The sequence below is a fragment of the Syzygium oleosum genome, unplaced genomic scaffold, assembly GCF_021117445.2.
Source record: "Syzygium oleosum isolate NSW1041296 unplaced genomic scaffold, Sole_v2.1 Sole_v2.08, whole genome shotgun sequence".
In the NCBI taxonomy this organism is placed as follows: domain Eukaryota; kingdom Viridiplantae; phylum Streptophyta; class Magnoliopsida; order Myrtales; family Myrtaceae; genus Syzygium; species Syzygium oleosum.
This window is the reverse complement of record NW_026607492.1, coordinates 322,256-458,780: the sequence shown is the minus strand read 5'-3', so window position 1 is coordinate 458,780 and position 136,525 is coordinate 322,256. Positions and strand designations below refer to the sequence as shown.

The 136,525-nt window shown below is 42.4% G+C and overlaps 15 protein-coding genes and 1 pseudogene across 33 annotated transcripts; 11 read left to right on the top strand and 5 right to left on the bottom strand.

Moving 5' to 3' along the window:
• Positions 1-2,281: 2,281 nt before the first annotated feature.
• LOC115672599 (L-ascorbate oxidase homolog) lies at positions 2,282-6,205 on the top strand. The gene is made up of 8 exons (XM_030594440.2): positions 2,282-2,803; positions 2,908-3,017; positions 3,608-3,878; positions 3,971-4,073; positions 4,270-4,615; positions 5,067-5,432; positions 5,520-5,598; positions 5,690-6,205. The coding sequence occupies exons 1-8, from the start codon at positions 2,651-2,653 to the stop codon at positions 5,900-5,902; spliced, it is 1,641 nt and encodes a 546-aa protein (XP_030450300.2). The 5' UTR covers positions 2,282-2,650; the 3' UTR covers positions 5,903-6,205.
• Positions 6,206-6,927: 722 nt separating this feature from the next.
• LOC115672492 (GDSL esterase/lipase At5g55050-like) lies at positions 6,928-9,056 on the top strand (annotated as a pseudogene).
• A 2,599-nt stretch (positions 9,057-11,655) lies between these two features.
• Positions 11,656-13,600, top strand: LOC115672493 (GDSL esterase/lipase At5g55050-like). Its single transcript, XM_056313863.1, has 5 exons — positions 11,656-11,902; positions 12,104-12,234; positions 12,321-12,620; positions 12,833-13,079; positions 13,377-13,600. The coding sequence occupies exons 1-5, from the start codon at positions 11,656-11,658 to the stop codon at positions 13,598-13,600; spliced, it is 1,149 nt and encodes a 382-aa protein (XP_056169838.1).
• Positions 13,601-14,458: 858 nt separating this feature from the next.
• Positions 14,459-17,405, bottom strand: LOC115672602 (uncharacterized). 3 transcript variants are annotated; one of them, XM_030594446.2, is made up of 3 exons: positions 16,658-17,403; positions 15,339-15,458; positions 14,459-14,788 (listed from the first exon to the last, which is right to left on the bottom strand). In XM_030594446.2, exons 1-3 carry the CDS (start codon positions 17,213-17,215, stop codon positions 14,777-14,779), a joined length of 690 nt encoding a protein of 229 aa, XP_030450306.1. In that variant the 5' UTR covers positions 17,216-17,403; the 3' UTR covers positions 14,459-14,776. The 3 variants fall into 3 exon arrangements, with proteins under 3 accessions (XP_030450306.1, XP_056170050.1, XP_056170051.1); XM_056314075.1 differs by having other exon boundaries at positions 14,748-14,914; positions 16,658-17,405; XM_056314076.1 differs by lacking the exon at positions 14,459-14,788 and adding an exon at positions 14,928-15,055 and having other exon boundaries at positions 16,658-17,404.
• Positions 17,406-25,812: 8,407 nt separating this feature from the next.
• Positions 25,813-29,844, top strand: LOC115672598 (rop guanine nucleotide exchange factor 1). Its single transcript, XM_030594439.2, has 5 exons — positions 25,813-26,180; positions 26,586-26,702; positions 26,838-27,376; positions 28,617-28,970; positions 29,202-29,844. Exons 1-5 carry the CDS (start codon positions 25,901-25,903, stop codon positions 29,616-29,618), a joined length of 1,707 nt encoding a protein of 568 aa, XP_030450299.1. The 5' UTR covers positions 25,813-25,900; the 3' UTR covers positions 29,619-29,844.
• Positions 29,845-30,393: 549 nt separating this feature from the next.
• LOC115672601 (F-box protein SKIP23) lies at positions 30,394-32,564 on the bottom strand. Its single transcript, XM_030594445.2, has 2 exons — positions 31,232-32,564; positions 30,394-30,846 (listed from the first exon to the last, which is right to left on the bottom strand). Exons 1-2 carry the CDS (start codon positions 32,402-32,404, stop codon positions 30,814-30,816), a joined length of 1,206 nt encoding a protein of 401 aa, XP_030450305.1. The 5' UTR covers positions 32,405-32,564; the 3' UTR covers positions 30,394-30,813.
• Positions 32,565-34,043: 1,479 nt separating this feature from the next.
• On the top strand, positions 34,044-36,986 carry LOC115672596 (F-box/LRR-repeat protein 10). 2 transcript variants are annotated; one of them, XM_030594435.2, is made up of 4 exons: positions 34,044-34,293; positions 34,574-34,779; positions 34,909-35,002; positions 35,304-36,986. In XM_030594435.2, the coding sequence occupies exons 1-4, from the start codon at positions 34,111-34,113 to the stop codon at positions 36,771-36,773; spliced, it is 1,953 nt and encodes a 650-aa protein (XP_030450295.1). In that variant the 5' UTR covers positions 34,044-34,110; the 3' UTR covers positions 36,774-36,986. The 2 variants fall into 2 exon arrangements, with proteins under 2 accessions (XP_030450295.1, XP_030450298.1); XM_030594438.2 differs by lacking the exons at positions 34,044-34,293; positions 34,909-35,002 and having other exon boundaries at positions 34,615-34,779.
• A 34,034-nt stretch (positions 36,987-71,020) lies between these two features.
• Positions 71,021-79,314, top strand: LOC115672734 (serine/threonine-protein kinase STY46-like). Of its 2 annotated transcripts, none has more exons than XM_030594652.2 (16): positions 71,021-71,297; positions 72,008-72,122; positions 72,739-72,845; positions 72,991-73,110; positions 73,820-73,874; positions 74,530-74,640; positions 75,072-75,122; positions 75,944-76,113; positions 76,187-76,294; positions 76,799-76,872; positions 76,969-77,144; positions 77,442-77,537; positions 77,866-77,946; positions 78,031-78,084; positions 78,518-78,652; positions 78,947-79,314. In XM_030594652.2, exons 1-16 carry the CDS (start codon positions 71,095-71,097, stop codon positions 79,022-79,024), a joined length of 1,734 nt encoding a protein of 577 aa, XP_030450512.1. In that variant the 5' UTR covers positions 71,021-71,094; the 3' UTR covers positions 79,025-79,314. The 2 variants fall into 2 exon arrangements, with proteins under 2 accessions (XP_030450512.1, XP_056169934.1); XM_056313959.1 differs by lacking the exon at positions 71,021-71,297 and adding an exon at positions 71,420-71,602.
• Positions 79,315-80,730: 1,416 nt separating this feature from the next.
• LOC115672457 (mechanosensitive ion channel protein 6-like) lies at positions 80,731-84,544 on the top strand. Its single transcript, XM_030594267.2, has 5 exons — positions 80,731-82,865; positions 83,028-83,151; positions 83,259-83,552; positions 83,639-83,841; positions 84,025-84,544. The coding sequence occupies exons 1-5, from the start codon at positions 81,010-81,012 to the stop codon at positions 84,311-84,313; spliced, it is 2,766 nt and encodes a 921-aa protein (XP_030450127.1). The 5' UTR covers positions 80,731-81,009; the 3' UTR covers positions 84,314-84,544.
• Positions 84,545-85,287: 743 nt separating this feature from the next.
• Positions 85,288-99,730, top strand: LOC115672618 (serine/threonine-protein kinase ATR). 5 transcript variants are annotated; one of them, XM_056314199.1, is made up of 17 exons: positions 85,289-85,586; positions 86,305-86,449; positions 86,814-86,926; positions 87,119-87,188; positions 87,309-87,453; positions 87,573-87,697; positions 88,069-88,213; positions 88,337-88,918; positions 88,987-89,062; positions 89,898-90,210; positions 90,552-91,802; positions 92,215-95,605; positions 95,720-96,289; positions 96,754-97,377; positions 97,754-97,948; positions 98,817-99,024; positions 99,501-99,730. In XM_056314199.1, exons 1-16 carry the CDS (start codon positions 85,406-85,408, stop codon positions 98,982-98,984), a joined length of 8,094 nt encoding a protein of 2,697 aa, XP_056170174.1. In that variant the 5' UTR covers positions 85,289-85,405; the 3' UTR covers positions 98,985-99,024; positions 99,501-99,730. The 5 variants fall into 5 exon arrangements, with proteins under 5 accessions (XP_056170172.1, XP_056170173.1, XP_056170174.1 ...); XM_056314201.1 differs by having other exon boundaries at positions 85,485-85,586; positions 86,357-86,449; positions 87,119-87,211; XM_056314197.1 differs by having other exon boundaries at positions 85,288-85,586; positions 87,119-87,453.
• A 965-nt stretch (positions 99,731-100,695) lies between these two features.
• Positions 100,696-102,826, bottom strand: LOC115672619 (pentatricopeptide repeat-containing protein At2g17033). Of its 2 annotated transcripts, none has more exons than XM_030594475.2 (2): positions 102,502-102,826; positions 100,696-102,254 (listed from the first exon to the last, which is right to left on the bottom strand). In XM_030594475.2, exons 1-2 carry the CDS (start codon positions 102,739-102,741, stop codon positions 101,052-101,054), a joined length of 1,443 nt encoding a protein of 480 aa, XP_030450335.2. In that variant the 5' UTR covers positions 102,742-102,826; the 3' UTR covers positions 100,696-101,051. The 2 variants fall into 2 exon arrangements, with proteins under 2 accessions (XP_030450335.2, XP_056170177.1); XM_056314202.1 differs by lacking the exon at positions 102,502-102,826 and adding an exon at positions 102,359-102,482.
• A 1,480-nt stretch (positions 102,827-104,306) lies between these two features.
• On the top strand, positions 104,307-108,974 carry LOC115672858 (uncharacterized). Of its 3 annotated transcripts, XM_030594829.2 has the most exons (6): positions 104,307-104,516; positions 104,893-105,144; positions 106,192-106,335; positions 106,631-107,356; positions 108,339-108,483; positions 108,578-108,739. In XM_030594829.2, the coding sequence occupies exons 1-6, from the start codon at positions 104,406-104,408 to the stop codon at positions 108,592-108,594; spliced, it is 1,395 nt and encodes a 464-aa protein (XP_030450689.2). In that variant the 5' UTR covers positions 104,307-104,405; the 3' UTR covers positions 108,595-108,739. The 3 variants fall into 3 exon arrangements, with proteins under 3 accessions (XP_030450689.2, XP_030450687.2, XP_030450686.2); XM_030594827.2 differs by lacking the exon at positions 108,339-108,483 and having other exon boundaries at positions 108,578-108,974; XM_030594826.2 differs by having other exon boundaries at positions 108,339-108,581.
• Positions 108,975-109,551: 577 nt separating this feature from the next.
• Positions 109,552-112,056, top strand: LOC115672633 (uncharacterized). Its single transcript, XM_030594500.2, has 4 exons — positions 109,552-109,761; positions 109,872-109,972; positions 110,429-110,680; positions 111,762-112,056. Exons 1-4 carry the CDS (start codon positions 109,644-109,646, stop codon positions 111,924-111,926), a joined length of 636 nt encoding a protein of 211 aa, XP_030450360.1. The 5' UTR covers positions 109,552-109,643; the 3' UTR covers positions 111,927-112,056.
• A 568-nt stretch (positions 112,057-112,624) lies between these two features.
• Positions 112,625-118,825, bottom strand: LOC115672632 (uncharacterized). 3 transcript variants are annotated; one of them, XM_030594498.2, is made up of 14 exons: positions 118,563-118,822; positions 117,244-117,355; positions 116,144-116,256; positions 115,619-115,741; positions 115,323-115,528; positions 114,927-115,002; positions 114,362-114,448; positions 114,162-114,242; positions 114,024-114,056; positions 113,759-113,812; positions 113,631-113,672; positions 113,469-113,547; positions 113,315-113,385; positions 112,625-113,107 (listed from the first exon to the last, which is right to left on the bottom strand). In XM_030594498.2, the coding sequence occupies exons 1-14, from the start codon at positions 118,725-118,727 to the stop codon at positions 113,027-113,029; spliced, it is 1,323 nt and encodes a 440-aa protein (XP_030450358.2). In that variant the 5' UTR covers positions 118,728-118,822; the 3' UTR covers positions 112,625-113,026. The 3 variants fall into 3 exon arrangements, with proteins under 3 accessions (XP_030450358.2, XP_030450359.2, XP_056169785.1); XM_030594499.2 differs by lacking the exon at positions 118,563-118,822 and adding an exon at positions 117,478-117,751; XM_056313810.1 differs by having other exon boundaries at positions 112,966-113,194; positions 118,563-118,825.
• A 13,461-nt stretch (positions 118,826-132,286) lies between these two features.
• On the bottom strand, positions 132,287-132,960 carry LOC115672635 (uncharacterized). Its single transcript, XM_030594502.2, has one exon. The coding sequence runs from the start codon at positions 132,958-132,960 to the stop codon at positions 132,469-132,471; it is 492 nt and encodes a 163-aa protein (XP_030450362.1). The 3' UTR covers positions 132,287-132,468.
• Positions 132,961-133,166: 206 nt separating this feature from the next.
• Positions 133,167-136,292, top strand: LOC115672631 (probable polyamine transporter At1g31830). Of its 6 annotated transcripts, XM_056313907.1 has the most exons (3): positions 133,462-134,048; positions 134,614-134,812; positions 134,888-136,292. In XM_056313907.1, the coding sequence occupies exons 1-3, from the start codon at positions 133,938-133,940 to the stop codon at positions 136,063-136,065; spliced, it is 1,488 nt and encodes a 495-aa protein (XP_056169882.1). In that variant the 5' UTR covers positions 133,462-133,937; the 3' UTR covers positions 136,066-136,292. The 6 variants fall into 6 exon arrangements, with proteins under 6 accessions (XP_056169883.1, XP_056169882.1, XP_030450355.2 ...); XM_056313908.1 differs by lacking the exon at positions 133,462-134,048 and adding an exon at positions 133,167-133,300 and having other exon boundaries at positions 134,614-136,292; XM_030594495.2 differs by having other exon boundaries at positions 133,464-134,048; positions 134,614-136,292.
• The last annotated feature ends 233 nt before the right edge of the window (positions 136,293-136,525 follow it).

Sequence of the window (136,525 nt, the reverse complement as noted above, 5' to 3'; positions counted from 1 at the left end):
TCGCTTGTCAATCTCATTGGATATATTGTACGAAACTAGAAGGATCTTAACAAAATTTCCTAAAAAATTTGGTTCTCGCTCGTGATAATTAATAGCGGATCGATCCCTTTCAAGCATTTTCGTGAGATCGGACTCTGACCTTATTTGGTGCGATATTTCTAGGTCAACGTTTCATGTAGGGGTGAGCAAAAAACGGTTCAAACCGTTAAATCAAACCAAACTATTTTTGGTGGTTCGGTTCGATTCGAGAATACTTTTTTGGAAAAAGGGGATTGTAATTTGGTTAGATTCCAACTTTAAACTACGAAATCACATTGCATAAGTTATTAATTCTTTTAATTACTTTACCATTAATGTAGGAAGTAGCTTATTTTTTAGAAGCTGGAGTTGGTTTGGTTTTCATATTATGTGAACTTTTGAATTGTTACGAATGTAGACCGTAGATTTTGGCTTTTCTGCGTGAAATTGACGCTCCTTCTAAGCTAGCTGACTAAGTTTATGCAAATGAAACTAAAAAAAAGGAAGCTTGAAGATCAAAAATTTGATTTGTAGACCCCTCTATTCATTTTGTAGATATTGAAGAGTGCGTAGTTTTATATCAAGACGTTCTTGAAGATTAAAAAATTTCGAGCACACGAAGACCTCTAGGGTGAGGGTTATCAAGACCTCGGCAATAGATCATCATAATTCACACGATTGAGAAAGATCGCACCATCAAGGCCCTCGAATCGTCTTTAGAATAGAAAAGGAAAAGAATCGGAGAAGTTCTTCGTTTCATTTTGTTTACAGTTAAAAGTAGCCAACTCTTTATAATCGACAAGTAATGAGACTTGATCAGTTAGTTAAATATTGTTGTGGATCGATGAGCTCGAGGGAAGTATAAAAATCGACAACTATGCTGAAAAGTCATCGACAGCGAGGAGGGGTAATCGACGAATGTCTTGGCCGAGCAACAAAGCTTGTGGAACGATCAATTACTGTAAATTTTGCCGAGTGCTGGATATGAAGAAGGAGAATGCGGTGATCAAGGATGTAGATGGAGGCATCAGGTGCCGAGATGACGGTCGAGTATCTTAGCGGCCTCAGAAGTTGTAATTTCGTCTGGATAATGATTATCAACATACAAAAAGCATGTCAAGAATCTCAGGAAATGTGCAACTGTAATTGTATTTAGAATGGTAACTATTTGTGCGAAATGCCCACAATGAATCTTCTTTCCAAACACTTGAATTAATGAAATTTATTATCATCTTCTCATCTCCTTCCCATCTTTACTATTTTAGTACCATTAATTCCAAAGTACGTTTTTTTCTATTTACTCCCAATTTCCTGTTCAAGATCAACACAGATGCATTCTCCATAAAGATCCAGAATCAACTTTTCGGTGAAAGATATCTCACCCCCGTTTTTGTAGAAACACATTTGTTCGGATATCGCACCCATTTCAGAGTTAACACGAATTGGATGCACTAATAGTAATTTCTGTTCTAGTATAATATTGTAGATTTATTAGTGTACGAGGCACCTTTCTGCCTCACATTAATCTTAGGTGTGCTTTAATGATATGATATTCTTCGGAATGATTGTATACAGAATTACCAAACATGCCTCAATTCTTTTCTTATGTCCCTTTGTTCAATTTTCGAAAAGCGGCTTGCCTTCCACGACGGGACAAGTGGAGGATAAATTAAAGCCGAAGCGCCTTTCACGCGGGTGCTCTAAGCGCAATTTGCAGAGGACCCAGGAACTTTCCGATTCGGCTCGTTCCCACGAAAACGACAACCTCGCGATCTGATCTAATCTTTCAATTTGGTCAAAATCAGTGCCTTAATCAATCGACTGATCAGTTAACAAAATGACATCGGAACACGCTGTCCTTCGAGAGGGCGGCGTTTCAGACAACACGCATTTGTCGAAATCATCGACATCGATTCCTTTCCTTATCGCTGGCGCCTTCCTCTTCTGGATCATGACTTGAAAAAGAGGCACGACCGCGTTTAATGTTTGACCGGTTCGAGCCGTCGCGGTCACCACCGCCACCTCCCCCACTACCTCCCCCGTCACGGCCGTCGAACACCTGGCACGGGGCCCCACCGGGAGAGCCGATCACGGCCGTTGACGAACGGGCGATCCACCCCCCCCCCCCCCGTTTCACAAGTTAAAGACAAAGCGAGAAGCAACACATGGGCATTCCGTGCGTCGCGTCAGAAATCACGGGCATGCTCGCTCGCGTCCAGCTACATGCAAGCTAAGCTAAGCTCTGGAGAGAAAGAAAGAGCGTTAGGGTACGCGTTTGGTTGGTTCTTGACTTGGAGTCTGCTTCCAGTTGCCAACTTATTATAAAAGACAAGACCCACCTGGGAGAGGTTTAAAAGCGAGGGTTACTTTCGCTTTGATGTTTACCTGATTCTTGATAACATTCCCCTCGCTCCCTCTTGTCTGTTGCTGTTGTGCCGCACTTGTAAGTGCGTCCTTCCTTCCGTTACTGCTGCTAATGCAGAAGCCCACGTTAAGTCGTCTCGTTCTGTGACCACTTTCGTCTCTCTACAGTCTCCTCCTTAAATCTTGATTCTCTGTCGTCGTTCTTTGCGCATAGAACAGTTTGTCTTCGGCCCGTTCCCATCTTTGGATCGCTGGGTTGCTGTAAAGGATGAAGTTAACGGGGGGTTATTACAAATGGCAAGTTCTTGCCGTCTTCCTCCTCGTGCTGGGCATGGGTGCTGTAACTGCCGAGGATCCCTACAGGTTCTTCGACTGGAACGTTACCTACGGCGACATTTATCCTCTCGGCGTTCGCCAACAGGTTCTTGGACAACATATCGTCTTCGCCTAGGGTTTTCTTGCAATTCTTTTTTACGTCCATGGGGGAGAAACAAACCATGACTATCGTTTGATGTGCTGCTGCAGGGGATTCTGATAAACGGGCAGTTCCCAGGGCCCGACATATACTCGGTCACCAATAACAATCTCATCATCAACGTGCACAACAGCTTGCCCGAGCCTTTTCTCTTGACATGGTGAGTCAAACTCAGTCTAAGAATTCGCTTTGTAGGATCTGGGTTTCCATTAAAGATGGACAAGAAGATGAATGTTGATCCCATCGCTCATCAGCTTTCATTTTCTTTTTTTCCCGGCTTAGTGCGATGACGAGATGATGATCTTTTGTGTGAGCATGAATTCGAACGCGAGCTGATGGTCGGTCTGAATACATTGTGAACACATATTTTTCTCCAGCTGACTAAGATCTTGGCCGTTTTACTTGACAAACGTCTACACTAGAACGACAAAATGAGCAATGTAACAGTACATTTTTCTGTGTTGTGCGTATACTTCAAGATATGAACAAAGACGACCCATCCTCGTACTCTAGTTAATAATGTATATAACTTAACGAGATGATATATCGAATGCGTCTTGAATGGATCTAGATTCCTGAATCATAACAGTACATGGAATAGGTAGATGGGCTACTAGTACAGGACAAGAGTTCGACCTATACGAGGTAAATGAAGCATTGATGTGACAAGCTAGCCATGAGTTTGATTATTCGCACGATTCTTTCAACTTATTCGACCGAATTTAACGCGGTGAAAATGAATATCGACAGGAACGGAATCCAGCAGAGGAAGAACTCGTTCGTGGATGGAGTACAAGGAACCACATGCCGGATCCCTCCGGGGAAGAACTTCACCTACATCTTACAAGTAAAAGACCAGATTGGCAGCTTCTTCTATTTCCCGTCCCTGGCCTTCCACAAGGCGGCCGGAGGTTTCGGAGGCATCAGGATCCTCAGCAGGCCGATGATCCCCGTCCCGTTCGACGACCCCGCTGGTGATTACACCGTCCTCATCGGAGATTGGTACAAGGCTAATCACACGGTAATTAATTAAAAAATTAGTGTTTTTACATTGATATTAGTGAGAAAAATTGTTGATTTAGCAATTCGTTTTCCATTTTTTTTTTGTTCCAGAGTTTGAAGGCCATTTTGGACCGTGGCCATAGGCTTTATTTCCCAGACGGCATTCTCATCAATGGTCGTGGACCCAACGGTTCTTCCTTCACGGTTGAGCAAGGTACAATCATCTATGATTACTAATCATGCCCTTCAATCTTCTACAAAGTTCCAAGCGATATCAATTTCTATTTAATTTTATTAAATTATCAAAAAGAACATTATACCAACGAAAGTACGATGATGATCATGTACTCGTAGTGATGTACATTGTAGTATACGAAATTCGCCTATGTAATTTTAGTGTATGAATGCAGGAAAGACGTATAGGCTGCGCATATCGAACGTGGGGCTCCAGAACACGCTGAACTTCCGGATCCAAGGGCACAAGATGAAGCTGGTGGAGGTGGAGGGCACCCACACCATGCAGACCACCTACTCCTCCCTGGACGTCCACGTCGGCCAGTCCTACTCCGTCCTCGTCACTGCGGACCAGCCGGCTCGGGACTACTACATTGCCGTCTCGACACGGTTCACGAGCAAGGTCCTCACCTCCCCCGCCCTCCTCCGCTACGCCAACTCAGGCCGCCCCGTGTCCGGGCCCGTCCCTGGTGGGCCTACGACCGAAATCGACTGGTCCCTCAACCAGGCCCGTACCATTAGGTAAAGAAACAAATGCCCCACGTCCATTTTATTTTTTATCATTCGCAATTAGGTCATTCGATTTTAATTGTGCTGAAAGTTAATTTTTCACTAATGAGGCACTTTATCATATGAAAATCTGATCAATTTTTCAACGAGATGGTGGCACGGCCACCACCTAGTGCTCGCATTGCATCTAATGATGAAGCATCGAATTGGACGCCACATCAGCACTACGCGGGGCCTACGTCAGCATTATCCTTGATGGGAAGGACTAGTATAAGTAGTGACTCGTGATTTAAGGCATATCCTAATTAATGAACATGGTATTCCAACAAATATTTAAGAACACTTGTTACTATTGATAAATCTAGGAAATAATTTCACCCAAATTCAATCCGAGTGTTTCTGGCATTCTTTTTTTCGTCATTTACTTTGCTTTGACTCGTCGTAATTCACGTTATCTTTCTAGGACTAATCTGACGGCAAGCGGACCGCGGCCAAACCCGCAAGGCTCTTACCACTATGGACTGATAAACATCACCAGGACCATCAAGCTGGTGAGCTCAGCTGGTCTGATCAATGGCAAGCAGCGATATGGAGTCAACAGCGTATCTTTTGTCCCCGCCGATACGCCCCTCAAGCTGGCTGACTACTTCAACATCGGTGGAGTCTTCACGGTCGGAAGCATCCCGGACGGTCCGACCGCCAGGAAAATGTATCTCGACACATCGGTGATGGGCGTGGACTATAGAGCCTTTGTCGAGGTTGTCTTTGAGAATCATGAGGATATTGTCCAGAGTTGGCATCTCAATGGCTATGCTTTCTGGGTTGTTGGGTAAGAGTCTTGAATACTTAATTTCAAGTACTTAGTCATGTTTACGCAATATCACAGGAATCAGAGGTACAAATATTGAACTTGCAGAATGAATGGTGGACAATGGACACCGGCGCGTCGTAATGAATACAATCTCCGGGACGCGATTTCTCGCTGCACCACACAGGTTATATCCAGAACTCCAAGTAACATAGCTATAAAAAGAAAGAATCACGATACTTCGACTTTGAAGTGAATGACTCAATCTCTTGTTGCAGGTTTATCCCAAATCATGGACAGCAATTTACATAGCGCTCGATAACGTGGGAATGTGGAACATGAGGACGGAGTACTGGGCGCGGCAATACCTCGGGGAACAATTCTATTTGCGAGTCTACACACCGTCCAAGTCCTTGAGGGACGAGTACCCGATACCAAAGAACGCTCTTTTCTGTGGCAGGGCTCGTGGCAAAAGCACGAGGCCTGTATGAACAGGATGCTGCACGAGGATGAAGAATATATATCTATGAGAAGTAACCATGAAACAACCCTAACTCGGGGTTCAATTCTTTGTCTCAAAAAACTGAATCTGTTTCACAAGCACTGTACGATTAATTCCTGTTGCTTAACCAATAAGCTAGACAAGTGTGTGGTTCTTTCAGTTTCGATATTCGTTCTTTTCTTCACTTGACTATTCATGGACTGTCGGCGACCGAAAGATTTGTGTACATTAGATTGATATGTATGTTGATTGTTGAAATGAACTAGCGCGGCTGAAGAAGCCGTTCTTGATACTTGATAGCCTGATTACAGAACTGACCGAGGCCTTAACAGTATTTTCGAAGATGCTGAGAACTCAGGAATGTTACATAGTGTCCTTTGATCTGCTATATCTGGAATTTTCTTCGTGAAGAATACTTGCTTGATAAATGCTGCTTGTATCCTCTGGAGAAATAATGAGTTCCTTATTGGGTTTTGGCTGGACTCTCGGAAACTCAATGGCCGAATCCACTGACTATGCAACAGATCTCCAGACTTAAAAATATGCGGTATTGACTGAGTCTCACTGAGACAAAGCTAACTCTCAAACTCCAAAGACAAATTAGGCCCCTTGTTAATTAATGACAATGACAAAGTCATTTATATAATCATCTACTAACGCGCTAGAAGTACTTCTTCCTTGTCACTGAGCTCCTCATCTTTCTCGGTAAAACCAATTCATAAGAGACGAAGGGTGGCAAGGTCATTAACTGATTTACATTCGATCCGGCACGAGTCATGCATTTGGGTGAATCCGCCCATTGACATGTGTTGTGTTTAGAAGATTTGCCCCTGCTGAGAACGACCTTACCGGCACTTTCTCGTATCATTCCCCAAATCTCTTGCTTATAACTTGCTTATAAATGTTGAAGATCTTCAAGTTCTGCATGGTTCTTTATTAATTTTATTACTTGTAGTACATTCTTGAGTAGAAATTCAAAAAGAAAAATTGGCTTCAAGATTTGTTTAACTGATCATGGCAAAGAAAGGTGGTTCTGCAGTACTTTTACTCTTCGCCGTGTTTCTAATTCTGCAGTGCTGTTACGCTTCGCCGTGTTTCTAACTCTGGAGTGTGGCTCGGCCAGTGAAGAGAAGCCTGCAGTATTTGTATTAGGCAACTCCACTGCTGATGTCAGGACTAACAGTTTCTTGCCCAGCAGTAATGCAAGAGCCAACTTCCCTCACAATGGAATTGACTTCCCGCATTCAAGAGCCACCGGAAGGTTCTCCAATGGCCTCAACAGTGCCGATTTCCTCGGTACATTATGAGAATCAAATCTCTCTCTTTGCCGGTCCCTACTGACAAGGGCTCCATTTTCTCCGTTACTGAGTCCGAATGAACCACATAATCTACACTGGTCCCTAATACCAACAGCTTATGCTCGTCTTAGTGAATTTATGTCAGCGTTGTATCATGTAAATTCTGAGTAATATTTTCTGATTGTTTTCCATTTAACAGCGAAGCTACTGGGGCACATGAGGAGTCCACCGCCCTTCCTCTCTCTTAATAGCACAAAGGCCCTGAAGTGGCACACAGTTTAAATGGCACAAAACTTCGCCTCAGGAGGTTCAGGACTTCTTGACACAACGGGGGTAAGGCCCGTTTTTCATCCTCCTTCCACTATTTCTCTTCTTGTTTCTCCACTCTGCCTCACATATCTGTTGAATATTTTCCCCAGGTTACAATGGATAAAAAGATACGGAACATGATCACGTTAGGAGAACAGATAATGCAGTTCTCAACAATCCGCGACGTTCTCACTGCGATTATGGGTCCTACCGAGACCAATAAGTTTCTTACGAAGTCTCTCTTCTTCATCAGCATTGGCAGCAACGATATTTTGCTTTACTATCACTCAAACAGTACAGTACCCAAGCAAGAGTTTATTGCCACTTTAGGATCTGCTTATGAAAATCACTTGAAGGTGGCAATCCTTTTCAAATTCTACTTGCTCTTGGTTCTTCTAGATTCTCCTGAAATTGATTAATCATTCCTTTTCTAGGTTCTTCTAAAATTGTATACATTGGAACACTCGTATCCCTCCCTTTTAGGTTTAGCAACTTTGAAACAATAGCACATCATGTGCAAACTTGAAAGCCTTATAGCGAACATTGCCTATATCTCAACGTCGCCCTGATTAGTGATATCTCCTGTTGATGTGGCAGAATCTAATGGCTTTCGGAGCAAGGAAGTTTGGCATTATAAGCGTGCCTCCTATAGGATGTTGTCCATCTCAGAGGGTTCTCAGTGGTACAGGGGAGTGTTTGGAGGTCCTAAATGAACTCGCGCTAGCTTTCCATTCAGAACTCGGAGCCGTGTTGAAGAAACTCAGTTCAGAGTATGAGAGCATGAAGTACTCACTCGGGAATGCATACGACATGACCATGGATGTTATCGTGAACCCTCTTCCATGTATGTTACTCGCTCTGAAAATCATGCGTCAATGATTGTTACCTTTCTTTTCCCTTTTGTGCTAGGCGAGAAATTACTACTTGAATCAATGAAACATTTACTGAAGTATAGTGGAATGAAGTCTATCCACCCTTTGTGCATATTTTTCAGGAATAATAACATTGCATGAATAATAACATTGTCTCAGCTGGTTATTGGATCGAATTATATTTAGAATATCGACCTCCATGTGAGACTTATACCTGTCATTCTATTGGTTCAAAAGAAATGTCACAGGCTGATCTTCCTTTCTTTGGATTTTGCAGACTTTAAGGACGTAAAAAGTGCATGCTGTGGATCAGGAACATTAAATGCAGAAGGAATATGCGACCCAAAAGCACGTCTTTGCTTGAAGCGCCACGAGTACTTGTTCTGGGATTTATACCACCCAACACATGCCGCTTCGAAGTTGGCGGCTGTAACAGTGTAACTCTCGACACTGGTGGGCCGAGATTTGTCACTCCAATGAACTTTTCTCAGTTGGCTAGTGCTTGTTGATTGCCAAGCCAACGATGCAATCTTCATGGACTCTCCAAGACTTTTTTCCCATATTCACCCACTATTATGAAGATATATCGTTCATCACTATAGTTGTATCCCCCGTTCAGCCCATTATTTTTGTTTCTCGCATTCATGCATGTACTAGACACAATCTGCCGATCAATTTCATGAATTTTATACTTTGCTTCACCGGGAAATGTATTTTCGCTGTGCCGTCTTCCGAAAAGATTTCTGGTCTATCTATCGAACAATAAGAAAAGAGCAGCTCAAAATAGCATAGTCCTCTGTGGAGCCTGCGTGCAAGTTAGAACTAGAAGGAAAACCCAAACATTACATGAAGATTTAGTCGAATCGAGTTATTGAACACATTTATGACATTAATAAGGGAAATCATGACGTAAAAAAGAGAGAGCTATATAAGCTCTACGGTACATTCTTATCACAGCACTTTCTTTCGGACAACAAGCACAGCTAACATCAGTAAACAAGATCGTACATTTTGAAGAATTTTAGGCTATCATTTGTTGCAATCAAAAGCATCATATCTGCAGACTCCTCCTTAACCTTCGACAAGATGGTGGCACGGCCACAACCTAGTGCTCGCATTGCATCTAATGATGAAGTATCAAATCAAACACCATGTCAGTGCTTACATGGGGCCTACATCAGCAATATCCTTGATGGGAAGGACTAGTATAAGTAGTGACTTGTGTTTTAAGGCACATCATAATAAACATGTTACTCCAACAAATATTTAGAACACTTGTTACTATTGATAAATCTAGGAAATAATGTCACCCAAATTCAATCCTGAGTGTTTCTGGCAATCTTTTTTCGTTCTTTACTTTGCTTTGACTCATCGTAATTCACGTTATCTTTCTGGGGCTAATCTAACGGCGAGCGGACCCTGACCGAACCCACAAGGCTCTTACCACTATGGACTGATATGCATCACCAGGACCATCAAGCTGGTGTGCTCAGCTGCTCTGATCAATGGCAAGCAGAAATATGGAGTTAATAGTGTGTCTTTTGTCCCTGCGGATACGCCCCTCGAGGTGGCTGAATACTTCAACATCGGCGCCATCTTCAGGGTCGGAAGCATCTTGGACAGTCCGACCGCTAGGAAAATGTATCTTAATACATCCGTGATGGGCATGGACTATAGAGCCTTTGTTGAGGTTGTCTTTGAGAATCATGAGGATATTGTCCAGAGTTGGTATCTCAATGGCTATGCTTTCTGGATTGTTGCGTAAGAGTCTTGAATACTTTATTTCAAGTACTTAGTCATGTTTAAGTAAATATCACAGGCTTTTTTTTTTGGTCAGACAATATCACGGGGTTCAAAGGTATAAATATAGAACTTGCAGAATGGCTGGTGGACGATAAACACCGGCACGCCGTAATGAATACTATCTCCAGGATGCGATTTATCGCCGCACCACACAGATTATATCCAAAACTTTAAGCAACATAGCTATAAAAAAAAAAAAGAATCATTTTTTACTTTGAAGTGAATAACTCAGTCTCTTGTTTCAGGTCTATCCCAAATCTTGGACAGCAATTTACATAGCGCTCGGTAACGTGGGAATGTGGAACATGAGGACGGAGTACTGGGCACGGCAATTCCTCGGGCAACAATTCCATTTGCGAGTCTACACACCGTCCAAGTCCGTGATGGACGACTACCCGATTCCAAAGAATGCTCTTCTCTGTGGTAGAGTCGCTGCGAAAGCACAAGGCCTCTATGCACATGATGCTGCACAAGATGAAGAATATGTACTCATTAGAAGTATGCAAAACAACTGAATCTGTTTCACAAGCTCTCTACGATTAATTCCCGTTGCTTAACCAATAAAATAGACAAGTGTGTAACTCTTTCAGTTTCAATAGTGAAATCATCTTTTCGTCACTCTACTATTCACGGACTGTCAGCGACCTAAAGATTTGTGTGCATTAGATTGATATGTTTGTTAATTGTTGAAAACTAGCACGGCTGAAGAAGCCATTCTTGATACTCGATAGCCTGATCACGGAACTGCCTGAGGCCTTAAATTTATTTTCGGTTATGCTGAGAAATCAGAAATGTTAAATAGTGTCCTTTGATCTGCTATATCTGGATTTTTCTTCGTGAAGAATACTTGCTTGACAAATGCTGCGTATATTCTCTGGAGAAATGATTAGTTCCTAATTGGGGTGGCTGGACTCTTTGAAACTCAATGGTCGTATCCACCGACTATGCAACAGAACTCCAGACTTAAAAATATGCAGTATTGACTGAGACTCGCTGAGACATAGCTGACTCTCAAACTCCAAAGACAAATAAGGCCCTTTGTTAATTAATGAAAAAGACAAAATTATTTATATAATCATCTACTAACACATTTTTCCGTTAAGTATTCGTTCCTTGTCATTGAGCTTCTCGTCTTTCTCTGTAAAACCAATTCGTAAGAGACGAGCGAGTAGGTCATTGACTGACAGACTTTGTTTACATTCGATCCGGCACTAACCAAACATTTGGGTGAATCCACCAAATGAGACGCGTTGTGCTTAGAAGATTTGCCCATTGCCGAGAGCAACCGCCTTGCCGGCAATTTCTTGTACCATTCCCCAAGTCCCTTGCTGACAACTTGCTGATAAATTGTTGAAGATCTTTAAGTTCCGCATGGTTCTTTATTTATTTTAGTACTTGTAGTACATTCTTGATTAGAAATTTAAACAAAAAAATTGGAATCAAGATTTGTTGAGCTGATCATGGCAAAGAAAGGTGGTTCGGCAGTGCTATTACTCTTCGCCATGTTTCTAACTCTGGAGTGCGGCTCGGCCAGTGAAGAGAAGCCTGCAGTATATGTGTTAGGCGACTCGACTGCTGATGTCGGCACTAACAATTTCTTGCCCGGCAGTAAGGCAAGAGCTGACTTCCCTCACAATGGAATTGACTTCCCACATTCAAGAGCTACCGGAAGGTTCTCCAATGGCCTCAACAGCGCCGATTTCCTCGGTACATTATGATAAATCAAATCTCTCTCTTCCCAGTCCCTACTAAGAAGGGCTTCATTTTCTACGTTACCATGTCTGAATGAACAACATAAGCTACACTGATCCCTAACACCAACAGCTTATGGTCATCTTAGTGAATTTATGTCAGCATTGTATCATGTAAATTCTCAGTCATAATTTCTGATGGTTTTCCATTTAACAGCGAAGCTACTGGGGCACATGAGGAGTCCACCGCCCTTCCTCTCCCTTAATAGCACAAACGCCCTGAAGCGGCACAGTTTAAATGGCATAAACTTCGCCTCAGGAGGTTCAGGACTTCTCGACACAACGGGGGTAAGGCCCGTTTTTCATCCTCCTTCCACCATTTCTGTTCTTGTTTCTCCACTCTGCCTCATATATCTGTTGAATATTTTCCCCAGGTAACTGGTGCCTCGAATGAAAAGATACGGAACGTGATAACGTTAGGAGAACAGATAAAGCAGTTCTCCACAGTTCGTGATACTCTCACTGCCGTTATGGGTCCTACTGAGACCAGGAATTTTCTTGCGAAGTCTCTCTTCTTCATCAGCATTGGCAGCAACGACATTTTGCTTTACTATCACTCGAACAGTACAGTACCCAAGCAAGACTTTATTGCTACTTTAGGATCATCGTATGAAAATCACTTGAAGGTGGCAATCCTTTTCAAATTCTACTTGCTCGAGGACTCGTTTAAATATGTTGGTTCTTCTGAGTTCTCCTAAAATTATTTAGTCATTCCTTTCCTAAGTTCTTCTAAAATTGTATCCGTTGGAACGCTCATATCCCTCTCTTTTGGTCTTGGCAACTTTGAAACAAAAGCATGTCGTGTGCAAACTTGAAAACCTTATAAAGAACATTGCCTATATCGCAACGCCGCACTCATTAGTCATATCTCCTGTTGATGTGGCAGAATCTATTGGGTCTCGGAGCGACGAAGTTTGGCATTATAAGCGTGCCTCCTATAGGATGTTGTCCATCTCAGAGGGTTCTCAGTGGTACAGGGGAGTGTTTGGAGGTCCTAAATGAACTCGCACTAGCTTTCCATTCGGAACTCGGAGCCGTGTTGAAGAAACTCAGTTCAGAGTATGAGAGCATGAAATACTCACTCGGGAATGCATACGACATGGCTATGGATGTTATCGAGAACCCTCTTCCATGTATGTTACTCACTCTGACAATCTTGCTTCAATGATTGTTACCTTTCTTTTCCCTCTTTTGTTACGCTAGAAATTACAAATCGAAGCAATGAAACTAAAGAAACATTTACTGAAGTACGGTGGAATGAAATCTACCCACTCTTTGTGCATATTTTTCGGGAATAATAGCATTGTCTCAGCTGGTTATTGGATCGAATTATATTTAGAATATCGACCTTCGAGTGAGACTTATACCTGTCATTCTATTATTTTAAAAGAGATGTCACAGGCTGATCTTCCTTTCTTTGGATTTTGCAGACTTCGAGGATGTAAAAAGTGCATGCTGTGGATCAGGAACATTAAATGCTGAAGGAATATGCGACCCGAAAGCACGTCTTTGCTTGAAGCGCCACGAATATCTGTTCTGGGATTTATACCACGCAACACACACCGCTTCAAAGTTGGCGGCTGTGACTCTATACACCGGCGGGCCGAGATATGTCACTCCGATGAACTTTTCTCAGTTGGCTAGTGCTTGTTGATTGCCACCGATGCAATCTTCATGGACTCTCCAAGACTTCTTGCCCATATTCATCCCATATTCATCCACTGTTATGAAGATTCATCACTATAGTTTTATCCCCCGTTTCGCGTTTGTGCATATAACAGGCACAAACTGTTTATCAAGCTTACGAATTTTGTACATTGCTTCACCGGGAAAAGTATTTTTACTGTGCCAAAACCTTAACAAAGAACAGCGATCGCTTGTGATGGAGAAATGGTTACGCCCGATCAGGCATCATCATCCCCACCTCGTTTGCTTCGTTTGGTCCAAAACCATAATAAGAAACGACAGAGAAACCCTTCCATTCACCAAACCTGCTTGTTCAGTTTATGGATGAGGATGAAATCAGAAACACGTGACTATCACCAGCTCAATGCTGAGCTAAAGAAGAATCGGTGTTGGCTCGTGAGCAATGAAATTACATTTAAAAACTTCTGTAACACAGTCAATCGGTCGATCCGGATAGATTTTTTACGCCCTCCCCAGATCATGGTTCACAGGGTCAAATTCCACGGCCAACTTCAGCAAGGAATGCTGCAGAGTTGCAAAGACCACTGGACTCGCAAAAACAAGAAAAAATGCTCACAGTAAAACTTTGGTGCTCCTGACAAAAGTGCATTTCATTCATTTTTTACTTTTTTCCCATCGCTCTGTAAGCAATATAGATGTAAAAGACAAAACTATCGCGATGTGTCTGAAACTCGGTATTTGGCAAAGAGACACAGCACCAAAAATAGATTTTAGGATGACAGGAAACAAGGTGGAAGTATTCCCAGTACACTACACAGCAATGACTATCACAATAAATATCATTTGCCATTTGTTCCGACGAAACTGAGGGTAACCAACTCGCAATTTAACCAGAGTGATATCTCTTGCATATACAATATTCACTTGTTTACAGGCCAGGGAGGCAAAAAGGAAGAAACACAGCATGCAGAATACCAAACCAAGTCGAGATGCCGGGAATAACGAGCACATGGAGGATAGAGAATGGACATTGTTTTAGATACAACTCTGCCCCTCCTTGGGGATTGGAGAACCGTGAACGAAATCATCCACTCAATGCCCCATTATACATCAGGATGCAACAGTTGATAGCAATAAGGTTTATAAGAACCCAATACTATCAAAAGCTGAATATAAGCGGCAATCACTCAGCAATCTGCACATAGAAAGTCATATGTCAACCATCTTCTTATATAAAAACCAAATTAAACATTCGACTAGTTGATTTCAGCGCAATCTCGTCGACACCATGTCAATCCGCCAACCAACCTTAATGGTCGACCTGTTGGACCATAAAGCGATCATTCTTCGAGAAACATGAAAGCCTTCAACGTCAAAATCAGAATATGTGAATCTTATTTTGTTCCTTAAAATGTCTTGTGAAACTCCACCTTGAATTCCCACTTCAAATTTCAATTTACTCTTGCAATATTATTGTTACTGAAGAATAATGAGGATAACTCTTTGGGGGGTGGGGAACTCTGAGAATGTCTATCCTTACATCATCATAATATGTAAGTTCATGTACTGTAATGTTGGAATTCTGAAAGTTAAGGAGTTGTAATATGACTCATGTCAGAGATCAACTGGCCAACAGTACTTTTAACTGTATTCCTATAATATACAAAGCGTGTAAAATAGGTAATCACACCTCAATTAAAAAATGAATAAATACATCGTGTGTTGCAGGAGAACCATGAACTGACCTGATTAAGAGGATTATCAGGAGATTTCTTCCAGAGCTTCCATATCATGTCTTTGTATTGATTGTGAGTTAGACCCGGTTTCTCTTCCTTCAGTTTCGGGAGCTCAGCTTCTTCAAAAGCCTACAAGTAGCATAAATATCAGTAATCACCCAACCATAAAAAGGTCACGTTAATCAAAGATTCTCTGCCTGTAATGATGATCGGTCAATTGATATTCCCCAAAGGACTCCAAGCACACAAAAGAATTGAGATATATCATATACTCATTACCATGATTGATATTCAGCCAATCAGTTACTTATATTAAGGAAAGCTAATCACAGGCTAGATCACAACCAGCAACAAGTTTGCAGCACCATACTCTATTTTAAAGGATCAAATGTCTTGAGAGAAAAAGATTAGGTCAAGGGATTTAAGTACGAAAGAAGGATTATGCTCTAGTTTCGCCATTCTTTATAAAAAAAGTAGCACTTTTCGTATAAAGCAATGATAACAGTTCAGTGGAAAACCATTAACCATCTCAGAGAACGTCGGAAAATATATCATTGCTAACGGGACATGCAAACTCTCTAATAGTGTTCCAGCAAATATCACCATACAGCATTGCAAAAGGTACTTCAGAACTTCACAGCATTGTATGATTCAAACTACAGAAATATCTTCAATAACACATACAAAACCAAAAGGAAGAGAGGGGAAGACAAAGCTTCAATTCACGCCATTGTGAAGAGGATTGTACAACTTTCTTAACACGTAAACGCTGTGAGCTTGGTAGACTAACCAGTAATCGTAATCCAAATTCATAGAGTCTCAAAAACACCTTGCTTTGGCACTTCTACAATGGTCAATGCCCGAGCAGACACCCGAGCGAAAGGACATTTGCAATCTCTATGGACGACGCCCTCCCTATTCTCACATCTCAGGTCAAATCCCTCACTTCCAGCTTCCGAACATTACATCCTTAAGCCTCCTTGCAACAAATCTCTACAACAACTGGCTTCCCATAAACTAAGGGCGCAGGGGGGCACGACTATCGGCGAAAGAAATTCCAAGAAGATTTTTGGAAAACAGAGAAAACCATCAGAGCCAAACCAAATTAGTTTTCCCGATCCCGAGTCACAAAGCTTGTTCAGATATATCAGGATGCATGAAACACAGTCCATACAGTGAGATAACGCTCAAATGTTGTTGTCTTGTCGACTGCCTCTAAAACACAACTACGACGATCGTCGGTAACATGATCCATGCCAACTAAATGAGAATCGCTTATTTCGAACAGCATTCAGACACAACGACCGACTCGATCCCAATAACCTCACCTTGAAAGAAGCCTTGAGCCTCCTCTCCGGATGCCTATCCACAGGCAAGCTATCGGCAACCGCCATCTGCGCTATCGCATCCTCCACCGTACTCGCTTCGATGATCGAATCGTCCCGATTCGTATTGCTCACGAGCACCATCCTCTCGTACTCCTCCTCCGCCGCGGTCCTGCTCTGCCTTCGCTTCCCCTCCTCCGCCTTCCTCGCCACCTCCGCCTGCTCCTCCTCCCGCCTGCGCTGCAGCTCCGCCTCCGTCACCTTGGGCACGGGGACGGACACGCGGGTGGCCTTCTTGTCCGGCTTCCGCATCGCCTTCTCCAGGTCCTTCTCCTCCTGCTCGGCCAGCCGGCGCGCCTCGGCCTTGCGGGCCAGCGCCTCGGCGCGCTTCTCGGCCTCCTCCTCGCGCTTCTTGGAGGAGCGGGACTTGGGGCCCTCGGCGTCGCGCCAGTACCGCTCCTCCTTCTCGCGGGCCTCCTGCGCCTTGCGCTCGGTCTCTTCGGCCGACTTGCGAGCCCTGGCCTCCTCGGCCTTGCTGTTGACGCCCATCTTCTTCGGCATGTCTGCTGGGCGGGGGGGGGGTGGATCGTCGACCGATGCGGTGGCGGCGGCGATCGGGGTTCGGATCGGAGATTTCCCCGGGGGCGCTTCAGGTCGTCGGGGGAGGATCGAGGGTTTTTCGGACGGATTGAATTTGAAGTGAAGTTTCCAGAGACGGAGAACTGTATTCGCGTTTCGATCCCCAGTGACGATCCAAGTCCGACCTGACGCCGAATTGCCCCCATCGGGATAACGATCATATCGATCACCGACGTTCGATTCTTGGGCCTGAAGAAGTGAATCTGCATAAGGCCGAGAGGCCCATGCTATCGTTCGGGGCCGGATCGGGTATCGTGAGTGTGCGCGTTTTATTTTATTTTTTTTTTTTCCCCTCGGTGCACCGCCTACAAAACGGAAAAATTACCAAAAAATTCATAAGCCTATAACACACTTATGCCAATTGAGTTTTAAATCTTTTTATATGGCCAATTTAGTCGTGAACATTTTGACTATTTGGACCAATTTTGACAGAGAATCTTTGGCGTTGATAAATTTTTAATTTGTTTGGATTATTTTCTTTTTTTCCTCTTTTTCTTTTTTCTTCTTCTCTTATTTCCCTCTGCCGGTCCGCAGCCTCAGCAGTGGCCAGCGGAGGTCACCAGCCACAGGCGAGGGGCGGGACGCCCTTGCCGGCCATGGCGAAGGCTTATAGCCCCTTGACGCCTCATTTAAAAAATAAAAAGAAAGGAAAGAAAGGAAAAAAGTTAGAGATAATATATATAAAAAAAATTACAAAAAATTGTCCAAGTCAGTGCTAGTCATGGCATGCAGGACAACCGGTGTCCGCGTCAGCGATTTCAGACCAAAATTGATTGGATGGACTACATTGGCAAATTGTCAAAAAATTTATGATTAAATTGGCCAAATTAAACGGCTTAAGACTCATTGGCATGGAAAAGTACCAAAAAAGTCATAAACTTATTACATTGGTGCCAATTTAGTCATATATTTTTCAATTGGATCGATTTAATTTTAAACATTTTTCACATTGGTACCAATTTAGTCAATCCAGTCAATTTAGGTCGAAAATCGTCGACATAGATGACATTCATCCTATGCGACACAATTGGCGCCAGCGTGAACATTATATTTCTCCTTTTTTTTCCTCTCCCTTTTTGTTTTTGCTGGTGGCCTCTCACCGGCCACAAGCGAGGGTCGGCCTTGCCTGGCCGCTCTTGGGCGGCATTTATATTAGCGATTTCTAGCCTAAATTAACTAGATGAAACAATATAAACAAAATTTATAACTAAATTGGTCCAATTGAAAGGTTTATGATCAAATTGGTATCAATGTAATAGGTTTAGGACTTTTGGTGCTTTTTCCGAATTGGAACAACTGCTACAGGTTTAGCACTTTTTTATAATTATCTCTTTACAAAATAAATGACATAAAGATAAAACATTTCCTCGTCCTTTTCTGCCCCCAACAAAAGCAATTCCTTGTCTGAGACATCTCATCCTTACTTTTCTAGCTTCCTGTCTCTCCATTGGTGATTCCAAATTGTTTGATCAAACCGGCAGCCCAAAATGTTGATGTGGGGTATCATCTGGGGAAGCACCCGAGCGTCCGTTGTGACAAAACAAGAACGACAATCAATACCAAAATCAATGACCATAATTCCTGTGTACGACGGGTCTCGTCTGAGTCGATACAATCCATCCATCACTAGGGTCAATCTTCATTTATCATAATGCGCGTCGGTGGAACGTCGAGAGAGCAAAAATTGCTCCGTAGATAAAGTTTATCGCAAGTGCCGAATAGAGGCATAGCAAGGTTTTTGCGAATGCACCAAAAGCACGCCTTCGAGAGTAGTTTTAATCGGCAAATTACATATTTCCTCGAGGGCCAAGAGCTTTGGCAAACAGAGTCTCACCGAAACCCATTACGTATTAAACAAGTTGTGACTCCCGACCCAGCGAACACCACAAATACCATTCGAAAGAGCCGCGAATGCACGAACAGCGCAAAGTTAGCACGCGGGAGATGTATTTGAGCCCAGGGATTAGGTACGGAAGCCACCAATGATTGCTGTGATTCTGGATCAAACCACGAGCTCGAGATGATCGCATGATCAGCCTTGGTAGAGAGATATGAACTAAACACAGATTACTTATGGAGGAGGGGATGGCATTGGCAGTGGTTGGAAGGAAGGCGAGGGGGGGGGACAACAACGTTGACTCGACCCTGGAGAGAAAGGGGAAAAACAGAGGAAACAGCAAAAGAAACAGTGTGTGGAAGCAAGGCAGGAGCAGTAGTCCCCTCTTCTTCTTTTGGTCTTTTGCTTTGTTTTAGGTCCTGTCAAGCCGCTTTATGAGTAGACACACACACACACACAGGGAGAGGGAGAGGCCCCGCCACGCCAAGCAATGAATCTTCCTGCCAGTCCCACCCCAACCACCGAGTACTTTCCGGACAATCCCATGGGCACTCCATTCATTTGTGGTCCTCCTTTCCTGTACATCGTTGCTCTTTTTCTTTCGTTTCATGATGATGGGTCGGGCGAGGAGGGAGGAGGTAAAAACCGTCTCCATCTCGATCGAGTGGGCCTTCTGTTTCGATAATTTTGCCTTGTCGTGACGGGAGGGCGAGGAGATGGACGTGACCTCCTCGATATTATGAGACGAGCTCTTGAAAAGGCTAGCCTTTGACTTGGGAATAGGGTTTATAACGCCCTCGAATTCCACGTGAAGCAAGATAGGTTTTGTAGACTAGTTGATAAGTACATGATCCGCTCCCAGAAACCAACATCTCGATTGCTCTTTCTTGAGGATTGATCTTGCTAAGATTATGCGCATGGGCATAACAAAATAGAGAGTAAGTCGAGAAAGAGAAATCAAGATACATAATTTATCCTTTGTTCATCCTCAAAATATGGGTACATCCGGTTATAATTAACATATCTCGCATCTCAGTTATAACTCTCGATTACATAGAAAAATAGATTATATACACTCAGTAAATATTAATGGGCCTAAGTCTTAACTACTAATAAAATACATATCCAAATTATAAAAGCCTGCTGGCATTGCGAGGCGCTACTCCTTACAATCCCGCTGGGGCGGCCCTCGGACCCCCTCTCACTAGAGAGCAAGACCCCATGCTTTTCAGCGATGGAGAGTATGAATCACACTCTAATAGATTCTCGTAGAATGGATTTAGAAAGTTACAAGCGATGCACATCATAGCAAGAATTGCTTCAACAGATGCGTGATTCGGTTCTAAGATGACTGGAGGAAGGTCGATGAATTGTTGTCGAGGCTTAATGCCACGGATAATATGCAACTCTTGACAAGATTCTAGGATCGCAGGAGTTGGTCATTGTGACACTCAACAATTAAAGGTTTATTATTTAAATAATAACTTGATTTTGTAGCTCTAGTTCATTAATCACTCATTGCTAGCATAGAAAGTCTTGCCATGTACGATTCTGTGTTTGATCTGTGTTTGCTTATACGCAAGTTTTTCTCGAAAATCAATTCCTATCTACTCATTATTGTACTTTCGTGGCCCATCCTTTTATATATAATCATGGATGAATTTAATTTATAAATCAGACAATCAACACCTCGAAGAAGCATATTGATATATCATAGATATCATTCAACCACCAATACAAAACATAACGCACATCATCAGAACAATACATAACAGCCGTCTTCACCATACACACCAACATATTCGAATTACATATATAACAAGAATGAAATTCAAGCGCGCTTCGGCGCATTGTTAAGAACAAAATAGTACGTCTTTCGGGATGTGGTCGTTTGTATTGAATTTTGGCTCAATATGCAATATCGTCCACGAACTTTTAATTTGTTCAATATCATCCCTCAACTTTAACTCGATGTGCAATGTGGTCCCTAAACTTTTAGTTTGTTCAATGCTGTCATTGGACTTTTAATACACATTGAATATAGTCTATGAACTATACGAAAATGTTCAATATATTCCCTAAACTTGAATTAATGAAAGACTACATTAAACATTTTCATATAATTTAGGGACTAAATTAAACATGTATCAAAAATTTAAGGATCGCACTAAATAAATTAAAAGTTCACGGCCTACATTATGTATTGGACTATAGAAATTGACACGTCAAATTTGCGATAAATGTGGGAAATTGATTAGTGCACGTGAATCAACATAACCAAAAAAGCAAAACCCCCCATTAATATTCCCTAATTCCCACCCAGAGAAAAAAGGAAAACAAAAATTAATAATCAGAATCCCGCAAACGCCGTTCGAAGTCTCGAACTGATTAATCGCATCTAATCACGCACCAATTCTCAAGCGGGGTCAAACTTTCTCCCTTCCGGAACGGTCAACTCCAGCGCGACCCATCGAACCCCCCAATCGCGCCGTGTAAAATCTACGTGGTCCCCACCCTGTCCGGTGGACGGTCGGGATTGGGCCTGGGTCACGAGGCCAAACTCGCTCTGCGACAAAAGGCGATAATATTCTCCGGATCGACGAAAATAATGATGATGATGACGACGATGATGTGTGGTCTTAAGTACTGTCGCGGGTGTCATAGATTCTTGCGTGAGGCGAACGGTTTCGTGACGGCGGGTTGCTGTTTTGTGCTCTGCTTTCGTTTTCTGGGGCCTGGGCTTCTCGGACGCCTCTTTTTTGCACGCATCCCCGGACGCATGGCGCAGCACCGCCGTACTCGACCGGCCGTAGCCGACCTACCGAGGTGTCTTTGCGGTGGTCCTACGGCTCGTCTATGCGGATGCAGGTCGGAGTTTGATTGGCTTTTTGTGGATCGCATAGGATCATTCGCATGCATTACAAGTTCGTGATCCGATAGCTTTAGGACAAAAAGGTTATGGGATTATTGAATTCTGGGTTAATTAAAAAAAAATCATCAATTTTATTTTGAGTAATAATTATGACTCGAATTTTTTTTGTCTCGTAAAAAATCACCAACTTTCATATCATGGGGCCATATTTGGGCTCGAGTAAAAATTGATACTTTTTATTGAGACAAAAAAAAAGTCGGGCCCAAATTGCCATTCAAGTTAAATTTTGTGCTTTTTTGGAACTACCCCGTTGAATTCCTCTCATATCCTTCAGACTTTTTTTTCTAAAAAACTCTAAACTTATTATAAAGCAGCCAATGCAGCATTGTGATGATTCGTAAAATTAAAAACGATTTTAAAATTATTATTTTTTGTCCATGTATTTCGACGCTTTCTTTAATCACGTCATTTTACTTTCACAATTTTACTTACCAAGTCCCTCCGACATCAAATCCGATTTGACTTAACCATAAGACAACGTCACTATGGACGCGGATAAAAATTGTCAATGCAGACATCCATATTAACTAAATTTTATCCACATCATACTTGGGCGTTACCTATGTCGGTTAAAGTTTTCCATCATTGGTCTTTGAAACGTACGATTTGCATCTCGAGACAAAACACCCATATTAAAAAGACTAAAATACCCTTGACAAATCCCAAACCCTGACTACTCTCATCTTACCTCTCTCTGGCTAATGGCAACACTAGATCCCATCGCCTTTGATCCATGTCGCTGCCCCCGTCGCGGCCGAAGTCAATTGCCTCTCAACATTCTCGCAGCTTGAGCTTGAATTTGTACTCCACATTGCGATGGAGCTACAACCCTCAAATCCGAGGCTCAAGCTCGACTCTGCGAAGAAGCTTGAGGTCATCTAACTTGGTCGAGATCTCGAAGCCGCTGAGCTTGATGGCGAATAGAGTGGGGGCAGGGAGGTGGTGGTTCTGTTTCTATCACCGAGCACCGACACGCGTATTTGTTGGCGCTCACTAGATACAGTTGGAGATGGCAATGCACGACGACGATGGCAGAGAACGCAGACATCCCAGGCAAAGTGAGGGTTGGGCAAGATAATGAGCAGATGAGAGATTATTTTTGGGGTTTTCATTAGGCGGTGAAAGTAGGGGTGGGCAAAAGAACTAGGAATCGCCCGGATCGGTCCGTAACAGACGGTTTCCATATGGATGGAACCGGGTTACACAATTTAGGTTCCTGTTCACATTGTAAGAACCGCCCACTCGGACCGGTACATATGTATAATTTTTTTAAAATTTTTTTATGATTTCATATCAAAATCCTATTTTCTTCTTTGTCTCTCTCCATCTCTCGACTCATTCTTCTTGGAGCCTCACCTCCCTCTCTCGCTCTCACTCTTGGTAGTCCCTCTCTCATTCGTGCTCTCCATCGCCTCCGGCTTCGTCACTCCCTCTGTCACTCTTGCCGTCAGTCATTAGAGAAACATGACAGCAACTCTAGGAACCGTGAAGGAAAAATCGGTAGCAAACAAGGACCAACGGGAGGAGAAGCAAATCATAGATTTGTTAGAATTACATTTCGCTAAGAATCAATCAAAGCAATATTAATTAGGATTAGGTTGTGTCATTCAGTTAGGTAGTCATACAATGTCTCGCTTAGCAGACCGCTTAGCGACTCGCCAAAAGGCTTTGGAAGACACCGCTAACGTTTGCTAATCCCAATGTTTTAGTGACGTTACGGGATCGCACACAAAGTCAACCGGCTAGTTAATATTTTACGTGGCAATGATCTATTAAAATAAGAAGTAAATTTTAATTTATTCTCCTATTCAACTTATCTTTTACGCTGGCTCGTGCATCGCTAAGCATGACAACGATTAAACGTCTACAGATTAAAGGTGGACGGTATGGCCAAATCACTTAGGCCCCTTCTTTTAATTCCAATGGATAATGAGTGCTGTATAAACAGATGAGAGAATCGTTTACTGCCTGCGCTTTTTCTCGACTGTATACAGTGACGAAATCAAAAGCGCTCAACAAAAGGAACTTCAAGATCTTTCGCTAACACGTGGATCGTTGGAGAATTCCGTTCGCGTTGTACGGACACTGCTAGTAGGCGCAACACTTGGGCTATTGCTCAGAATCCGTGACACAATCATTGCCGATTTATCTTCGATCCGCAAAATATACGTTTCGAAATTCCTTTTCGATTTTAATATACACAATGGATCCGCTCTAAGGCCTCTATATTCCGATTATAGTTGTTTTCGTTGATGAACTCCTACAAGATTCGCAGCTAAATCGGCGTCATATAGAGGTGGTGGTGCGGGCGATAGGAGACAGCAAGTGTAGCGAAGAACTAGCAGCTTTGTTGATGGAGATTTGGGCGAAGTTTGGCACGGGGACTGTTGCTTCGTGGCTCAGCAAAGCTCGCGGCTGGGGTGAAGTCGTCATGGCAAAAGGCTGGCCTCGTTAATGAGGTGAAGATGGTGTGGTGCTCTGCTGTGTGAGGTCTCGACAGAGCTAGAGCCCGTCGAGGGTAGGAGGGGCACGATGGTGCAGGCATCGTGGGGAACACTGAATGAATTCATTGAATTCGACTTGTATCATTGACCCATCTGGGAATCGGGTTAGATCAATTGTTCATTTCCTGGGTGGGTCAACGGAACAAATGGGCTACTCCCGATTTCAAATTTTTGGAACCGATCCTTAGCGAGCAGTTTCGGGTTCCGAGCCCTGGAACCGATCATACTGGAGTGAAAGTGACGGGGGCAGTGAATTCCGAACGTAATTAGAATTGTAATAGTAAAACTCGAGATACAAGAGATTTATTTGGAAAGTCGAGGATGCAAATTGATATGGACGCCAAACTTTACGGTCATGAATTTTTAATAAGAATTCTCGCACACCGAGTAAAATTAGATCTAGTATCGGCGTCTCACCATAAACTCTCTCTCCCTACCCCTTTTCTGGAATATAATCTCTCCTCAAGCACGATCCCAATCCCATCGCCCACAATTAAAAATGGGGAAAAATCAAACCTTTCCAAGTACATCACAAATTCGACCCCCCAAAAAAAAAAAAAAAACACATCACAAACGGTTGGCTGGCGCGAAAAATTAAGAAAGAATATTAAATAAAAATAACAAAATAAAACGAAAAAAGGAGGGGGAGAGAGGGCAGCAGTAGTTTTAGCGGGTCCCAAAGCAAAAGGGCCGTGTCGGGCGCAACAGTAGCCCCTCCCCCTCCCTCCTCTGCTCCAACGTAAAAAAGGAAACGAATCTCTGCAGACGCCGTCGCCCCCTTCTTTTTCCCCCTCGCCACGTTCCTCCGTCACCGTCACCGTCACCGTCACCGTCGCCGTCGCCGTCGCCGTCGCCGTCCGTCTCCGCCAGCCAAAACCCGCGGCCTTAATAGCAGCGAGCAATCACGACCATATTTGCACAAGCATCTCTAGAGAGAGATAGCGCGCGCGTGCGCGTGGGACACTCTCTCTCTCTACAGTACGCTTTCAGCGCGAGAGACAGGAGAGAGAGAGGGAGTACCTAACCTCGCACAGTGCATCGCCATTAACAATAATCATTCACACTTTCGCCGAGAGATAGAGAGAGAGAGGGAGGAAGGTGTGCGAGAGCTTTATCTGCTTTTCCTCCTCCCATCACTCACTCCCACAGTCCCCACCATCATTACCACGCGAGCGACCTCGCTCCCTCCCTCTCTCTCTCTCTCTCTCTCTCTCTGCGCGGTTCTGCTCTGCTCGCCTACCTGCTCGGCGCGTCTCTCCTGCGGCGAATGCGCGGCTGAGATCTAGGCCTCACCTCCTCCGCCGCCGCCGCCGCCAGATCTTCCCGGGGACCGAATGGCGGCCACGTCGTCCGACGACGACTGCGACCGGCAGAGCGAGGAGCGCTGCGGGAGCTACAGCCTGAGCGCCGACATCAGCGAGTCCGAGAGCTGCAGCAGCTTCTCCTGCCACCGCTTCGACGGGGAGGGGGCCGCGTCCAGCTCGATGGCCTCGTCCCCGCGCCCGGCCGCCTGGAACTTCAGCTTCCCGGCGGCGGTGATGGCGCCGGTCATCGGCGGGAGGGACGTGGTGCTCTGGGACGAGAGGAAGGAGAGGAAGGACGGCGATTTGTCCGGTAATTTTCCCCGGCTTGTATTTTTAGTAATGCTGGTCGCTAGGCCAAGGGCGCTAGCCCTGCAGTGCTTAATCTGTGGTTTGTTTGCTCGTCTAATTCCAACGATGCGCCTCTTAATATTCTCGATCAGTGATGGCAAACGAGAAGAAGGTATAGAGGAAAGGTTTGCAGCTTCTGAACGGCCTTGAGTATTTTCGCAGTAGTCTCTGTTTTTTTCCCTCTTTTTTCTTCTTCGCATTTCTCTAAGTATTCTGGAGTTACGGGGTGTTTGCGTAATTTATGTTTTCCTTCCTAAGTTTTGTAAGCATCCGCGACCTGGCCAGAAATTTCGTTGCTCCTTGCGTAAGATTTTTCCTGGGCGCTGCTTGTTTGGAATTTTCATTCATTTTTTCTTCGGCCTTCCAGAAATTGAGATGATGAAGGAAAGATTTGCTAAGCTGCTTCTTGGAGAAGACATGTCTGGAGGCGGTAAAGGAGTGTGCACTGCTCTTGCTATCTCAAACGCCATAACCAATCTCTCTGGTAACACTTCCCGCTGTTTCGATGCGAATACTTTTTAATTTTCTACTGTCGTAGCTCAATTTTTGTGGGGATGATTAGCGTGCGATGCGGTTAAGAAACCCTTGTTGCTAAAAGCTATGTTGGACTGGATTGCAGCTACTGTCTTTGGTGAATTATGGAGGCTCGAGCCTTTGGCACCTCAGAAGAAATCGATGTGGCGCAGAGAAATGGAATGGCTCTTATGTGTGAGCGATTCGATCGTGGAGCTTGTGCCATCGATACAACAGTTCCCGGGTGGGGGCACATATGAGGTCATGGCAACTCGTCCTCGCTCTGATTTATATATAAATCTCCCTGCTCTTAAGAAGCTCGATGCAATGTTAACCAGCATGCTTGATGGGTTCTCTGAGACGGACTTTTGGTATGTTGATCGTGGGATATTGATGGATGATGGTGATGACCATGATAAGAATTCTTCAGGTGTGTCCAGTGGTAGGCCGTCCATTAGACAGGAAGAGAAGTGGTGGTTGCCTTGCCCAAAAGTGCCATCTAATGGATTATCTGATGAAGCTAGGAAGAGGTTGCAGCAGTGCAGGGACTGTGCGAATCAGATACTGAAGGCAGCTATGGCAATTAATAGCAGTGTCCTTGCTGAAATGGAGATTCCTAATGCGTACTTGGAAACCTTGCCCAAGGTACAAATATCTATCACCTATTGAAGCAATAACCTTTTAGTGAAACTCGACCGACCAAATTGTGTCTGCTCATTCTAATGATCTTGATTTGATCAGCTAATATTCGTGTCCAAGTGCAGGGCATGTCTATTAACATGCATGCGGTAAAGCTTTTGTGCTGTTTGTTGGCGATAAATAATCAAATCTTGGAAGTATGGTGGGAAGTCCAGGAAGGCCGTGGTACCGCAATGAGTTGCTAACATTTTTGCTCGAATTCTTGAAAGACTTTCTGCCCTCTCTTACACTTTTCTGCTCCTTCACATACGTCTGCTTCATTGGATATAACGGTTGCCCTAGTTTCCCCAGCATCTGATTTATTGAAGTTGGCGTCCAACTACCATGTTGCTAAAAACCCAAAGGAAAAGATTCTCATATGATACAAATGACAGAATGTCTAAAATGGTTACTTGACCAGTTTTTCCCTCTTTGTTACTATAAAAATGCGTTTTTCTGCTCCATGTAGTGTCTGCTTCATTGGATCTCATGTTCGCTCTAGTTCCTCAGAGCATCTGATTTTTTTTGAAGTTGGCGGCCAACTACGATGTTGCTAAAACCCCGAAGGAAAAGATTTCAGATGATATGAATGACAGAATTTCTATTAAAGTTACTTGACCTGGCTTTCATTCTAATAATTTTGATACGATTGTATCTTTGCTCATTGTTGTCCACTTTTGGGACTGATGGCCCAACTAGTTTCGTCTCGTTGACAATGATGAAATTATCTCTTTATAGTTAGCTTGTTAATCCCCACCACTTTTACTGTCAAATCTTTTCTTGAATAAGTTTATACAAATTTTTTACTAGTTATTTTTCATTACTTTTCTATCAAGCACATTGTAACTAATGGAATAAGATACTCTAGTAAACATGCAGTTTCTTCTTGTGCATCTATTTAGCGTATGCTTTGGGAGGGAGGGCTTTTTTTCTTAAATAGAGTTGCCATAACCAGATCTTATAGCCATGTCAAATGCAAATTACTCGGAAGAAGTTCTGTTATGTCATAAATAATCTAAAGTGACTATTTTGATATATCTGAATCCATCCCCTTAAATAATTAGGTGTGAGGAGAGTGACTGTGCTACAGAATTTAAGTGTGTAGAGAGAGAGAGAGAGAGAGAGAATAGGCGGTAGGAGCGTGACTGGTAACGCTGAAGTCTTCCCTGAGTGGTTTGGCTTGACTATAAGCTTTCTCTCCTTGCAGAGTGGAAAAGATTGTCTGGGCCATATTATATACCGCTACATTACCACTGAGCAATTCTCCCCAGAATGTCTGCTTGATTGTCTCGACTTATCATCTGAGCATCACACCTTGGAGGTGGCTAACAGGATTGAGGCAGCTGTCCATGTCTGGAAGCAGAAAGACCAGAAGAAACACGTAAACCGCACAAAATCTAGGCAGTCGTCCTGGGGTGGTAAGGTTAAAGGGCTAGTTGCTGATGGAGAGAAAAATCATTTTCTATCTGAACGAGCAGAGACCTTGCTGCAGAGCTTAAGGCTTCGTTTTCCTGGTCTTCCTCAGACTGCATTGGATATGCACAAGATCCAATATAACAAGGTACAGTAGCTCATCGCTTTCTCAGCTTCAGATTGCAATTTTTCATAATTAAGCATTCATGAGGTGGAAAGGTTAGTTTAATTAATACATGTATGCCACTTCATGCATCCACTTGATGGCTTGTACAGATGAATGAAATATTTTTCATTATGAATTTATTTTTTGAATTGAATTCAATATTTTGAGCTTTTCAAAACTTGTTTATATTTGAAATGGCTTTGGATCTTGCAGGATGTTGGACAATCAATTCTCGAAAGCTACTCAAGAGTAATGGAGAGCCTGGCCTTCAACATAATAGCGAGAATTGATGATGTCATATATGTAGATGACACCACCAAGAGATGTGCGGCAGTAGAGTCAATGCCCCTCTTTAGCCGGGGAGGTCTAGGTTGTCTTCCCATTCAGAAGAGGATGTCTCCCAGTCCCTTCTCGATCAAGCACACGCCTTACGGCTCTCCTTTTGCGACCCCGTCTTTCTGTTCCTCCCCCATCGGCGGAAGTCCGGGAAGGACGCCCTCGTCCACGAACAGGAAAAATCACAAAAAACATGATAAGAAACCTGTGGCGGCAGAATCCGAAAAGGTGTGGTCGTATGCTGGAAATATCAGTGCGAGGCGGGCTTCTGGGGATGCACCTGAACGAGATTGACGATGTTTTGGGTCCATGTGCTGCAAATATTAGCAGCATGCGGTCCTGGGATGGGTCTATACGTATGGGAGAAGTAGAGAAAGCTAGGTGGGGTTTAATCATGTACATGTGTTAGGAGTAAATGAGTAGAGAGGAGATGATACTGTTTTAGAGTTTCCTAGTTATCATGTTTTGAGAAAATCACTCTATTGGCCTATGAAGATCAGTGAACCAGGCATCTGTGAAATTCTCTTTGGTTGCCCATTTATCTTTGTGCTTGAGAGAGAGGGAGATTTCCGTGAAGGCGCCGAAAGTAACAAAAAGGGCACTGGCCATATGAGTTCCATGTCCACATTACGTGACCTCACGTGGTCTGAATCCTCCAGTGGTATGAATCTAGATGGGGGTATGGGTTCTGCCCTTGCAATTCAAGTTAAGCAAAACCTTATAAGATATAGCCACAATCCTTTTTGACTGAAGTTTGTGTTTTCATGAGATTATTGTTTCTGTTTGTAAAATTATTGAGTTGACTGATAGGTTTGAACTCTGCCTTGGGTAAAGATCACAGTCGTCAAACGGGGCAAAATAGAACAGATACCAGTTCATAAACTTCTGGACTGTACAACAGGCGTCACAGCCGTGTAAACGATTCAGGCAATAACTCGCCGGCAAGAGTTTTTCCTTGTGATGGCGTTTTTACAAGCGAATGACATCCTCTAAAGCTTAGGAAAGACCTTTTAGAAGCATAACGCACGTTAAGAAAAGCATCCATAGCTGAGTACAGAGGGGCTAAAAATAGTCACAAGACCATACTTTCTATAGCTCAAACAATAATGGCCTTTGCAATCTATGTACACCGAACTGCTCCCTCTGCTTCTGCATCAATTAACATAGGCCGCAGAGTCTAGGGAGCAGAGTAATTTCGTCTGGCGAAATCCTTAATAAACAGACAAATATATAACAAAGACCTGTGCAAAGATGTAGGTCCTTTTGGTGGATCTGAGAATTTGATCGCATGATCAGTTATTCAGAGGATGCATTGTCGCCTAACCAGACTACCTTCTTGCCTTCTTTAATCATCGATAGTAGTTGCCTTGGTCCCATGCAGTCAGCTGAATCAACCTCTCTAGTCCGTTCTTACTGCGTTATTCATGTACAATGCCGTGAACGATTCGATTGCGGCGACACCCCATATCCAAGAAGACCAACCTCTGCATTACACTGCCACTGCTTCCAATCGATTTTGAACCTGAGGTATCGCCAAGAGAGTATTAAATAGTTTATAGAAAGGAAAAATGACAAATGAACTATGCTTCATCAGGAATAAAACCAACTATGATAAAGCATGAGGACTCCAATGATAAGTTCCGACATTTTCTTCCAGAAGTGACTATAGTCCCTGGTTTCCCTTCTGGCAAAAATATAACCAATGCCCACAAGGAAGTAGCTTCGACATACTTTTAGAACATGATATGATAGAATGTAGCATCAGAATATGCGACAGAACAGAGGAAATCTCTAGTGTGCTCCGACACCGATTCCTAGGACCGACAAACTGAAAAGTCTAACAATGATGCAAAGATTGGAGAATTAGTAATAGATGATTGAAAGAATTCCAGAAAACAAATGCTTACTTCCGAGGTCCTTGAAGCAATCCAATCCGGAGGTGGCCAGAACAGCTCTGAATAACCTGCATAATCTTCTAAAGGTCCAATAATGCCACTATCCATATCATAGACACCAATCTCAGTGCTCTTCGAAGCTCCTTCCACTTCCCAATTATCCGCAAAAAAAATGCAATTCCCTTTACAAGCCCTTAAATCCGCAGCCGAAGCGGAAAATGTGCAATCATCTCCCAGAAACAACACCCTATCCCCTAAATCTTTCACCTCATTCCATGCCTTCTCTTCTCTCTCCAACCTGTAGACCTTAAACCGGACCGTCCTCTCCCTCAGAAGGTAATCGAAATCCTCTGCCAATTCCGCGACCACGCCATCGTGATCATTCTCCGCATCCAGGCTCAAATACATATCGACCAACAGCAGCTCGCCCACCGATTCCACCAAGAACTTCTTGTCCCCACCAAAGTTCGACTCCGCGATCAAGATCACACCCAGATCCAACCCGACAACCACGGTCCTCCCGGTGCCGTCGACGGCATAGAACTCCCCCTTGAACAGTATCACGTCGTCGTACGGGGACGGCATGTCCTGAATGATGGACCACCGCTTCTCCCCAGATTTAAACATGGCCAATTTCCCAGACACGTGAATCGTGAGCAGCGCGAAGTCATTTTCATTGTCCAAACACAAAAAGACAACCTTCTCCATGTACAGATGACCATCGTTACCGCCAGGGCGGTAACTCATGTACTGCAACACATACTCGTGCCCTAGCTCCAGCACTTGCAGGTTCAACAGATCCAAAACTCTCGGGAAATCCTCGGGGAGAGGAGTGAATTGGCACCTGGAGAGAGGGTTCAGGAGGTTCATCCTCCGGGGGACGTCCTCCTTGACCTTGAGCAGCCACCCGCCGGGGGCGGTCTGGTCGGGGGATCGGGATCGGGATCGGGGCACCCCGAGGAGGAAGATGGTGCGCTTGGAGAGGTGGAACCCCCAGGCGGCGTCGGAGATCCCGTCGTTCGGGAGGATCGGGAAGCGGCCGCGCCGGGAGGGGCTGGGGCTCGGCGCCGCCGCGGAACGCCACGAGGAGCAGACGGATCGGAACCGGAGGACGTCGAACTGCGCGTCGAGGCGCCGCGCGATGAGCCCGAGGAGGTCCTCCGGCATCTGGCTCCATTCGGCCATAGGGGGAGGGGGGGGGGGGGGCGCGTAGGCAGGCTCTGGGATGGATGCTTCCGGCGAAATCGAGCAGCAGGACCGGCGAGAAAATGCGAGAGAAAGTGAGGGAAAAATCTGCCGGGAAAATCTACAGGTGGATTGGAGACTTCGGAGCTTCGCGAATTTGCACTTGCAGGGTGAAACGTGGATCGACGTGCGCTTCCGAGGTTCTGACCAAAAAAAAACAAAGAAACGTGCGCTTGCGAGGGGTTAATTACGTTTTTGCCCCCGGTCCCTGCACTTCTACGGTTTTTGCAATCAGCCCCCCGAACGACAGCTTTCTTCTTAATTTAGCCCACGATCACCTGTGTAGATATAATAAATGGATCGGTGAATTTGAAAGTCCTAAAACTTATCGTGAAAGTGCAATTGTCTCTTAAAACTTGTTACGAAAGTGTAATGGAATCTTAATATTTTCAAAAAGTGCAATCAAGTTATAAAATTTATCAAATTTGTTAAATCAAGTTCCTCCGTTGATTGCACTTTTTAAAAGTTTCAGGACTCGACTACACTTTCGTGATAAGTTTTAAGACCTGATTGCACTTTTTGAAAGTTTTATAACTCAATTACGCATTCAAGATAAGTTTTAGGATCGGATGGCACTTTTTAAAAATTTTAGGATTCAATTGCACTTTCATGATAAATTTAGGGTTTTAGTAGAGGTGTGCAAAATGGACTGCCCAAATCAAGATCCGCCCAGATCAGATCGGCCGATTTGGTGTGTCGGTTCGGTTTATGGTTCCTAAAAGAGGAACCGATGACTACATATACTTTTTTTATTTTTTATTTTTTTAAAAAAATTAGTAAAATGCGAACGAAATCCTAAGTGAAGCACGTTTTTTTTATTAGTCTTTTCAATTTGAGGATAATTACATATATATCACTTAATTCAACACGAAAAAATGGCATCAAGTAGTGAGAAAAAAGAAGTGATCGATTTCATTGGACCGGACCGGTTCGGTTCCCAGTCTAGGACCAACCGGACCGGGAACCGATTATCTCTAGTTTTTAGTGCACTTATCCCAATAAAAAAAATCCAAGCTTACAAATGATTGGATCGGACCAGGCCGCGGTTGGACCTGGGCCGATGACTTCCCCCATGCAGAGGACGGTGCTCTCTCAAAAGGGATAATTACACAAACAGTCCCTGAACTTTGACTCAATGCGCAATCTGGTCCCTGAACTTTTAATTTGTTCAATGTAATCCCTGAACTTTAACCTAGTGTTCAATGTGGTCCCTGAACTTTCAATTTGTTCAACCTGGTCCCTGAACTTTTGGTAAATATTCAATTTAGTCCCTGAACGATATGAAAATGTATAATATAGTCCCTGAACTTGAATTAATGGAAGGACTACATTGAACATTTTTATAAAGTTCAGGGACTATATTAAATATGTACCAAAAGTTCAGGGACCACATTGAATAAATTGAAAGTTTAGGGACCATATTGAATACTGGGTTAAAGTTCAGGGATTATATTGAACAAATTAAAAGTTCAGGGACCAGATTGCGCATTGAGCCAAAGTTCTGGGACTGTTTGTGTAATTTTCCCCTCTCAAAACGGTGTCGTCACGCAAGCAATCTCCTTCTTCCGAACGCTGTGAAGCGAAATCGGAGAAGAAGCTCCACCTCATTTGCTCATCGGAGCGAACAGAGAGAGAGAGAGAGAGAGATGGAGGAGGAGGAGGAGAAGGAGGCCAGCATGGTGGGTCTGGACCAGCTCCCGTCGGCTCTGCTGGCGACGATCATGATGAAGCTGGACGTGTCGTCCATCTGCTCCGCCGGGTCCACATGCAAGACCTTCCGCCACTGCGCTTCTCACGTCCTCTCCTTCATCCCCAGCATCCACCTCCTCGTACGTTCCTTACGCACACTCTCTCTCTCTCTCTCTTCGGTGTCTTTGTTGCCTGGGCTCGATTTCGGGGTTCTTGACCAAACCCATTTGATTTCAATGTTGATAATGGTTACGAAATTAAGGAACGAAATGGAAGTCTCGGACTTGCGGTTGTGGGAAGAGAACAGGGGGACAAAAGCAGGATCGAGCTCGTGAAAAATTTGTTTTTTTTTTTTGCTTTTGCTTTTTTGGGTCGAAGTCGAACTTGTCGATTTTAGTTGGTTGGTGGCTTCTGTTTCAGGAGATCGCGCCTTCCATCGAATTGCTGCGGCCTCTGTTGCCGCCGAATCCTCTGATGAGGAGCTTGAAGGTGGACTGCGATCGGCTCAACGATTCGGCCATAAGGTTGTTGGCTAGGCCGTCTTTGCATGAGCTTCATCTCCACAACTGCGGGGATTTCAGCGGGAAGCTGCTTTCCGAGATTGGGTCGCAATGCGGGGACCTAAAGTTTGTACAGACAATCTGTCTTTTAATTTCTGTTTGCGCCTGCTTCTGGTGTCGGTTATGGTTAATTTAGTTATGTGCAGCTTGTGGAGGATTGGCTTTTGTTAACACTGTTCTGTTCATTTCATGGAGGTTTCTTTACTTGGGTTCTGTTGCTGAGAATAGAGGGCGAGCACTTCATGTTTCCGATCTTGAGGAGTTATTGAGTGGTTGCACTCAGTTAGAAGTGAGCTTCATATTCTTGAATCATCAATAGACCCTTAATGCAAATATTGCATAAATTGATCAATTACTATGGTAGAGTAATGATGTGTCTGATTCTACTTCTTATTTACCCTTTTGGGATGATGGTGTCTGTGAAAAATCTTCATATAATGACCCCTCCATATCTGTATCTTTTTTTAAGCTGCTCCCTAGATCTGGCTGATTTTGTCACCTATTATGAGCATATGGGTTCATAGTATAAACTGCTGTCTTCAGCTAGTTGGGTTGCGTCACTTATGAGTATGCCTTTTCTTGTCTTGCAGGCACTATTCCTCATGTTTGATGTGTCGATATTTATACGTCATAATTTTGCTCGAGTCTGGGCATTAGCTTCGACAAAACTCACTTCTCTTGAAATCGGCTACATCTCGTCAGTGATGATCACCGAGCTTCTGAACCCTAATTTGGAGCAGACACACATTCAACCATCGGTGCTTCCTAAAATTCAGAAGTTAAGCCTTTCAGTGGACTATATCACTGATGCTATGGTCGGAACTATTTTTAGGGGTCTTCTGTCCCTTACCCATTTGGATCTTCGAGATGCACCGATTATTGAACCGAGACTTACATTTGACCTCACTAACTCTGGTCTTCAACAGATTAATCAGAATGGGAAACTGAGGCATCTTTCACTAGTCAGGAGCCAGGAGTATCTTGTTACTTACTTCAAACGAGTTAATGATCTTGGGATCCTACTAATGGCCGATAGATGTGCAAACATGGAAAGTATATATCTTGGTGGCTTTTGTCGTGTCACTGATACAGGTTTCAGAGAGATCTTGCATTCATGCTCGAGCTTATACAAGCTGAGGGTTGCTCATGGCACTTTATTAACAAATCTGTTGTTTCATGACATCCGTGCGACTTCCCTCTCCTTGACCCATGTTAGCTTGAGATGGTGCAATCTTATGACAAATCTTGGTGTTAAAAATTTGGTGTCAAATGTGGATTTAAGAGTTCTCGATCTCAGGGATTGTAAAAGTCTTGGAGATGAAGCGCTCCGAGCCATTGGAACTCTTTCTAAGTTGAAAATTTTGCAGTTGGATGGTTCTGATATTACCGATATGGGGTTGTCGTACTTGAGATGGAGAGTGATCACTTCGCTCACATCACTGTCCCTGAGAGGCTGCAAGAGACTTACAGACAAAGGCATATCACTTTTGTTCGAGGGCTCCTCTAAGTATGAGCTGCAAGAATTGGACCTGTCAAACATCCCTAGCATTTCTGATGACGGAATCTTGTCATTAGCAAGAGCTCGCCTTCCAATTCTTGAACTCCGCTTGAGACAGTGCCCCCTCATCGGTGACACTTCGATAATGGCATTGGCCTCTATGCAGGCTCGTGAAGAAGGGTGGCAAGGGAGTAGGCTGAGGTTGTTGGATCTGCACAATTGTGGTGGCATTACCCAACTGTCGTTTAGGTGGTTGAAGCGACCTTATTTCCCGAGGTTGAGGTGGTTAGGACTGACGGGAAGTGTCAATAGGGATATGGTAGATGCTTTGGCCCGGAGTAGGCCTTTCTTGCATGTGGCGTGTCACGGGGAGGAGCTGGGGGCGGACCCATCTAACCGATTGGATGATTCATACATGCGTGAGTATGACGACATCGATGAGTTTGAACAGTGGCTGCTAGGAGGAGAGGACAGCGGTGATGACGATGATGACAATGACGATGTTGATGACGAAGATGTCGCGATGGAGGTGGCTGAAAGTGATGCAGAGATGGAACAGTGACTCTCAGGATCTTCTTGTTGTATTATAGGTATTGTTTCTCAGTTATCCTCTGTTGTTCAGTGAACACTGAACGTACATATTGGATCTTGTTTATTGCAAACTCCAGGTAGCGGCGTGCCCTTTTTCACTCTCTTTCCACCACCAGTTGATGACTAGTTGCGTATGTACTGAAAATTGTATGCACTCTAATGCTGAACTTGTTTTTGTTTTGTCCTCCTTTTGCAACTAGCGCTGATCTTGTTCGATGTTCTATTCGGGGTCAGCATATTTACACGATCTTGTTAAGGGTGTCTTTAGAGTACTTATGAAGCAACTAAACAAAGAAAACTTGACATTTTTAATGTGCTGACTTTTTGTAAGATGATATAATCGTTACTTTGATGATCAAACTCTTTACCTTGACGAGTGGGTTAAGGCATTTGTTCGCATAATCTTATTTGTTTGAATTTTCGGAGTGTATTCTCTTCCGTACATGTAACACGATCACTCCTGTGAGATCACTTTTGCGGTGAGTCGCCCATGATATTTAGTCTGAGTCCTTTGATGTGGTATTGTACATAACAATCAGTGCAACTTCACAGTTCCCAGGACATGGGAATTTCTTCCTTGTACTGGGTTCAGAAACCAGGCTGTTCTGATTCTGAGCCGTCCGTACGAAGAACTGGTACAAGAAGGGATTTCATCTTCAAAGACATTTGTCCACTCTAATGTCTATGTTACCCCATATGAACTTTCAGGAATGTACTGTTGTTTGCGGTCCCAGAAGGAATCTTTGCTTTTGGGAATTGGACGAACCATAAGAATCTTCAAATTCCAATGCTGTCTTGTCTCGAGCCAATTTCCCTCGGTCGAAAGCTCTTGCACTTTGGAAGGCGAAGGAAAATGAGGTCATCCGGGGGCCTTTTGGCATGGGCCCCAAACTTTCCCCAAGCGTTCTTGTATACCGTTCGACAAATTTTGAACCGCGACGGGACCAATTGAAATCACACGTTGAAACCCGGGACAAGACAAGCGTGCAAGAAACGTGCAGATTGCACAACCCTTTGAACAGTCGAGTTTCATAGACCATCTGCTCCAGCAGTAACATGGACATTCTCTGAATCTCTTTCGGCGGGTCAATACTCCCCATGACAATACCATCATATAAACCCACCGAATATTCCCACCACACCAGCGTTTCCCTGATTTGAAACTTGGATATGATGTCTCATTGCGACTTTGAGAGGAGGGCTTTTCCAAGAGTTTTCTTCAAGAGGACAGCAATGATCTCGTCACTCATGATTGGTTGTCTGCATCGGGAGAGGCAGTGACCACATCACTACTTCCTGTGGCCTCCCACTAAGCTAGAAAGGTCTGCCCAAAAGGCAATGCGCACGCATCTTCCACTAAGGAGGGACTAGCGGCACCGAAAGGGTTAAGCAGTTGTCCGGACCGGGTCCATCGTAGTCGTTGATTTTCTGCACGGGAATTCGGGAGATTCAATTCGGCAACTGTGATTATACCCTTTGGCAACGAGTAAAATTAGGACATGATCTTTCCATGCGCAGGAGATGGATGGGTGGGGCTCGAAATTCGGAATTTTTTAGGACTCTTCTGGGCCACCCACGTTTCTTCTCCTTTGATGGTTGGTCGGACCGGGTGCTGTCGCCGAACATTCTCTTATTGAAATACCAAATATAGGATGGGTTAACACACGATGTGTGAAATACTATTTGCTTCTTCTATAGAAGATAACATCGAATTTATGCTCACGAATTAGATGTGGGTAAGGCCAAATTACTTAGCGATCATGAACTTAGTTTATCGTGTCCACTTACTAGTTTATCACTCCAGCAGCTCTCACTTCTTCTAGGCTCAATCTTCTAGGTGTCCGCCAGTTTCCTTCCATCTTAATCTCTTTTCCTAATCATCTCGTTCTCGTTCAATAAGATTGTCTTTCCATTTGGGTAGGTTATGTCAGTGGGTTTGGGTTGGGTCCAGGATGGATTTGGTAATAAAGTTAAATGGGTGGATATGAATCGAAACCATTAATGACCCATTCGAATCCAATCCAACTAACCCATTTGACATCTCTATTGCAGAAATGACGCGAAAGGATGACCTGGCAACGAGCGTTAGCTAATGTCGAGCGTGCAACGAAATGTGCATTGTAAGCAACTTAGGTTTAAAAAAATTATGAATTTGATTAAGTTGACAGTAATAGAGTTTGCTTATTCTCGTTTTGTGCGTAGTTAACCATGCACTCATGATGTTTGCGTCTATAATCGATGTATACTCATGAAGGCGTCTAGATTCAATGCATTTTGCTTCCATACTCTCTTAGTCTTGGTAATGTTGAAAAAAAGGAAGGAAACCGTGTGAGCATATGGTTTTGCATGTTGTTGAACACCGCTAAAATCAAGTTCCGTTTACTTCGCGAAAAACAATATTTTCCTAAAATATGTGATGTAAGATGATGAAAAAATATCAAATTTACTGAAACTATGATCCGTTTATGAGTTCAATTTGTTTTCGATATGGCTCGACTCATCTGCGCTTGAGTGCCCAGTGGATCGACAGGTAACGACTACACCATCCACGTGGCGCCAATTGGAATTTGAATATTTTCGAATAATTTTTGGAATACCCATTATTGTTTTCCCCATTAGCAATACGAGACAGATTGTTTAGGAAAGCAAAAGGTCGGCTAGCACTTAGCATTTAATTTCAAAGTCTCACTTGAAAAAATGAATGCTATCACGCTATGTGCTGATACCAGATGAACCTACTCCAGGAAGCAAAAGGGAACAGGTTTTCCTTTTTGGGTACGCACGCGAGTCTCGACCCAAAATTTAATGCGGGTTCCTGTCAAGGTGGGTCAACCGAAAGCCAGGTAATTAATGTGCTTGCTGCGGATCGCATTTGAGAGATCTAATTGATTCATATGTAACCATAGCCCTCGTGATAGCAGATGTCTAATCTCTATATTATCTTTTTTTGATTTCGAGTCGAGCTCGAGCTAAGATTACTCGACTATCTTGTTGAGATCAAGCTTGCCAATGCTTAGCTTGTCGGATTTGCGAAACAACTCGGAGCTTATATATATGCAGAGAAAGATATTTAGGCCTCGTACACTCGAGCTCGAGTTTTGAAAAATCGAGTTGAATATCTCAACTTTTTATTTGAATCAAGCTCAAGTTAAAAAATTCGATAGTCAATCTTAATCCGGTCATAGTACGAGCAACGAGTATGGGATTCAAGTCAATTTAAGCTCGAACTCAAGTTTGGCGCTCTGACGGCTCTATCAACTTGACTCGGCTCGAACGTTACCTCGATTTTTACTCGTCAATCCTGCGGCTATGCTTGTGCACCTCGCTAGCATGCCTGTATCTTATACATCGGACCTTATTCAACCATATGTTCACCTTCTTTCTTTTCTTTTTTGGATAATCGCAAGCGTGGACTTAGAGGCTCGACTATTTAGAGATTCACGAAACATCCTATAAGTCTGACGAACTAGCTAAACTCAGGCTTTGGTTGTCCCAACCCAGAGTAGCTCTCATGCAATCCGTTGGCGACCTCCAATTCCTAGAAATTTCTGGCGCGGTGCAATGACTTATCTTCTTCCAATTTTCGAAAGTTTCTTCTCGAATTTTATGTACATAGGTCTTGTGCCACTTTTGCTAATATAAAAAGAAAAAGCGGAAAGTTCTCGGAGCAAAACTGAGCAATTGGGAAATCAATTCGAATCAAATCCTAATCATGTCGGTACACGAAAACAGATCTATTAAGGAAAATAAATAAATAAAATCAATCATGAATCATCGATATCATCCCCCCATGAACAGGTGAAGACCTAATTGGCTTGTCAAGCAATTTGCATCTTAAAAAAAAGGGGAGCTCGAAACCAACAAGCCAATCCGACGGACCAAAATAAATGTCCAGGAAAATTAATTAATCAAACGACGGCAGCAGATGAGGCCACGTGTATGCCCCCACGCCTTTTATTGCCTTTTTTTTTTTTAATTATGTAGGATAAGATAATGTTTTTTATTTTCTCAACAACTAAGCTGAGAAGAATAAAGATTAGTTTACTCTTAACACATAAATTAATGATTGATGTCTAAAAAAAGTAATCATATTAGGGGACGTGTTCGCGGTCTCACTAGCGGATAAACCTTCCGTTCTCAAAGCATATGCTCTATCTGTGTTCCTATAAAGTTGTGCCGTGGAAATATGCAAAACTATGAGGAGCTTATTTATGGAATAAGCGCGGAATAAATCTCTGATCGTGCAACATGTGAACGTCCCGTCTGAACCGATGTGGGCTGTATACGTTGAGTTCAATGCACCTTTCTCGTATTCTGGCTAACATTGACGGGCCTATTCTAACTGCTACGCCGATTAATGTCTGTCGGTATCTGATCACGTCTACCTCATCTTAAGATTATTTTAGCATTTTTTCGGAACAAGCTTGGAATAAACCTCGAAATACAGTGACAACAGTTTGAAATATTATAGAGATACACCCAGTAAATTCAAACGCTATTACTGTCTCTGTTCTTCTGGCAAGTGATTATCAACTCTGACTTCTCTTTAACTATCCTCGTACGCATCCAACAATTATCATCCAATGTCAACGAGCCCTTGATCATCATCTCTGGAAACGTGACAATTTCAAGGTGTTTTAGCCAAGTAAGAACCATCCACTAAGCAGGAAAAAAAAAAAAAAGGATAGCAAGTAAGGGTGCGCATAATACCATTCTCATGCAGTATATTTCGAACGAAATGATTTTTTTGATTACGTGCTAGGAAACAATTTCGAGTATTTAAAGGCGTTTGATAAATGTCCAAAATTTCTATTCCTAGAGTAGAAAAGAACAGAAATGTGTTTGGTAACTACACAAAATTTCTGTTCTCAAATAATATTTTAATAATATTTTGAATTGTTTAATTTTTTTTTCTACTTTCTTCTTTGCATCACGGACCTCGCCGGCGGCCGGCGGAGGCAAGGGTCACCCTCGCCGGCGAGGGCGAGGGCTGGACCCTCGCCGCCTGGGCGAGGCGGCCTCGCCCGAGACGGCGAGGCTCGGCCTCGCCCGGATCCGGCGAGGCCGAGCCTCGCCGTCGCGACCCACGGCGAAGTCGGGCGAGGCCGAGCCTCGCCGTCTCGGACGAGGCCGACCTCGCCGTCGCGACGGACGGCGAGGCTCGGCCTCGCTCGATCGGGCGAGGCCGCCTCGCCCGGGCGGCGAGGGCCCTCGCCCTCGCCGCCCCTGGCGTGGCCGGTCGCCGGCGGCCACGGAGACCGGCGGCCGGCGGCCGGCTCACCAGGAAGAACAACACACAAAATAAGAAATGAAAAAAAAAAAAAAAATGATTCTCAAAATTGTCTTAAAACAAGAAGCAACTTTTTTTACTTCTTGTTTCTCTTCCAAAATGTTTCTCGGCACAAATTTTTGCAAAAATGTGCCGAGGAACAAAAAGTTTACCAAACGCATTTCTGTTTCCAAACTATTTCTGGGAACAAAAGAACAGAAATTTTCACTATTTGGCACGTTACCAAACGGGCCCTAAGTTGTCACGACAGATTTTCAAAGTAGCTGAAACAAATATTCTCGTGGACCTAATCAAAACTTTGTTTTTCCTACAATTTTGTTTTCAGCGACCTCTTCCATCAGATGTTTACGGGCTACCTGCCTACCCGACGGTAGTCTACTGAAACTGACGTAGAGTCTACTTTTTCCATTCATAAGCCCCGAGTTCCTTCTTCTTTCCGAGAGAGAAGGGATGTAGAGTAAAACTTATGAGGAGATCCATCAATCATATCAAGAAGTTCCTTTTCCTCTCTCCTCGAGTCTTTTAAGAACATGGTCCCGTCCATGTAAATTTAGGTTATTTCATGAAAACAAAAATTATCTAAAAAAGTTTATGAGCGTGGAGAAATGCAGCTGGACGGGGCCTGCGGGGATAAGTTAATCTAATATTTTGTTTTAATTAAATATATTTAAAAGAAAGGGGTAAAGACCGGGAAACACGGGCAACAAACCAGCGGCGAAACTCGGCTCAAAGTCGCATGTTGTTGTTGCGTGCTTCGATCTCACCACAAACACAACCAGCGGCTCCCCACTCGCCGCCTCGCTGGCGTGTCAGGCACTTACCCTTATGACACGTGCGCACAATCAGGTGCGGCCCCGCCCACGGGATTATGGTGGGCTTTCTCCCCTTCTCCAGTGAGCGCGCGCGCATCCGATAGAGATTCTAATTGGAAGAAATTTTCGTTTTTGGGCCAATATAGTAATAATAATAATAATAATAATTTGGAGCGACCCTCGTAAGATCTTATCAAAATTCAACAAAATCTCGTGTTATATGAAAGCTTACATACATTTTTTAGGGTTAATATCACGAAAAAATCCTCAAATTAGTATACTGGTGACCGACTTAAATTAATTTTTTGACTACAAAAAACTTCATACTGATATATGCGTGGCATGTTTACCCTTCGTTAACTTCCATTAATATTACTGTTAAATTGCTGATTTAAATACCACGTGGACTTGACGTGGATCAAATAATGGGGTAATACTACGAAAAACCATAACATGATAGATTTGTGACAAATTCACCTTAAACTAATTTTTAGGTAACCAAAAACATCAGACTGTTAAACGCGCGATACACTTACCCTCTGTTAGTTTCCGTCAAATTTTATCATTAAATTTGGTGAGAACTCTAGATTGTCTTTCTCTTCATCGAGTCCTTTGTCGTCTTTGTCTAAGGCCTTGGAAATTGCTAACGCCGTTTATCGAGAACTCTTTAGTGAAAATTTTGTAACTCTAGCAATACTCTTGACAACATGGCTCGACCAAGTACCACTATGTGGCCTAACCACCGCCTAACGTGGCATCTTGTGTAAGAACATTAACGATGGATTAAGCCTTTCGAGTTTTACTTGACCCGTCGATACTCCTTCTTCAAGGTGATCATAAGCAGTATTTTTTCACAGGTGTTATGCAGTAATTGTTAGAATCCCGAACCCCATTCAAAAGAGTAAACCGAGCAACTTTTCTTGATAAATCTAGGTAAAATTTGATGGAGCTAATGGAAGGTAAGAATTTCACCTGTGACAATTTAACGGTAGCTAATGGAGACCATAATTTCTCCATAAGATTATTCGAGGATTGCTTCAAGGCACTTGTATAGTTTGGGGTTACCTCAAACTAATTTTGTTTCTGATAATTTTTTGAATATGCAGCTCTCCAAAGCAATTCCTAAATGTTTCTTCCTTGTATAGTTTTTTCCGTTTAGCATAAATGTGTTGAGCATTCCTATGCTCTGCCCTGAAGCCCAAACTATGGTCCTCGAATAATGCGTAGTGACACAATTTTACCAAAATATGCAAGTGCCTCGAAACATAAAATTATGGTCACGGGTAAAATTATGGTCCTCGAGTAATGCGCAGTGACAGAATTTTGCCCAAACATTTAGCATAAATCTGCTTCGAGGCATTTGATTATGTGGATAAGCCCATAATTTTACTTGTGACAATTTGAAGGAAGCTATAACAGAGACCATAGTTTGACGAAAACTAACAAAGGATAAATGTATCACGCATGTACCATTTAAGATTTATCGTAACCCAAAAATTAGTTTGCGATAAATTTATCACAAATATACCATTTCAAGATAAATTTGTCACATACTAATTTTGGATTTTTCATTGTATTAACTTGTTGATTGATCCATATGGTATCCAAGTTAGAAATTTTTCGGCAATATATGACAGAAGTTAACAATAGATAAATATGTCACACGTATAGTAATTTGTTATCCCGTAACCCAGCTCCCTAAACCTGGCCCTTCGTGACCTTCAAGGGTCATTGCCACGTCATCATCCCACGTCGGTCCACGTGCCCCCGTGCCAACCTAACCGGGCTGTGGGTTTATTCATTCCTCCACGGACGCGATGCGAACTCTTCAAGCAAGTCAAACCTGCCTCATCGAGTCGGGTCTCCTCATCGCAATTGAACACGTATTCAAATCAGACATCAATTTTCTTCTTTTGACTTTAAAATTGCATTTCCCCATGAACCGGGGCTTGCAGCAATTGGCCGGCAATTGGGATCTTATCTAACGAATCGAACGAGAGATTCAAAGCACTATCGAGGGTTTTCAATGGGTGTGGCGACACGGTGTCATCATTCTCGGATATTGGGAATACTTTGTTTATCTTATAGCTACAGGATTAGGGCAAGCTCCACGGTTAAAGAAAGATATCTTTAGTCCTTTTGTCACGTTTGACGAGCTCGTGGGACTGGGAATAAACTGAGAATAAACCTCTTTTGGTACGACCATGTGTGTTACTTTTTACGATCTAAAACTCGTACTGCTATGATAAAACCCAAGAGTGAAAGCAGTTCGGGCTCGAGTTGCTTGGTTGACGAGAACGGTTCTGTTTTACCATTTCTCGTGCATTTCGAATCCGCACGTCATAAATTTTTAACTTGATTAAGTTAAGACTAAGCGACGCATCTGACGTAATTCAAAATTAAATTTGAGAAGTGATGCGAATATGCTCATCTTTATTTTTCTTTTTATGTTATTTGTCGCATTCGTATGGAATCAAAATCTGCAACTAACCTAAATAAAAAAAAAACATGTGCTCTGTATTCGACCGTCTCGATACTTGAGAGATTAATACATTCAACCAGCAGAGATTGATCTAAACACTAATGTTTCAAGCGGATTTATGTCCCATGGTATGTTGCTCGAAGCTACGTTGCAAGCTATGAAGATATACTAGAGTTTATCATAGGAAAAAAAAAAAGAATTGACGAGTTATGTATGCATCAACGTATTTGAGAGGAATTAATCAATTAGCGTCACTCGTGCTTTAATAAAGTGTAAGAAATTGCATGATAAGCTCGGGCATATCTCAACAATAGTAGGGTATCCATGGAGGGCTATCCTATTCTTTCGGCTCGGTTAATCTCCACCACAAAATGATAGACGCAACCCGAAAAAAGTATTCACGGGACTATATCATTGCGTTCCATGGTTAAGGAATGTAAAGTTGCGTAGTTTGGCACAATTATCTCGTGTGTGGTGGGAATATTTCAAGGCCCCCATCGCGACATGGTTTGATTATGTGATGGTGCTTTCATGGGAGCATTGACTACCCGCGGAACGAGATGCGGGGGATGTTTCTGTTGCTGTTAAAACTTGCCCGTCGGAGGTGCGCGTGTTTTTCAAGCTCGGACATGAACAGCCCAAAATTTGCATGTTTCTCACATGCTTGTCTTGTCTCATATTTCAACATGTGACTTCAATGTCCTACTCTTTACTTTCAATTTTTGTTTCTTTCTTAAAATATAACATTTATTCTCCAATTGTTTCTTTTGATAGTTCTTGTAGAAATACCGGAATTGCTATTTGGTATTCTCATTGGAGACTTTATTGTATTTTGTAGGATTTTTTGCCGGTTACCATTAGCAACTTTGTGGAGCAAACAATTTCTCAAAGACATCGCATTCATGCCTCAAAATCTGATTCCATTCTTCCTGATTATTTTCTAATTGTTAGAATATTTAAATAATAAATTACGCATTCATTTAATAGCTTAAGCTTAAACTGGTATACTATTTGCTTCTTCTATAGAAGCTAACGATGAATTTACGCATGACGCGATTATAAAACTTAGTTTATCGGTGCCATTTGATTAGGTCTTCTAACATTATCATTGGTTAAATGCCTGAGTACTTAGATGGACCGGGGGGATTTGAAGCATGGAAAAAGAACCAGGAGAGAAGTCATAGATGCTCGCGCAGACCGGCGACGAGGAAAATAATTTAGGTGATGATTGTCAATGACCGTTGAGCATGCGAGTGACTTCGGTAACGTCCATGTTCGATGTATGGTCATGAAAGCGTCTAGATTCAATGTATCATGTTGAGTCTGTGTTGCCCGGCAATTATGTTGACGAGATTTATGATTATCTTTTCGTCTCACAAGTTGATAACTTATTTGTTGAATAAACTAATAATCGAGCTCAAGTAGAAAATTCGATGATACTCGATCTTGATCCGGTCATATTTCGAGCGGTGATGATTATCGATGAACGTTGATCGTGCGAGTGACTTCAATATGGTAATGTCCATGTTCAATGTATGGTAATGAAGGCATCTAGATTCAAGGGAAAATTTCATTTTGGTATCCAAAGTGGGGGCTTTTTCTCAATTTGGTACCCAAAGTGAACATAGTCCCAAATTGGTGCAGTCTTATTCGGTCTCGATTTGGTACCCAAAGTGCTCATTCGGTCTTAATTTGGTACGACTTGTGGCGGTCAAATGCTCACCGGCCGGCAAGAAATTCTTGTTAGGCTATCAGGAACAGTATTTTTACTTTTTTCCTTTTACATTTTTTCTTTTCCTTTTCCTTTTCTTTTTTTTCCTTCTTCCCTTCGCCGGCCACAGCCATGGCCGGCAGAGGTCACCGGCGTCGGCCCTCGCCTGGGCGGGCGAGGGCCGACCCTCGTCGGATCTGGCGAGGGCGGCCGTCATTTGGGCCAGCGAGGGTCGCCACGCCGCTGCGTCGGCGAGGGCCACCCTCGCCCGGGTCGACCCTCGCGCCGGCCCGGGGCGAGGGTCACCCTCGCCGGCGTCGAGCGAGGGCGACCCTCGCTGGGGCGGCGAGGTCACCCTCGCTGCGTGGGCGAGGCCGACCCGGGCGGCGACCCTCGCCCGGCCCGAAGCGAGGGCCGCCCTTGCCCGACGCCGATGACCTCCGCCGGCCATGGCTGTGGCCGGCGAAGGGAAGAAGGAAAAAAAAAAGAAAAGGAAAAGGAAAAGAAAAAAAGAAAAAGGAAAAAGTAAAATACTTGTTCGATAGCCGAACAAAGAATTTTCTTGCCGACTGTGAGCATTTGACCGGCCGGCGAAGTCAGGTACCAAATTAAGACCGAATGGGCACTTTGGGTACCAAATTGAGACTGAATGGGTACTTTGGGTATCAATTTGAGACTATGTCCACTTTGGGTACCAAATTGAGAAAAAGGCTCCACTTTGGGTACCAAAATGAAATTTTCCCTAGATTCAATGAATTGTCTTAATCAGCATTATGTTAACGAGATTTATGATTATCTTGTCGTGTCACGGGTTGATAACTCATTTGTTGAACAAACTACAAAGCGGTCGATCCCGATCCGGTCATATTTCGAGCAACGAGTATGTGATTCAAGGAGTTGAGCTCAAACTCAAGTCTGGCGTTCTAACAACTCTATCAACTTGGCTCGGCTCAAATGTTGTCTTGATTTTACCTGTCAGTCCTGCGTCTATACTTATCCCTCTCGCTGGCATGCTCGTGCCTCATTAGTCGGACCTTATTTAACCAAATGTTCGCCATCTGTTTTTTTTTATAATCTAGGGCACGGGCTTGGAGACCCAATATTCGGAGGTTCGTGGAACATCCTACAAGCCTATTGAATCGGTCAAGCTCAGGCTTTGATCGGTGTAGGTTATCCTAGCCTAGAGTAGGTCGCACGCAATCCACTGAATTCAAGCAGGTGACCTCCAGATCTTAGAAATCTCTAGTGCCCCGGCCAACTGCGGGAATTTATTTTCTCCCATTTCCAAATATTTCTTCTCGTATTTTATATACATACGTCTTGTGCCACTTTTGCTAATATAAAAGTGAAAAGAGGAAAGTTCTTATATTAAATTGAGCAAATGGGAAATCAATTTCGAATCAAATCCTAATCTTGTCAGGAGAAGAAAACGGATCTATTAAGGAAAATAAAATAAATAAATAAATAATCAATCGTGCATATCGATATCGCCCCCCATGAACAGGAGAAGACCTAATTGGCTTGTCAAGGAATTTGCTGCTTAAAAAAAGGGGCTCGAAACCAACAAGCCAATCAGACGGACCACAATAAACGTCCAGGGAAATTAATTAATCAAACGACGGCAGCAGGCGTGGCCACGTGTACGCCCGACGCCTTTTATTGCTTTTTTAATTGTGTAGGATAAGATAATGATTCTTATTTTCCCGAATGACATTAGTTTAGTCTTAAACACATAAATCCATGATTAATGTCTTAAAAAAAAGTTATCCTCATCCCGTGGGACGTGTTGACGGTCTCACTACAGAATAAACTGAGAATAAACCTTCTGTTCTCGAAGCTTATGCTTTATTTGGGTCCATGTAATGTTGTGCCATGGAAATATGCAACAACTAAGAGGAGCCAGCTATGCATACGCTCGATGATTTCGGCATTTTTTTTTTAAATAATATATGTTTAATTGTACGAACTTATATTTATGGAATAGGCGCGGAATAAACTTCTGATCGATGACGTGCTGAACTTCCCATCTAAATCAATGCAGGCTGTAAGCGTTAAGTTCAATGCACCTTAGCTAGCATTGACAAGCGTGTTCTAATTGTTACTCCGATCAATTTCTATTAAAATCCAAGCGCGTCTACCTTGTCTTCATATTATTTTAGCAGTTTTTTTCGAATAAACTTGGAATAAACCTTGAAACGTAGTGACAACAGTTTGATATATTATAGAGATAAACCCAGTAACTTCAAACTCTACTATTGTCTTTTTTCTTCTGGCCAGTGATTACCAACTCTTTAACTATCTTCGGACGCATCCACTAATTATCATCCGATGTCAACGAGCCCTTAATTGTCATCTCTGAATACACGACATTTTTAAGTTGTTTTATTCATTTCTAGGATTTCAGCTATGTAAGAACTATTCACTATGCGAAAAAATAAAAATAAGAATAGCAAGTAAGTTATCACGATGAATTCTCGTGTAGTAGAAATAAATACTCTCAAGTGAAATTAATTAAAAGCAATTTTGTTTTCAATGACCTCTTCTATTAGATGTTTATATGAATATGCGCATAAAATAACACCGTCTGAACCGATGCAAGCTATAAGCGTCGAGTTCAATGTATTTTAGTTAACATTGACGAGCCTGATCTAACTGCTACTCTAATTAATATCTATCGAAATCTGAGCAAGTTTACCTTATCCTTTATTATTTTAGTGTTTCCTTTGGAATAAACTTCGAATAAGCCTTCAAAATCAGCGGCAACGGTTGGAAATGCTATCGAGATAAACCTAGCAAATTCAAACACTATTGTTGTCTCTTTTTTCTTGTTAACGATTACCAACTCCGACTTCTCTCTAGTCATCATCAAATGTATCCAATAATTATCATCTAAATGTCAACGAGCCCTTAATTGCCATCTCTGGATACGCGACATTATCAAGGCGCTTCACTCCTTTCGAGGATTTTGACCGCGTAAGAACTATCCACCGCATAAAAAAATAAGGACAGCAAGCGAGTTATCACGATGAATTCTCCGGTAGCAGAAGAAACATATACTCTCGAGGGTTGGTCCAAATTAAAACTTTTATTTTCTGCAGTGACCTCTTCGATCGGATGTTTCAACACTCTAATCTTAACCTCCTTATTTTTAACCGATTTTTATTTTACTAGAAAAAGAAATCTGTAAATTTATGCTATTCCACGAAAACAAAAATTATCTAAAAAAGTTGATGAGCGTGGAGAAATGCAGCTGGATTGGGGCTGTGGGGATAAGTTAATCTAATATTTTGTTTTAATTATATATATATAATAATAAAAAAAGAAGGGAAACGACCGGGAAACATGGGCAAACCAGGGGCGAAACTCGGGAAAGTCGCATGCTGTTGCGTGCTTGCTTTCATCTCACCACAACACGATCAGCGGCTCCCACTCGCCGCCTCGTGTCAGGCTCGTCCCCCGACGTCACGTCGGCATGATCAGGTGCGGCCCCACCCACGGGCTTACGGTGAGCTTCTCCACTTCTCCGGTGAGTGAGCACATCCATATATTTCAATTGTGGTGATTTTATTTCACAAAAAATAAATAATTTAAAAAATATTTTCATGAAAATGATCGCATATATTTCTTGAAATAAATAGTTAATGCAAAATATTTCATTATCAAATTGTCTACTCATTTTTGTGAACTATACAAATATTTTTTATTCATTCATTTTTTTGTAAGCGATATAAGCGATCATTTTTAGGAAGAATAATTTATAAATTACTCATTTTCCATAAAACAAAAACATCCTGATTAGAAGGAAAGAAATTGGGCCAAAAAAAATTATCTGGAGCAAGCTTTTCATCAGTCAAATTAATACAGCTCCTGTTCATAATGAAGGATACGGTCAACTTGTGTCCCTACTCGTTTTCAGGTCATTCGAATGCTCTGTCAAGATCGATATGCATGATTAACAATTGCAGTGATGCTCGTGAGATCTTATCGAAATTCGATGAAATCTTGCACTATATGAAAGCTTACACATTGAATAGAGCAATTTACCTTTTTTCGAAAACGTGTTGACGAGTGCATGTACACAATCAATCGAGATGCGACGGAAATAGGAGAAGAAAGAGAACAAAAAGGAAAGGTCTGCCCCGGGTATTTCTCCTCCAAATTTTTTTTTATTTTTTTTTTTCAAATATGCAGCTCTCCAAAGCCATTCCTAAATGTTTATTCCTTGTATAGTTTTTTCCGTTTAGCATAAATGTGTCTAGCGTTCCCATGCTCTGCCCTGAAGCCCAAACTATGATCCTCGAATAATGCGTAGAGACACAATTTTACCAAAATATGTAAGTGCCTCGAAACATAAAATAATGGTCATAGGTAAAATTATGGTCCTAGAGTAATGCGCAGTGAGATAATTTTACCCAAACATTTAGCATAGATCTGCTTCGAGGCATTTGATTATGTGGATAAGACCATAATTTTACTTGTGACAATTTAACGGAAGCTATACTAGAGACCATAGTTTGACGAAAAATTTGACGGAAGCTAATGAAGGGTAAATGCATCACGCATGTATCATTTGAGGTTTATGGTGACCCAAAAAATAATTTGCAGTAAATTTGTCACAAGTGTATCATTTTGAGATAAATTTGTGTACTATTTCAAGATAAATTTGTCACATACTAATTTTGGATTTTTCATTGTATTAACTTGTTGATTGATCCATATGGTATCCAAGTTAGAAATTTTTCGGCAATATATGACAGAAGTTAACAATAGATAAATATGTCACGCGTATAGTAATTTGTTATCCCGTAACCCAGCTCCCTAAACCTGGCCCTTCGTGACCTTCAAAGGTCATTGCCACGTCATCATCCCACGTCGGTCTACGTGCCCCCATGCCAACCTAACCGGGTGGCGGGTTTATTCATTCCTCCACGGACGCGATGCGAACTCTTCAAGCAAGTCAAACCTGCCTCATCGAGTCGGGTCTCCTCATCGCAATTGAACACGTATTCAAATCAGACATCAATTTTCTTCTTTTGACTTTAAAATTGCATTTCCCCATGAACCGGGGCTTTGCAGCAATTGGCCGGCAATTGGGATCTTATCTAATGAATTGAACGAGAGATTCAAAGCACTATCGAGGGTTTTCAATGGGTGTGGCGACACGAGGTCATCATTCTTGGATATTGGGAATACTTTGTTTATCTTATAGCTACAGGATTAGGGCAAGTTCCACGGTTAAAGAAAGATATCTTTAGTCCTTTTGTCACGTTTGACGAGCTCGTGGGACTGGGAATAAACTGAGAATAAACCTCTTCTGGTACGACCATGTGTGTTACTTTTTATGATCTAAAACTTGTACTGCTATGATAAAACCCAAGAGTGAAAGCTGTTTGAGCTCGAGTTGCTTGACTGATGAGAACGGGTCCGTTTTACCATTTCTCATGCATTTCAAATCCGCACGTCATAAATTTTTAATTCGATTAAGTTAAGGCTGAGCGACGCATCTGACGTAACTCAAAACTGGATTTGAGAAGTGATGCGAATATGCTTATCTTTATTTTTCTTTTTATGTTGTTTGTCGCATTCGTATGAAATCAAAATCCGCAACTAACCCAAATAAAAAAAAAAACCATGTGCTCTATATTCGACCGTCTCGATACTCGAGAGATTATTACATTCAACCGGCAGAGATTGACTTAAACACTAATGTTTCAAGTGGATTTATGTCCCATGGTATGTAGCTCGAAGCTACGTTGCAAACTATGAAGATAGACTAGAGCTTATCAAAGGAAAAAGAAAAAAGAATTGACGAGTTATGTACGCATCAACGTATTTGAGAGGAACTAATCAAGTATCGTCACTCGTGCTTTAAGAAGGTGTAGGAAATTGCATGACAAGCTCGGGCATATCTCAACAATCGCAGGGTGTCCATGGAGGGCTATCCTATTCTTTCGGCTCGGTTAATCTCCACCATAAAATGATAGACGCAACCCGAAAAAAATATTCACGGGACTATATCATTGCGTTCCATGGTTAAGGAATGTAAAGTTGCGTAGTTTGGTACAATTATCTCGTGTGTGGTCGGAATATTTCAAGGCCCCCATCGCGACATGGTTTGATTACCCGCAGAACGAGATGCGGAGGATGTTTCTGTTGCTGTTAAAACTTGCCCATCGGAGGTGCGTGTGTTTTTCGCGGGGAAAATTACCAAAAAAGTCCTAAACCTTTTGAAATTGTGCCAATTCAGTTCTAAACCTTTTTTTTTTGCCATTTTAGTCCTAAACCTTTTACAATTGTGCCAATTCAATCCATCCGGCCACTTTTGGCCGGCCGACGCTGACGTGAACGCCGGCCGGCGCCCGCCGGCTGACGTTGCATTATTTTAATATTTTTTTTCCTCTTTTTTTTTTTCCTTCTTTCCCCTGCCCGGACCGGTCAGGGGGAGGCTCGCCGGCGAGGTGACCTCGCCGGCCATGGGCAAGGTCGACCTCGCCCGGCCATGGCGAGGTCGAGCTCGCCGGCCATGGGCGACGGCGAGGCCTCGCCCAGATCTGGCGAGACCTTGCAGTCGCTGGGCGAGGTCGAGCTCGCCGGCAAGGTCTCGCCAGATCTGGGCAAGGCCTCGCCGTTGCCGGGAGAGCTCGGCCTCGCCCATGGCCGGCGAGCTCGACCTCGCCATGGCCGGGGGAGGGCGAGCTCGCCCAGCGACGGTGAGGTCTCGCCAGATCTGGGCGAGGCCTCGCCGTCGCCCATGGCCGGCGAGGTCGACCTCGCCGACGAGCCTCCCCCAGGCCAGTCCGGCCAGGGGGAAGAAGGAAAAAAAATATTAAAATAATGTCACGTCAGCCGGCCGGCGTCCACATCAGCGCCGGCTGGCCAAAAGTGGCCGGATGGACTGAATTGGCACAATTATAAAAGGTTTAGGACTGAAATGGCAAAAAAAAAAAGTTTAGGACTGAATTGGCATAATTGCAAAAGGTTTAGAAATTTTTTGGTAATTTTCCCCTTTTTCACCCTCGGACATGTACAGCCCAAAATTTGCATGTTTCTCACATGCTTGTCTTGTCCCATATTTCAACATGTGACTTCAATGTCCTGCTCTTTACTTTCAATTTTTGTTTTTTTCTTAAAATATAACATTTATTCTCCAATTGTTTCCTTTTGATATTTCTTGTAGAAATATCGGAATTGCTATTTGGTATTCTCATTGGAGACTTTATTGTATTTTGTAGGATTTTTTGCCGGTTACCATTAGCAACTTTGTGGAACAAAAAATTTCTCAAAGACATCGCATTCGTGCCTCAAAATTTGATTCCATTCTTCTTGATTATTTTCTAATTATTAGAATATTTAAATAATAAATCACGCATTCATCTAATAGCTTAAGCTTAAACTGGTATACTATTTGCTTCTTCTATAAAAGCTAACGATGAATGACGTGATTATAAAACTTAGTTTATCGGTGCCATTTGATTAGGTCTTCTAACATTTGATTATAAAACTTAGGTTAAATGCCTGAGTACTTAGATGGACCGGGGGGATCTGAGGCATGGAAAAAGAACCTAGAGAGAAGTCATAGGAGGAAAAATAAGTTAGGTGATGATTGTCAATGACCGTTGAGCATGCTAGTGACTTCAATATGGTAACGTCCATGTTCGATGTATGGTCATGAAAGCGTCTAGATTCAATATATTATGTTGAGTATGCGTTGCCCGGCAATTATGTTGACGAGATTTATGATTATCTTTTCGTCTCACAAGTTGATAACTTATTTGTTGAATATACTAATACTCGATCCTAATCCGGTCATATTTCGAACGGTGATGATTATCGATGAACATTGATTGTGCAAGTGACTGCAATACGATAACGTCCATGTTCGATGTATGGTAATGAAGGCATCTAGATTCAATGAATTGTCTTAATCAGCAATTATGTTAATGAGATTTATGATTATCTTGTCATGTCACAGGTTGATAACTCATTTGTTGAACAAACTACTGAGGGGTCGATCCCGATTCGGTCATATTTCGAGCACTGAGTATGTGATTCAAGGAGTTGAGCTCAAACTCAAGTCTGGCGATCTAACAACTCTATCAACTTTGGCTCGGCTCAAATGTTGTCTTGATTTTACCTGTTAGTCTTGCAGCTATACTTGTCCCTCTCGCTGGCATGTTGGTGCCTCATCAATCGGACCTTATTTAACCAAATGTTTGCCATCTTTTCTTTTGGATACTCCAGGGCACGGGCTTGGAGACCTGGTATTCGGAGGTTCGTGAAACATCCTATAAGCCTATTGAATCGGTCAAACTTAGGCTTTGATCAGTGTAGGTTATCCTAGCCCAGAGTAGCTCGCACGCAATCCATTGAATTCAATCAGGTGACCTCCAGCTCCTTAAAATCTCTAGTGCCCCGCCCAACTGCGAGAATTTATTTTCTCCCATTTCCAAATATTTCTTCTCGTATTTTATATACATACGTCTTGTGCCACTTTTGCTAATATAAAAGTGAAAAGAGGAAAGTTCTTATATTAAATTGAGCAAATGGGAAATCAATTTCGAATCAAATGCTAATCTTGTCGGGAGAAGAAAACGATCTATTAAGGAAAATAAAATAAATAAATAAAAAATCAATCATGCATATCAATATCGCCCCCATGAACAGGAGAAGACCTAACTGGCTTGTCAAGGAATTTGCTGCTTAAAAAAAGGGCTCGAAACCAACAAGCCAATCCGACGGACCAAAATAAACGTCCAGGAAAATTAATTAATCAAACGACGGCAGCGGGCGTGGCCACGTGTAAGCCCGACACCTTTTATTGCTTTTTTAATTACGTAGGATAAGATAATGATTTTTATTTTCCCGACAACGAATGAGATTAGTTTAGTCTTAAACACATAAATCCATGATTAATGTCTTAAAAAAAAGTAATCCTCATCCTGCGGGATGTTCTCACGGTCTCGCTAGAGAATAAACTGAGAATAAACCTTCCGTTCTCGAAACTTATGCTCTATTTGGGTCCATGTAATGTTGTGCCATGGAAATATGCAACAACTAGGAGGAGCCAGCTATGCATACGCTCGATGATTTCGGCATTTTTTGTTAAAATTATATATGTTTAATTGTACGAACTTATATTTATGAAATAGGCGCGGAATAAACTTCTGATCTGTGACGTGCTGAACTTCCCGTCGGAATCAATGCAGGCTGTAAGCGTTGAGTTCGATGCACCTTAGCTAGCATTGACGAGCCTATTCTAACTGCTACTTCGATCAATGTCTATTAAAATCCAAGCGCGTCTACCTTATCTTCAGATTATTTTAGCATTTTTTTTCCGAATAAACGTGGAATAAACCTCGAAACATAGTGACAACAGTTTGATATATTATAGAGATAAACCCAATAAATTCAAACTCTACTATTGTCTCTTTTCTTCTGGCCAGTGATTATCAACTCTGACTTCCCTTTAACTATCCTCGGACGCATCCACTAATTATCATCCGATGTTAACGAGCCCTTAATTGTCATCTCTGGATACGCGACATTTTTAAGTTGTTTTATTCATTTCTAGGGTTTCAGCCATGTAAGAAGTATTCACTATGCAAAAAAATAAAAATAAGAATAGCAAGTAAGTTATCACGATGAATCCTCGTGTAGTAGAAATAAATACTCTCAAGTGAAATTAATTAAAAGCAATTTTGTTTTCAATGACCTCTTCTATTAGATATTTATATGTATATGCGCATAAAATAACACCGTCTGAACCGATGCAAGCTATAAGCGTCGAGTTCAATGCATTTTAGTTAACATTGACGAGCCTGATCTAACTTCTACTCTGATTAATATCTATTGAAATATGGGCAAGTTTACCTTATCCTTGATTATTTTAGTATTTCTTTTGGAATAAACTTCGAATAAACCTTCAAAATCAGCGGCAACGGTTGTAGATGCTATCGAGATAAACCTAGCAAATTCAAACACTATTGTTGTCTCTTTTTTCTTATTAGCGATTACCAACTCCGACTTCTCTCTAGTCATCATCAAATGTATCCAATAATTATCATCTAAATGTCAACGAGCCCTTAATTGCCATATCTGGATACGCAACATTATCAAGGCGCTTCATTCCTTTTGAAGATTTCGGCTGCGTAAGAACTATTCACCGTGCAAAAAGTAAGGATAGCGAGCAAGTTATCACGATGAATTCTCCGATAGCAGAAGAAACATATACTCTTGAGGGGTCCAAATTAAAAATTTTATTTTCTCCGGTGACCTCTTCGATCAGATGTTTCAACACTCTAATCTTAACTTCTTATTTTTACCCAATTTTTGTTTTACTTGAATAAGAAATCTATAAATTTATGCTATTTCACGAAAACAAAAATTATCTAAAAAAGTTTATGAGCGTGGAGAAATGCAGCTCGATTGGGGCTGTGGGGATAAGTTAATCTAATATTTTGTTTTAATTATATATATAGGGATAAGTTAATCTAATATTTTGTTATATATATATATATATATATATATATATATATATATAAAGGGAACGACCAGGAAACGTGGGCAAACCAGGGGCGAAACTCGGGAAAGTCGCATGTTGTTGCGTGCGTGCTTTCATCTCACCACAACACGACCAGCGGCTCCCACTCGCCGCCTCGTGTCGGGCTCATCCCCCGATGACACGTCCGCCTGATCAGGTGCGGCCCCACCCGCGGGCTTATGGCGAGCTTCTCCACTTCTTCGGTGAGCGAGCACATCCGTATATTTCGAATGAGGTGCTTTTATTTCACAAAAAAAAAAGAATTATTTAAAAAATATTTTCCTAAAAATGATCGTTTATATCGTTTGAAATAAATAATTAATGTAAAATATTTTTATTATCAAATTGTCTAGTCATTTTTGTGAACCATACACATATTTTTCATTCATTCGTTTTTTGTAAGCGATATAAGCGATCATTTTTAGAGAGAATATTTTTCAAAATTATTCATTTTCGATGAAACAAAAACACCCTGATTAGAAGGAAAAAAATTGGGCCAAAAAAATTTATCTAGAGCAAGCTTTTCATCATTCGAATTAATACAGCTCCTATTCATAGTGGAGGATATGGTCAACTTGCGTCCCTACTCGTTTTCAGGTCATTCGAATGCTCCGCCGAGATTGATTTGCATGATTAACAATTGCAGCGATGCTCGTGAGATTTTATTGAAATTCGACGAAATCTCTATGTTATATTGAAAGCTTATACATTTTAATAGAGCAATTTGCCCTTCTTCGAAAACGTGTTGACGAGTGCACATACACAATCAATCGAGATGCGACGGAAGTAGGAGAAGAAAGAGAACAGAAAGGAAAGGTCTGCCCCGGTTATTTCTCCTCCAATTTTTTTATTTTATTTTTATTTTGGGCCAAAGTTTTTCTCCTCCAATTGATTATTAACTTAAATTGTCGCGAGACCACAGCGGCCCTCGTGGACCCCGCTGCACCGTAGCCCAGCTCCCCCCTGAACCGCGGCCCTTCATCACCTCCAAGGGCCGCCGCTGCCACGTCATCGTCCCACGTCGGCCCACGTCCCCCCCCATGCCATCCTACCCGCCGGGGAGGCGGGGGCTTATTCATTCCTCCATGGATGCAAGTCAAACCCCGCCCCCGTCGACTCGAGTTTCCTCATTGCAATCGAACACCGCATTCAAATCAGACATTAAAAAAACAAAAAGATAAAAAATAAAATGAGACATTAAATTTTTTCCCTTCGAATTTAAAATTGCACTACCCCATGAACCGGGGGGCCTCGCTGCAATTGGCCGGCAATTGGGATCTTATCCAACGAATCGAACGAGAGATTTTAAGATGCTGTCGAGGGTTGGGCACTGGGCGTGGCAACACGATGTCATCATTGGGAATACTTTGACGAGCTCTCTCTAGTCCATCTGTCACGTTTTGACGAGCTCGAGGGGGATGGGTATAAACCGGGCATAAACCCCTTTTGGTACGACCATGCCATGTGTGTTACCTTTTTATGATCTCAAACTTGTACTATTGCATCCGTGATAAAACCTATGAGCTCGAGTTGCGAGGCTGACGAGAACAGTTCCGTTTGGCTATTCTCTCGAGCGTCCCGAATGCGCTCGCACTAAATTGTTAATTCGATTGAGCTAGGTCTAAACGATGCTTTTGACGTAATTCAAAATCAGATCCGAAAAGTGATGTGAATATGCTTGTATTTGTCGTATCCATATAGAATTTAAATCTGTAACTGACCCAAATAAAAAACCCTATGGCTTGTATTCGACTGTCTCAGTACTCAAGAGTAAAAGCTGTTCGAGCTCGAGTTGCTTGGCTGACGAGAACGGTTTTGTTTTACCATTTCTCATGCATTTTGAATCTGCAAGCCATAAATTTTTAGCTCGATTAAGCTAAGGCCGAGCGACGCATCTGACGTAACTCAAAACTAGATTTGAGAAGTGATGCGAATATGCTTCTCTTTATTTTTCCTTTTATGTTGTTTGTCGCATTCGTATGGAATCAAAATCTGCAAACTAACCCAAATAAAAATAAAAAAAACCATGTACTTTGTATTCGACCATCTCGATACTCGAGAGATTATTACATTCAACCGGCAGAGATCGACTTAAACACTAATGTTTCAAGCGGATTTATGTCCCATGGTATGTAGCTCGAAGCTACGTTGCAAGCTATGAAGATAGACTAGAGCTTATCAAAGGAAAAAGAAAAAAGAATTGACGAGTTATGTACGCATCAACGTATTAGAGAGGAACTAATCAATTATCGTCACTCCTGCTTTAAGAAGGTGTAGGAAATTGCATGACAAGCTCGGGCATATCTCAACAATCGGAGGGTATCCATGGAGGGCTATCCTATTCTTTCGGCTCGGTTAATCTCCACCACAAAATGATAGACGCAACCCCGAAAAAAGTATTCACGGGACTATATCATGGTGTTCCATGGTTAAGGAATGTAAAGTTGCGTAGTTTGGCACAATTATCTCGTGTGTGGTGGGAATATTTCAAGGCCCCCATCGCGACATGGTTTGATTACGTGATGGTGTTTTCATGGGAGCATTGACTACCCGCAGAACGAGATGCGGGGGATGTTTCTGTTGCTGTTAAAACTTGCCCGTCGGAGGTGCGTGTGTTTTTCAAGCTCGGACATGAACAGCCCAAAATTTGCATGTTTCTCACATGCTTGTCTTGTCCCATATTTCAACATGTGACTTCAATGTCCTACTCTTTACTTTCGATTTTTGTTTCTTTCTTAAAATATAACATTTATTCTCCAATTGTTTCCTTTTGATAGTTCCTGTAGAAATACCAGAATTGTTATTTGGTATTCTTATCGGAGACTTTATTGTATCTTGCAGGATTTTTTGCCGGTTACCATTAGCAACTTTGTGGAGCAAACAATTTCTCAAAAACATCGCATTCATGCCTCAAAATCTGATTCCATTCTTCCTGATTATTTTCTAATTGTTAGAATATTTAAATAATAAGTTGCGCATTCATTTAATAGCTTAAGCTTAAACTGGTATACTATTTGCTTCTTCTATAGAAGCTAACGATGAATTTACGCATGACGCGATTATAAAACTTAGTTTATCTGTGCCATTTGATTAGGTCTTCTAACATTATCATTGGTTAAATGCCTGAGTACTTAGATGGACCGGGGGGATCTGAGGCATGGAAAAAGAACCAGGAGAGAAGTCATAGATGCTCACACAGACCGGCGAGGAGGAAAATTAATTTAGGTGATGATTATCAATGACCGTTGAGCATGCGAGTGACTTCGGTAATGTCCACGTTCGATGTATGGTCATGAAAGCATCTAGATTCAATGTATTATGTTGAGTATGCGTTGCCCGGCAATTATGTTGACGAGATTTATGATTATCTTTTTGTCTCACAAGTTGATAACTTATTTGTTGAATAAACTGATAATCGAGCTCAAGTAGAAAATTCGATGATACTCGATCCTGGTCAGGTCATGTTTCGAGCGGTGATGATTATCGATGAACGTTGATCGTGCGAGTGACCTCAATACGGTAACGTCCATGTTCGATGTATGGCAATGAAGGCATCTAGATTCAATGAATTGTCTTAAGCAGTAATTATGTTAACGAGATTTATGATTATCTTGTCATGTCATGGGTTGATAACTCATTTGTTGAACAAACTACTAAGAGGTCGATCCCGATCCGCTCATATTTCGAGCAATGAGTATGTGATTCAAGGAGTTGAGCTCAAACTCAAGTCTGGCGTTCTAACAACTCTATCAACTTGGCTCGACTCAAATGTTATCTTGATTTTACCTGTCAATCCTGCGGCTACACTTGTCCCTCTCGTTGGCATGCTCGTGCCTCATCAGTCGGACCTTATTTAACCAAATGTTTGCCATCTTTTTTTTTTGGATACTCTAGGGCACAAGCTTGGAGACCCGGTATTCGGAGGTTCGTGAAACATCCTATAAGCCTGCTGAATTGGTCAAACTCAGGCTTTGATCAGTGTAGGTTATCCCGACTCAGAGTAGCTCGCACGCAATCCACTGAATTCAAGCATGTGACCTCCAGCTCCTAGAAATCTCTAGTGCCCTGGCCAACTGGGAGAATTTATTTTCTCCCATTTCCAAATGTTTCTTCTTGTATTTTATATACATACGTCTTGAGCCACTTTTGCTAATATAAAAGTGAAAAGAGGAAAGTTCTTATATTAAATTGAGCAAATGGGAAATCAATTTCGAATCAAATGCTAATCTTGTCGGGAGAAGAAAACAGATCTATTAAGGAAAATAAAATAAATAAATAAAAAATCAATCATGCATATCAATATCGCCCCCCATGAACAGGAGAAGACCTAATTGGCTTGTCCAGGAATTTGCTGCTTAAAAAAAGGGGCTCGAAACCAACAAGCCAATCCGACCGACCAAAATAAACGTCCAGGGATATTAATTAATCAAATGACGGCAGCGGTTGAGGCCACGTGTATGCCCGACGCCTTTTATTGCTTTTTTAATTGCGTAGGATAAGATAATGATTTTTATTTTCCTGACAACGAATGAGATTAGTTTAGTCTTAAACACATAAATCCATGATTAATGTCTTAAAAAAAAAGTAATCCTCATCCCGTGGGACGTGTTCACAGTCTCACTAGAGAATAAACTGAGAATAAATCTTCCGTTCTCGAAGCTTATGCTCTATTTGGGTCCATGTAACGTTGTGCCGAGCCATGGAAAAATGCAACAACTAGGAGGAGCCAGCTATGCATACGCTCGATGATTTCGGCATTTTTAAAAAAAAATTATATATGTTTAATTGTACGAACTTATATTTATGGAATAGGCACGGAATAAACTTCTGATCTATGACGTGCTGAACTTCCTGTCTGAATCAATGCAGGCTGTAAGCGTTACGTTCGATGCACCTTAGTTAGCATTGACAAGCCTGTTCTAACTGCTACACCGATCAATATCTATTAAAATCCAAGCGCGTCTACCTTATCTTCAGATTATTTTAGCATTTTTTTTTCTGAATAAACTTGGAATAAACCTCGAAACATAGTGACAACAATTTGATATATTATAGAGATAAACCCAATAAATTCAAACTCTACTTTTGTCTCTTTTCTTCTGGCCAGTGATTACCAACTCTGACTCCTCTTTAACTATCCTCGGACGCATCCACTAAGTATCATCCGATGTTAACGAGCCCTTAATTGTCATCTCTGGATACGTGACATTTTTAAGTTGTTTTATTCATTTCTAGGATTTCAGCCATGTAAGAACTATTCACTATGCGAAAAAATAAAAATAAGAATAGCAAGTAAGTTATCACGATGAATTATCGTGTAGTAGAAATAAGTACTCTCAAGTGAAATTAATTAGAAGGGTTTTTTCTTGCAATTTTGTTTTCAATGACCTCTTCTATAAGATGTTTATATGAATATGCGCATAAAATAACACCGTCTGAACCGATGCAAGCTATAAGCATCGAGTTCAATGCATCTTAGTTAACATTGACGAGCCTGATTTAACTGCTACTCTGATTAATACCTATCGAAATCTGAGCAAGTCTACCTTATCCTTGATTATTTTAGTGTTTGTTTTGGAATAAACTTCGAATAAACCTTCAAAATCAGCGGCAACGGTTGGAGACGCTATCGAGATAAATCTAGCAAATTCAAACACTATTGTTGTCTCTTTTTTCTTGTTAGCGATTACCAACTCCGACTTTTCTCTAGTCATCATCAAATGTATCCAATAATTATCATCTAAATGTCAACGAGCCCTTAATTGCCATTTCTGGATACACGACATTATCAAGGCGCTTCATTCCTTTTGAGGATTTCGACCGCGTAAGATCTATCCACCATGCAAAAAATAAGGACAGCGAGCGAGTTATCACGATGAATTCTCCGGTAGCAGAAACATATACTTTCGAGGGGTCCAGATTAGAACTTTTATTTTCTGCAGCGACCTCTTCGATTAGATGTTTCAACACTCTAATCTTAACCTTCATATTTTTACCCAATTTTTTTTTAATTGAAAAAGAAACATGTAAAATTATTTATTTTTTTATGCTATTCCACGAAAACAAAAATAATCTAGAAAAGTTGATGAGCGTGGAGAAATGCAGCTGGATCGGGGCTGTGGGGATAAGTTAATCTAATATTTTGTTTTAATTAAATATAAATAAATAAATAAAAAAAGGGGAAGCGACCGCGAAACATGGGCAAACCAGGGGCGAAACTCGGGAAAGTCGCACGTTGTTGCGTGCGTGCTTTCATCTCACCACAAACACGACCAGCGGCTCCCACTCGCCGCCTCGTGTCAGGCTCATCCCCCGATGACACGTCCGCATGATCAGGTCCGGCCCCACCCACGGGCTTACGGTGAGCTTCTCCCTTCTTCGGTGAGTGAGCACATCCATATATTTCGAATATGGTGCTTTTATTTCACAAAAAATAAATAATTTAAAAAATATTTTCCTGAAAATAATCGCTTATATCGTTTGAAATAAATAATTAATATAAAATATTTTTATTATCAAATTGTCTAGTCATTTTTGTGAATCATACACATATTTTTCATTCATTCATTTTTTGTAAGCAATATAAGCGATCATTTTAAGGGAGAATATTTTATAAATTGTTCATTTTCCATGAAACAAAGACACCCTGATTAGAAGGAAAAAAAATTGTCTGGAGCAAGCTTTTCATCATTCGAATTAATACAGCTCCTGTTCACAGTGAAGGATATGGTCAACTTGCGTCCCTACTCGTTTTCAGGTTTTTCGAATGCTCCGTCGAGATCGATCTGGATGATTAACAATTGCAGCGATACTCGTGAGATCTTATTGACATTCGACGAAATCTTGTGCTATATGAAAGCTTATACATTTCAATAGAGCAATTTGCCTTTTTTCGAAAATATGTTGACGAGTGCATGTACACAATCGATCGAGATGCGACGGAAATAGGAGAAGAAAGAGAACAGAAAGGAAAGGTCTGCCCCGGATATTTCTCCTCCAATTTTATTTTTTATTTTTTATTTTGGGTCAAAGTATTTCTCCTCCAATTGATTATTAATTTAAAATGTTGGGAGACCATAGTGACCCTCATGGACCCCGCCGCACCGTAGCCCAGCTCCCCCACTGACCCCGGCCCTTCGTCACCCCGAAGGGCCGCCGCCACGTCATCGTCCCGCGAGCCCCCCATGCCATCCTAACCGCCGGGGCGGCGGGCGCTTATTCATTCATTCCTCCATGGACGCAAGTCAAGCCCCGCCCCCGTCGACTCGAGTTTCCTCATCCCAATCGAACACCGCATTCAAATCAGACATTAAAAAAAAAATAAAAAAAAGATCAGACATTAAATTTTCTCCCTTCGAATTTAAAATTGCACTTCCCCATGAACCGGGGGGGGGGGGGGGCTCGCCGCAATTGGCCGGCAATTGGGATCTTATCCGGAGAGATTTTAAGATGCTGTCGAGGGTTTGGCAATGGGCGTGGCAGCACGATGTCACCATTGGGAATACTTTGTTCATCTCGCGGCTACAGGATTTGGGCAAAGCTACCACCGCTAGAGAAAGCTATCTTTAGTCCATTTGTCACGTTTGACGATCTCGTGGGGGCTGGGAATAAACCGGGTATAAACCCCCTCTTGGTACGGCCATGTCATGTGCGTTACCTTTTTATGATCTGAAACTCGTACTACTACTGCCATGACAAAACCCGCCACGAGTGAAAGCGGTTGGAGCTCGAGTCCCTAGGTTGGCGAGAACGGTTCCGTTTTACTATTCGCTTGTGCGCTTCGAATATGCTCGTGATAAATTTTTAATTCGATTGAGTTAGGACTAAGCGATGCATCTGATGTAATTCAAAGCCAGATCTGAAAAGTGATGCGAATATACTTGTATTTGTCGTGTTCGTATAGAATTTAAAATCTGCAACTGACCCAAATAAAAAACCCTATAGTCGGTATTCGACCGTCTCAATACTCGAGAGATTATTGCATTCAACCGGCAAAGATTGATCCGAAAACCAACATTGCGAGCGGATTTATGTACCTTGGCATGTACCTCGAAGCTATGTTACAAATTATGAAGATAGGCTAGAGTTTATCAAAGGAAAAAAGGAATCGGCAAGTTATGTACGCATCAACGTACTTGAAAGGAACTAATCAATTATTGTCACTCGTGCTTTAAGGAAGTGTAGGAAATTGCATGCGAAGCTCGGGTATAGCTTCTACGAGTGCCAAAGCACCAACAATCACAAGGTATTCGTGGAGAGCTATCTTATTTTTTCGGCTCGGTTAATCCCCACCACCATCTATGTGTGTCACGTAAGACTCCGTTCATGGGGCTTTATCGTTGCGTTCCGTAGTTAAGGAGCGCAGAGTTACGTGCTTTGGTACAATTATCTTGTGTGTGACCGGAATGCGGGCACTATCACACCGGAGGCAACAGCGGTGCTCAGAGCACCCCTGAAACCCGACGTTGGCGTCGACGCCGAACTTCTAATTAACATCGCGTATCGTGTTACACGCAAATCAAGCGTGCTAAGTCGCAAAGGTTATCACTTGATTAAAATAACGCTGTAGCACCTAAATATTGACTAACGATGATATAACCAGGGATGATCGGTGGCCAAACGAAGCACTTTAAAAAAAGCTCTAATTTCCCAGGCCGAACACGTTCAGCACACACCAAGCCTGCACAAAATCAAATCGAGCTTCCAGATGTCCACCCTCAGAAAGGTAAATAAAGGTTTATAAAAGATAAGAGAAGTTTTTTATTTTGTTTTATCATAAATAAGAGAAGTTGGTGATGTAAAAGAACCAAAGAAACACCCGTTATTAACTCAAATGGGAGTTTGCAGTGCAAATTAGTTAGCAACTTAATCGAAGAAAAGTTGGCCATAACCGTAATTAAGGTTGGTGATCTCTAAAAATAGGTCATGAGTTTAAAAAAGTTGATAAACAAGGAAAGTAAAAATGGTAACTAAGGAAAATTTCATAAGTTTAGGAAAATAAATATTAATGTTTGTAAGTTGCTCAAATATGTCAGTAACCCAAAACTAATCGATGATCTAACAGAAAAACAAAAAAAAGTTGATAAATTACACAAAAAGTTGGAAATTTCATATAATAGTTGATAAATTTTAAGATCTTGGTAAGAAAGGTAAATAACAATTGGCAAACGATAAGAAGAGTTTTTTTTTAAAAGATAAGATAAGTTGTTGATTTTATAAGCCAAATAACCATTGGCATAACTGACTCAAATAAGAGTTGGTAAAGTAAGATTAGTCGGCGACGTAATAGGAGAAAAGTCGGTAAACATTCTGGTTGAGGTTAGTAATTACTAAAAATGGTTGGTAAGTTAAGATAAATAAGAGTGCTAACTTCGTATCAAAGTTGATAAATTGAAAAAATAACAACTAAATGTTGGTAAGTAAAACGAGAGTCGGTAACTCAAAACTTGTTTATAACTTAATCGACGAAAAAATGGTACGCACTCAATTAATGTTGGTAATTCTATATAATAGTTGATAATTTAACGCGATGGTAAGGAAGATTAATAAAAGTTTGTAAAATACAAGATGAATTCTTTTCTTGCTATAGATAAGAAATGTTGGTAATTTAAAAATAAACAAATAAACGGAAGTTACTAACTCGAGCAAGAGTCGATAACGCATAATTAATTGGTAATTTAATCTAAAAAAAAGTTGATAATCGCTCTAATAAAGGTTAGCCGTGAACTGCTCTCCCGACTGCGTAAATAGATACTGCGTATATCACAAAATTTCTTGAAAGGTACTTCAAGATAGTGGTCCAAATGGGAGGGACACAACGTGGCAAAAGAAGAAAAGGGGAACAAAAGAAGGAGATATTACGTGAAAAATGAAAATAGTTGCGAAATATCACAAAATTTCTTCAGATGTTTTATTATGTTCGGTGATAATATACCATTGGACATAGACGTTTCAAATGCGAAAGATCGACCGGATTCGACGGTTCAGATGCGAACATGCGCGTGAAATAACAGTTCACAGTGTTTGTGAACAAATCAAACTCGAATGGCAAATTTATCGGATTGTCGTTGCAGAGATGTGAGCATAGAAGTAGAGGCTTTTTGATTTCTGATGCATGTATGACTAATTCATTTAGTTGTTTGCTTATGTTATTCTGTTTTTTTCGCGAGGTATTTAGGGAATGCTGAAGTTTTTGTCGATTGTCAAAATAGCGTACGAACTCGTCGCAATCCGAATTTCTTATCCGATGATAAGTCACGCCACGTTGTCTCTTCGGTCCATCTCGTGACCCTCCTTGTCTAGCCTGATTCAGGATGTCGGAAATTTATTTTGATTTCAAACGTCGCGATTACCTAATCTCTATCGAGACATTATACACATTCTCTTGCGTTCCTCGACCGTAGCGCACTATGAAGAGCGGTTGAAACGCTTGATTCCATTCAATGTAGGCCTCCCACATGGTCTCGTTTAATACAGGTCGTGGACAAACTGGGCACGCCTATCTCGACAAAGAAGCAGGCAGCTGATGGGCATTTACACTTCATGATCGACGTACAGTGATCTCAACGAGATGTCTCGAGGAAGATTGCTTGATTTTGTTTTTCAATCAAATTCGTCAAAACAACATTCTTATCATATTTTTCAAAACATCCTTTGATCCTGAAACCGATCGTCTCTACTTTTGTCGATGCCTCCAAAATCCGAGGAGGAAAAATATGAATTTGCTTACAAATGCAGTGGCCGATTTAATTTAATTTTTTTGTTTTTTGTTATTGAAAGAAATGTCAGGAATCTCCCCCACGATAAAAGGGAGGGACCCAATCTGAAGGTATTATTGGGGGGAGTATCTTTCCCGGACCATGAAAGATCTCCTCACCGCGCAATTACCAATCTGCCCCCTTGGACCGACCGGTCATCCCTCCCTTTCCCTGCATTAACGGAGGAGGCCGCGTGTTTATTCCGGCCACCGCCGAAGAAGCGCACGTCGCCCGTCCGCTCGCGCCTCCGATCAAAATAAGCCGACTGCCCCCTGATTGTAGACGTGGCCACGGGCTGGTTTCGGCCCGGAACGGGCCTGGGTCAAATCCGGGACCGGCATGTTGACCGGGCTCATGGTTCGGAATCGGAACCGGCCCGTGGCCTACAGGCCCGGTTCCAAAAAAAAAAATTGCAGATAAGTGGAGAAACTCTTTTTTTTCCCCAAATTTGATTACAATGTACATTTTGATTACATTTTATATTGAATAATTCATTCTTTCATAATTTGATAATTCATTATTTTTTTTTAAATTTTTACCGGCCTGTTCCGAACCAGGCCGAAATCGGAACCGGCCCGGAACCGCCGGTTCCGTTTCATACATGGCCACGAACCGGAATCGCCGGTTCCGAACCATGATCATGTCTACCTGATTGTCTCCCATCGTAATTACTGTTGGTGTTCGGGGGCATTATCGTCTTTGCGGCGTGAACTTATCCGGATCCCTTCATTTGGTAGTCGGTACTTTCTAGTGGGGGGGAGTGCTGAGCTAAACATCTTTTTGGTCGGCCGTAATGGGAAGTTGGACAAATAACATGGTACAAATTTTATGTGGCATGAATTCAATTTTTTTTTTCCAAATGATTGTTTATATTATCCAAAATAATTAGTCGATGAAAAATATTTTATCGATCGTGTCTGGATATTTTGTTGGATGATGAAATATTTTTTCGTTCTTCCATATTCATAAGCGATATAAACGATTATTTTATATCATTCATTTTTTCTTGAAACAAACGTATCCTAAGATGAAAGATACTTACTCATGTTTAAGCACCTAACAAGAATTTTACGTGTTCACTTTGCAAAATATTGATTCCATAGAAAATTTGGTGCCGTTTTGCTCTCATCAATCTTTCCAAGAGTGTTAATGTATCCCATCGATTCAAATGTTCAGATTCAGTCGAGATCATATACGAAAATATGCAATCGATGAGAAGTGAGCATGCGTGTATAATATTTAGAATTGGACCCGCCCGTTTCATTTAGTGACACAATCCACGCCCGATTTTCTATGTTGTCAAGGAAAAGCTCTTTTTTTTTTTTTCATTTGACACAAAAAAAAAAGTTCACGAGTTTTCCTATTTAGGCTGTCGAGGAGATTTGGACTCGTGTTTTACCTGATTTACGCGATTAGTACGTTATTTAAAAGGGTGTAAGATTTTTTTTTTATGATAAGTTTTTCTCGTCTTATAAGAAGTCGAAATCGATAGGTCGATGTGTTAGTGAAAGCTTCGCAACGTTCTCACCCAGTGCGAAAGATAAACCCACCATACTAATAATGTTTTTACCAATCTCGGCCGAATTCGAAATCATATAAAGATAAATCTCTTTGCTAGAAACTAAGGGTGCGAATAAAAACCATTATTCTCTCTATCTCAATTTCTAGTCAGAAATAGATTTTTTTATTCTATTATCTGGACGAGTTTCTGAGTAGAAAGTAATATTTGATATTGACACAAATTTTTAGTTCTCAGAATAGAAATTCGTTCGATAAGTTATATTTAAATTTCTGTTCCCGTCAACCAGTGGGCAGCGGTGGACGACCGGCGGGCGAGTGGCCGATGGCAATGGGGGGTGGCGGGGGCGAGCAAAAAAAAGAGCTATAATTTTTGATTTTGTCATAAACATAAAAAAGTAAAAAAAAATTACTTCTTGTTTCTATTCCAAATCTGTTTCTAGGTTAAAAATTTGTCCCGATTATCAAATGGATTTCTGTTCAAAATCTGTTTACGGTAATAGAAAACATAGGAAAAATAAGGAAATAAAATAGTTATCATTCGCGCCTTGATCTAGCCTAATCACGTGACAACACGAGCACGGCTCGATACTGTACCTAGTAAGTCTTCCTTTTTTTGTTTCGGTGGGGGGTGTTTGAAGATTATATGGTAATTAGTGACATAAACAGTATCCAACCTCGCTCTCGGTATGCCTCATTAATAAAACAGATGGAGCTAATCCCCCAAGCCCTCATTAAAACAAATCCGAAATTGGTAATGACAGTGGATGAGCCTCTTGATAGAGCGTCCACGTCACCCGTCCACCCACCCAAAATTACCTCCATAGCCATGATACACCGCAATGCTTGCAGAGAAAGAGAGTAGAAGAGAGAGAGAGAGAGAGAGAGAGGAGCACGAGCAGCGGAGACGATGCCTCGTCCGATCCTGCTCCTTTATTTACGTTTCGGCACCCGCCATTGATTTCCGACCCATCCGAACTCGGCCGACGTGGTATCTGGAAGTAATAGCCCGGGAAACGACAAGATAGGGGGTGGGGGTTGGGGGGGCCGTAACCGCTCCCCGTCTGGTCCCGCATTCTTGTTCTTCTGTTCTTTGTTTCTTGTTTTCTTGGTTCTGGCGTGTGTGTGTGTTTGGGTTGTGTGCGGATTCTTGCGTTTCTTGGGGTTGTCTTCTGCTGTTCCATGGTGACGATGGACGACAACGAGAGCTGTGGGAGCAGAGTCCACGAGGCGTCCTCCTCCCCCGCGAGGAACAGGCGGCAGCGGCAGAAGATGGAGGTGTACGCCGAGATTCTGCGGCGGCTCAAGGACTCGGGCCTCGAGGAGCCGCACAGGCCGGGCTTCGACGACGAGCTCTGGGCTCACTTCAATCGCCTCCCCTCTCGGTGACCTCCCTTAACCTAAAACTCGGTCGCTCCCCTCCCGTCGGTCCTGTGTCGTGCCCGCATTATGGATAGGGCCGTGCGCGGTACGATGTTTTTCGCGCGGCACGTTACGGGAGGGTGAGAAGTTTGTTTTTTTTTTCTTTTTTGTTTTACCCAGCTGAGTATTTTCTTGGATTCTTGTTTCGGAGATCCGTGTCGGATTCGCCGAGTTTTTTCGCATTGTGGGTTCGTTTCATGTTTTTGCTCCATCGTCTCTTTGATTTCTCGAATTCGCCTTTCGGTTTCCGCGAGTTCCCATCAGCTGGGTGAGCTCGAGCTGTCTGTGGTTTGGATTTGTTTCACGTGAATTGGTGGGTGAAGTATCGCGCACTAAGTTCTGGAAGATGGAGAAGATACCCATCACGCGCTTTACTCGTTATTCAACTTTTTCTCTTCTTAGCCTCTACTTTACTCTTTCCAGACACTGACTTGTGCTCTTGTTTTTCCCGTCTAAACCTTTTAGCGACTCGTATTCCACTTCATGCGCCATCGAGATTTCGATACTTGATTTTTGTTTTTCGAAATCTCTTTTTCTTTCTGTGGGCAAGAACATTTTCCCGTCTCTTTTCTCGGCTTAAATAGCGATCTTGATTTCTCCGTATTCGATAGTCCGTTGGGTTTGTGTTCGTTATCGGGCTGATAATAGATGTGATTCCTTTGAACGCATACAGATATGCCTTAGATGTCAATGTAGAGCGGGCGGAAGATGTGCTTATGCACCAAAGGTTGCTGCATTTGGCTCACGATCCGGCTAATAGACCGGCCATTGAAGTTCGCCTGGTACAGGTAAATTGGGTCGATCCTCTCCTAATTATACATGTTGAAATCTGCTTATCTTCACGGTAAAGGACTCAGATGCTATGCTACAAATACATCTACAAATTTATATCGAGGGCATGCGACATGTAGCAGGTCGTGCATGTAGATTGAGAACTCGCGATTGCTATGTGGCACATTTGTTTTGCCTAGTATTCATAGTGATTCTATAACCAAGTGTTCACAAGCTACGGAGTTCCTTAGTAATTTAGTCTACAATTTCCTGTACATAATTTTATTTAAGCTAACTAGTAGCAGTTGCAGCGCTTTCTGGTTTTTGCTTGCTAGCAGAGCAGTCTTGCCTCGCTTTAATCAATGAGAATAGCCGGTTTCGTTTTTTTTTCCTCTTCTCTGTTTCCTTGTTTGTTCCTCCGATCTGCTCTCAGCATGACAATTACAGTACTGTAAAATCACGAGAGTATAGGTTGGCTTTATGATATGTGAGGGATCTGCATCCAGTCTTTCCTTGTTGCACCCGAACTTTCTGAGACCTTTTCATGATGCTTCTTGATCGGTAAATAACCGCCGGTTCTTCCACGAATTACTTCCATAGACAGATTTATCAAAGTAGAATAACTTTCTCCAGGTTCTTCCTGCATCTGAGGCGCATTCAAATGATTCCATCCATTCAGATCGTTCCTCGAATGAAGAAGCTACTACCGTTACTTCAGTTAATCATCCCATTAGACAAAGGTATTCCTGCAGACCTGTCAAAGAAAGAACTGAAGGACTCAGTGAGAGTATTTCCTTAGATGGATTGATGTCTTTTTTGCTTTTATCATTTAGATTTTATCTTGTCTTTGATACTAATGACTTCTTGTTCTAATCTTTCAATCAGCATTCATCCACCACCTGCCTTTGGTTCATCACCAAATCTTGAAGCTCTTGCACTTGAAGCTAGTAAATCCCTTGCTAAAGATGGCGATAATTCTGTTCATGCTAATGCACAGTACTCTCGGTAAGAACTCCTGTCTTGAACTAGCTCAGTCATTATAAATTGTTAAACTGATTCCCATTGCGATTATGTCGAGGATGCATTATAGCTCATAGTGATGTTTCTCCAGGAATGATGATCGGATTTTGCTTCTGTCTCGTATGCACATCGCACATGCTGTATTTGTGTTTGTGTCGCATGTTATATGCCTCGCCACCCTCTCTCCTTAGTTTTATTTTCTATAGTTTTTCTTAAGAGACATCAAGCGGCTTGTATAAGCTCTTTTATCGTCCTATTAATCCAATCCAATGTAGTTTGTTAGAGCTGAGTAACTTAGGATTATAGATTTCCAGAATGGCTGTGCTTGACAAAAATCTTTCATTGTAGGTTTAATTTTCTCATTGTAGCTTTCCTAATCCTTTTTGTACTCCCATTAGGTGATTAAAGTGCCTCAAAGCGCCTTTTGCAGCTGGCCAACTTTATTGTCCTCCTTGCGTTTTTTCTTCAGCGCTTCCAGAGCTTAAATTCGAGTTATTAAAATTTTGGCACATATGATGCCTGGATAACACATGTTAGATTTCTTTCTGCACATTATGCATGTTTAACTGTCCCTGTGATAACCAAGATGCAATGGTCCTTTTTACCATCTACCTAGTTGCAGTTCAGTTTGTGGAGATATTTTAATTATCGACTCTTTTGTGCAACTAAAATGTGTACATGATCAACAATGTAGGCCCATGCATGAAATCACCTTATCAACTGATGACAAGCCAAAGCTTCTTAGTCAGGTACCTGATTTTGGTTTTTAGAGAATGTTTACCTTGTTTCTATGTTAAAGAAATGTGGAGGATCTTTACTGCATTTCCTTTCGCATTTACCATGGGCTGGCTATACCTGTTGCTGTAGGTTGACTGTCAGTCCACCGTTCATCTATGAAGGTGATTTATCAACTGTAGCCTGGAATTAATATTTTCCTTCGCATGCTGCCATATTTCCGAAAACGCCTTGAACACAGGCTCAATTGTTGTGGTCTTCTGACTACTTTTCTGTTAATATATTTATCTCCTGTTGTCCCCGATGGAAAACGCATTTCATCAAGTTCTTGCATTGCATCAGAGGAAGCTTATCAAGTCCTCTAGATATCATCAATTATAACTGCAGTATCATAGTGAGTATTGCATTTGTTCATATGAAATTGCATGGTTTAACTGAAATCTCATTGATAACGATTTTGCAAAAGGGGATCCAATCTATGTATTGGGTTGTTCGGTTTTGCTTGATGAATATGCTTATGCGGTGGACCTTGCAGTCTCGGTGTCAGTTTTAATTGAGGATAATGGTTCTATCGTATGACGCATGAATCATGTGAAATTTCTTTTTTTTTTTGTCATTGTAAGTGATATCTCTAATTCCTCAAGCTTACTAACTGTGAAAATTTTGCAGCTGACATCCTTACTTGCTGATATTGGGCTGAACATCCAAGAAGCACATGCCTTTTCCACAGTGGATGGCTATTCATTAGATGTCTTTGTAGTTGATGGTTGGCCATACGAGGTATCTATCCATGGTGATTATCTTGTAAAGTCTACGTAAAGACAATTGCATATGTGTTGTCGTTACATCAAGTGAAATTACCCCACCTTTTGTGGCTTGTGAGGTTTAGGGGCTTTTTCTTTTGTGTCGACAGACATTTTAACAGCGTCTGGAAAAGATTAAAGTACTCGTCTGGACAAGCCTTTGAGAAATATGTACAATCAAAGTTGTAGAAGGTGTAACTGTAATTTCTGTGACAAAAGGGCCGTTGTGTTGGTGTGTTCTACCTTGAAGTTTTTTCATTTATTTATAGAAAGTAAGTTGAGTTATTCTCACTTATTTAAGTATCATATTGGATGATATTCTTAAGTTGGATATTCCGTTTTTAATGATCTTTTCGACTATCGATAAAAAGCACAACATGATTTTCAAGGGAATGCTTGGACTTGCAGGAGACGGAGCATCTAAGAGCTGCACTGGAAAAGGAAGTTTTTAAGATTGAGGTAATTCTCTCGGTTTTTCCATACCAAGATTTTTAATGTCAATGGTATCAGAAAAAGGAAAGACTCAATGTTTTGTGCATCTAAAATGACAGAAAATTATACTAATTGGCAACTTCAGTTTTCGGACCAAAAAAGCATGAAATTACTCGTCACAAAAGGAAGTACATAACTGTGCATTGCAACTTCGTTATTCAGCGTTTCTCTACATTGTCCTCATCTCTGCATATTAGTTCACATGAAGTAGACTTTGCTGTTGCACTGGAGGTATGTAATAAAATTTCACTGATCGAACGGCTATAAAGTCTCTAATCAAAATTAGATTCATATGGCTTTGTTGTCATGCTCTAAGCAGCTCTTTTTGTAAAGGTAACAGAAATTGGTTTTCGCTCTCAGCAAATTTGTTTGTGTTTGATTGAATGGAGATGAATATTTTCGGTTGGCCTCTTACTATGGATTCTAAGGGAGAAGACTCCATCTGCTCCCAATTCTGGGTAGTCTCCCAGTGACGTCTTTAAATACATCTTTTTTATTGTTTATGTGGTTTAGGTTGAGAATTGAGCATTCTGGAGAAGATCCCTTTTGTAAACATGTCAGAGATGTTGATGTAATTGTTTTTCATTGTCGGAATGCTAGTTAGCAAAATGTTCACTTTGGTAGCAGTGGAAGGCCCATAGCTAATCTCTGACATAACAAGTGGTTAAAACCAAAGACAGGCGGGATACAGGAATTTTGTTTTTCCTTTGAATTGGTGACTTCAAAGCTAATTCATTGAGTGTAAGTGTGAACATCCCACTGATTTTTCATTTTGCCTTGCATTACAGAAACATTCTTGGCCAGAACATGGTTCTCCCAAAATTGAGCTTCCGCAGACGGCCATCAAATTGGAACGTGATCATGTTTCTATACCAAGCGATGGAACTGATGTTTGGGAACTGGATCCAAGATGTCTTAAGTTTGAAACCAAAATTGCATCTGGTTCATATGGTGACCTGTAAGTAAATGAACTCCTAGACAGATGAACTACTGTGCGAATATGTGCTCTAACCTTTTTGTTGGAACCTCAGGTACAAAGGTACATACTGCAGTCAGGAAGTGGCAATCAAGGTTCTGAAGCCTGAACGTGTAAATTCAGACATGCAAAAAGAGTTTGCACAAGAAGTTTTTATTCTGAGGTTTGTAACTTTAGCCTGGGGTTTCACTTGATAGTTTTTCCAGTTTGTTCAATCAGAATTACCGTGCATTTTTTGTGAATGCGTGCGTGCTTAACTTTTTCCGTGCCTGACCATGTTATAGTATTGCCTGTAATTTAACATGTGGATCCTACGCAAATTCCATCTTTCTGGAGTGCTTATTCTTTGCATTTTCTGTTACACCACGGTATATACATGAGCTTATGTATTTAGACGTCATTGTGCATCGTGTAAATATATGGTTGTATTTGTTCAAAATTGTCACAAATTAAGCAGTATGCAGAATTTTTTGTAATTTCTCAGTAATTAAAACATTCTTCTATTTCTCTCCTTCTCACGTGTCTTGTGAGAGAGTCCATATTGCATGTTGATTGTGGAACTTTCCCCATATCTTCATCTCCTTTCTGCACACACTTATCTGGTGGCTCTCGTGTAAAAAATGTTTTGTCTCTCTCCACATGTTCTCATAAGCCTGTCATCATTCAGGAAAGTGCGGCACAAGAATGTTGTTCAATTTATTGGTGCATGCACAAAACCTCCGAGCTTGTACATCGTGACAGGTAATAATCCAGAATGAGGAGTTTTTTTTCCTTTCTTCGAGATTTCTTGACTACCCTCTTTCTGAGATTGCTTTTCTATCTTTCATCTTCTCCCAGAATTTATGTCTGGTGGAAGTGTATATGATTATCTTCATAAGCAGAGAGGTGTTTTCAAGCTTCCTACCTTGTTGAAAGTAGCGATTGATGTCTCCAAGGGAATGAATTACTTGCATCAAAATAATATCATTCATCGGGATTTGAAGGCTGCCAATCTATTGATGGATGAAAATGAAGTAAGGCAATAGCTTTTGTGTTGCTTATGGTTTATTGGTTGCATTTTTTTACAACGTGGATTGTTCATAGCAACAAAGGTGAGGACCATATATACCTATTCATGAATTATCATTTGTCATTTAGGGTGTTTTATTCTAATATCATTCTTTTCTGCCCACATACCTGTCGGGCTTAAAGTACTATGAAATTCTGCTTTATTTTTTTAAGGACTTTGTTGGGCATTAATCAAACACCCACTTATAGAAAGTTTGTCATTTCTAATGCATTGTCTGTCTTGTTGTGGGTTTTCTTGGCAGGTTGTTAAGGTTGCTGATTTTGGGGTTGCCAGGGTGAAAGCACAATCTGGAGTCATGACTGCAGAAACTGGAACATACAGATGGATGGCTCCTGAGGTTATTCCCATGAAGTTTTTTGATGTGGAGCTGTTAGCAATGATTTTTGCCTCCATTATGTTTATCTTGTTCATTACTTCTTGCCTGTTGTTCCGTGGATTTCTTTACTTGTTCAAAACTTCTCAGAGTTCATTGCTTTTCAATGGTTGTTCATTCTGGGATTTGCTAAAATTTCACATTCTTTCGAGGATTTTCATCCATAAAAATCACCTCAATCATGTAGTTAGCTTGGACCTCACATTTAGGGAATTGAGAGAGAGTACTACTTTTCATTTTCCGGATGTGCTAATGCGGTGTTTTCTTACACCCATTCTATTTTGCATTGAAGGTAATAGAACACAAGCCATATGATCATAAAGCTGACGTATTCAGCTTTGCAGTGGTGTTGTGGGAGTTACTAACAGGGAAGGTAATATGAGTTGAGTACGTTTAGTCTATGCAGCATGCTTCAACCGTTTCCTTGTCTTGATTTGTTAGCATTTCTGTGTTCCAGCTTCCACATGATCACTTAACCCCATTGCAAGCGGCCGTTGGAGTGGTTCAGAAGGTACAATACAACTATTGCTCATAATGTTCTAATGTCACATCACCTGAGTGAGCCTGAGCGGCTAGTCAGGTTTTATGTTCTATTAAGCTCTTGTGAAGTTCTCAAAGTTCCGCATGGAGTCCTTTTATCGGAACCAAATCAGGGAAATTCTTAGGCTTTAGCACAATCATGTTTATGAGTTATGCATCGACGTCAAGATTCAGGATGCCAAGTCCTCACTAGGCAGAAAATTTCCTTGTTACCGGTAAATCTTTTAGGAGCGAAATTTTTCTTTATCGGTAAAGCTTGTGTTTTATTTCAAATCACATCAAGATTCAGGATGCCAAGTCCTTGTTAACCAGAAAATTTTCCTTGTTACCTCTAATTTTTTGGGAGGGAAATTTTTCTTTATTGATAAAGCTTGCGCTTTATTATCTTATTTCCCATACTTCAGGGCCTGCGGCCTACAATTCCAAAAGACACCCATCCAAAGCTTGTGGAGTTACTGGAGAGATGCTGGGAGCAAGATCCAGCTTCAAGGCCCGACTTCTCTGAAATAATAACCATCTTACAGAAAATTGCAAAGGAGGTGAGTTGTTAGTCTGCAGATTGTGGAGGTGGCTCATAACGTTAGTGAACATGGTTATCTAAAAAAATTTCTAAGGTGGCAAGCAAAAGCATGTGAACAAGACCACCTTTTTCCGAGCTAGCAATTGGACATTATTTTGCTTTCCATCAAATTTTGTGTGATTCAAGGGCCTTATTTCCCTAACCTTGGCTTCGCCCTAGCTGCGGCCTTGGCTTCCTTGAGATCCTAACCTCTCGCCCAAGATAGCTGTATCCCTGTTTGGGTAAATCTCAATTTAAATTACGACGTGAACAGGTTGGAGATGATGGAGATGAACGGCGGAGGGAGAAATCAGGGGGATTCCTGTCCGTGCTCAGGCGAGGGCATCATTGAAGGGCGCAAGGGAGATAGAATTATATTACTCATTGGCTTTGTACAGTATGTGTCCACATGATAAGCTATCTTTCCATAATCTCTTACAAATTTTTTTCCTTTTCAATTTTTGACTAGTTAATCCACAATGCAATATCCATCCTAGCATCGTCTGAGAAAGGAAGTGATGTTGAATCGAGTGGCTATAGCAAAAGGATTTTTTTTTTACTTTCTTGCGGCTGTACAATAACAAATTGATGCGGTGGAAAAAACTCATCCTTTTCTATTCTAGTGGCAAAATTATCGGCAAAGTTTTGGTTTTTACCAGATTGAGGTCTTTTGGAGCCTCCAAGATAATAACAGTGCATGATGGATTACATTTGGGCGGGGTTGATGACCCCATGCCAAAGTCATATAGACCTGTTGGGTTTGGTCTTTCTGTAGCTGCCGTATGAATGTTGAGTGCCGTTTGAGCTTAGTTCACTTGCGCTTAATCATGGTTGTCAACTATAGCTAGATATCGTGCATCGTGTCTATCGTCGCGAGGAGACTGCAGCATTATAGCTTTCGCCAGCTTAACAGGCAATCATGTGAGTGTCATTGACAATTACAGAAGAACGTCTTTTCCAGTTATCAGCGATATAACTTGCCCCATCAACAAGATAGAAAGCTTCCATCACGATTTCTAGCTCAAATCTCTTCATCAATGGACTGGACCGATGATGGTAAGCAAAGCGAACCTGAATAAATCAGCTTTAAGTTTCTGGGTTGAACGAGACCTCGGCTTGAAAAAGCACGCATTTCCATTAGAGTTTCACGGTGGCGCTTCTTTTTGCCTACTTATGCAACATGCACCTTGTAGGATACTAAAATTCTGTGGCCCAAAAACTTGATCCTTGTCCGCAATTGGTATATTTTATCGGTGGTTTTTCCAATGTGTTAAGAATGAATTTAGAGAGGTAACTTTTTCACAACAGGCAAGATGGTTGGCCTTATCGTAAATATATCACCTATTTTTCACGAGGTCACAAGTTCGATTCATATCGTGAATGAATCTCCGGACAGCTATCGACCCATCCAAAAGATAGGAAAACTTTCGCTATTGCATCAACTGGGTTTTTGGGTAGATGTCGCGGAGAACAAGCGGCGCGCCCCACCCGCCGCTGGACCTAACCAACTTAAGCCCAAGTCTTGATCGAGATACACACGCTGAACATCATAAAAAGCATGAACTCCGCTACCGAATCATGGCCATTGTGAAACCTAGGACTCGTTAGCTTCCACTCCTTTTGCTTCCCGCCGGGGAGAAATGGAGAGGCTCTTTATGAGGAGAAAATATTAGGTGCCTGGGTTTCTCCTTTACGAGAGCCGCCCATCAGGTCGTGGCCACACTCGGCGAGAGACGACGTACAACTTGTGACTCCTCGTCTGCGGGACCTATTAAATGGATCTCGATCACTCGATCATGTTCTGTGATACTTTGAGAGAAATACAAACTATGAATGACACCATCAAGCAAGGTTGATGATTATCAGGTTATGATCGGCTCTCTGGTTACTCCAAAGTAGTTGCCAAATAATCGTTTCGCCTACGATGAGTAGGATCAAAGCACAGTGGCACGACGGTAATAATACGGAGAAAGGAGGGCGGTTTCTTTGTTTGGCGTGACAAAGCTAAAAAACCATGCACGAGAAAGCGCGGAAGCAAGCCCGGCCTCCCCCTGTTTCTACATCTTCTTCTTCCTTCCTTCTTTTCGCACTTCTTCTACGTCGCCACTTGTCCCTTCTGCAGCAGAGAGCTACGATCTCTCTCTCTCTCTCTCTCTCTCTACACGAGACATCACTGACCTTTGAACGCGACTGACGGGAAAAGCCCATTTCTTCAGCAATTTTCTCTCTCAACGCAACACGTCCAAGAACTCCTTCTCGATCCAACAATCACAGGGATCATCGCCATTTCTGGGGAAAGATAAAGATAGCTCCGGGAAATAAGATTGCATTCTCGACATGGAGTCCTTCAAGAAGTCGTTCAAATCCCACGGTTCCTACAAGCACGCGAGGAGGCTCTCCGCCGGGGGGACCCCCAACTCCTCCACCAGCCACGAGGAGCTCCCCATCCTCTCCGATCTCCCCCTCGATGACGGCGGCGGCGATGATGTGGACCGCCATCACTGTCGGCAGGCACCCGATCGCCCTGACCGGAGCGACGTCGTCCTCAAGATCGTCGACAGTGTTGACAACAACTGCATGATGTCGAGGGAAGCCAGCGTTATTTCGTGGAGGGACGGGATGTCGGAGGGGGACAATGTCGCGAGGAGCGGCGGCAGTGATGATCCGGTACATCGAGGGAAAGAGATGGACGATCCGCCGTCGAAGCTGATCAAGCAGTTCTTGACGAAGCAGGGCGCCTATGGTGGTGAGGTCTCTCTGGACATGGACTTGGAGATGGACGAGTTGCGCCAGGAAGCCCGAAACGATAATTACAGCAACAAGCACATGCCTCTGGTTTCCGAATCGCCCGCCAACCCGACCCGGTCCAGAGACCTCAAGGTGTCCTTCGACCAACACTCGGGGAGCCTGGCCGATCCCCAGCCTGAGACACCCAGGATGGGCCAACATGGGGATAAGAGCTCGCAAAGCAGCAGGGACGACGACGAGGATTGCCATGAGGTCTTGAAATGCTCGTCGAACGTGTCGTTCCAGCGGAGGCAGAGCCTTCTGCGGATGAAGACCCGGTCCCGCCTGATGGACCCTCCTGAGGAGCCTGAGCGAAGGTCGGGCCAGATACCCAAGTCAGGCCAGTTCCGATCCGGGCTTCTGAGCTTGCTCGGGGATGACGAGGACGATGACCTGCTGTCGGATGAGGACTTGCCGGAGGAGTACAAGAGGGCCAATTTCAGTGCAATCACTCTGCTGCAATGGGTGAGTCTGATTCTGATCATTGCTGTTTTCGTCGTCACTCTCGCGATCCCGGCGTTGAAGAAAAAGAGCCTGTGGAAGCTCAGCCTATGGAAATGGGAGCTCATGATCTTGGTCTTAATTTGTGGTAGATTAGTCTCAGGTTGGGGAATCAAGATTATTGTGTTCTTCATCGAGAGGAATTTTTTCTTGCGAAAGCGGGTTCTGTATTTCGTGTATGGCGTTCGGAAGGCGGTCCAGAATTGCTTGTGGTTGGGGCTAGTCCTGATTGCTTGGAACTCGCTGTTTGACAAGAAAGTCGACAGAGAGACGAGCGGCCACAGCCTGCGGCACGTGACCAAGGTCCTGGTGTGTCTCTTGGTGGCTACTCTGCTGTGGCTCGTCAAGACCCTGATCATCAAGGTGCTCGCCTCGTCGTTCCACGTGAGCACATACTTCGATAGGATCCAGGAGTCGCTGTTCAATCAGTACGTGATTGAGACGCTGTCTGGCCTGCCCCTGGTTGAGATACAGAGGGGGGAGGATGAGGAGGAGAAGATTGCAGATGAGCTCCGGACTCTGCAAAATGCAGGGGCCAATGTGCCCTCTGAGCTCCGGGCAGCCGCATTCTCTACGTTGAGGAGTGGGAGAGTGGTTGGGAACGGCGGGCTCCAGAGGAGTTCGCAGCTCCACATGAAGAGCATGAAGTTCTCTCGGGTTCTCTCGGGGAAGGGCGATGAGGGGTTCTCGATAGATCACTTGCACAAACTCAATCATAAGAACGTGTCGGCCTGGAACATGAAGAAGTTGATGAAAATCGTCCGGCACGGGGTCCTCTCTACTTTGGATGAGCAGGTGGTTGATACTGCCTACGAGGATGAATCAACCAACTTGATAAGGAGCGAACACGAGGCTAAAGCTGCCGCAAGGAAGATCTTCCAGAATGTCGCAAAACCTGGCGCCAAGTATGGCTTTTAATATACATCGATAAACAAGAGATGAGCGAACTTAGAATATACAGTGAAGCCTTTAACAGTGACTACAGTTTGGCATTTGATCTTCCCGAGGGTGTCTGATAAACTCAGGCATATTTATTCATCATATCCTAATCTGAGTTCTTCTTCCAGATATATAACCTTGGAAGATCTTCTGCGCTTCATGAAAGAAGATGAAGCCTGGAAGGTGATTGATCAGTTTGAAGCAGCTGCCGAGAGAAAGAGGATCAGCAAATCGAGCCTCAAGAACTGGCTGGTAAGTATTAAGCACGAGCACGACATCGGCTCACAATCTTGGATTATTTCCTAGGATTCGCTCGATTAATGTTTAGGATGTGATCCAGCTATGCCTCTTTGTCTTAGGTCAATGTTTTCAGAGAGAGGAGAGCCCTTGCCTTGACCCTGAACGACACGAAGACGGCCGTCAATAAACTGCATCATGTGGCCAATGTGATCGTCGCCGTCGTCATTGTGGTATTCTGGCTTCTCATACTCGGGATCGCCACGAGCAAGTTCTTGCTCTTCCTCAGTTCTCAACTTGTCCTTGTGGCGTTTATATTCGGGAATACCTGTAAGACTGTATTCGAGGCCATCATCTTCTTATTCGTCATGCATCCATTCGATGTTGGTGACAGATGCGAGGTTGAAGGGATTCAGGTGAATTAAAGATTATTATTTGCGTACTACCATCAATTTTTTTTAGGTGATTTTTACTGTCTTACTTGTGTTTCGACCCTTTTCAGATGGTCGTGGAGGAGATGAACATCTTAACAACTGTCTTCTTGAGATATGATAATCAGAAGATCATGTATCCAAACAGCACTCTTTCCACAAAGTCCATTGGCAACTACTATCGGAGCCCGGACATGGGTGACGGGGTCGAGTTCTGCATCCATATATCGACTCCGGCGGAAAAAATCGCTCTTATGAAACAAAAGATAACCAGGCAAGTGAAAGCTAAGCAAGACCACAATTTATTATGACATGCCTATTCTTGTTAACTTCTTATTCCATCCGAGTTATCCGCTAATTGCATTGCTAGTATGACATAGCGATTGCACGTTTCCATTTTATTACTTGGTGCAAAGAGGCGTTCACTGATCATATCATTTTCGTTCTGCCACCGCAGCTACATCAACTGCAAGAAAGAACACTGGTGTTCATCTCCAATGATCATAATGAAGGACTTGGAGGAGCTCAACCGAGTGAGGATGGCGGTTTGGATCTGCCACAAGATAAACCACCAGGACATGGGAGAGAAGTGGGCAAGAAGGTCCCTTCTGGTGGAGGAGATGGTCAAGATCTTCCGAGAGCTCGATCTCCAGTACCGCCTGCTGCCCCTCGACATCAATGTCCGCGCGATGCCATTCGTGAGCTCTACCCGTCTCCCCCCGGCTTGGACAGAAAATGGGAGCTAAAACGCGACCGAAGCAGGAAAACCCCGAGATTTTGCAGACCGAATTTTTTGTTCTTTCAAAATTTTGTCCCTGGTAACTCGTGAACCCCTCAGCAGAAACAGGAATAACGGAGTATAATCTTGGCGCGCCCAAGCAACAATACTGCTGCTTGATAGTGAGTTTGTAGATACTTTTCTCTCGCGACTACTATGTCGCGACAATCACCAATAAAAGAAAGCACGGCTGCTGAAAGGTCCTTTCTTCTTTCGAACGGTATATGCTCCGATAAGCAATGACTAGTTAGTAGGCTTCGGCTTTCCGCATACTATCTGCAACTGCGTCTCGATGGTGGTGATGGAGGACATGTTCGGGCAGCCCGTCAGGTGGAGTTCTTGATCTGCTCATTAGAGCATGCTGTGGAGCTGGCAATATTTGCAGCCTGCTTTGGTTTTTACAATTGTGAACCTTGCCAAAAAAATTTTGAGCCAGTCTCCCAGGACCAACATGCCTTGGCAGACCTCCACATATTATCTAATGCAGTCGTTCCTACGTCTCCATTCCCTCGGCAATGTAGCATGGTGTCCCGCAATGGAGCCAAAAATTGACGTTTTTTCATGTTCCTTTCGGATGTGGCGGTCACCCGCTTGCGTATACCGATTAGCTATCGGAGTACGCCGGCCCGTGCTTCCGAAGATAAGATTCCAACTCGAACTCGGGTCGAGCGGGGAAGTTGGACGTGTTCAATTCTAGGGTACTTCATTAAAAATAAGTTTTGGTGCAAAATCTTCGTAAGTAAACTTGTCGTTGCGTTATTTTTACGGACAATATTGTCATTGAACTTTTCTTGATGTCCCGTTTTCTTTTTTTTTTTGTGCAAAAAATGCACACAAAAAAAAAACGAGTACTAGTGAGTCAGTCTCCTTGTCGGAGGCGCTTTGGTACGAAAAGCGGCAACTTTGTCCTCTCCTTCTCTCTCTTATATTTCGAAATTGAGAGGGAAGACGCTAGAGCAACGCTCTGCTCCCCCCCCCGTCCGTACTCCGCAGTCGCCGGGGACGAGAGAGGGAGGCGTGATCGCGTGCGTGCGTGGCGGCGACGGCGGCGGCGGCGGCGATGGGGTCCCGTAGAAATCTGTCGAGCCTGGTTCACGAGCTTCGGGAGCGCATCGCCGCCTCTTCGTCGACGCCTCCAAACGGCGACGGCTGCGGCGGCGGCGGCGACGACGCCCTGGAAATCAGGTTCCGAGCTGTTCTCCCCAATCTCCTCCACGCCTACGTCGTTCCCTCTCCCTCCGGTACCTCCTCTCTCTCTCTCTCTGTCTCTCTCTCTCTCTCTCTCTGCGTGTGCGCGCGCGCTTGAGTGAGTGTGTGTGATTTGGTTGAGGAATCGAGCTACCGCATATCATCCGTTCGTTGATATTTCGATGTGGAGGCGAATTTCTGAGCAATGCCCGCTCCCTCGGTTTTGTGCTCTGAGCCTTGCTCTGGCTGGTGCATGCTCATGTAAAGCCTAGAACTGAATACAAGTATATGATTGCATCGATGTTGCGTGTCTTCAGTTCAATGATCAAGGAATCGTATTCTGGTGCTGGTGTTAAAAGGATTGAATTTTCGGCAAGTTTGGGTTCATTTCGTGTGGCAATCAAGCTTTCACTACTGGATTGCTTATTGAGGGATTGGAATTGGAATTCTAGTAATCTCGTGGACTCTAATCCTTGAGTTGTTGCTGAGCCTGCGGAAAAATAGAAGGAAGCTGAATGAATAGGCCTGTGATGTTTACTTCCTTTGGAACAAAAATTCAACTGGCTGAAGCGAGTATAAAATTGGCTTGATTAAAGTTTTATTTTTTTGGGCCAAATTGGAAAGCTTAGTTTGCCCCGTCAAATTGATAAAATAACTGCGAAGTAACAATCTTTGTTTGCATTTCCTGCTTTGTATGTTAAGTGATGTGAACAGTCTTTATCAGCCATTGTATTGGTATTTTAGTTCTCATTGTCTTTGTATCTCTTCTAGCGAATGAGAGAGAAGTTATAGCTGTATTGAAGCTCATCTCTCACACTGCCAGAAATTTTCCTGGGGTATTCTACCACGGGAAAGCAAGTGCTGTTCTACCTGTGATTGGCCGGATCATTCCCTTCTTTGCAGAGCCAGCATTACGGTGAGATATTCTGAAGTTCTTGTTTGGTAACCTACAATTTATCTCGCATAAGATAATCTGCTCTTTATCAGTCTAAAGTCTGCTGTTTTGGCTTTGTCTTTAGAAGGAGATAATTCCGGCAAAAGTACTTTTTTGCATTTTGTGCATCCTTAATGCTAAAAGGGAGCAATTATTCAGGAGCATAAATGCACAGTGTCTTGGTTCTCTGTTTTGGTTTGCTAATATAGTTACTTAAACATAGTTGACTCTTTTCCTTGTGAAAATCTTCTTATGTACGATTCTCTTCAGTTTGCTTGTTTTATGCTAAGCATTTTTCCTATGGTAAATCTTTGATTAAAATTATTATTTTTTCCAATTATTCCAGCAATCGACATGGAGTAATTTTTGAGACAGTTGGATCTCTTTTGTCCTTGCTCCGGACTGGAGAACGAGATGCCTACCGTCAGTTTTTTGTGGATACGATGGTAGCTGTTGAAGGTAAGAAAGCAGCCGCTTCCATTCATTTGTCAAAGAATCGACGTGATCTCTAATTACTTGGATGGTGTTAGTTGGGCACTTCTATCTTTCCTGGGGATACTTATATGACCATGCTTTGGTTGGTGTTGTATCATAATTCATAAGCATCTCTTTTACTGAACCTATGACAATCATATGCTTTTCTCTTGCCAGATATATTACATGCAGCATCCCTCTATACAGATGAATCAAGCATTTCTGAATGCACTGGATTGAATTTAAGGTGTTTCAGCGGGTCATTTACTGGTATATTTGGCGATCCAGCTTGCTTATGTGATCTTCCAGCAAGTAATAAACCGAATGACGGATTTGGCCTTTTGATGAACCTTTCTGCTAAAAGCAGGTGGCAGTACTTTGCGACTTGGATGGTTAAGCTTCTGAGTAAATGCTTAACAGAGGGAACTGTATTTGTAGAAGGTCTCCTTAGTTTGTCTTTTGTATCCTCAGCATGTTGTCTCTTATGTTATGGAGATGGTGACTTGCAAATGGTAAGCTGCCATTTTGTCATTTTATTATACTATGCAGGTAGCTTCTCAGATGTTTACAGTTTTTCTTCTGGTCCAGATATTTGCCATAGAGGTCTCTGATTAATTTTGTTTTTTTGAAGGCATGTTTTGACTTTGCACGCATCATTGGATCGGCAGTAAGCTATGATATAGTTCCTTATGAGAGTCTCATTCAGTCGATATCAGCAATATTGAGTGAGGACAAAGATGGACTTTCTGTATTCAGGTATTCCATTGTTGTCTGTACTTAGTTTCTTGGTTTAGCTGATTTTGGAAGAGCTCGCATCCAGATTCAAACCGCTCTTAGCTCAGTTTCTGAGAAGACTTCTGGAATATACAGTTGATATACATGCAACATATGTGATATATTAGATGCCTTGGGATCTCTCAGCAGCAAGGCCATCACAGTTTTTTGCACTGTAGTAGGTAGCATTATTATTGTGGTGAACAGTCCATATTCCAGGGGTTATAGACTGCATTTTCATCTTCACCTTCTCATTTCTAGCAGATTTTGGCCCGTGTCTTGCTTTTATGGCAGCTACTCCTAATGATCTCTCCTAACATTTCTTGGAATGTTTGGACTGGAACTCATTGCAGGAACAAATTTTATGATGCTTCAATTGGCAATTGTCTGGATGCACTCCACCCCTATTGTCCTGATGATGTTGTCAGATACACAGCTTCAGAATTAATTAGTGTCTTCCCCCTGTCAGTTTTCAGGACGAGGAGCTCAGAGCTTAAGGTTAGTAACCTATCTTGGCAAGCTTGGTTGTTTTCTGCTGGCACTTGCATTGGCCTGCATCTTCCTGTTGACGAGGTAAAAAATTTCAAGGAGCATTTGATAATCTAATTTGGAAATTTTCAGGTTGCTTTATGTAATGCATACGTGAGGATTGCTAAAATTTGCCCACCTTATATCTGGAGACCAGATTATCTTATTCAAATGATTTGTTCTCCAGAACCTTGCTTTCTGTTGATAAGATGCCTGCAAGTAGCGCTGTCAATTCTTAGTCCTGATCGTGTCGGAGGCCAAATTACAGATGAAAGCTGTCCAGATTTGTTAATCTCGTCCGATGATTCTACCGAATTTTCAAGTATTGGAGGGAAAAGGAGATCCTCTGACGATGGGCAAGGTTTTAATGTCAAACGCCAAAAGGTTGATCATACAAGTGAAGCTCCTGCCTCTAAGATCTTAGCAGAACACAAAGTGGTTCATCTGGCTTCCTGTGAAAGCGAAAGAGGCTATGCCTACTACGTTCACACTTTGATTGTTTCTGTGCTTGATCTATTAAAGTTGCCGGCTGTTAAACCTGGTTCTTTAGAACCGGATGTCGCGTTAAGAGCCCTTAGTATGCTTAGCATTGCCTTCTGTAGGGTCCCAAAGACCAGTCTTTCATTGTCCACCTTTCGGCAGATGATTTCATGGATCCCTTGGATATTTGAGGAGGTAGGATAACAGTTTTCAGTTTCTTTTCATTGTCTACCCGTCTGCTGATTGTTTATTGCATTTTGTAGGAAAAGCAAGGAAGATCCATTGTGCTTGATATCACCATCTACCTGGAAGCGATTCACAGCATGTTGCTTGTACAGAGTATGACATGCACCCGAATCCCGTATATATGTGGAAGATCTAGGTTTTGCCAATGCAGTACAGATGCTTCTTTCTAAGCAGTGGATGGTGGATTGATACATAATAACTATATGATTAGATTTGCAGGAAAGCAAAGACAACACAGAACAGCTTCTTTCTCTTAAACTGAAATTGGCTTTTTAAATTTCTCATGGTCTTGTGGCTGATGTAAATGATGAAATTTTGAAATCCCAACAGTCATCTCTTACATGTAATTGAACATTGGATATAAGGAACGATGAAAATTTACGAGGATTCCAAATTGATCAAATGCCTCATTAAACAAGACACAGATTGCCCATTCATGCCTTTGTGGACTCTAGTTAGTGTTAGTCCAAGTAATCAATGCATGGTGATCCCATTATAAAAGCCCAGTTAATTTGTCCTGACCCTGCTCCATACCTTGGAATTATTTGAGTGGGGAATGTCCCTAGTTCTCTTGCTATAGCCAACTGATACATCAAATTTTCCTTGACATGATTGAATATGTTTTCTGGTCATATCTTACCCTGAAACATGTGTTGATTAGAGCACCATACATGCCTTTGCAGAATCTTCTGGTCGATCCTTTAATAGTTTGTTTTGATAGGTTTTGAATGACAAAGAAAGTGGAAAACTTGACTTTCTCTTTAGGTTCAATAAACTACAAAACTTGATAGATTTCCTAGTTGGAGTGAACTATTAGTATTAATGTGATACTTTGCAATCTGGAAGTCCATTTATCATGTCTTTGGATGTAATATACTTCATTTTCTTCTAGATTATCCTATTTGACTTTTGTTCATCTTCAAACTAGGCCCCATCTTAATGAAGAAGTTTTTGAGAGATGAGGAAGGTAATGCAAATGCTCTGATAGGAGTCCTCAAGCTTCCATGGACACATTCTTTTGCAGTCTCTGATCCTAGTCCTCAATGGAAGACAAAAGTTTACTCTGTCCAAATTCTATCTAAACTTGGTCATTCCTTTGCTGCTGAAAGTATTCTTGAAATTCTGGATTTATGCCTTCAAGATGAAGCTGAAGATGTAGTTGTTGAAGCTATCATATCTATGCCCATCATTGTCCTTTCGTCTGGTCTTGCAGTAATGTCAAGTTTGTTTGGAAGGCTGAAGTAAGTGAAACATGGCGATATCTATGCATTTTTGTATATGTTTCAATAGCTCAACTAAAGGTTTTATTACTTTAGGGGAATGAGTCGACTTGGTTAAGTTTCAGGAAGATCTTGATACAAGCGATCCCCTTTGGTCCAAGAATATATAATGTATTTACGCCCCTCCCCTAAAAGGATGGACGAGGCAGGGTGGGCTTATAATTTTATAGGAAGGAATCAAGGGTGCTAATGAAAACCATTCTCATCTTGCATAGCTGTAAAGGTTTCTCTATAAGAACATGCCTTAGTGGCTTCTTTAGACTTCTACTCATCTGTGATTCTAATTCCTTCTTTGTTTGCAGAGTCCTGGGGAGTTACAAGCATGAAAAGGTGAAGAAAGTTATTCCTTTTTCCCTTGGCTATTTGTCGTGTCTCTATGAGTCTGGCAATGGCAGTCCTGATAAGAGCTTTTGTAAACTATTTCTTGATGCGGAAGATCGGATACATAGTATGACAATAGACCTCCTATTACGAGGCTTCTCATGTTTGAAGTGTGACAGACGTGGTGTTTGCCGTCAAGAACCAGATGCCATTGTCATATATTTTCCTGATGGACAGAGGACTCATGTCTGCTTGAGTGATGAATTCATCCAACTGCAGTCCTTGTTTTTTGAAATTCTCTATGACGAGTCATCTGAAGAGGTGCAAATTGCTTGTGTGCACAACATTCGACGGATCCTGGTACATGGGATTCAACAAACTTTGGTTAAAACAAGAACTGAATGGATAGCGTGCATTAAATATCTGCTTCTGTGCAGACAGAAGGGGGTAAGAGAAGCATTCTGCTCTCAGATTGGTTACTTCACTGATAAATTGATTTTGACTCTTCTTTTCTCAGTTGAAGACACTCAAAACAGAAGTACAGAACAATTATTCTTGGACATAATTAATAATGCATTGGAAGAAGCTATAGATCCACAGGTTTCTGAAACTCTTTTGGAGTCTATAGCAGAAATTATGATTGCTGTTGATGTCCAGAGCAAGCTTTTCTTGTCTTCCCTAATTTTATTGATCGATCAACTAGATAATCCTCGTGTCACTGTGCGAACGAATGTGTCAAGATTGATAGACAAGTCGTGCTATTTCCATATCAAAGGAGGACTCGAAGTAATTCTTTCAAAAGTTGTTCATGTCAGAAACGAGGTATATGATTATCTCTCGGCAAGATTGGCGAGCCGTCCAAGAATGGTTAGAGAGTTTGCAGAAGCTGTTTTTGGAATCGAAGCTGAAGATCTTCTTAAGAAGATGATTCCAGTTGTTCTGCCTAAGCTCGTGGTATCTCAGGATGACGATGATAAAGCACTTGACACCTTACATGAGTTTGCTAAGTCCTTAAACATGGATTTGGTGCCACTGGTAGTTAATTGGCTGCCGAAAGTGCTTGCTTTTGCTCTCTGTCAAGCAAACGAACAGAAATTGCGTGCTGCTGTGCAGTTTTACCATGAGCAAACTGGTTCAGACAGTCAAGAAATTTTTGCGGCAGCATTACCTGCTCTGCTGGACGAACTTGTATGCTTTATTGATGGTGGTGACTTAGATGAAACAGGCAGCAGGTGTAGTTTTTCTCCATTGGTGTTTATATGGATTTTATTCTTGTGAATTTCTTTTCAATACCATTTTCTGTCTTTATATCTCCTGTCATATGAATCTTCATGAGAGCAAGGTTAATCTGTGTTGTTCTCTTTCTGAAGCAAATGGTCTTGGCACTTTCGTGCGTGTGTGTGTGTCTACGTATGTATATGTGTATAATACCAGTTATTATGTTTTACTATGTTTATTTTTTTCTTTGAGGTGTCGTCTTGTATATGTATTGCGACTACTGGATGAAATTCCCACTTCTCGCTATTAAATGTGATGATTTTGCAGTTATCTTCACTTTTGATTTATACTTCTTGAATTTCAAGTACTTTAGGACGTAGCCTGAAATTCTTGTTTACATTTACTATCTGCGTGCCACACTCACAGATTAGCAAGAGTTCCGGAGATGGTTAAGGAGGTCGCAAGAGTTCTCACTGGTGGCGAAGATCTTCCCCACTTTCTGAAAAATCACTTTGTTGGCCTTCTTAACAGTGTCGATAGAAAATTGCTCCATTCAGAGGATCTTTTACTGCAGAAACAAGCTCTGAAACGTATCGAGATGCTAATCAACATGATGGGTTCTCAGCTTAGTACCTATGTACCAAAACTAATGGTGCTTATCATGCATTCTATTGATAAAGAATCTCTCCAATTTGAAGGTCTCTCTGTCTTACACATCTTTATTAGGCAGTTGGGCAAGGTATCTCCATCTAGCATTGCACATGTGAGCTCTCAAGTTTTTGCCTCTCTCATTCCTTTTATTGAGAGAGATGGAAAAAATATTTCTAATCATTTCAATAAAGTGGTGGAGATTTTAGAAGAGCTTGTCTTAAAGAACAAAGTAATTTTGAAGCAACATATTCGTGAATTCCCACCCTTGCCAAGTATATCTGCTCTAGCAGAGGTGAATAAGACAATACAGGAAGCCCGGGGATCAATGACCCTGAAGGATCAGTTACGTGATGTTGTCAATGGTCTAAATCATGAGAATTTGAATGTGAGGTACATGGGGGCCTGTGAATTGAGCAAGCTGCTGAACACAAAAAGGGAAGATGTTGCAGCTTTAATTACTGGCGAAGTGGCTTCAGACATGGATGTTTTAAGTTCTCTGATTAGATCTTTACTGAGAGGATGTGCAGAAGAGTCGAGAACCGTAGTAGGTCAGAAACTTAAGCTAGTCTGTGCCGATTGCATTGGAGCCCTGGGGGCAGTTGATCCTGCCAAAGTCAGGGGATTTTCATCCCAGCGTTTTAAAATTGAGTGCTCCGATGATGATCTTATTTTTGGGTTGATCCACAAACACCTGGCTAGGGCTTTCAGAGCTGCACCGGATACCATTATTCAAGACTCTGCTGCACTAGCGATTCAGGAGTTGCTGAAGATTGCTGGTTGTGAAGCATCACTAGATGAGAATGTTGATGCTTTTACGTCGCAAATGCTGCAGAACAGAAGTACTTCAAAGGCGACTTATGCTGGAAGTAATAGCAAAAATGGTTCTGCTGATGTCAATTCCAGGGGTCAGAAATTATGGGCTCGATTTTCTAATTATGTGAAAGAGATAATTGCTCCTTGCCTAACCTCCAGATTTCAGCTTCCCAATACGAGTGATTCAGCATCGAGTGGTCCAATTTATCGCCCTTCTATGTCATTCAGAAGATGGATATACCACTGGATTAAAAAGTTGACTACGCATGCTATTGGTCCTCGTGCAAGCATTTTTAATGCTTGCAGAGGGATTGTTCGCCATGACATGCAAACTGCTATATATCTGCTGCCCTATTTAGTCCTGAATGCTGTCTGTCATGGAACGGAGGAGGCGCGTCATGGCATAACAGAAGAAATTCTCTCTGTGCTTGAGGCTGCAGTTTCGGAAAACGGTGGTGTGATGGTTCATGGAATCAGTTGTGGACAAAGTGAAGTTTGCATTCAAGCTATATTTACTCTTCTCGACAATCTTGGCCAATGGGTTGACGATATTGGCCAAGATCTAGCTCTTTCCCAATCTTTACAATCTTCTGCCTCAAAGCAGCAACTTTCTAAGGCAAAAGATTCGAGTCCAAGTTTTTCCTCAGATCTTATCATACAGTGTAAAAACGTTTCAGAGCTTTTGGCTGCAATACCAAAGGTGACCCTTGCTAGAGCCTCCTTCAGGTGTCAGGCATATGCAAGGGCTTTGATGTACTTTGAATCTCATGTACGGGATGGAACTGGTTCATTCAATCCTGCAGCTGAGACCAGTAGCACATTTGAGGATGGGGATGTTTCATATTTGATGGAAATATATAGCTGTCTTGACGAGCCTGATGGCTTATCAGGCTTGGCATGTTTGCGCAGATCGTTAAGTTTACAAGACCAGCTCCTAATAAACAAGAAAGCAGGGAATTGGGCTGAAGTTTTGACTTCTTGTGAACAGGCTTTGCAGATGGAACCTACTTCAGTCCAGGGGCATTCGGATGTGCTCAACTGTTTATTAAATATGTGTCACCTTCAGGCCATGGTCACACATGTTGATGGCTTAATTGCTAGGATCCCTCAATACAAGAAAACATGGTCCATGCAAGGAGTGCAGGCTGCATGGAGGCTTGGCCGGTGGGATTTGATGGATGAATATCTTAATGGAGCCAATGAAGATGGTCTACTATGTAGCAGCTCTGAGAGTAATGCTTCCTTTGACATGGATGTCGCAAAGATTCTCCAGGCAATGATGAAAAAAGATCAATTTTTGGTTGGCGAGAAAATTGCTTTTTCCAAACAAGCCTTGATTGCCCCCCTGGCTGCTGCTGGCATGGACTCTTATGTGCGTGCTTACCCATATGTCGTAAAGCTTCACTTTCTACGTGAACTAGAGGACTTCCATGCACTACTTGTCGATGAGTCTTTCTTAGAGAAATCGTTTCACGTGGGAGATTTGGAATTTTCAAAGCTAATGGAGAATTGGGAAAATCGGCTCAAGTTTACGCAACCTTCACTCTGGGCAAGAGAACCACTTTTAGCTTTGCGGAGACTGGTTTTTCATTCCAGTGCTCTAGGTGCTCAAGTTGGGAATTGCTGGGTGCAATATGCGAAGCTCTGTCGCTTGGCTGGTCATTATGAGACGGCAAATAGGGCCATTGTAGAAGCTCAGGCTTCAGGTGCACCTAATGTTCACATGGAAAAGGCTAAACTTCTCTGGCGCACTAGACGCACTGATGGTGCCATTGCGGAACTGCAGCAATCTCTCCTCAATATGCCAGTGGAGGTTGTTGGTTCTGCTGCAATATCGTCGATTAGCAGCCTTTCCCTGGTTCCTCTGAACTTGCCACCTGTACCTTGTGATACTCAGGCTCTAAATGAAAATCGTGATATTGCAAAGAGTCTGCTGCTTTATTCTAGGTGGATCCATTATACTGGGCAGAAGCAGAAAGAAGATGTGATCAGTCTTTACACAAGGGTGAGGGAACTGCAGCCTAAATGGGAAAAAGGATACTTCTATATGGCTAAGTATTGCGATGAAGTGCTTGTTGATGCTCGTAAGCGCCAGGAAGAGAACTTTGAACCAGGTCCCAGAACAGTTTCATCATCTTCTGCTGTTTCAATATCTGCAAATTTAAATGCTGAGAAGTGTTGGTGGTCTTACCTGCCTGATGTACTGTTGTTTTATGCCAAGGGCCTTCACAGAGGTCACAAGAATCTGTTTCAAGCCCTTCCAAGGTTGTTAACACTTTGGTTTGATTTTGGAAGCTTTTATCAGAAAAGTGGCTTATCATCCAATAAAGATTTGAAAAGTGTCCACGGAAAGGTAGAAAAATCTTTTGCCCATGGATTAGTCAGTAATTCACCTTAAGATTTGAATTTTCAGTCATGAACTGATTCTGCTATGTATCGGATATTTTCTTGTTTTTCTTTTGGTTAGGTTATGAGTATTATGAGGGGCTGCCTGAAGGACTTGCCAACTTATCAATGGTTGACAGTACTGCCTCAATTAGTTTCAAGAATTTGCCATCAGAATGAAGAAATTGTTCGACTTGTGAAACACATAATTACCTCTGTTCTCCGTCAGTATCCGCAGCAAGCTCTTTGGATAATGGCAGCAGTATCAAAATCTACTGTACCTTCAAGGCGGGAGGCAGCAGCAGAAATTATACAAGCTGCACGGAAGGGCTTTAGCCAGGGAAATCGTGGCAGCAGTCTGTTTATCCAGTTTGCCAGTCTTATTGATCATCTTATTAAGCTATGCTTCAATGCTGGGCAGCCAAAAGCAAGAACAATTAACATTGCAACTGAATTCAGTGCCTTAAAGAGGATGATGCCACTTGATATCATAATGCCTATCCAACAGTCTCTTACTGTTACTCTACCTACATTTGATCAGAATCTGAACGGAACCCTTGCTTCAGACATCTTTAGTTCTATGGATCTTCCCATAATATCAGGGATAGCTGATGAGGCTGAGATTCTTTCATCTCTTCAAAGACCTAAGAAGGTATGTTTGTACTGTAAAATTGGTTTCAGAAAGGTTCCCTGAATGCTAAGCAAAAACAGAATGGCTTGCCTGAATATTCTTGTCTTTGGATTTTGCTAATTAAGGAAATTTCCCCTAGTTTCTAGATTAGGTTAGCTTTGACTTTTTTCACCATAGGATGAGTGCTAGGGCCTTGCAGTTGTGGTAGGAAACAAAGTCCTAAGCTTCCATCAATCTTGGATATAGTAGGCTGTCAGATCACGAGTTTGTTGCTTGCAGGGTAATATAAGGAAAATATGATGTACTTTGCAAAATGACAGGTTCAAGGCTCTTAAATATGTAAAACATGGGGATCGGGAGGGTGGGGATTTTGTTATTATTATGTTATGGAATGTTACTGAAACCAAACAGAAATGCCTCATTCTTTTGGTGGGGATCTTTCTAAATGTATTGGCAAGTAAAATCCATTCTGTTGTACATTTCAGATTATACTGCTGGGCAGTGATGGCATTGAGCGACCATTCCTTTGCAAGCCAAAGGATGATCTCCGAAAAGATGCCCGTATGATGGAGTTTAATGCAATGATAAACCGTTTGTTATCTAAATATCCTGAAAGTCGTCGAAGAAAGCTTTATATTCGCACATTTGCAGTGGTTCCCCTGACAGAGGACTGTGGAATGATAGAATGGGTTCCCCACACCCGTGGACTTCGACATATACTTCAAGATGTATATATTACTTGTGGCAAATTTGATAGGCAGAGGACGAATCCGCAAATTAAACGGATTTATGATCAGTGCCAGGGCAAAATGCCTGAAGATGAAATGCTAAAGAACAGAATTCTTCCCATGTTTCCTCCAGTCTTCCATAGATGGTTTTTGACCACTTTCTCTGAGCCTGCCGCTTGGTTTAGGGCTCGGATAGCATATGCTCACACTTCTGCTGTTTGGTCAATGGTTGGACATATCGTGGGTCTTGGTGACAGGCATGGCGAGAACATTCTCTTTGATTCTACCACGGGTGACTGTGTTCATGTTGACTTCAGTTGCTTATTTGACAAAGGCCTGCAACTGGAAAAACCTGAATTGGTGCCTTTTAGATTAACACAAGTAAGACAGCCCATTAACTTTTGTGTCCTGCATACAGTTGTTTACTACTGGTTAGACTCATAAATATGCTTAATTAGCTCTGAAATGTCCATAGATTAGATTTTCTGACATGGCATAAATCAAAATCAGCCTGCAGTATGCAGTTTCATATGAACTTTTTCTGTTGGAGAGTTCGCAACATGATGGCAATGCTTTTTTAGTAGCTTGGCGGAGGAGTCTGCACTTCTGCCATTGAAAATCTTTAAGAGAGCTTCTTCGGACATGTACATAAGGCATTATATCATGATTAGAAAGTTCGCTACTAAGTTGTCCACTACATACTATACCTAGCTGACTCTGCTTTTGTTCTAATGAGCGTGTCTGATGAACCTTTCAGAACATGATTGATGGATTGGGCATCACTGGGTACGAGGGCGTCTTTCTGAAGGTTTGTGAAATCACTCTTTCTGTGTTGAGGACACACAGGGAAACATTGATGAGTGTGCTTGAAACATTTATACACGATCCTTTGGTGGAGTGGACAAAATCTCACAAGTCCAGTGGCATAGAAGTTCAAAACCCACATGCGCAGGTTCGCATCTTGTTACAAGCATCATATTTGATATTTGGCAACATACGTACCTCAAAAGGATATTTCTATTCCACAAAATGAAGATCTAATTTTGTTGGACAGCTGCCAACTGTTCTATAAACTTGAGCTAGTAGTGTGAGGCATGATTTAATACTCAAATGATTTTAACACACCCCCTCATGTGTAGGCTAGATTTTGACATAACACTGAAGCGTGGAAATATATAATTAGAGAGCTAGATTAGGGGCTTGCATAGATTTTTACTTGGGATCTCTTATTCCAATACCATTTAGATTTCACGGAATCACTGCCAACTATATCTGAAAGTTTAAGCTAGTTGATGAAGATGTTGTTTAATATTTTAAAGCTCAAAAATGTTTACCTCTCGATTAATTCAACTTAAAAGAAAGCTAAAGATCCATCTCTCCATTATTTTCTTACCAAAAATAGAAAAAAAGAAAGAAAAAAAAGCTAAAGATAATTTACAGTCCCAATTTTGTCGCTTCCTAGAATGGAAATTGTTCAATTCTATGCAGGGCTTGAAATTGAATATTGATGTGGACATGCTGAAGGACATTAAAATAGAAGTTAAAACCTGAAACATTCTGTTGCTGGAAGGAGAAATAGTATCCTGGGGGAACCAACGAAGGAACTGTAAACTATGAATCTTAGTTAAAGGCATCTAAAGTACACTACAAGGTTTTTTAGCTATACCAACCAGTGACTTTGAGGTATAATGTTGGAAATTTAGCGGGCGGTCAAGCATATCAAATGGACCGTTGGCTTGTAATCTGATATGTCTATTTTCAGGGGATTGTGTTTAGCACCGCACTTGCTGTTGTAAACAAATTGTTTTGTTCTGTTGCAGCGAGCCATCAGTAATATTGAAGCTAGGCTGCAAGGAGTTGTTGTCGGTGTTGGTGCTGCCCCATCTTTGCCTTTAGCTGTTGAAGGTCAAGCACGGCGCCTGATTGCCGAGGCAGTTTCGCTCAAGAATCTGGGGAAAATGTATATATGGTGGATGCCGTGGTTTTAGGAATAACCGTTCCGAGAAAGTACTGCTAACACTGAAGCAGGTATGCTGCATTTTATCTTCTAAATTATGAGTTCCTCTATGTCTAATATTTAACTTTGATTTGCAGAGTTTTAGCAAAAAAAACCTTTAACTTGCAGAGTTAGCCTTCCATGAGGATTTTCTCAGAGAGATTGTACGAGCAATTCCACCCTTCCCACACATGCAATCTTGTGCAATTTTTTTAGATTGATGCCCCCCTCATACAGTGGTCATGATCGAGCGTATTTCATGATGAACAACTCATTCCTTATTATCATCAAAGCTAGTTTATCTTCTTTTATAGGGAAATTGGATGTCATCAGCAGTTCATGATAACACATTTGACTGAGCAATTTGTATCATTTGACTCATCTTCTGTTTTGTGATTCCTTCCCTCACTTTCTTTCTGCAGCTCACCATTTTCTTAAAGCAGTGAATTCGACAACAATGGTTTTAATCTTCTGTGATGTGATAACTTAGTTCACTTTCTTTATGCAGGTTGCTATAATTTCTTGAATTTACAGTAGCTTCAGTGTGGTTGGCTTAGCCATGTTAACGCTGATCTGGACACTACAAAACAAGCACGATCAAGGAACATGAAGTTTCTCAATTTGATGTCGTGGCATCTCTTTAATGCTTGTAAACCAGTGACGGATTGCTCATTTGTGTATATCTGAATCTATATGTTGTGGTAATTGAGAGGTTATGCTAAAGCTGTTTGAGCCTCAGGTAGCCGCTTTTACTTTTGGTGCCCCTTGTTTTCATATTGGTTAATCCACAAATGACCTGTCTTTGAAGGACCCTGCTTTTTGATATTGAACACTGTTAGAATAATTAAATATTAAATTACGTCATCATCTAACAGCTTAAACTTTTAGAATAGTTGGCAGTGGTCCAACCAAAATCTTACATGGTATCAGAGCTGAAGGTCCTAAGTTCAAATCTTTTCAATCCCCATTTGCCTTCCCAATTAAATATGTCAATGGTTAGTACAAAGTAAAAGACTAAATTAAGCGTGAGGGGGAGTGTTAGGATAATTAAATATTAAATTATACTTTCATCTAACAGCTTAAGTTTTTAGAACAATTGACAGTGATTCAACCAAAATCTCACAAACACTAATTGATATGTCCTTAGAATCATGGGGAATATGTCGCTGCAACGGTATGCACTAATTGGAGTGTCCTGCAATATGCTATCTGTAGGCACGAGTACCGGCCATGATATCAAGAGACGAATTGGGAGCATCTCCCGGAACATATTTGGCAATGATGGGCCACGGAAGAGCATTTTGTGCCTCTCCTCTCTTTTGAACTTTCATGTACCGGCAGAAGTGGCGTGTGCGCTAGTTCGAATGAGAGAATTTAAGTCCTGAAATTGTTCTGACCAAGAACAGAATCTTGGAGAATTGGGTCTGTAAAGGATGACGACTGCTGTGGATGGACTTCAGGCCTAGCACTTTCAAGGGCATTAAAGGATTAAGGAGCATCTTCTCCACCTAAGCGGTACTGTCAGTTACCACTGTATATGACCACCCCGGTTTCGGACTTGAATTCCTCTGAAGATACGGGACCGCAATCGAACTGAACATGAGTTACCTCCTGACAGAGACTGCTGGAAACATTCTCACAAGTCGACGAAATTTCGGCATGGAGGTATTGGCTCATCATTCTCTACTCGTTACAATCAAGTATGTCATTCGCATTTTACTTAGTTTTGTTGTGCTAAAGATCATTTACCCACCACATCAATGATGAGAAACAGGCAGTATGTAGTTAGAAGGAATTCACAGATGACTTGAGCTCCTGAAAATAATTGGTGATGTGCAAGTTCGCTCGCTCTCTATAGCCTCCCGACATGCCTTTGCAAATCTTCGCGTGTTCATAAGCTCATAGTCAACAATTATACGAGAGGGCGAGCAAAATGATACTACACGATCGCACCTATCATCGTGACGGCGTGCGGTCACCAGGCACATTCATGTCACATGCTAAGTCAAAAGTGAGAACTTACCATTGTCATAATTTCCCTTTCTTCATGCTGAGGATGCTATTCACAACTTTCCTCAATTGTTCCTGATGGCCTGAGGCTACTCTTTCTTTCACATTCTACACCCTGTAATTCCACTCTCCTGCTGTCTCTATCCATCGCTGGCAGTGATGTGCGAGAAGCGCTTCCTTTTGAATCCGTACATAACCAATTCTTGAGAACTCTTCCCTTGGCAACAAAACAACCGACGTTCCTCCGATCGATCCTCATCGGACTTCGCAGCCGATTGAGCATCGCCTTGACCATCTGCTTCACCGGCGATTCCCCTCTGATGGCACTGTGTTTCCCTGACCCACAAACCACTGTAACCTCTGCTGGAATCACGTATTCTCCACCGCCGAGCCTGCACCGCATCTCTTCCACCCACTGCAACATGATCAGATAAGCAGAGCCCAGGTGCATTCCGTGGAGATCCAACTTCGCCTCCGAAGGTCCCCACTCCATCGCCTCGCTCAGAACCGGCGAGTCGACCAGTTCCTTAACCAGCACGCCTTCTTCTTCGCCGTCCAGGACCCCGTCCAGCTCCTCGATCGAGAGCGGGAAACTAGACGGATCTCGCAGCAGCGACATGATCGTCGGACAAGAGTTCGAGACCGTGTTGTAAGTCCTGATCGAGAAGGGAATCTCCGCCGCCTTCATCCTGCCAAGCCACGGCAGCATTTTGGAGAGATCGCCGCTGTTCCCGTAGGACGAGAGCACCATGTTGGCGCAGACCGTGTCGATCTTGAATCCCTGCGCGTCCATCTTGTCTATGTTCCTGCTCATATCATCGAACAACCCGAGCTTGCCATATCCATACGCCACTGCTTTAACCTCAAAATAAGACAGTTCGATCCCTCTCGATCTCATCTCATCCATCAAGCTCTCCGCCTCCCGCGGCCGCCCCATCTCGCTCAAACCCTTGATCATCGACCCGTAGCCTCTGCGTCTTACGTAAGCCGACGACGAACCGTCCACGATCTGCTTCAGACGAGAGACGTAAGCATCGAATCCGCTCTCGGATTTCAATTCGGAAAGGGAATCGATCAGATTGCAGTACAGAAGCGCGACGTCTCTGTCTCTCGGCCCGAGCCTCGCGATCGCTTCGGCGGCGAGGCTTTCCGATTCGGCGGTCAGTCCTTGCTTCTTGAGCGAGGCGATGAGGTCCGCCGCTAGCTTGGCGTTCCACCTGAACCACGGCGCTTCGCGAATCTTCGCATAGAGCTGCACAAAACCCAGAAGCTCGTGATTGATCCACATAGAGAGAGAGAGAGAGAGAGAGAGAGAGAGAGAGAGAGAGATAGAGAGAGAGCAGAAAGTTAGAATACATCTAGCGCGACCAATCGATCCTCTTGTTTGTCGCCATTTCCGCAGCATGAAATGGGAAGAGCGACTGAGGTCACGACGCGCAGCGATTTCGCCATTGGATCGTTCCTTCGAAGACGACGAGAGAGAGAGAGAGAGAGCTTACGGGGAGAGCGAGGGAGGAGAGGTGGGGATGAGGGAGGAGGTGGGAGAGAGCGTCGAGCGCGGCGGACTTGGGCGAGCTCGCGACGAACTTCCTCATCAGCCTGTCCGCCGCCGCGGCATCCCCGGCGGCGGCGGAGAGGCTGCGGAGCAACCGCTGGCCGTGCTTGCTCAGTGCGCACACCGGTTGGCGACGGCGGAGGAGGCTCGGCGGGAGCGGCGGGCACAGCTGGAGGCTCCCCATGGTTTTTCTTGGATGAGCCACCGTCGGCAAGAAGCGCGTGCGGCTCGGTCCCGCCTGCCGTTAAATTGAGCCACCGTTCAACTCGTTGATATACAATTTATATTCTTTTTATCCAGAAATTGGGAAAAAAAAATTTAAACTTTTTTTTTTTGTCACATAAAACAGAACTTTGACATTATGGAGGGGTCAATATAATGACTAATGTTCGACTATATCTATTATGTTAATGACTAATGGATACTCGAGACAACATGCCGTTTCTATCGATTTAATGGGACTGTCCATTAATATTTGAATATCATTCTATATGTTAAAGTCTTTCTAGGCTTATAATTGCTTTTAGAATATTATTGATCTACCAAAATATCACCAGATTCAAACGAGAAAGGTTTAGAAGAACGTATGAGAGGACCTATTAAGATTTTTGAAAAGTTTACTCTCCTTCCGAACTTCTTCGACTCTTCCTTCTTATTTAAATCTATGCTCGCATCGTATGACTAAGGTTAAGGGTAACATAGACACTTTTCATGATTGGGTTTGGACAATAGAGCCTGCTACAGTCTGGCAAGAAATATTGCAAACATTTCAAACAGATAGAAGCTGAAAAGGTTTGGCACAAAACTCGATCACGTAACAAAGCTTACAACTTCGATTTTACTATAGCAGCCGTGGGAACTAATTTTATTAAAGTAGTGATGTGATTTCCTGAAAGATGTTCTCACTTATTTGATGGGTTCATGATTTAGTCGTGGTTAGGATTTTCATCGGAGCTAATATCTAGTTGCCATGTATTTTCAAAATAAGTTTGTTCGAAATTTAATGCGTTTGGGGAAAATTTCGTCGATTCTCGTTAATTGCACTTGTACTCATCTAATGACAGTTGGATGGCATCTTGATAGCATGACATGCTGGGGACACAATTTCATGGCATTTTTTCATCGATAAGCACTTGAAAATCAAAACTATCGTCACGCTTTTCATATAATTGAGTTTTTTTTTCTTGTTTAGGTCACATCATTACAACAAGTATGAAATGAATGTGCAAATATTTCTCTATAGTCACAGCATGCATTGTGAGAATAATTAAATATTAAAGTATAACTTTATCTAAAAGCTTGAACTTTTAAAATAATTACATTGGTTCCAAAAAAATCTCACATTGTATCAGAACTTGACTAGGCAAAAAGATTAAATTATTACCATGAAAAACAACAAATGATTACACCCGCGATAAATGAAGATAAAACCCTAAACTGGTACACCTGTCAACTAACACGCGCCATCTAACTAAGAAATTTGACGGTATAATTTAACGAAAACTAATGGAAGATAAACCAGTTTGGATTTTTGGTGATCGAAAAATTAATTTCAAGTAAATTTATCGTAAATATATCAGTTTGAGATTTTTCGTAATATTAATCGAATTATTTATCATTCGACCGACAACGTCAATTGATAAGAGCTCTCCCCCGCAACCCCCCCAAAAAAAAAATAAATTAAGGCGAAAGAAAACGTAACATAAGCCTTTAAATGCAAAATCGTTCGCGCAAGCGGCTCGCCTCGAGTACCGACTCTCTCTCTCTCTCTTCTTCGTGTTCTTCTTTACTTGTTCGACTCAGATCGGGTGATCACGCTGCCATTGGTTGATCGGTCGTCCGGCGGGGATGAAGAAGCGGCCGAGAACCAGCCTCGATCAGGCGGTCGTTGATATCTGGCGGCGGGAGGTCGGCGGCCTCTCCGCTCGGAGCTTCGCTCGCCGGCTCGCCGCTTCCGAGGTTTCCTTTTGCCCTTTCTTTTGTCGTTTCGCCCGCCCGTGCCGATTTCGCTTGTTCCTCCTCCGACGATACGTTTCTAGGCGCGTGAAGCGCGTTTTGCCCGTGGCGAGGGTGAATTGGTCGGTGCATTGTGCGATTCCGAGGTCATGAAGTGATTCATGAGTATGCCGGGGCCGGCCGCCGCCGTAGATTGGCTGACATTGATTGCGTGTGTGTTTGTGTTCTTCTTTTTTAAAATCTCTGGGATGCGGTTGATTGGTTGGCTGGAGGAAGCAGCTGTTCGATTTAGTTGATCAGGCTAGGAGTTTCATTACTTCAATGTAGTTCTGTAGACCGGCGCAATTTCGCTCATATGAGTTGTTATCTGCTTTTTTAGGATCTTGTGTTGAGGCTCGATATCTATAATAAGCTGGAGGGGCATAGGGGATGTGTCAACACCGTCAGTTTCAACTTCGATGGTGACATGGTAATATCAGGCTCGGATGACCGGCACGTAAAGCTCTGGGATTGGCAAACCGGGAAGGTCAAGCTGTCGTTCCATTCGGGTCATCAAAGCAATGTCTTCCAAGCCGAGATCATGCCGTACACCGATGATAAGAGCATTGTTACTTGTGCAGCTGATGGACAGGTATTTATATCCGAATCAAAGTGCTAACTAAAGTGCAGTGGTATCGCTACTTTTATCCCTGAAAGTTACTGGAGCTTTAGGTTTAGGATTATGCTTTGTTAAGTCAGTAGGCTACCCAGTTCGATCCAAGTGGAGGGCCGATAAAGGTCTAGTTCTATCAATTGCTTTTGAAAGTTTATGTAACATCATCAATTTTATTGACATTCATGTGAAAACTAACATGTTTTTTTTATATGTTGTATAACTTAGAATAGATTTCAACTGAGTTAAGATTGAATTATTTTAGAGCGAGTATAATACGATATATGTTTTTGATAGAAATAGTTTTTTTCCAAAAGAGTACGTGTTTTTTTGTATGCTTATGTATCATACAGAACACTGAAGTTTTTGAAATTACATACATGCATAAATAATTTGTGTTACTATGAGTATTTTACTGACCAAACCCTAACTTTGAATGCAAAGTTTGAAAATGGCTATAGAAGCCAAAAATGGCTAAGTTTTGTATGTGGTGAGTGGATGGTTTTCCGTGACATGAACTAGAATAGCTTTCATCCTCTAATTTTGACTCCTACCCATTGGCTTGCAGTCACTTCTAATGCTACACCTGACAAGGTGGATCTTATCTCAAAATTTTGTGTTTATCACCATACAATGTCTTATCTGATCCATTATGAAGCTGTATCTTTTTGTTCCCTTCCTTTTGACTTGATAAGAATAATCCCGCATCTACAAGCGAGTGGCATGCTTCTTTTTCTGGATTCCGAGGTGGTTTTTAGTGACTGTGTGCTCCCGCCCCTCCTCCTTTTTGGCATCTGGGCCAGGTCCGGGCTACAATGCAATGACAAAAGGATATATCAATGTTTGATGCACTCGACTATGTTTTCTTGTCTCGAATCTGAATTGTGTTTATTACGTTAATTGTGTTTTTCAATTCAATCAGATATTTGAGTTACTACCTTGGTAGGGACGAAGCCTTGGAGTACCGGAGTTTGGCATTTGTAATTTGATGACTGAGCTGTTGATGAGGAAATTGCTTTATTTCAGGCAAGGCATGCTCAGATTCTGGAGGGGGGACAAATTGAGACAGTGTTGTTAGCCAAACATCAGGGAAGGGCTCATAAGTTGGCTATAGAGCCTGGAAGTCCGCATATAGTTTACACATGCGCTGAAGATGGATTAGTTCAACGTGTGAGTTTTCTTTATCAAGATTATACTGCAATACCCATCTCTTGTATTAATTGTGCTATCTGCGTGGCAAGACCTTAATGACTGCGTGAGGTCCTTTTGATGAGTTTCACTTTGCTAACTTTAAGCCCTAGAAGCAGGCGTCTTCCCCCTTCACCATCTAGTGAATTTGCAAGTGAAATTGGTAATTTGTTCTGTGCTGTGAAGTCTTTGAGGGAGGCTTAAATGCAATATTGGATTTCATTGCTCGCAGAAGTTGATTGTTCTATGCTCACATAACAGTGCCATTTTGTTTCAGCTTGATCTCAGGAGTAAAACTGCCACAGAACTTTTCACTTGCCAAGAAGTATATGGGACTCATGTGGAAGTTGTTCATTTGAATGCAATTGCAATCGATCCAAGGAACCCGAATGTATTTGCGATTGGTGGGTCGGATGAGTACGCTCGGGTATATGATATTCGCAATTACAAGTGGAATCGAGCACATACTTTTGGTCGATCTGCTAACTACTTTTCCCCTTCTCATCTGATTGGTGATGCACATGTGGGAATAACGGGCTTAGCCTTCTCTGATCAGAGTGAACTTCTCGTCTCTTACAATGATGAATTCATCTATCTCTTCACCCAGGAGATGGGACTGGGTCCTGATCTTCTCTCTGCCTCTACCAAGTCCGTGGACAGTAATTCCAGTGAAGTGGCATCTCCCGCAGCTGTGAATGCTGAAGGGAATGTTACCCCTCAAGTCTACAAAGGGCACAGGAACTGTGAGACGGTGAAGGGCGTTGGCTTTTTTGGGCCTAAATGTGAATATGTGGTGAGCGGGTCTGACTGTGGCCGCATATTCATTTGGAAGACAAGAGGAGGACAGCTTATCCGTGTTATGGCAGCTGATAAACATGTTGTAAACTGTATCAAGCCTCATCCTCATATCCCAGCTCTGGTTAGTAGTGGAATAGAAAATGACATCAAAATCTGGACTCCAAGGGCTATTGAAAGAGCTACTCTACCAGCGAACGTTGAACAGGTATGCTACATCATTGTCCACTGCTAGTTAAAGAGAAAATTAAGTTTGTGCATCTTCTCTTGCTTCTTGTGTCATTTCCATCAAGTACGTTGATCTTGACATTTATATCTCTTGTTAACTTGAATACAAAATTCTCTCTCTTCTCATCTTTTTAAATTTTTGTTCTTTGAGCCACTGCTTCTCTACATCTCATAATAAGTGGGTTTTTCGTTCAATCGTCAGGAGGATTTCATGAAACTACAATATCAGCTTTATGTGATGCATCATTTTATTAGAAAATTTTGGTCTCAAGAATTTAATTTATGCCTCGTGAGAGAGGTGAGAGATGATAAGTAAATGGTGTATTTCAGTATTCCCTCTTTGACGCAGGCTGGGAAGGTTTCTCTTGATCTACATGCATAATCAGCTTGCTTGCTTTTTAAGAATGTGGGCGGTTGTTCTTTAGTGATCTTCACCTTCGAAGTAGTACATTTTGGTCTGCTTAGGCTGTGTTCATTCAGCAGTTGTCTAGCTTTTTAAAAGTTATTAGAATGTGCTGTTGACGGCATCTGGTTTCTGTATCAAATTATATTCAACGATATGTAGATATTAGCTTGAAAATGTCGGGTGGCGTTTTTCTTTCTAGTTGTAAAAAGGAGGTTTAGGTATATCGAGATTCAATAGCAATTCTTATACGGCTTTGTACCTTAAAATACCACACCTGCACAACTTTCTACTGAGCTCTCCTTTTCCATTGTTCATTAAGTGCTATCAATTTTCTTTTTCATTTCTGGATGCTTTAGTTGCCCTGGACCTGCATAAGATGGGTGAAACTGAATGCTAGTTTCACCCTATGGGAAGGGCGAGAAACGCCTATTCTCAACCAAGTTTTGGCATTCTGCTCGTGCTATTAGTTCTGCCATAGGGCTTATGATAATAACCCGTGATAGACCAAATGACAGCAGAGGAACTAATTTCTCTGCTGTAACTTGTTTGGAGGAAGGTCCCCCCTGACCGCATCCCATGGTTATCTGATGACGTGGATGATGAGGATGATGATTATTCTTATGATGATGATTTTTACGACGACGAAGATGACGACAGCGAAGAGGAGGGCAGTGGAGATTCTAGCGATGAGGATAGTAAAGGTGACGACGATGACAGCGATGGCGATAACAGTGGTGGTAGCAGTAGTTTTTCTGGCAATTATGATGATTGTGATTTTACCCTTCCCATTTCCAGCTAAAACCGAAGGCTAGGGGGTGGATGTACAGAATATTGCCCCCTCGGGACCTCTTGTCGCAGCTGTATTCCCTGCAAAGCTGGCCAGCAAACGCGTCGGAGCGTGGTGGAGAGACTTCGTCTAACTCGGCTGCTGGGCAGGAACTCGTGGAACTCTTTTTCACACTGAGTGCTAACGATGACGGTTCTTCGGATGGTGGCGGTGATTCTTCTGGTCCATTCCTTTAGCTGATCGATGCGATGGTGTTTAGAAGACGACTAAGCAACTGTACATAATGTAGGGCAAAAACGTTTAGCTTCCCCATCTTCTCTCTTTTCCCTTCTTTTTCTTCTCTGGCTGTCTTCTCCTTCTCTTCATGGATATGTTCATCCACATAATTTGTTCATGCTTTGTTTATATTCTTTCTGTGTATTTTTCTCCTCCTCCTCCTTTTCATGGATATTTACATTCATATAATTTGTTCTTCATGCAGTGCAATTGTAACTATCACAGGCCAGTTTCTGTGCTCATATTTCAAATGACCATCCCATGTCCGACATGCACTTTCACCTTAACGTAGAAACTCTAAGCGCGGTCAAACTAAAGATAACCATTCTAAGTGCTGAGATAAGTGCACCGAAAGTTATAAAATTTGCCACGAAAATTCAATCAAGTTCTAAAATTTTTAAAAGGCGTAATCAAATTTTAAAACTCGTTTAAAAAATGCAATCAATATTTTGAATCTTTCAAAAAGTGTCTTCTGTTGAAGTACTTGATGAGGCCAATTTGATACATTTTAAGACTTTTAATACTGTTATCCCTAATGCGCCTCCGGGGCAAATTTTCTATTTAATTTTTATTTTTGCCAATAATACAATAGAATTATGACAAAAGTAATTAAAGATATTTATGAAGCATAAATAATAAAAAAACGGCCGCAAAAATAAGAAAACGGGCCGAGCATTTTCGAGCGCAAAAAAAAATCTTCTGCCCGCTACGGCGCAGAACAGAGACCGCGCCACCTATAAAACCTCCGATTAGAAGAGCTCCAGAACCTCCTCTGGACTGTCGTCGCCGATCGCTCTGATGGAAATCTTGACGGGATCGAAGGTCGTCGCATCCTCCTCATCTCCCCTCTTCGCCATCTTCTCTCCCAAGAGAAGCTCCTTCTCCAGGCCTCTCTCCCTCCCGCTCGCCTCCTCCCGTAAGTTCCGATCGATTCCGAGAAAGCTCGACCTCGCGTTCGATCCCGCCGATTTCGTCGTGCTTTAGGTTCAGTCATCGAGTCATGGTTTTGCGTGTTCTTGTGGTTAGATAACGAGAAGAACGAAGCCGATGTTGGATCGGAGTCGAGGGATTCGAGCATAGCTCCGGTCAGGAAGGATCGCAGCCTCTCGATTTCACCTCTCTCCAAGGTATTCCGATCCCTCCGTGGCTGATTTCTTCCCTAGTATCGGATTACGTGATCAGAGAGCTTGTTCTGCGGGTTGTTTCGTTGCTTTTCTTGTACCGCGACCTTTTTCAGTGTTTAATTATGATTTCCGTCGTTTCGTGAATAAGGCGTGTATCTGCAAGTGCTGTTTCTGTTTTGAGAATTTGATGCTAGGGATTTTAGTATATAGCGAGATGAAACTTGTGAAAGGTGTCAAAGAGATCGGATTGCGGACATGATGTTTTGTTAGCCTACATCCTGGATAGTGTTCTGCAAGTTCTATTTTGGATTTATATATTTGAAGAAGGTTCAGAAGCAGAACTTTTTTATAGAATGATTCTCGAGTTTTTTTTCATCTTCACTTGCCAAATGGAGCTGTGTGAGTTTTGGCGCTTATGTGCTGCTTCTTGCTTTCCATACCTTGCTTGTGTATTCTTAGGAAACAGCGATGGGGTTGGTACTGAATGCAGCGGTGGGGAGAGGATGGACAACTGGTTCGGGAATGGAAGGTCCCCCTGTTCCTGCAGAGACGGAATCGAGCTCGGAGGACACCTCCGCCTTCCCATTTTCTCTGTTCACTAAGTCTCCTCGGAGAAGGATGCTTGTTGCATTCACATGTAACATCTGTAGGCAACGGACAACCCGGGCAATCAATCCTCATGCATATACAGATGGGACAGTCTTCGTACAGGTAATTGGCTAATTGCATCGTACATGATCTGATAGCTGAAAGTTTCCTGCCCAAAAAGCTAGCTGAACTGGTAGCTTTTACAGGAAGTTTGTAAAGTAACTTATTAGTGTATTAAGATCCAAGTCAGTTGTAGTTTAACCTGTAAACAGAAAGGTTTTGCGAAGTCCATCATCTTGCTTAGTTGGTTAGAATGATCCAGCTTGATATATATATTGAGAGAAGTGAGAAGTGTACTTTGAGGCTGAGCTTAGACATTGATCGTGCAGGGAGCCTTGCAGGTAGTAATCGGTAATGTCCTGATTCTTATGGTCCCAGTCTTGAGCAATGAGAGATCTTCACAATTACTCAAAAAATGTAGAAAAGACAGGTCTAGTTGTTGCTTGGTCTAGTTGTTTATATGGATGGACATAGTTAATTAGGATTTAGATGGTCTCTGAACCCAGCATAAGCACACATTATTTATTAGGTTCCCTGAGCTTCACCTATTCCCAGATTTGTGCCCATCCCTTGTAATTATAGTCATTACTCACTTCTTAATTTGTGAAACAAGATCGACCTTCCCTGTCACGCTTTGTAATTGAAATCATTTGTGTTCGTCATACACTTGACTTACTTCTTAATTTGTGAAACAAGATCGACCTTCCCTGTCACGCTTTGTAATTGAAATCATTTGTGTTCGTCATACACTTGACAACATTCCTAGCTGCCTCTTGATGAATGGCTTTGATTTTAAGTTGCTGCAGCAAGGTTTTTTTTCCCAAATCAATTAATTTGTTGGCAAAATGCGAAGGTGCAAATAAGGTCTCTCGGTTAACAGTTGGTTTCTCATTAGTTGGAGATATGTGGATTTATGATCTTCGATTTATGGGAGGTAGGTATGGGCTACGAAGTAGGCAAGAAAGTCACCCTTTGAGCGAGTATGTTATCAATTAATTTTTACCCATTTTTGTATTGTATGCTGCTGCAGTAGCACATTGCAAAGGGCCAAATTACTTTCAGCTTTATGCAATTGTCAATGCAATATAAAGTTATGTCACCAGTGAGGACTGCAATGCTGATGAAATCTCTTTTGTCCTTGCAGTGTTGTGGATGCAATGCATATCACAAGCTTGTGGATAATCTTAACTTGTTTCACGAGATGAACTGCTATGTGAACTCCAGTTTCAACTACAGTGGCCCAAACCTGGATGTAAATTTCAACTTTCTTGACAGTGGTGATGCCGAAGATGACTTATTCTCTCCTTGATGACGCAAGTTTTGTGCTTTGAACAGCTGTATAGTCTACAGTACACATACAGCAAAATCCAAATTGCTGTCATGTCTAATTTCTTGTGAATATTCAGTAGATATTTATACGATTATATCTTCTGAGGAAAGCTAGAACCTGCATGATGTTATTGTTATCTTCTCCATTCTGGATAGATATGGACTGGAAGGTGCTTTTTCGCCAAAGATTTACACAAACGCCGGTATGTTTCTTGCTTTTAGTAAACAAAAATTTTAATCTTTTGAGAACTATAAAACAAAAAGTCAACTTACTTTAAATATAGACATTTTTTTTTATCTTTGTTGTTGCTCGGTGGACTTTTGCACTCACAGAGGTTTGAGTGTGTTTCCCAGGATCCGCCCCCTGCCCTCCCTCCACTAAGCCATTTTCCTTGGCCGTGTAGACATTTTGATTTTCTTAACGATTTGAGGTGATTAATAACCAATGTATTCACGTCAAACTATTGTTTAATAAGAATCTTATTCCGAATGTGGAAAATTTAAGTCGAGAGACACCTGAAAACACACCCCTAGTGTCTCACCCAAATTTACGATGAAAACATATCGAGGTGGGGAAATGGGATGAAGAAGGGACTTCTAAAATGAACGGAGCAATAGACCTGATACGTGCGGCTGTTGATACTATAGAAGTAATGTCAATGGAGATAACACAGAAAATTCAGCTGATGAAACGTTTGTCGATAAGTTTTGTTCCGAAGGACAAAGTGCTGTTACGGTATTACTGATACAACTTTTTGTCCTTATGGAGTACGTCTCCCTGTACCTTTTCTTTTGCAGAAGCTACAAGCCTACTACCAGGCGACCGCATGCATATAAAATAGAAGCTGCATGTTCTCTCAAATAATTTATGGAATCACGCAACTTTCTCCTTGTGCCATATATGTCTATTGCCAATCTTCAAACTATGAACTTTACAATTTACGGATTCGGCGGAGCGACCATTATCGGCCACTTAGAAACTGAATTTAACTCGTTAATCAATTGTCCTTTCTCATGTCTTTTCTCTTCTTGCCCAGCACTTCCTTCCGCACAAGGTACTTTTCATGTCGCTCCCACGAGTCACGCATCTTCGCTAAAGACTTCCCTAATTGTACTCGGTGGAACAGCCCTCATCATGAGACTCTGGACGAAGGCAATCATCTGCCCAAACAAAAGATTAAAACAAGTCTGCTATTTGCTGCTGGTCACTGAATAAAAATCATCTTCACTTTTCAACATCAGGATGCACTGATCACAGAGTAATATATAATCACTACCGCATTGCCTTGCGATTTCTGAGATGACTCAGGTGATGGTGATGAAGTTCATACCAAAGCTTGCCAAAAATAATAAAAAAAAGGCTCTTACCTGGGCTAGTCCAATGCACATTAGACTGAAACCAGGGTACGGAAAAGGCGCTGCTTCCGATAGAAATAGTGCTGGAAGGAAATGGGAACGACAGTTTATTCAAATCCTACATTAGCATGACCCCAAAAAAAAAGAAAGAAAAGCAGAACTTTACCTGTCAGAGGACTGAATATCAGTGGCGAAACAATGTTGGCGAAAGAAGTTATCCCCGAGAGGCATCCCTGAGCCTTGCCCTGCGATGAAGATAATCCTTTAGCACTTGGTGCGGGAAAGATGTATTTTATTCAGAACTAGCGGGTGGCGCTGGTGAAATAACCTGTTCTAAAGGGCCAACTTGTTTCGATGCGATGCTGCGTATCTGAAGGTGCGAAAAGCTCGTATCAAACAAATGATGATAACTGAATTAGCTGATAGCGCTTTCCAGTGATAAAAGCACAAACTCACGCATGGAGAGACGAAGACGACGAAGAGTGTGAACACGGTGGTTGCATAAGGAACCTGCATGTTTGGTTAACCCGACCCGTTAGCCAGAGTCCACGGAACGGTAGAAATGGTATTTGAGAAGTTGAAGATTCTACTTGCTCGCTAATGGAAACACATGCGAGTTAATGCAAGAAAATCATGGAGTTTGCAGTATATAACCACGTCTCGTCTGTAGAGTAGCATAAACATTTGTAAATCTAGTTCAACTGAGTAAGAGATGTATTACCCAAGCTGCCCAGGATATGCTGTAGAGAAACATCTGCAAGATAAAGAATCTTTTTGTCAACATTTCAGCTACATTTCTTAGAAGCTGCAACAGTAGATCCTTTGTAATCAGATAGTACAGCAGGAATGAGTTTCATACATTTGAAAAACCCACAAACAGCCCTATAGACAGCAACCTCTCTTCACCTAATACTGGTGCCAACAGCGGCATAAACAGCAGCTGTAGAAGTCAGAGATGTTGTGTTATAGACTCACTAGTTCCATGATACTGCGATATTAAAAACCGAATCAACAGCACATAGTGGTAAGAGAAGAGATGGAAACAGATTGCAGGCATACCTGAGAAAGTGTTCCCGCAACTCCGACGATGAGCATAAGATCAGCGAACTGAGTCTTATTGAAATGAAAACGAGCCTTCAGGTAATACTGCATGGATTTGGTGCCTTGTGTTAATCAAAGTCTCAAGAGGGACTCAGAGACAAGGTTCAGAAAATTGCCTGCTAAAACTTAAAAATGATAGGATAGGGACCAGAGAGGTTCTAGAAGATGCTCTCAGTGATACCGACATGTGATTTTCGACTAACCTGTTCTGCTTATTCTAAACACTCGTCTTCCGAGTTTTATCAGCGGCTGTGCAAGGATATGACAGGAGTGGAGTAGAATAATTCGATTTGTGAGCAGGTAGATGCTAACGCAGGTACAATCTATCTAGAGAACTTGTTCTACTTATTGATGACCATCTTCACCCTCATCATCATGTAAAAATGTTGATTTTATCTTTCACGTGCGCTCTAATGGGCTGCAGTCCAGATCTCAATTGAGGTAAAACGTCAAGTTAATGCCAGAATTCTAAGTCTGCGAGCTACATTCTAGTTACTCGACACATTTTGAGTAGGAAACCCACCAATAAGGAAGCTTGCAGTCCTCCCTCTGCAAGATTGTTGAAGAATGCAACCACTGCAGCTTGTGCAAATATCTTGCTGAGAAATAAAATTGTACAAGTTGACTGTAGCAGCTTCAATTTCAAAGATCGTAAAACTTTGAAACAACGAAAAGAAGAAGAAGAAGAATGATTGTAAAGTTTGCCAATTTTTGCTATTCCGTTTGCTTGAACTAGAGCTAACTATTAATGAATGATCTTCAATTCCTTTTCTATGATCCTTATGTGCAGAATCTCTCTTCCAAATGGATTTGTTTGATTTAGGTATTAAATAACTATAATTAGCACACTGAGGTTCCATCAAATGTATCTGCTCTTAACCGCGAGTCCAGTCATGCGAAACAAGACAGAAAACTTTACCTGCTCCTCAACAGGCAAATGAGATCTCCAATCGAAGGAATCTTCTTGAATATGTGTATCTTCTTCATGGAGTCGCTATCATTTTGGTCATTATCAGTTTCCGATCCCTTTAAGATTGGCCGTGTCGATTCGTCTGCTACCGGTATGCTGTCCTTGAGAAAGATCCTCATGTAGACGACCGCGACCATGGATACAACTGCGGCAACCTGTTAATAGCATCCCCCTTTAGTGGACAGTATAAGGACTTAAATGGGAAGAATCACACGAGAAACAGAAAGACATGGAAAAGACAGAACCTGGAATGTCAAAGCAGTCGAGATGAAACGAGCGGCCAAGGTTCCAAAAACAAATGCGGCTGAGAACACACCAGAAAGAATACCAAACGCCGATACCCGCTCCGTCCCCGGAACGTTGTCTGCCTGATGATCATAAACAAGCAAGCAATCACTCAGGCATAATAACCATATATACCGAAAGGCAGCAGACACAAATTTCAATTGTTGTTAGTGTTGTTCTGGGTCTCCATCGTAGTGTTTTATTATGTGTTCTGATTGCATGGCAAGTAATCGTCGAGCCAGTGCCTTCCGTGACATTTCTGAAGTTTTAAAAATGGTAACGTGATTTTTTCACTCGCGTAAGACATGCACCTTAAATGTCAATACCGATCCTACTGCTCTTGCACCTTTGAGGTTACGTAGAATTTTTTACGTACAATGGTTTTTCAGAGGTTGCTCACATACGTTTACTCCTACAAAAAGTATTTAGATGTGGTAGGCATTCCAACAACAGATATTAGGGGCAGTATAGGATGTGAGAGTTACCACATATGCAAGGGCAAGGCAGCTGATGGTGCCTTCGCCAACCATGGCTGCGAGAGTCCTGAGGACGAAGTACGCATAGAAGAATTTGGTCTCCCTGCTGTATGCCATTATCACTGCAAAAAACAAGAGATTTCTCCATTAGAGAGTCCCGACAACAAATTCATGTGCTTTCTTTTTATGTTTACTGTTACAATTGCTCGCGTAAGAGAAGTATTAATTAAGATTACGTTTATTTCACTGAAAACTTCATAATAAAGAAAAATATCTTTCATGAGTTTTTTTTTGGTCGGGGGTTTAGAGCAAAAGATTTCTTTCTTGTCAAAAAGGAAAATTATTTTTCCCGATCTAAGCTTGTTTTTTTCCATACATGAAAAATGTTTTCGTAGATCGATTGGATTTTCGTTATTCAAATATTGAAAAGTTGGAAAGCAATTTCACGAAAAAAGTTTTCTTCCGAACAAATGGATCATAAGGTCAATAACGTGTTCTTCCCCTTTTTTTGTTCAGAAGATCCTAGGAGTCTGATGATTCAATTCTGATCTATTAGCTTTGCAAAATCAGGGAGAGGACCATTGGACTTTAGTTAAACTTATGCGGTGTTAATGAGCGAATACAAGAATAAGGCGCACCACCATCTTAGTGGCCGTATTAGGTGATCCATTAGAGGAAGTGAAAGCTAGCTCCGGAATTAAATCGCAAGAATAAATTAAGGGTCAGACGGAATCCACGTATAACGTAACAAAAGAGGGGAAGACTTTTCTTTTTAATAAAAAAATTATTTAAGCAAACATGACAGGACAGCAACATCAAATCAAATTAAGAGGAAAAATATCAAGTTAACAGATACGCAAAGCAGGCTCGATGTGAAACGAGTACCGAAATGGGGGCACTAAATCAAAAGTTGTCATCATGAGTTGGGGGGCCAGATAGGACCACCGCGAAGCTCCCACAATGTCGCTAAAGATGTTATGGGACAAAAACGTGATGTGTTGTGGTCCACTAAAGTACCCCACCATTCCATTCATTCCATCACGAATCGTGAAGAAGAAAAAGAGAAAGAGGGCAGAAAGAAATGGAAGGGGCATTAAAAGCATGCGTACCCAATGGGATGATGTAGGCTGTCATGGGTATGGTGAGCAGAGCTTTCCTTCCATACTCGTCCGACAGGTTCCCGATCAACGGCGTCAGAATCACCGTCCCAAATCCTATGATCTGCACCAAACAACACATGCATTCTTCTTTAATTGATTTCGATCTGATTTTTTAAAGTCTCTTGCTGGTGTGCGTGTTACAGCATATTCGCTCCAGTATTTCAAACCTGCCCCCGCACTCACCTAGCTCAACTGATGGCAGTCATATCGACGCAAGAGTGACATCGCACCGTGACCGGATCCTTCGTCCCGCCCGTCGAGACCCGATAAGATTTGCGAGGACAAGAAAAAAGCGGCAAATCTCGCCCTCCGTTTTCCTTCCTTGTTTGTGGTTACGCCCTCTTAAGTGGTGAATCAACATCGTTTATCAGGAGATGATGACCAAATTACTCTAGAACTAATGTAGACCACAGTAAATTCCAACCACATGAAAATGGGAAGTCTAAGATGATGCGCTCCCCTTCCTCCCTCTCAGCTAAGATTTATCGACACAAACCAGCTAGCGTAAAACCTCGAGAAAACACAAATTGGCACGAGACTTTCATCCGATGTGGCCAAGCAGCGCCATCGTGATAAGGTCGAACGATGGTCCATGGGTGGCGGGCCGGGGGAAACTGACGGAAGGAGACGACGATGAAAGTAATATCTGGAAATTGCATGGACGGGAGGAATTCGTCGTGGTAGGTTTGAACAGTAGGTGCGCGAGTGCAGACACGGCAGGAACTTGCCGCCCTCACCTTCGTCCACGTGTCCCCCCGTTCAGCCCCAAGGCCGTTGTAAAGTTCGTTACGATACGCGGGGGTTAAAGCGAGGATTAATTAAATGAATCTTCTTTTAAGTTACTACTTAAAATTTTCGAGTCCGGTCGTAATCTAATGATATTCTTCGATGGATTAAGCGAATGTCCAGAAAGGTTGCGGACGAAGAAGTAAGCAGCGGAAGATGGAAGGACTCGAGCGAGCTTTCCTTCTCGTTCTTCTTCCCTTCCTACTACCGCAGAGTTCATCGCGAACGTATTCGAGGAAACGCAATTTCCACGGAGCGAAACCGCGACTGAGCCCCAGCCGAACGGAGATTTCACAGGCGCGTGACTTTCCGGTGCGCGCGCGTGCGCAAAGGCGAGAGCGAGAGAGAGATCGGTTTTAGAGCTCGAGCGGTCAGGATAAGGGCTACTGCCGAACAAAATGAGAGCGCTCGAAAAGCGGCGGAGAGAGAGAGAGAGAAGAGAGAGAGAGTGAGAGAGGGAGGGAAGAGGAAGACGTGCGTACCGCCTGCTGGATGCCGGAGAGGTAAATGGCGAGGGAGCACTCGTCGACGCCGGGGCAGAGGGCGGACATGGTGACGTCGGTGATGGCGGGGACCACCATGAAGCAGGCCACCCCGTACAGGAACACCGTCGCGAACAGGTGCCCTAGCCCTCTCAGCTTCTCCATCGATCCCGCACGCGTCACGGCGGAAGAGGGACAGGCGAGCGAGAGCGTTTGCGCGCACTACTCGGTACGGAGCGAGCGATTCTAGAGAGAGAAGCACGCGGACCGCGCTGCCTTCGCCCTTGCTTTATAGCTAAGGCCCCCAAAGAGAGAGAGTGAGAGAGAGAGAGAGAAAGAGATGAAGATATGAAGTTCCTGATTTTTTTTTAACGGAACCTTTTAAAGCGGAGAAAATGGTGAAGGTGAAGTCACCGCACACCGTGCCCCAACCGACCCCCCCCTCCCCCCCACAAAAAAAAAAAAAAAAATCAGTACGGTACGGTTAGAAACACCACGTTTACTCACGGCTCGTCATGCACGGTCCATGCATGCATGATGATGATTCAAGGATCACATGTCCATACATCCAAATGACGATGCACATGATTCATTAGGATGGCCCGACCCCCCCCCCCCCCCCCCCCTTGCTTTTGCTTTTCGATTCACATTCGAAGGCCGACTATGAACCCGCACCCGAGAATTAGCCTTTTGAAGCATTTGTGATCACCAAAATGAACGGTCGTGTGAGGCTTATGTGTCTGGTGTGATTCGTCGTCCTCAGATGTGATTACAGGGAAAGATGCGCCCCGATGCCTCTGAGCTTAGCAATTATGATCGATCGTGAGCAACACGTGGTGCGCGAACCGATTGACGGGAATTAGATTGAGGCGGGGGGAACTTTAGGCCGAGAAAGGGAAGTCATTTATTGACATAAGTTAGGAATTCTGTGGTCACATTTGGTTCGTTTGAAAGGAAATGAAGCTTTTGATTTGAAAGGGGGGAGCTAAGATGACTTTTGTCTAGAGGAAAAGAGAAGGGAGGGTGACAATAGGAGGTGTGTAGTGGAGAAATGTCATTGACACGACAAAAGCTCACACACGGATCTGAAGTTTCTTCTTCCTTCTTTCATCATCGATTCCTTCTTTGATTGTTTGCCTTTCCCCTTTGCTTTTAGACTCTACTAGAATGACGAGAAAGTGAACGAAAGCTATCTCCACGGGCCATTAGAGGGAAGCCATACCTACCCCACTCGATGCCCCCTATTCAGTGTCTTCCCGACATGATTTCCCATCTTACATCCTCGTATCCACCGCAGACCCACTCCATCAAAATGCAAAAATTGAAAAATTCTAGAAAAATTCATAAAATTTCCAGAAAATAAAAAAGCCAGATTTCGCGAAACATGAAATTTGGTGAATTTTTTTAAAATAAAAAAATTATAAATTTCAAAACTTCACAAAATAAAAAACACATGTGGCCACCCACTTTGTGTGAAATTTAAATTTTTGAGGTGCCCCAAAAAAATCAAAATTTCAAAACTTCACAAAATGACTTAAAATACCCGACCACCTACTTGAAATTTTAAATTTTTAGGTGCCCAAAAAAATAAAAAATAAAAAATAAAAATTTTCAAAACTTCACAAAATGCTTAAAATACCGGCACCCATTTTGAAATGAAATTTAAATTTTTGAGTGCCTAAAATAATAAAAATAAAAATTTCAAAACTTTACGAATCTGCTGTAATATCCAGCCACCCACTTTGAGTAAAATTTAAATTTTTTAGGTGCCCAAAAAATAAAAATTCAAAACTTCACAAATGCTATACTGTGGCCACTCACTTTGAGTGAAATTTAAAATTTTTAAGTGCCCAAAAAATTAAAAAATCAAAATTTCAAAACTTTACGTAATGTCTTATAATACATGTGGCCACCCACTTTGAGTAAAATTTAAATTTTTTAGGTGCAAAAAAATCAACGATCAAAATAGATTGCTTTGTAAATCAATTTCGGAGCAGACTAGTCATGTTTTACCAAACAGATTTCTCTTCCGTAAATCAATTTCAAGAATTCCTAAATCAATTTCAAGCAATTTGATTTCGCAGAATAGCTACATTCGCACCCTCATGTCTTCCCGACATGATTTCCCATCTTACATCCTCGTATCCACCGCAGACCCACTCCATCGAAACAAATTCGAGCTTTTCTTGGCTAAAGAAAAAAAAAAGAAAGGAATTGGATTGTCATCTCGAATGGTAATATAACAGTAGAGGGGGGAATTGGGATGCAGCCAAGCTTGCCAACGAGGGGAATAGGTGCTCAGTGATAAGGGAATTGGGGATGGGGACGCCTAGTATCACAGGACTCCTGCGCTCTGCAAAAAAGCAGAGCAAAAGTCAGAGATAGAGAGAGAACGGTTAGAGATAGGACCCAAAAAAAAAAAAACTAGGGGTGTCAACAAATCGAAACAAAAAAATTTAGGTATTTTCGAGTTAGGTTTCCTTACGATTTGGGTAGCAAGTAGAGCAATAGGTATGGGGTTGTTCGATTTGGTTTCGGTCATAATCCTGAATCGGCCCCGAAACACGTTACTGAACTTTTTTTGAAACCAAAACAATTAGAATAAACGGTGGTTACTAAACACTAAAGACAATCTGACAATAAAAAAAACACCAAACACAATAACACATACGTGATAACCCAACTCCACTAAACCGTTTTTTAGTTAGCATTCTATATAGATCAAGTCTCAGGTCGGGTCACAAATATGTATATCCATATTGTTTCGAAAACGTTGAATAAAATTACTGTAGTATCATGCCGTACGATATTGGATCCATTAAATTATGTGAATTAATGCATTGCAAGTTAGTATTCTAGTCTAAGTGAATTAAACGAAATAACAGCCGCCGCATCATTCTTAAATACATTGATGCATCATATTGGCTTTGATGGAGGAGTATCTTTTAGATTGTCTTGGATTGATTATTGGGTTGCTTGGACTTGAAACATGCAGTTTCTATCTGGTATACAGTAAAACTTAGGGAAAGCCACAAAAAATTACAAACTATGTTCACTGTGACACATGTGCTTTAAATTTTTTTGTGACGTCATAAACCCCAAACTTGTAATCGTGTGACACATTTACCTCAAATTTTTTTCTATGATACCAAAAATCCAAACTTATACCCGTGTAACACATTTACCCTCCGTCAAAATTCATTTATCAAACGTTGCTTAAAATCTTATGTGGCTACCTATATAGACGACAGAAAGTAAACGGTGTTGACGTAATACCCGTGAGGCAAAAATATGTCAACTCATTGTATGTTTTTTTTTTCTCGTTTTCTTTTTCCTTTTTTTTTTTAACTTCCTCGTTTGTTTTCTTCCTTGGCTTGGCGACTGTGAAGACGGTGGCAATGGCGAGAGCGACGATAAGGGCGGCGGCGACAGTGATAAAGACGAAGGAGGAAGGAAAAAAAATCTTGACGGAGGGTAAATGTGTGGCGCGGGTCTAAATTTGGGTTTTTTGGTGTCATAAAAACAAGCTTAGAGTAAATGTGTCGCATGGATACAAGTATAGGGTTTTTTGTGTCACAAAAAAAAGTTTGGGGTAAATCTGTCACATGGGTACAGGTTTGGGGTAAATTTGTCACATGAGTACAAGTTTGAGGTTTCTGATTTTAATGCATCCGTCTGGTAAGTGTCTTTTGTTATGGAAACCTTCAACTCCTGGACGGAAATCTGGCCTGCTATTGACACGGCTCGAAGGGATCGGCTAAATTGGCAAGGACACCCCTCTGGTAATTTCTCTATCTCTTCCGCCTGGGAACTTTTAAGGAACAGGGGGCACAATGTTACATGGTGCTCGTTTGTTTGGGACAATAGTATTGCTCCGAGACACAGCTTCGTGCTATGGCTTACTTGCCTCAACAGGCTCCCAACACAAGTGATGCTGCTGTCTTACCATATGATCGCTGAAGGCTCATGTGCATTCTGTCGTACAAGGCCGGACTCAATAGACCACCTATTTTTTGGGTGTGCTTTCACGGGCTCTCTTGCGCGGTTCTGGGCAGGAAATTGTAATATCTCATGGAGTGCTGGCTTGTGGATGGATAGCATCAGCTAGGCAACTTGAGTCATCGGTGGACAGAATTTCCATCAACGTATTGCTCGTGCCTCCTTTGGGGCGATGTGCCACTGCATTTGGACTGAACGAAATAATATCCTATTTAGGGAACGTAACCCCTACATGCCCGCACTTCGTGCTCACCTGGCCAAGATTGTAAGAGATGTGGCTGTTTCTCTCCTTGTTGACACATCACGTAACAGAAGACTTCAAGTCAAGTGGGGCATTCCGACCTCTATCTTTCAGTGACGATCCTTGTTATTGTCTTATAGTTGTTTTATCTTGTTTGCCGCTGTGTTGGCTATAGTTAGTGCTGCGCACTTGGTGCTTAATTGCTTCTTTTAGCCGCTACACCTTTGCACCCGTCGTGACACTTTTGTGTTGCCTCAGGTACGAGGTTTTTGTGTTCGGCAACTCCTCTTGTAAATTGCGCGTTGAAAAGTTAATATACTACTTACCTTACCAAAAAAAAAAAGTTTGGGGTAAATGTGTTACAATAAACATAATTTGAGGTTTTTGGTGGCCTTTACCGTTACGAAAAAAATTCTGAACCTATTGTACGGATAACAACTTAATCCTTAATTTTTTAATTTGGCCAATTTAGTGTTAAAGCTTTTGACAAGTTGCTAATATAGTCATTTCTGGCCAATTTTGGCCGGAAATCACCAACGTTGACACTAGCATCCTACGTGGTATGGCCAACAATAGACAACGCAAACGGAGACAATTTTTTCATTCTTTTAATATTTTTTGAGTTTTTCATCAATTCTATATTCTTTATAATTTTTTTGATTTTTTCTTTTTCTATTCGTACTTTTCTTTTCCTGTTTTTTCTGTTGGGCGGCGAGGGTTACCAGGCCTAGGCGATGGCCGAGGGCCCTCACCGGCCAACCCTTGCCCAGTGGTCGGCAAGGGTGTGTAGGGCCTTGCCTGTGGCCGACAACCCTCCCTAAACAACGGTGAAAAATTAAATAAAAATAAAAATAAAATAAAAATCGTAATGTTCATTTAAAAATTATAATAATGCTCATAAAAAATTTTAAAAAAAATTACAAAATTATTCACGTTATCGCCGGCTTTGAAATGTAGGATGACAAGGGTCAATGTCAGCGATTATTTGCCAAAATTGATCGAAAGGACTATATTGGTAAATCGCCAAAATATTTAGCACTAAATTAGCCAAATTAAAAAATTTTAAGACCGAATTGATAACCTTACAATAGATTTATAAATTTTTTGATTAGTTTCCCGTAAAACTTGTATAAAACTACGGTTACTTTTTCTCTTTTCTCTTTTTCCTTTTTCTGAGGGATGACCTTGGGGGATCCCAAATGACTTCATAGATGTATAGTGGAGCATATCAATGACATGACAAGGTTCATACGGATCTGAAGGTCCCCTTCCCTCCCTTTCATCATCGATTCCTTCTTGATTGCCTTCCCCTCCGCCTTCTTTCTTACTCTACAATGACACGAAAGTGAACGAAAGCTATCCACAGAAAATAAAGGAAGCAATACCTACCCCACTCGAAAGACGATTCACAGTGTGTTCCCAACATGATCTTCCCATCTTGCATCCTCAATTACACCGGATATCCACTTGAGAAAGGACGAGAATAATTGGATTGCGATCTCGAATCGTACGCTCGGGGGAGGGGGGAACTGGGCCAGGGACCGGCTCGCCAACCATGAATCACATGTCTTACTATTGAACTTGTTCGTTGGAGAACTTCCCGATTGCCATTAATATCGAGCGAATGTATTAGAGGGCTCTAGTTGGCTGCTATTTTGCGTAGATGTTGATTCTAATATGATTTCTGAAAGCTTTTATCCAGCATTTTTAGATTTGGAACATGGTGAGTTGAAAAGGGTAGTAGATACTTCTGAAGTATGACCAAACAAGTTGGGAGAATTTTGGAGCAGGTATAAGCAGCTTTACATATCCCTGACAGCATGCTTTATAGTCTGGTTGATTCTCAATACCAAACGAGCGGGAACTTGCCCATTTAGAGTTGCCCTTGAAATTACCGAATATCTTGGGGGCAAAATATTAGTTTTTTTTTCTTTCGGTTTTTTTGATTGAAATATTGTGAATAAATTAATCTCATTGCGCACGAAATCCAAGCGGAGAATCCCGTGTGGAAGATGTGGATATCCTATGTGAAAAAGGCGGAGCTCAAAAGTTACACCTATATGTAGAGGCGGCGAGTTTGACTCCTAAACTCAAAACATGCGCAAATCGTTATTGAGAGAGCTTTTCTAATTCTAAATAAGAGATGCAAACCCAATTACCAAGATTTTTTTCCACAATAAACTCACTTTGACCTAAGCCTTTATCTGTGTAAATAATCACTTTAAAAGATGGAGTTACAGCTTGGCTCTACTTTGGACTGATTCAGGGCTATGTGAGAGAGAGAGAGAGAGAGAGAGAGATCAGCTGACTTGATGGCCAAAAGTTTGCACCTTCGGGAAGATTTTAGGTTGTTGGGCTTGGCCCATAACCAGGAGTGAACTTCTTTGCTTATCGTTTGGATCCCCACCCTCTTTTGTTTTTATCCCCTTTTAATGGACTTTTGGATTCTTTCCATAAACTAATTCTAGTCTAGCTTGCTAAAAGGCCCAATTCCCTAAAAAAAAATCAAACTTTAAATCTAATCCCAATTCTATCCCAAATCTGTCCCGGTTAACCTTCCATTTCAAAATTGCCACTGTTTTCTTCAAAATTATTAACCTTAGGAGGCTACTGTTGTTTCATTTGAAGGTAAGAGTACTGATGAAGACGCGGATTTTAATAACGAACCTCTGATCATCCCTGATGTTAACAATTTTGAAGAAACGGATAGCAATTTTGAACGAAGGGTTAACGGGATGGATTTGGGACAAAAGTGAAAGTTTGCGATTTATTTTAAGAAAAAAAAAGTTCGAGGTGAAATTAGGATTTGATCTAAAATTTGGGGTTTTTAGTGAATTAAGCCCTCGCTAAAATCATTGTCTTTAGTTAAACCTCAAATAAACTTGGATCGAACAACCCGCCCTAAAAATAGGATTTTGCAGGACCTTTTTCAACCGGCAAAAAATGGGGTCAACACGACTTGAAGCCGAAAACTTCTGGATCTCAACTTAGCCCGACATGTGTAGAATCTTTTTGAAAATGCTTGAATCATAGTTAGAAATTTTGGAATTGCCAAAACTACAGAATATTTGGCCTTGTTAGCTAAGTTCTTGCAAAAGGCTAAAGAAATATATAATTTGCCATAGGTCCTGAAATATATAATTGACCGAGTCTCCTATATTCAATAAGTGAATCAATTTAATTTGAATAACGCTAGACATATTGAGACTAGTAAACTAAATTTTCTTACTTGGTGATATATGACAGATTTCTCGCTTAAATGGGTGTGCTAACTTAAATAACTACTTACATATCATCAAGCCGCATAGTAAACTAACTTAGTAGACGACTCTTAGTATCTCTAACTCATATGAATTGTGAAATCAGTCCGGTCAATTTAGTTTAACCCAAGTTTTCTTCTTTGCTTGAATTATAGTTAGATATTTGAAATAATCAAAATTACCTAATATGTACGTCTATTATCCAAGTTATTTTTTATATCCTACGGAGACATATGATTTATTTAATTTAATAAATTATATAAATCAACTTCATTCCAGTTCTAAGTCATCCATTTGGTTGATATTGCTAATTCAATAAATTACGAGAATGGCTAGGGTTTTCGAATTTCTATTTACTTGTGATTATGATGTGTTGAACAAACTAATCTACGGCGATATAGAATCTATCATTGGTTTGTGATCAACACATAAAATCTCTATATCTTGTTTAGGTAAAACCAATTATTGCATGGAATATTTGCAAACCAAAGGTATGACTCATCTTTTGGGGGGAAAAAAAAAATAAAGAACCGGGTTTTAAAGGGTCGACCCAGTTTCATAGGGTCGGGTGTGGATTGGTGAAATCTTGATCCATTTCGACCCACTTTATGACCTGGACTCGTATGGACCCAAGCTCGGACGACCCGGGCTCAAACCCGCCGATTGCTAGAACGTCTATTAGTGTTCAATCTTGAGGGAATAACTTCAATCAATTTATACTGCACAAATTAGGAAGAGGATACATGCAGAGGATGTGAATCTTCTATTGGTACTGTGCTTCCTCAGCTATTGATGCACACTGTCTTTACATGCATCAATATGTGATCAAAAGTTAGCTCCACCATTTTTCTTAAGAGGGCACAGATCCCCTGTCACGCTCCAACCAGCTGCGCCGCTCATCACCCGCCGCAGACGCGTCTCCATCCCAGCAAACCTGATCAAGAATTTAGGTAACAACAAGGATACGTGACTTTAGCATATAAAAGAGGAACATCACCTGAAATTCCGAATCATAGGAAGTTATGTTGGTTAAGAAGAACCCATTAAAACAAAAGGAACGACGGGTGATGCACAGCTCATACCATTGACATTTGCAGCCACATATGCTCGCTCGCTACCACCCGCTCAATCATCGAGAACTTCCTCTCAAGAATTTCTTGAAAAAAGCAATAAGAAAATAGAACCTCCAATGATCGAAACCTCAGCTTATGCAGCAGATAGGCGCAGACGATCTTCCTCCTCTTCACGTATGCGCGTTGCACTTGCAGGTCATCAGCTCCACCGCCGCAACAACAGGCGATTGCATGTGAGCCGTCGGTGAATATAATCATACTTTGACACCACGTTTGACTTTCCCCTTTTAAAATAACGAGAAGGTTCCATATTTAATCAGGCGAATCCGAATACATGAAACACCCCACTAACTTCAGGATAAATCAAGCGAGAAGATTCGAAACCCGGATGATTGGCTTAACGAAGGACTTGTTTATATTAACTGGAGGCATAGGAGATGAAACTTGCGGTATGCGCATAATTATTCATGTATAAGTCCGTTCTTTAACCACCAAGCCGATGCTTCTACACTCAGAATAATCATATCATCGCGTCAGGTTTCAGATACAAGTCAGGTCTGAGGGGGAATGTGCATGGGCATTTGTGTGCTCCATAACCCCAAGGAATGGTCAAATGGCCACCAATCTCATGATTGGAGATTCTCAGTTATATAGTTTATAAGATATCCCGTTTCTTAATCAACCGACTTATGTACATTACTTGTATTTCACATGAAGATTCGGTGCCCATTTCTATATAAAGCCTCGAGTACGGAACTTATTTGAGATCAAACAGAGAAAAAAACAAGAAACAAAAAAACAAGACACTGATCGGAGACAAAGGTGACGAAGCGAAAGAGAGGAGGACAATGGAGTTGAAGCCATTAGCAGAAGGAAAGAGAGACGCTCGCCATTCGAAGCATCGTGGCCCGAAGACGACGTCTGTGCGGAGCAACAACAACGTGGCCGAAGCGATTGCGAGGGTGAGAGCGGGAGGCCTAGACGTCCCCGTGTCGCAGGTGAGAGAGGACGGGGCGGTGAGGATGAAGCTGGTGGTGAGGAAGCAGGAGCTGAAGCAAATGTTGGAAGCGATAACAGGCGGGAGGAAGAAAAGCGTGCACCAGACGGCAACGTCCGGGCAGCCATTGTCCGGCGAGCAGAGACTACATCTCTTGTGGAGGAGGAAGTTTGCGAAGGATGGTCGTCAGAGGCCGTCCTGGCGGCCTGCACTGCAGAGCATCCCCGAAGAATTGCAAGTCTTGCAACCCTAAACACTCACAGCATACTTTCCAAGTTTGAACTGACAAATCAATGCCAGGAGGATCAAACTTTTGCCACTTTCCTCCTTTTTGGCAGTTTCTTTTGTGTAATGTGCAGCTTTGGGAGTCGAGGCGAGAAGCGATCAAACACTTCGTGATGTCTTGCTTTGTTACCGATGAGCGATGACCTTACTTTCCTTTACATACTTTCGTTCCTGATAATCTTATATGCATGCATATTCAAAGTTAATTACCTTTTCTTCTTCGTCGACCCATTATGCTTTTCTAGTCTTCCGATTAGACATGATTATCAACCGGCCATGCGGAACAGCTCAGCATTGAAAACTTGGACACATTGACGTACTTGGGAGAGATGTGGGGCTTCTATGATCTGTCTGTCGAAGCAGAAGCAGATGCGCGTATCGTGTGAATGAAGGAAAACTTACGCCTAATAATTTAGTGGACGTACAACATCACCATGTAGCGTCATTTTATGTAGATTTTCCTGATAAACTAGCTAGGCCGAGTCACATTGAGTCCGTCTAACTGGATTATTGAGATTATCATCGATAAGGGTCGACGGCCTGATGAAATGATGTCACCGAAATTCTTTCTCCTCGACCAATGCGACGATTTGTTTCGAATGGTAGTCCGTTGTCCTCGCCCTTGTACTAGGTAGCCCTATCTCGGTTCACTCACACTTTAAATAGAGAAGAATATGTAGATGAGCCTCTTATATCGTGGGGAAAATGACACAATTCGTCCCTCAACTTTAATCGAATATGCAATGTCGTCCATGAACTTTTATTTTGTTTAATGTGCTATGTGAACTATTAATAAATATTTGATATAATCCGTAAATCATATGAAAATTTTTAATATCATCTTTCATTAATTTAGGTTCCGTTCGTTTCGCCGAAAATATTGCGTTTTTGGAAAATAGTTTCCAGGAAATCATTTTCTTGGAAAATGACACAATTTTCCGATGTTCGGCTGAAATCTGAAAAAGTTTCGGAAAATATTTTCCGTTGTTCAGTATGGAAAATGTTTTCTTCCTTGCACTACTTTTAATAATTTTTTATTTTTATTTTTTAAAATATTTTAATTTTCTTTTTCTTTTTTTTCCTTCTTCTTCTTCTTCCTCAGCCAGTCGAGCCTCGCCACAGGCCGACGAGGCTCCTGCTCTCCCGACCGGCCTTGGGTGAGCTCAACCATGCCGGATCAAGAGAGTTCGCCGGATCTGGTGAGGCCCGAGCTCACCCTACCGGCCTTGGGCTAGCTCAGCCGCGTCGAATTAGGTGAGCCAGAGCCTCGCCGGCCTGTGGCAAGGCTCGACCTGGCCAGTCGTCGGCCGCCACCGTGGCCGACAACTGGCTGAGGAAGAAGAAGAAGAAGGAAGAAAAAAAGAAAAAGAATAAAATGAATGGTGAAAGAAGGGGGGGGGGGGAAATGTTTTCCTCTTCTAAAAAAGAGGAAGTCATTTTCCTCATAAGTGAAGGTGTTTTGCCCATGGGGGGAAAATATATTCCGTGGGAAGTTATTTTCCGTGAAACGAACACCGGAAAACCCGAAAAATATTTTTTCGAAAGTTATTTTTCGTGAAACGAACGGAGCCTTAGGTTAACACTATAATCCGTCAAGTTTGAACGGTGGATGATGATAAAAAAAAGGTTATAAATGGTTTATCAATAAGATATTCATCTTAAATCATAATATAGCAATCCACGTCATCAAATAATGACGGACAATTTAACACCATAAGTTTTCTTTTCATTTTCAAAATTAGATGAATAAAAAGATGGACGCGTTTGCTATCATTTTTAAAATCTAATTCGGCATGTAATAATCCATGTTAACAAACAAGGTCTGATTTGTCGTTTGAGCAAACGGACGGACTAGATTGAATATTTTTCAATAATTCGGGATTATACCGAACAAATTAAAAATTTAAAATCAACATTATATATTGAGTCAAAATTTAAGGACTATGTGCTCAATAGGCAAACGGGCCTTGGCCTTGGTCCGTTTCTCGCTTTAAAAGATGAACAAACCCAATAGTCAAACCAACCACACTTGGTTTCGGGCCTTGCATCACCATCCTAAGACTATCCACGTGCCCGCCAGGACCATGGAGCATCGAGCAAATCTCGCAAGCCTCGCAAACCTTTTCCCTTTCCTTATGCTCTCGATTCCTTTCGAACATGGCTGTCTCTGTCCGTCCCATCGTCCAAATTACCATAGTGTCAGCCGACACTCGAGCCAGCCCCGTGTAGTTTGTCAATGGGGACAGCGACAGATTCCTCGATCTGGGCAATCAAGGGCCCGTTTGGCAACGTGCCAAACAGTGAAAATTTCCGTTCTTTTGTTCCCAGAAATAGTTTGGGAATAGAAATGCGTTTGATAAACTTTTTATTCCCGGGCACATTTTTGCACAAATTTGTGCCGAGAAACAGTTTTGGAAGAGAAACAAGAAGTAAAAAAGTTCTTCTTTTTACAAGACAATTTTGAGAATCAGTTTTTTTTCTTTTTTTTTTTTATTTTTTTTTTTGTGTTATTCTTCCCTGGGCTGGGCCGGCGAGGGCGAGGTCGAGCCTCGCCGTCGGTCGCGACGGCGAGGTCGGCCTCGCCCAGAGACGGCGAGGCTCGGCCTCGCCAGATCTGGGCGAGGCCGCCTCGCCCAGGGCGGCGAGGGTCCAGCCCTCGCCCTCGCCGGCGAGGGCGACCCTCGCCTCCACCTGCGGCCGGCGAGGGCCGTGACGTCCTCGTCGGCCCTGGGCTGTGGCCGGTCGCCGGCGACCGGCCATGGCCAAAGAAGAAAATGGTAGAAAGAAAAAAAAAATTTAACAATTCAAAATATTATTAAAATATTATTTGGGAACAGAAATTTTGTGTAGTTATCAAACGCATTTCTGTTTTTTTCTACTCTAGGAATAGAAATTTTGGACAGATTATCAAACGCCTTCAAATACTCAGAAATTATTTCCGGGCACAGAATAAAAAAAAATCATTTCTGTTTAGAAATAGTTCCCGGGCACAGAATGGTATTCATGCGCACCCCAAGTCTCGCGCGACTCCACCTTAGGAACGGGCCTTGCCTGGTGTGAACATGGAACTCCCCCATTTCTACTCTCTCTCAAGAATCCTCCACTGGTAGAGAGGGTTACAGAGGGAGTTGACAGAACAGACAAGTGATTGAGCTCTAAAGAACAAGTTGGTCTGCACGTGATTCTGCGATTGAGAGATATGGATCAGCTGCGGCCGCGCATGACGATCAGCCTTTTCTCATCGTCGCGAAGTAAAAGTGGAGGAGAAACTCCGCAAGCGCACGCTCCCTCGGGCGCGCGTGGGAGCATTCGATTCGCGCTCTCCCGTTCAACGAGCCCCCTTCACCTTCACCAGAAGTTCAGGGCGCTCGGATGGAAGTCAACCGTGTTGACCGACCGTCCCCGTCAAAAAAAACACAAAAAGTTACGTATTTTTTTACTCTTTTCCTTGACGCCATCCTCCTGCTGGCCAGATATGCTCTTACGGGCGTCGGCCTTCTGCCGCTCAAAAGAACAGAAGACGAGGAGTCCTTTGCTGTGATTTTTCTAGGAGGGGGCAAATACAATTAAGAATTCGGACAGACGGACCAACAGAGCGCGGGATGACGTGGGAACCAAATCTATGAATCGGTTTCAGGCATGAAACACCTGTACGTACGATGTGAGGTATCGTTTGAGGTGATATAAAAACTAAAGATTCAATCGAAACCCGAGTCTCCTTCCCTCAAGAAACTGACCCGGAATGTATTTTAATCGCCGAGCGGCGACAATGGCGTGGATTGCTTTACAGCTCACGAGCTCGCCAACAATGGCGCCCGGAAGCAGACGAACAGAAGCAGCCCAACAGAGCCCACCCGAGTGGGAACAAATTTATCAATTTTCCGTATGGTACTTCTTTATTACTTACAAAAGAATCCACCGAAAGCAAAATCTGCAGTCACTATTGCTGTACAAATTCCATCTCATCTACCAGTCAAACCTATGGAAACTCCCTCCTGAGCGCAAAAAAAGAAAAAAAGAAGAAAAAAGAAAGGGAAAGGCGGAAGCTTGCTCAGTCAATTTTCTCTGTATCTTCGTCTTCCTCGTCGTCGTCGACGTACTCGAACCACCCTCTGTCGTAGTCGTCGCAGAGGAAGCTCCCGAAGACCTCCCTCAGGACCCGGGACAGGATGTCGCCGAGCCAGCAGAAGCACCCGCAGCTGTCCTGCAGCCTGCCGAGGAGGCCCTTGTCCCCGACCTCCGGCGGCGACGACATGGGCTGGAGGTAGGCGAGGGCGGCGTGCTTGACGAGGGGGTTCTTGATGGGGATCTCGTACCAGCTGGAGTTGTTGGTCGGGGAGGCGGCCGACGGCGGGGGCGGGGACAAGGGGAGGAGGTCGCGGAGGCTGGTGTACGCCACGGACTGGAAGGCGATCATCTCGATGTCGGAGACTTCGAGCTGGGCGGGGGCGGCGGCGGCGGAGGCGAAGCCGTTGTGGTGGAGGAAGGCGTGATCGAGGGCGGAGGACTGGTGGGTCTTGGTAGTTATGGGAGGAGGATCCATTGGGATTAAAAGCTCAGTTGCGAAGAAGGATTTGAACGGGAATGGGATTGATTGCTTCCTAATTGGGCAGATTTTGGTGAATCTTCGCGGACAGGGAGAGGGAGAGAGAGGGAGCAATTAAAGATTGTGATTACGGGGAGACGAAAGTAGGAGGAGGAGGAGGATGATGGGTCAGCAGTGGTGAGTAAGTGAGAGGAAACTAGAAGGAGGAGATGGCATAAAAAAACGTTTTTTCATTTGGCTGGGGATGATGATGACATGATGAGAGAGAGAGAGAAAGACAGAGACAGAGTGTCTATGTGGGCGCTTTCTTACAGGAGTTGATCTTAGAGAGGCTGCTGTAAGTATAATCTCTCTCTCTCTCTCTCTCTCTCTCTCTCTCTCTCTCGCTCGGTGGGAATGAAGGTAATAGAAGGTGAACTGAACTGGGTAATACAGCAGGGGAAGAGAGAGAGAGAGAGGGTGTGTGTGTGTGGTTGCACGCGCGTCGCTGAGTCATTGGGGGGGTAGACCGAAATGAAAAAGAAAGAAAAGGAATTAGACTTTGGACGACAGATTAGAGCGAAATGAGGGAGAAAAAGGACGCGAACTAGGCTGGATTGATACTCACAAGTCGAAACCTCCTCGTAAAAAAACTTGAAATATGGTCAGCGACACTATTGTTCCTTCTTCTCCGACCTGGCCCTCGGCCTTTCCTTTCTCTTTCTCTTCCCCTCAAAAGCTCTACTTGAATGTGGTCGTGCTTGTTGCCTGTCGCTTCGCGCGATGGGGTTCGGGGCGTACGGGGGATTTGGGCACGTGACGGAGGGCTCTGTCCCCCGGGGCGCACGTTTCGGGATCTCTCGGATTCGGTTTCTCTCGCATGGTTTTAAGTACACATGTTGTTTGGTTGTTCACCGTCACCGCTTTCTTCTCTGCTGGTGCTGTAGTGCCGCTGCAACACTCGCGCTCTCTCTCCTCCTCCTCCTCCTCCTTTAATGGTCAGTAATGTTCGGGGTCGTTATCCGCATTCTTATCTTCTCGTTCGGTTTAATCGCTTGTGGTCGCCTCCTGAGATCTGGTTGTGCTGGCAACACAAATCGCGAGAGGTGGTTGTTCTCTGGTATCTGGTTCGGTCCTTTGTGTATGGTGATTGCTAAATAGGGGCACAAAAAGGAAAGCCCTTCTCTTCTGATTTTCAGAGTTTGCCTTTAAAATTACTCTCTTTTTTGTGCACACGGAGAAGATTCAGGTGCTCAATTTTGTGCGCCGAATGGGTTTCTTTCTTTTTGGCCCGAAAGGAGAAAAGGGGTTTATTTCTTTAGTTGATAAAATGCACTCTTCTTGGCTGCATTCTCTTCGCTAGTTGTGTTGTTTCAATGAGTAAGCATTACTCAATATTTGCATAAATGTGAACCAGATCATAGTTGAAGAAAGTAAGAAAAGGAGGAGCTTAGTAGTGTACGGCAGTATATTAGCATAGCATATCTATCTGTATTGAGAAGCAGCTTGATCGCGTCCTTGATTTATGTATGATTTTTTAATACGAAGAGCAAATGTGTGGATAGCGATGCTAGATATGTACTGCAAGGCGTGCTTTTTTCCCTTCATTGATGGAATCAACTCAGCCCACCTTATTTTAAGACATCCAATATTCGTTGATCTTGCTTGCAGAAACAGAGAATTCCAACTACAAAGCAAACTTCTCCAATGCCGGGACACGACGGCGCCTCGGACTACACAGGATTGGGGGGCGAATCGTCCCCGAAGCTGGAGACGTTCCAAAAGGTTTCAATCATACCTCTTGTTTTCCTTATCTTCTATGAAGTCTCTGGGGGTCCATTTGGTGTGGAGGACAGTGTGAAAGCAGCAGGTCCCTTTTTAGCCCTCCTCGGTTTCTTGATATTCCCACTTATATGGAGCATCCCTGAGGCTCTGATAACTGCAGAGATGGGCACGATGTTTCCCGAAAATGGAGGCTATGTAGTTTGGGTTTCATCAGCTTTGGGGCCTTATTGGGGCTTCCAACAGGGCTGGATGAAATGGCTTAGTGGCGTTATTGACAATGCATTGTACCCGGTTCTCTTCTTGGACTATCTTAAATCGGCAGTCCCAGCTCTCGAAGGCGGTTTACCTAGAACTATAGCTGTGCTTGTACTGACCCTTGCGCTGACTTATATGAATTACAGGGGTTTGACAATAGTGGGTTGGGTTGCTATACTGTTGGGAGTGATATCCCTTCTTCCTTTTGTGGTCATGGGACTAGTGGCCATTCCCGATCTGAAACCTTCGAGGTGGTTGATGGTAGATCTTGGCAATGTCAATTGGGGGTTGTACTTAAACACTCTCTTTTGGAACCTCAATTATTGGGACTCCATCAGTACTCTCACCGGCGAAGTAGATAACCCGAGCAAAACCCTCCCGAGAGCTTTGTTTTACGCTCTCATCTTGGTCGTTCTCGGGTACTTCGTCCCTCTCCTGATTGGGATTGGAGCCATCCCAGTTGAGCGCGAGCTGTGGTCTGACGGGTATTTCTCGGACATTGCCAAGATCCTTGGAGGTGTCTGGCTGCGGAGTTGGGTCCAAGCTGCTTCCGCTCTCTCCAACATGGGGATGTTCCTGGCCGAGATGAGCAGCGACTCATTCCAACTGCTCGGCATGGCGGAGCGTGGGATGCTTCCTGAGCTCTTCGCCAAGCGATCCTGCTATGGGACTCCACTCACCGGGATATTGTTCTCGGCATCGGGTGTCGTCATGCTCTCGTGGCTGAGCTTCCAGGAGATCGTGGCTGCAGAGAATTTCCTGTACTGCTTTGGGATGATCATGGAGTTCGTGGCCTTTGTGAAGTTGAGGGTGAAGCACCCAGCGGCTTCTAGGCCTTACAGGATCCCAGTCGGGACAGTCGGGTCGATTCTCATGTGCATACCCCCAACCGCTCTTCTCCTCGTGGTCATGGCTCTCGCACCAAGCAAGGTCATGGGTATCAGCCTTGTGGCGGTGATGATCGGGCTTGTTCTGGAGCCTTGCCTTAGGTACGCAGAGAAAAGGAGATGGTTCCGGTTCTCAATGAGCCCCAATCTGCAGGATTGCGGACCTGCTTATCACCAGTGCAATGACCACCCATAGATGGCCAGCTTCCTACGTCCGTCTTGCAAAATTCAAGTTGACTGTAGTTATGAACCCAAGTCAGTCTTCTCACAGCATCATAGTTGCTTCCCCCCCAAAGTGATCATTGAAGTTTGTTTCTGTTGCTGCCAGTCTTACGAGAACTGCCGGTTGTACATATGTCAAATATCGCGGTCTATATAGTCAAATGGTACGTTTCTATGCAGTTAAATGCTGCGTTTCCTCAACATGTTCGCGAGAGATATGGTTTGGGTGCAGGGTGATTTTTGCCTCTGTCCTACTACAGTCACCTCCATGGCATCACAAATTGGTGGAAGTGGATAGTGATTCGGTCTAAAGTGGAACTTGTAGCTATCCGAGAGGGACTCTGAGCGAGTAGAGAGGAAAATTCACCGTCTGTGGAATGATACTTAGAAAAAGAATTGAACTTTGGCTCGTCTCTCAAACAAATTGAACTGAG

What these genes read in the sequence shown, in the direction of transcription:
- LOC115672599 (XM_030594440.2), top strand. Translation starts at nt 2,651, where the DNA reads ATGAAGTTAACGGGGGGTTATTACAAATGGCAAGTTCTTGCCGTCTTC. An exon ending in GGTACAAGGCTAATCACACG is followed by an intron (nt 3,879 to 3,970) that starts GTAATTAATTAA and finishes TTTTTGTTCCAG; the next exon opens with AGTTTGAAGGCCATTTTGGA. An exon ending in AACCAGGCCCGTACCATTAG is followed by an intron (nt 4,616 to 5,066) that starts GTAAAGAAACAA and finishes TTATCTTTCTAG; the next exon opens with GACTAATCTGACGGCAAGCG.
- LOC115672493 (XM_056313863.1), top strand. Translation starts at nt 11,656, where the DNA reads ATGGCAAAGAAAGGTGGTTCGGCAGTGCTATTACTCTTCGCCATGTTT. An exon ending in GACTTCTCGACACAACGGGG is followed by an intron (nt 12,235 to 12,320) that starts GTAAGGCCCGTT and finishes TATTTTCCCCAG; the next exon opens with GTAACTGGTGCCTCGAATGA. An exon ending in TATCGAGAACCCTCTTCCAT is followed by an intron (nt 13,080 to 13,376) that starts GTATGTTACTCA and finishes TGGATTTTGCAG; the next exon opens with ACTTCGAGGATGTAAAAAGT.
- LOC115672602 (XM_056314075.1), bottom strand. Translation starts at nt 17,215, where the DNA reads ATGCCGAAGAAGATGGGCGTCAACAGCAAGGCCGAGGAGGCCAGGGCT. An exon ending in GGCTCAAGGCTTCTTTCAAG is followed by an intron (nt 15,459 to 16,657) that starts GTGAGGTTATTG and finishes TGCTACTTGTAG; the next exon opens with GCTTTTGAAGAAGCTGAGCT.
- LOC115672598 (XM_030594439.2), top strand. Translation starts at nt 25,901, where the DNA reads ATGGCGGCCACGTCGTCCGACGACGACTGCGACCGGCAGAGCGAGGAG. An exon ending in CGCCATAACCAATCTCTCTG is followed by an intron (nt 26,703 to 26,837) that starts GTAACACTTCCC and finishes ACTGGATTGCAG; the next exon opens with CTACTGTCTTTGGTGAATTA. An exon ending in ACTTGGAAACCTTGCCCAAG is followed by an intron (nt 27,377 to 28,616) that starts GTACAAATATCT and finishes CTCTCCTTGCAG; the next exon opens with AGTGGAAAAGATTGTCTGGG.
- LOC115672601 (XM_030594445.2), bottom strand. Translation starts at nt 32,404, where the DNA reads ATGGCCGAATGGAGCCAGATGCCGGAGGACCTCCTCGGGCTCATCGCG. An exon ending in TTGCTTCAAGGACCTCGGAA is followed by an intron (nt 30,847 to 31,231) that starts GTAAGCATTTGT and finishes GCGATACCTCAG; the next exon opens with GTTCAAAATCGATTGGAAGC.
- LOC115672596 (XM_030594435.2), top strand. Translation starts at nt 34,111, where the DNA reads ATGGAGGAGGAGGAGGAGAAGGAGGCCAGCATGGTGGGTCTGGACCAG. An exon ending in TCGCAATGCGGGGACCTAAA is followed by an intron (nt 34,780 to 34,908) that starts GTTTGTACAGAC and finishes CATTTCATGGAG; the next exon opens with GTTTCTTTACTTGGGTTCTG. An exon ending in GTGGTTGCACTCAGTTAGAA is followed by an intron (nt 35,003 to 35,303) that starts GTGAGCTTCATA and finishes CTTGTCTTGCAG; the next exon opens with GCACTATTCCTCATGTTTGA.
- LOC115672734 (XM_030594652.2), top strand. Translation starts at nt 71,095, where the DNA reads ATGGTGACGATGGACGACAACGAGAGCTGTGGGAGCAGAGTCCACGAG. An exon ending in TTCAATCGCCTCCCCTCTCG is followed by an intron (nt 71,298 to 72,007) that starts GTGACCTCCCTT and finishes GAACGCATACAG; the next exon opens with ATATGCCTTAGATGTCAATG. An exon ending in ACAGATGGATGGCTCCTGAG is followed by an intron (nt 77,538 to 77,865) that starts GTTATTCCCATG and finishes TTTGCATTGAAG; the next exon opens with GTAATAGAACACAAGCCATA.
- LOC115672457 (XM_030594267.2), top strand. Translation starts at nt 81,010, where the DNA reads ATGGAGTCCTTCAAGAAGTCGTTCAAATCCCACGGTTCCTACAAGCAC. An exon ending in CGAGCCTCAAGAACTGGCTG is followed by an intron (nt 83,152 to 83,258) that starts GTAAGTATTAAG and finishes TCTTTGTCTTAG; the next exon opens with GTCAATGTTTTCAGAGAGAG. An exon ending in GCGAGGTTGAAGGGATTCAG is followed by an intron (nt 83,553 to 83,638) that starts GTGAATTAAAGA and finishes GACCCTTTTCAG; the next exon opens with ATGGTCGTGGAGGAGATGAA.
- LOC115672618 (XM_056314197.1), top strand. Translation starts at nt 85,406, where the DNA reads ATGGGGTCCCGTAGAAATCTGTCGAGCCTGGTTCACGAGCTTCGGGAG. An exon ending in CAGCATGTTGCTTGTACAGA is followed by an intron (nt 89,063 to 89,897) that starts GTATGACATGCA and finishes TCTTCAAACTAG; the next exon opens with GCCCCATCTTAATGAAGAAG. An exon ending in TGCCTTTTAGATTAACACAA is followed by an intron (nt 97,378 to 97,753) that starts GTAAGACAGCCC and finishes TGAACCTTTCAG; the next exon opens with AACATGATTGATGGATTGGG.
- LOC115672619 (XM_030594475.2), bottom strand. Translation starts at nt 102,741, where the DNA reads ATGGGGAGCCTCCAGCTGTGCCCGCCGCTCCCGCCGAGCCTCCTCCGC. An exon ending in TCTCCTCCCTCGCTCTCCCC is followed by an intron (nt 102,255 to 102,501) that starts GTAAGCTCTCTC and finishes GGTTTTGTGCAG; the next exon opens with CTCTATGCGAAGATTCGCGA.
- LOC115672858 (XM_030594826.2), top strand. Translation starts at nt 104,406, where the DNA reads ATGAAGAAGCGGCCGAGAACCAGCCTCGATCAGGCGGTCGTTGATATC. An exon ending in AAGATGGATTAGTTCAACGT is followed by an intron (nt 106,336 to 106,630) that starts GTGAGTTTTCTT and finishes ATTTTGTTTCAG; the next exon opens with CTTGATCTCAGGAGTAAAAC. An exon ending in TACCAGCGAACGTTGAACAG is followed by an intron (nt 107,357 to 108,338) that starts GTATGCTACATC and finishes GTTTGGAGGAAG; the next exon opens with GTCCCCCCTGACCGCATCCC.
- LOC115672633 (XM_030594500.2), top strand. Translation starts at nt 109,644, where the DNA reads ATGGAAATCTTGACGGGATCGAAGGTCGTCGCATCCTCCTCATCTCCC. An exon ending in CGATTTCACCTCTCTCCAAG is followed by an intron (nt 109,973 to 110,428) that starts GTATTCCGATCC and finishes GTGTATTCTTAG; the next exon opens with GAAACAGCGATGGGGTTGGT. An exon ending in ATGGGACAGTCTTCGTACAG is followed by an intron (nt 110,681 to 111,761) that starts GTAATTGGCTAA and finishes TTGTCCTTGCAG; the next exon opens with TGTTGTGGATGCAATGCATA.
- LOC115672632 (XM_030594498.2), bottom strand. Translation starts at nt 118,727, where the DNA reads ATGGAGAAGCTGAGAGGGCTAGGGCACCTGTTCGCGACGGTGTTCCTG. An exon ending in GCCTTGCCCTTGCATATGTG is followed by an intron (nt 115,742 to 116,143) that starts GTAACTCTCACA and finishes TATGATCATCAG; the next exon opens with GCAGACAACGTTCCGGGGAC. An exon ending in GCATATCCTGGGCAGCTTGG is followed by an intron (nt 113,813 to 114,023) that starts GTAATACATCTC and finishes CCAAACATGCAG; the next exon opens with GTTCCTTATGCAACCACCGT.
- LOC115672635 (XM_030594502.2), bottom strand. Translation starts at nt 132,960, where the DNA reads ATGGATCCTCCTCCCATAACTACCAAGACCCACCAGTCCTCCGCCCTC.
- LOC115672631 (XM_030594495.2), top strand. Translation starts at nt 133,938, where the DNA reads ATGGTCAGTAATGTTCGGGGTCGTTATCCGCATTCTTATCTTCTCGTT. An exon ending in GGCAACACAAATCGCGAGAG is followed by an intron (nt 134,049 to 134,613) that starts GTGGTTGTTCTC and finishes TCTTGCTTGCAG; the next exon opens with AAACAGAGAATTCCAACTAC.